This window comes from Muntiacus reevesi, chromosome 3, assembly GCF_963930625.1.
Source record: "Muntiacus reevesi chromosome 3, mMunRee1.1, whole genome shotgun sequence".
Lineage (NCBI taxonomy): Eukaryota > Metazoa > Chordata > Mammalia > Artiodactyla > Cervidae > Muntiacus > Muntiacus reevesi.
The window spans coordinates 72,323,154-72,467,332 of NC_089251.1; the positions used below are offsets into that span (position 1 = coordinate 72,323,154).

General features: G+C 38.4%; 1 protein-coding gene and 1 pseudogene across 2 annotated transcripts; both read right to left on the minus strand.

Moving 5' to 3' along the window:
* Window positions 1–213: 213 nt before the first annotated feature.
* On the minus strand, window positions 214–57,246 carry FOXN2 (forkhead box N2). Of its 2 annotated transcripts, none has more exons than XM_065929311.1 (6): window positions 57,068–57,246; window positions 24,936–25,486; window positions 15,902–16,026; window positions 13,206–13,270; window positions 6,263–6,331; window positions 214–4,802 (listed from the first exon to the last, which is right to left on the minus strand). In XM_065929311.1, the coding sequence occupies exons 2-6, from the start codon at window positions 25,470–25,472 to the stop codon at window positions 4,279–4,281; spliced, it is 1,320 nt and encodes a 439-aa protein (XP_065785383.1). In that variant the 5' UTR covers window positions 25,473–25,486; window positions 57,068–57,246; the 3' UTR covers window positions 214–4,278. The 2 variants fall into 2 exon arrangements, with proteins under 2 accessions (XP_065785383.1, XP_065785384.1); XM_065929312.1 differs by lacking the exon at window positions 57,068–57,246 and adding an exon at window positions 36,218–36,341.
* Window positions 26,150–27,789, minus strand: LOC136162930 (mitochondrial import inner membrane translocase subunit TIM44 pseudogene; annotated as a pseudogene).
* Window positions 57,247–144,179: the final 86,933 nt, after the last annotated feature.

The following is a 144,179-nucleotide window of genomic DNA, read 5'->3' on the forward strand; positions in this document are numbered from 1 at the left end:
ACAATAGAAAATATCTAAAACTAAGATCTGGTTCTTTGGAAAAACAATACTTTCAAAAAGTAGCCTTTCAAAACATTCTGAAATTAAAACTTTCATCCTTCATCTCTATGACTCCAGCTTCATAACACTGGAGGGGAAAGTGTATGTGTGTAGGAGTATGCAACCACCTACATCTATATTACCAATCCCCAAAAGACAGAGAAAGCACAAAAATGTTATAAAACAACATTTATTCTGTAATACTTTATCATAGTGAATTGCATCTCTTTGGTAAAAATAAACTTTATAAACAATTTAATAATCAGAGATTAGATACAAAAACTAAACATTTGTTAAGTTGTTTTCAATATGAGCAAAGACTGGCAACTAAGAAGTGGTTCACTTGGACTGGTCATCTACTTACTGGCAGTTATAACTCAAACTCAGGGTAATTTTTATGCTACATTAGAAAAATGGATAAGGACACAATTTAATAACTCAAATTTCTTAAACCAGAAACCATTCTTAATTTTCACTTAAAAATAAATAATAGTTACAATGAATTGGCAATTACACATTTTTATACACTATTTAATGGCAACATAATACTTTAAAATTAAGCACTTAATAAGAAATGTACAACAATTTTGACAATGGCACTGGCAGTCAGATGCAAAAAAAAATGTGCTTTAAGGAAAAATGGCAGGTATAACATTAAAATACTTTGTTTTTCAGAAAATAAATATTTTGACTACATCTTAATGTATTGAAGCAAACTGTTTAAATCAAAGCTTGTATAACATTTCAAACAAAAAAAAACTATAATATATATATATGTAAACCAGAAAGCCTCAAAGTTTCTTAATTAAATGCTATGGTCTTCACAAAAGGTTGTTAAGCTACTGTAGTATTTAAGACGATAGTCTTTACAGCTTTGTGAAGTATTCACAACCATTGCTTAAGTTGCTGAGAAAGGCCTCCTGGTCTACCAAGATACACACACACACGCACATGCACGCACACACGCACGCACGCACACGCACACACACACACACCCTCAACACTTTCTCTAGCTTTGAATTCATGCTAACATATATTTAACTGACCACCTAGTATGACCCTTTACACAATGCCTCAGAGAGTAGGAAAAGAAAAAAATATGTATATTCTAAACTTTACTATATACAAAGGAATCAAAGTTAAGAGAAGCCATGGTGGTTATAAAGAGGATAGGAAAGGCTCAAAGGTGAAAAAAAGGAGGTGATCCATCAATTCATTTTCCATGTAATGTTTTCTTTCTCTGAATTTGAAAAGTAAAATAAAACATGAACTAATTGAGTTATATATTGCACAAATAAATTTCAAAAACATATATTCATGAAACACTGATTCTATTTGGGATGTGAAAGATGAAGATTAATTGTTAAAACTTCTACTAGGAATCTATCATAAACTGAGATTGATTGTAACAATTTATATTGATGCGAGGCAAATTATATATTAGCTTAAGTCACAATTTTAAAAGACTGAACCTTTTCAGGATTTCCAAGTTGTTTTTTTATTACAGTAAGATTTGCTAGTAATATATTCTTAGAAATACAATTTCCAGCCCATAGGACTAGAAGTGACTTCCCTTAATTGGGTGGTTATTAGCATGTTTTTGTCTCAATACACCTGAGGAATGGGATTATGTCTATGGAAGTAATAAAGGGGGATGGTAATTAAAAAGGTTCTTCCCCTTAAAAATAACTGCCTTGGTAAATCAGAACATGGAAAGTGATACAATGAATTCTATGTAAGAATTCAATAAAGCATCCTATAACTTCTTCCTGTTAGCATTTAGTGTGAAAGTTTATTGACTTTGCTAGTAATGAACATAACTTTTAACTTTTAAATTTGTGGTAAGAGCACATTTAGAGGGAAGGAAAATCAAGTTTAAAAGTTATTGCTATTTATATTAAGACAAAAATAACTTTAAAGATCTTTATTTGAACCAGGAATGACATTCTCCCTTCCTTATTATCTTAGATCATTTTCCTTTACTTACAAAGACTAATGATCTAATGGACAAGAACCAGAGAGAAAACATTTGTAGTACAGAATTTCAGTTAACGAAATAAAGTGGAACCAGATCATTAAAACACTGCTAATAAGGTCTATCCAGAGGACCACAAAAAACAGCTTAAAAATATTTTGTTACTAAAACGACTTTTATAATCTGTGTACTATTTGTGTTTGTGTGTGTCTGTGTGCCAGTCTCTCAGCTGTATTCGACTCTGCAACCCCATGGGCGGTAGCCCTCCAGGCTCTTCTGTCCATAGAACTATCCAGACAAAAATAATGGAGTGGGTAGTCATTCCCTTCTCCAGAGGATCTTCCCCAGGAGTGAACCTGGGCCTCCTGCACTGAAGGCAGATTCTTACCACTGAGCCACCAGGGAAGCCCTGTGTACTATTTATACTGTGGTAAAAACAATTTAACAACTTTTGGTGTTATATTCACTGTGCAGAGTAAAAGATGTTAACTTCGGTTAGCAATTTTCTGCAGCAGATGTGATATATATGAAGAACAAAAAATTCAATACCTCATCCTGCACACTTATTATCAACAAATTGAAAGATTATTATTTTCAACAGCAGCAATTCTATTAATGTGACTAATCCGGGTTCAACTACAGTTAACACGGAAACAGGACAGACAAAATTGTTATCCCTGGCTTAATGTCTTGCCAACTGAAAAAGACATTTTTATTATGCTTCTCATTTGACAGTTTTGCTCAAACTACAAGTTAAAAGAAAAATATGTCTTTAAAAAAAAAATGCTTTATCGCCATAGAGACACCTGAAAGTAACAAACCAAAATCACAAGCTTATGTGTGTATGTATGTATATGTATATATGAAATTATCAGAAGATAAAAACAAAGTCATTGTCTATGAAACAGGATGTAGCATGAGATAAGACTGAACTTTTAGCAAGCTGCTTTTGCCATTGTAAAAAAATACATTATGAATAAGTTTAGCTTTATTAGTATCCTTTGTCCATTTTGAATGATACAGTCAAGCTATACAAATGATATGAAAAAATGTGTATCATATACGATTTGTTCAAATACTGAAAAAGGCCTTGGTCAATACACATTTGGAAGGGTAACAAAATCTTTTAGGATGGGTTTAATGGCACGTAATTATTATACTGCCTCCTTAAAAGGATGTAAGGCATTTCATCTCTACAGTTTTGTTAAATCCTTTAACTTAACTGGGTGCACATACAACTTTAATCCATACAAAGCTTGAATAGAATTCTTTTCCTAAATGATCTACCTTTATTTATGACGACATAAATAGCACATATTCAAATGTTCATATTAGATTACACTCCATTTGTGTAATTTTCAGAATGCAGTACATTTAACAAGCCAATGAAAGATCCTCTTTTTGCAAAAGTGCCTAAATGGGACTCTATGGCTATATCCCTTCATTGGATACTTTCTCCTCAACAAAGACAGCTAGTGGCAAAATCAAAATAACGGCTGCAAAGAGTTTTGGGAAAGAATAAATGGCTCCAATCAACACTATGGAATATCTGGAAAGTTAAAAAATTTGAAAAAATAATATCCTAACAGGAATTGAAGTTCTTAGATGAAATTACATCACAAAATTGCCTTTTCTAAATCTTAGAACTTTTTGCTATCTCTTTGCTGATGTATGCAAAAGGAACTTTCTGGACATTTAGGATCTTTTCCAACTTACATTCAACTTTGTTCATGTGTCAACGAAAAATAATTAAAAACAAAAATTAAGACAAAATAAAATATTCAAATCTTATCCTACTGGATTACATGTGTCAAGAGCAGAGTATGGGAGAAAGAAAGCAGCAAAATTTCTAGCTGGATCAGCAACTACAGTTAATGACAGATAGGAAAAGAAAATGAAAAAAAAGTTAAGAGTTGCCAGTTCTTATACTTGGACATAGTAACAGAACAAAAGACTTCCCTACAAATTTAAGACAGAGGCTTGGGACTTTTTTTTTTAAACATAAAATTTCCAATCTTGGAGACACTTATCACAAAAATTATGCTTTTAGGATTTCACATCATATTGATGATTGGGCATGATCCTAACAGCAATTATTTAATAAAAATTCAAAAAACAAAAATATTTTGAAATAAACAAGTAATTAGCACCCCTCCCCCACCCTAAAACAAAAGTAGTCCATTATGGCTTTGATATCCCTTGTAAAGAATTAAGTAGAAGAGTATTGCCACATTTAAAAACAATTTCACACTAGTAAGTAAATTCTATTTTTTCCGCTGCTTTTGATTCTGTGTCTTGGCAGTACTTATTAGGGAACCTAGACATGTACGAATACCAGCAAGGTGGAGCAGAGATCCAGCTGCCTCTTTGAGCTCCTCATCAATTTCTTGACATGCCTGTTTTCGCATCTTTTTGTCTGGCTGCCCCTTTTCAGTGGTATCTGCACAAGCCTGCGATGCATAGCCACTGTCTCCAAGTGGATCATCTTCATAATCAACGTCTGTGTCCTCTTCACTGCGAAATCCTTCACTGCCATCACTTCCTACGTGGCTACTCTTTGGGATAAATTCATACACCTCATCCACAGAGGACAGAGAAGACACACTAGACCTGGACGCACAGCGCTGTGCTGCCAAGCTACTTGCACTGTAGTTGTGGTCTTCTTTTGGATCAGTGCTGGTGGCTAAAGAATCACTCTCATGCAATCGCATAGCACTGGAATGATTAAATGCATTGCTATAACTCCTCTTTTTTTGCATTGTTGTTTTAAGAGGCAGAGGCTTCTCACCTGTGGAAAACAAAGCTTCCATCAGTAAATCAAATGCATTTGACTGCAGAAACAGGCCATTTAAAACTATCATATCACTCCTGAATAAGTGCTTCAGACTGGTAATGTTTCATGGGTCTTTAAATTTTATGCAGACCATCATCCTGTAGGAATCAATCTAAAATATTTTTAAACCACTTAATGCTATGTCTTGACCTTCCCATGGAAAATACATTTTGAGCTGCTTGCAGAAAATGCCTCAATATTAATGTGTCACTGGTTAGTTAACAATTTACTTGTTGATATTTAGGTTGTTGCCAGTTTTTCACTATCACAAGTAATACTGCAATGAAAATCCTCTACATGCCTTTTCTTACACATATGGAATTTTTCTAGGAGAGATGAAAAGAAACAGAATTACTAAGTAAAAAATATATACATTTAAAATTTTAGTTGGTATTTCCAAACTGCCTTCCAAAATAGTTGTATCAATTTATATCCTACATTACATGACAACACCCAGTTCCTATACTTCACCCCTAATATTATCAATCCTTTTAATTTTTCATAATCTCATGACAAAAAGATATTATCTCAATATTATTTCAATTTGCATCTCCTTGATTTCTAGTGATGCTGTATCTTTTCAAATGTGCGCTGTCCATCTGTATATTTCCTCCTCCGAGGCCTAGCTATTCATATATTTTGTTGAACTGTTTTCTCATTTCTTACTCACAGAATCTTTTTATGTTGTGCACATATGTATACTCAACATGATTCCTTTGTCTGCTACATACAGCGAAGAAATACGTCATCCCAGTATTATGCTTGTGTTACTTTTCTTACAGGTATCTGCTGTTGTCAGAACTCTAAATAAGAGTTTGATGTTTAATTAAATTTACACAGCTTTTATGGATTTTGCACTTTGTATGTCAAAGATAGCTTTTCTCATTTCAAGGTTATAAGCATACTTTCCATGTTTTCTTTTTCATAGCTTTCATTTTTACTTTTATTCATTTCTTAAAAATATTTATTTTTATTTATTTATTTGGCTGCACCAGGGCTTAGTTGCAGAACGTGGGATCTTCAACCTTTCATTGTGGCACATGAAATCTTTTGTTTCAGCATATGGGATCTAGTTCCCTAACCAGGGACTGAACCTGGGTCCCCTGCATTGGGAGCATGGAGTCTTGCCTACTGGATCACTAGGGACATCTCCATTTTCACTTTTAAATCTTTAATTTCTAAACATGCTCTTTATTTCTTCATTTCTTGGTCAATGTAACAAGAATTATCATAGCATTAACCTCAGTTTCACAACCGCTCACATAAATTAAAAGAAAATAAAACAGAAACTAAGTTATTCAGATGAAAACACAACCTACCTAGAAAGAAGTAATTTTGCCTGTAACACTGAAATATTTTGCATCCTAAATGACATTTGAAAGGTGCTCACAAAAAAGAAAAGTATGATTGCTTACATTCCAAAATTCCTTGTTCTATAGAAGTATTTAAAAGCATCATTGCAGTGGCAGCATCAATATCAGATTCTAAAAAAGGAAAAGAGTGATAATATTAATGTTCTTTATAAAAAAAGAGGCTATTATAGTATATGCATGTACCCAAAGGTAACCAACATTAAGGTTTTGGTGTATTTTCTACTTAAGCCTATAAGTACTACAATTATGGATATTCCATAAGAAAAATGGATTTTAATAGGCTGGTAAAATCAGCAGGTTTTATTCCAGAGGTCATTATGCTCTCATATCTACTTTTGCACTAGAAGTTCCTCTACATCTTGGCAATCTGTTAGCCTTTATAATCGTAATCAAATAAAAACAAAATGGTACAATCTAAAATGTGAAGGAAAAGTTAGAAAATGTTTACAAATTTTAGATTATAAAGGATAGGCTTAAAACAAGACTCAAAAACATTCCATTTCTGCCTCAAAATTGGAAAATTTTTATTATCCCCAAATCTTACATTTTATTTATAATATCTAATTATAAAATGATCTTAGATAATAAAGCCATGTGGATAGTGACTTGTTTCCTCCTCATCTTGACCACAAACTCTGTAAAGGCAGGAAATGTTATGACCTTAAAAAATAGGTTTAAGTAAATCAGAAGATTGTTGCTATGAGAGAGCACATATTCTTCTCCCTTGAATAAAGTATGATCTCATGAATCAGAGTTTCTATATGAATGTCTTTCCAATTAGACTGTCAGCTCCCTTAAGGAAAGAATCATGTCTTATTCTCTATATTCCATAATACCTGGAAAAAACAGTAGTTCCCTGATAAATGAGTGAAGAATATATTGTATCTCTGCCACATCTCCTTTCTTTAGATTAAGCTGATTATCACCAAATTACTAAGCCCATGGCATGTTCTAAGTATTATTAAGTCATCTCACTCTCATAAGTTTATGATGTGGTACTATTAGTATTTCCATCTTAAAGATGAGAAAATGGACAAAGAGGGATCTCTAGGAATGAGAGAGATGGGATTTAAACCTGTGCAGTCTACCTCCAGAATCCAGGCCTTCAATTTGTAATCTCATCATCCCTCAACACTTACCAAGGATCTATAATTAGAGTAGGAAATTTTGCAGGAAATTATAGAGTATAATGGAAATTCTCTATTCTGTACTCATTCGATAAATTCAGCGTCCTATCTCACACTCCAGGCTGAAAACAAAACAGGAAAATCCCTGACTCTCAGAACACAAAAAAACACAACTTCTGAGAGATAAACACTAGGGAGAAGAAAATTGGAGGGAAGGAAGACAGAGAATGTGGGGAAAGGTAGTTGCAACTTTAAATACAGAGGTTAGGGAAGGCCTCAAGGAGAGATAATATTTGAGCAAAAACCTCAGAAAGGTGAAAGAAAGGAAACCATGAAGATATTCAAAGGAAAAGCATTTCAGGCAGGGAAAAAAAAAAATCAAGTTAAAAAGAACAATCAATGATTCCCACATGCCACAGCCATAGACTCTAATAAAACGAAGACCTCTCCAATTCCCATCTTTTAGAATGAGACTTGACTATAATAGAGTTCAGTATTCTAACATGTCTTTAAAGAAAAAAAAGCTAGTACAGCTCTAGCCCATATTGTATCTCTGTGTGAATTGGAAAAAAAGCAACTGGCCTCCAGGTGAATGCCTCTCTAAACCAGGGCACACAGCTTGAGGACTGAGTGTGGTCCAGTCCTTCTGAAGTCAGCCCACTCACTGTCTCAGCCAGGTGTCCTTCGTGCGGGCGCAACCTGGGTGGCACTATACTAACAGACAGACTTCCGTTCCATGAAATAATTTTATTTTCTTTTAAGAAAAAAAAATCTGCTTTGTTTTTTTAAAAAAAGGGGGAATAGTGGTGAGGGAAAAAATCTAATACTGAAATGCGTTATAACAAGTAAACAATATCAGGAAATTTATTAATCTTGTAAATGAAGCACCTATAAAAGATTCTTAACTTTAAAAATTAGTATATCTTTATAGTTAGTGTAGGGGCTTCTCTGGTGGCTCAGAAGCTTAAGAATCTTGCCCACAATGCAGGAGATCAGGTTTCGATCCCTGGGTTGGAAAGATCCCTTGGAGAAGGGAAAGGCAACCCACTCCATATTCTTGCCTGGAGAATTCCACAGACAGAGGAGCCTGGAGGGGGATAGTCCATGGGGTCTCAAAGTGTCAGATACGATTAAGCAACTAACACTTTCACTTTCTGTAACAGTAGAAATGACAGGAAAACTGTTCTTTAAATACAAATTCTTGTAGGAATTTGTTACATCCAATTTAATTTGAATAGTCCAACATGAAATTACTTTTTTGCAAACGGATTTTATCTACATCTGACTTTGTTTGATTCAGAACATTCGCTAAGTATGCTTCCCACAACATCTTGTCAATTAACTCAAAAAAAGTTAAACTTCACTGTTAAAATAAGCACCAGAGAAATGATCCCATCTGGTAATCAAGAACACCTGATTATCCAATATGGTATTGGAAGTGTGGAGTCCAAACCACTGAACCACCAGGGAAGTCTCCTATCCAACACTGTATATTAACCATACTTCAATACCACCACCACCTAATTATCAATGATTTGTCCAAAGTACATTCTTGAACTTCTTGGAACAAAAGCAACAAAACTGTGTAGATTTTACAATTCTTATTTATAGTACCAAATCAGTTTTGGTATTAAAATTAAACTTAAGACTTACTTATTGTCACGGCTGAAAACACTTTATAATGTTTTTTCCATTAGTAAGTATAGGGTTGGTTTGTTCAGGTTTTTCCATAATATCTTACTGAAAAATCCGAAAAAACTTTTTGGTCAACTCAATACTTTTTGCAATTTTAAAGATGGCTCTGTGTTCTTAATAAGCATACTACTAGCTATATTATCTAACATATTGTTTATGAAGAATGAAAATTTCATTTTTTTATAAAGTCTTTTATATATATTTTCTCTGACACTATTTAGGTTAATCCAATAATTCACTTCCAGCTTAAAGTCATTTGTCATTGGAGCCACGAGAGCCATCTAAACAGTGAGTTAATAATAACAACAATGACTTGTTAAAAGTCATATTAAGCAGTATTATATAGTTCCCTTTTTATCCTTCATAGATCTGACTAGTGTTCAAAATATGCTACTGACTTAATAACTGGTTCAATAAATCTCTGTCAAAACTGTTAACTTATGCTTCTTAGTTTATACTTTCTTAGCCTTGATGCTAAGAAATTATTAAGAATAATTGAGAGAGAACTAAAGACATCAGTTTAACTATGCAAAAGTAAGAGTTATAATAAGACAAACAAGTTTCTATTACCTGATTCTCAGTCCATTTGCTTAAGGAATGATATGAGAACCACAGTGGCAGAATTTAAATGATTATAAGCCAAGTATTAACTATAGCAGGATTTACTGCCTTTATCAAAACCAGTACACACATTAACAGAGCATCCAAACAAGGAAGCTGTTTCTCAAGATTCTTAAAAGTAGGAGAGCGATTTCAATAAATTACTAGTACGTAAAGCTGTTTGGACTACCAGTTTACTTTCATTTTAATTAAGATACAAATTATGCTAATTTGTAAACTTAAATTTGAAGTTAGATTTGCATTTAGTTCCTACCTTCATCATTAACCATCTGAATTTTATATTTGCTTGTAATATGCTACATATACTTTAGTGCTTAAGTATAAATACTAAAATTTACTAATTAGAATATGGTTCCATTTTTGTCTTCCTTGTTCACTGATGCATCCTTAGTGCCTAGAACAGTGACTAGCACACAAGTGCACTCAATAAGTATTTTTCAACACATGAATTTACTACAAACCCACACCAAATCAAAATATTGACCAAAAAGGTTTTGTTCTGCTATCTCAGTACAGGATTTCTCTGCCTCCTGCTGCCTGTTATACACTACTGTAACATGCTAGTGGCCAGATGAGCAAAGCAGAGGAGACTTAAGCTACGACAGATCTAGGCAGCGTATTAAAAAGCAGAGACACTACTTTGTCGACAAAGGTCCATATAGTCAAAGCTATGGTTTTTCTAGTAGTCATGTACTGATGTGAGAGCTGGACCATAAAGAAGGCTGAGTGCTGAAGAACTGATGCTTTCAAACTGTGATGTTGGAGAAGACTCGTGAGAATCCCTTGGACAGCAAGGAGATCAAACCAGTCAATCCTAAAGGAAATCTGTCCTGAATTTTCATTGGAAGGACTGATGCTGAAGCTGAAGCTCCAACACTTTGGCCACCTGATGTGAAGAACTGACTCATTGGAAAAGACTCTGATGCTCGGAAATACTGAAGGCAGGAAGAGAAATGGATGCCAGAGGATGAGATGGTTGGATGGCATCACTGACTCAATGAACAAGAACTTAGGCAAACTCTGAGAGATGGTGAAGGACAGGGAAGTCTGGCATGCAGCAGTCCATGGGGTCGCAAAGGGTCGGATATGACTGAGCCACTGAATAACAACAACAAAGTTGGAGCCAACATTGAAATTTCAGTGATATTTACAAAACACAAAACTGACAATGTCACCTTATTCTTAAAGACTTTCAGTAGTTCCCCTAACTCCTCATATCTGGTAGGAGTGCAGGCTCTGAAATCAGAGTTCCTTCTATACCATTTACTAGTTGTGTAACCTTAAGAAAATTACTTAATCTCTCCAAAGTTCAATTTCCTTATTTGTAAAAGGGGGTAACAAAACCTCAAAGAGTTGTCGTAAGGATTAAATGAAATAATGCAAGCAAAACACCACAGTCAGGAACTCAATGTAAACTAATGTTACAGTTACAGGAAGAAGTTCCAACTCATTATGCTAAAGAAGCTCTCCTTGATATGGCTAATGCCTGCTTAAACTTTTTCATTTGCCTTGCCCATGCTAAATGATCACATCTATAGCTACAGGACCAAGGCTACTTACTCTTCTATGCTCTTAGGTTTCAGCCATGTTTACCAACCCACAGTTTCTAGCAACTGTCCCAGACCAAATCTCTAACCAAAGTTAAGTATCCCTCCAACTTTTGAGGCCCAGAGCTCAGGCATTACACTTTCTTCTCCAAGAGGCCTTTCCCAACCTACCTCTAAGCTTAATTTGCCACCCACTTCCTTTTCTCCCAGTATATTCTGTATAATTCGAATGAATTCAACAAGAATTAATTCTTTAATTAAACAGTATATTTTCTAAGACTAGGGCCTGGGTCTCTTTCTGCATATCCCAAGGCACCCAGAGTTCAGTGATTAGCACAATGGATGAATTCAACAAGTACTTGAATGTTTAATCAATTTACTGCTGTATTTTTCAAACTCTTCCCTAGAAATAATATCAAGAGTTAAGAAAAAGTAAATTTCGCCAGAATCTATGCAGATGTGGTAAATCAACCTGATTTAAATATAAAATTTCTTCAAGTTTTTGTGTGGTACAGTATTTCATTTTTCTCCTAAAACTTATGAGAGATGATGGATAATACATATAACTCATTAGATGAAGAAGTACCTATGCTCTCCTTGTGGAAGCTGATCCCCAAAGGAAGAAGGAGAATTCAGATGGAATAGAACAAGAACAAGAAGAAATTCTAAATAAACCCCAGAATTCACGAGAGAAAATGTTCTCAAAATGTGCATTTGAGCTAAAGCTTAAAAGACTAAGGGTCAGAATTTACTGAAGTAATAAAAGAAAAAGGAAGTTTCAGCAATACCTAAACATAAAGAGAGCACATTTACTCAAGTAGGTGACAGGAAAATGGGTACTTGATATATGTTCAGTCACAACATTATCTGAAGCAGACTCCTAATTCCATTAACTTCTTTGCAGAGTTCTCTTAAGCTTTTCATACTCTTTGCCTCCCTTATTTTACAGACCATCATATGTTTCCTAGGTTTGGCTTAGTGTAGTTTTAAAGAATCAAAATGTCTCTGATACACAGAAAGGCTTTTCATCTGATAATTTTTATTTTTATAGATCAGAGTTAACATCTGCAAGCTCCAAAGCAGCAATGTGAGGAAAACTTATGTTAGTATATCACTAACCTATAATATTAACTATGAGTAGAGGAAAAAACAACTAATTCAAAATTTTGATCTACTTTTTAAAAGTCAACCAAGTTCAAAAGTTAGCTTTTGAAAGCTTATTGCTTTCAAATTATAGTTCTTTACACTTATCTATAAAAGAATTATGTAAAACCATCCCTAACTCAAAGGCCATAACAAAATGAGTGGCAGGCCGGATTTCACCCATGGGCCATAGTCTGTCAACTATTCTAGTCCGACAGACTTGAAAAGATAATTCGGTACTTATCGCATTACTAAGAAATATTTCCCTATTTTCAAGGAAAAGTACACAATAAAAGGAAGTAAAAACAGGGATATAAAACAGTATACACAGTATAATCCAAGTACTTGGAGAAAAAGTGTGTTTGGGAGGTTGAGGGGGGTGGTATGTGCATGTATGGGCATGCACACAAACATATCTCTATTCTTGTATAAGGCATAAAAAGGACCAAAGCAGTTATATTAAAAATGTTAACAGCAGAGGGGCAAGATAGATAGGGTAGGGGCTTAAGAGGTATAAACTACTCTGTAAAAAATAACTAAGCTTCAAGAATACACTCTACAACACATGGAATACAGTCGATATTTTATAATTATAAATGGGGTATAACCTTAAAAACTGTGAATAACTATGTTGTATACCTGAAACATACAACATTGTACATCCAGTATAGCCCAATTAAAAAGTTAACAGTAAATAAAGGGTAAGTTTTAGTTTCTTTTTTATAAATGTTTTTTTATTTTCCAAACCTTCTATAATGAACATGCAATACTTCTACAATTAAAAAGCAATTAAATAAAAATTCTGATTTTAACCTGAGTTCTTGTGATTTAAAATACTGATCTTTCACATACCTTTGAGAGTTCGCACCTGGTTCTGCTTGAGTATAGAGCTCAAGTAGTGAGGTGATAAAGAACCACTAAAAAGAGATAAGATAAGCACACTTATTAAAAAAAAAATCTTTATTTCACATTTTATAAAACTTAGTTACAAATACAACTAGTTTGTACAATAAAAAACAGTTTTTACCTTGTTTTCTTTGCTAATACTATTCAGTTTAGCAAGAGTCTGCCAAAGCAGAAAGAGCATAAGATCCAAGTTTAAATCACAACTATTTGGGCGTTCTTAGGCAAAATAATTAACCCCTTAGTTTCTTCATCTGTAAAACAGGAATAATTAAAACTCCCACATAGGGTTGTTGTGATAATTAAATAAGAACATTAAATTTAAAATGCCCAGAACAACCGACAATACATAATAGCTACTGTTTGATTCTACACTGGATGCCTAAGTTTGATAAAATATTAATATAGGTGTTACTACAGAAATGAAAGTGTTTATCAAAACAAGGTTTAAAGAAGACTGTATGGTGATGACAAAAAAAAAATAAATTCCTAATTTAATTAAAAATATAAATTACAAATTAAAATTTCTATATTTATGAAAAAGAGACAAACAGTTTCTTTTTTTAAATTTCAAAAATTTTATCCAAGTTTAAATCACAACTATTTGGGCGTTCTTAGGCAAAATAATTAACCCCTTAGTTTCTTCATCTGTAAAACAGGAATAATTAAAACTCCCACATAGGGTTGTTGTGATAATTAAATAAGAACATTAAATTTAAAATGCCCAGAACAACAGACAATACATAATAGTTACTGTTTGATTCTACACTGGATGCCTAAGTTTGATAAAATATTAATATAGGTGTTACTACAGAAATGAAAGTGTTTATCAAAACAAAGTTTAAAGAAGACTGTATGGTGATGACAAAAAAAAAATAAGTTCCTAATTTAATTAAAAATATCAATTACAAATTAAAATTTCTATATTTATGAAAAAGAGACAAGCAGTTTCTTTTTTTAAATTTCAAAAATTTTTAAATATTTTTGGAACAAACTTTCCTCTTCTTTGGAATTTGTGATAGTATTAAAAAAAAAAATCTGGCTAACTAAATTAAAAGTCTATTTCTTAGTCACAGTTTCATATACACTATAGTTCATTCTCTTCCTCAGACTTAACCAATTATGGCATGAAAGGGCTACACAAAGGCATGTCAGATGGAACTGTCATTTTGTCAAACAATAATAAAGAGAAAATGTTTCTAAAAATATTTTAAAGTCAAAGATTACAACCTCTATGCTGCTGTCTATCTACCTATTTTTAAACCACAAAATCATCTTTACTTAACATTTAAACATATAAAAAATGAAAACATGAAAATGTATCATATCAAAAGCACAGGAGAGTGTATTTCTGATGGTATACCAAAAAAGTGTGCTAATTCTCCCATTTAATTTTTAATAAAAAAAAGCACTGCTAAATAAAACATAAAAGCAGTATCAGCAGAACTTACCATTAGTTTCCCAACTATTGATCTTTTAAACTAGGACATCTCATAAGCACCAACACTAAGGAAAGTATCAACTCCCAAACAATGAGAATATAAACTCTGATAACATCTTTTTGGAGTTTCATTTCATAAGGATAAACTAGTTCTTGTTACAATCATCCTTCTAATCTACTAATATGGTAAATAAGCTTAAAATCTCAATAAGTATGTATGTATATATATTGCTGAAATTTCAACTTTAGGCTAATTTTTTAAACTGTATCAGCTACAAATACTCCTCTAAAAGTTATATAATAATACTTTAATTCCTTAAACACTACATGAAATGTTGCTAACTGCTGCAAATGGGAGTTCACGCTTCTACTTTTGTGTATGTTTCAAATTTTTCATTTATTATTTTACTAAAAAGCTTTAAAAAACTTTTTATAGACTACCCTTTAAAAGTATTTTGACAAAACTGTCATTTTCAACTCAAATGAATATATATAATAGAATTTAAAAATAAAGATTCTGAAGACTTCTTTCAAAGGCAATAGTCAGATTTAAAGTCATCATTTTCAGATTCGACTTAAAATGGGAAAGCTATAAGATCAATTTAATGATTACTGAGTTAGAAAACAAAAGCCAAGGAAAAGCATATTTGCCAATAGAAACAAATCAAATAAAAATCCAAAGCATTATTTTACTTGACATTTAAAAATTTGAGACTTAAATATTAAACATGCTGTGAAGGAAAAAAAATCTTAAAATTGAAAAACGAATGTAAGTGTATATATAAAAATGCTGCAATGACAAACAACTACCTTATTTAAAAAATTTTAAACATACGACCACTTTCTTGTGTCTTTAGGTCAGTATTAGTATTGCAGACAATGTAAATGATCTCATCTTTACAAAAAGGTTTCAGGTTATACCTGAAATCATATTATCACTATCTTCAGAGTTTAGTTAGAACATATATATTATTAATTATTAATGCATTTTCCAGAATTTATGCTCTCAATTACCCAGCATCTCGGTTCCTAATAAGTTAAGACTATAAGTAAAAATGCCTTAGTCTAATGTCTTATCCGTAAATAATTCTCTATGTAATTAAAAAAAAAAAGATGAAAAAACCCCCCACAACTTTAAGTTATTCCATCTCATATAATGAAATCTTATATATTGCCACTGACATTTACATCTTAAATCTTGTACCTTTGTGGTGATGCAGGAGGGCTGTAAAATGTGGACTTTGAGGAGAAAGGTTGCTTCTTCAGTGCCTGCATAAGGTTGGGTTTATATTCTGGATCAACACACCATAAGGAACCTTTTCCATTAACCTAGAATAAATTACATAAGAATTAGTAACCTGGAATCAGACACAAAAAGTGTCTGAATGTTTTTCTAAATGTGTGGGGGAAAAAACCCCCATAGCACCTTTTGAAACAATGCAAACACTGAAGTAAACTTGCTAGTAATGAACTGTGTGATTAAAAGCCCTGGAGGCAGACAGCCTGGGTTCCCATCTCCAGCTCTGTCGTTTACTCGCAGAGTAAACTTAGGAAGGTTAACTAACTTCTATTTCTCTGGGTCGTCATTCCCATATTTGTAATTTTAGGAAGGTTAACTAACTTCTATTTCTCTGGGTCATTATTCCCATATTTGGAAGGTACGGATAACAACAGCACCTACCTCATAGGGTTGTTGCATGGATTTAATTACACGCAGAGTACTCTGCACAGTGCATGGTGCACAGTCCACAAGACCTATGCACTCTAGGACACATCATTCACATCACAGTTTGTGAGAATGATACAACACCAAGCTATGAAGAGAACAGAATGAAGGGCTATGCATGATGGCCCTTCAGTAAGGTGGTGTCATTCCCCCCAAAAGTGCTAAACAATATGATACTGGGTGATGCATCCAAAAATAATTATTTTTATGGCATTAACACTAGTGTTTATTTTCCCATTTAAACTGCTTAAATTCAAAGCAAACAATTTAATGAAGAGATGGCCAAAAGTCTGAGAGAGTAAAATAAAAAATTGAGGGATGGAAAAGACTCTTGTTAAAGATAAAAAAAGAGGAATAAATATCATCCCTACCCTCAAGATGGTTAAGTTACAACATTTGAGGCCCTTCTGAATAATAAGGTAAAGGGTACACAAGCCCAGATTTCATGGAAATAGCCATAAGAATCTAAAAATAATAGAAATGTATGGTTATTGGAAACTAGGGAAAATATAAACAGAAGCACCCACTAAATGGTAAATGAGAGATGCCTCAAAGAATGGCTTGCCTGCTCCACAGTTCCCCTGATATGAAGGAACAGCTTCCCAGGAAGGTAAGCGTACAACACACCTGAGGAATACACTAAAATGATCTAATGTGCAGGGCAAAGGCCAGACCAGGAGATAATTCCTTCAGAGAGGTTTGAAAAATGCTGCATATTTTACCTCCTTCCTTCTTAGAAGGTCACACTACATATTAGCAGATTGGTGGTGGTTTAGTCGCTAAGTCATGTCCGACTCTTGGACTGTAGCCTGACAGGCTCCTCTGTCCATGGGGATTCTCCAGGCAAGAAAACTGGAGTGGTTGCCATTTCCTTCTCCAGGGGATCTTCCCGACCCAGGAATCAAACCTGGGTCTCCTGCATTGCAGGCAGATTCTTTACCAACTGAGCTATGAGGGGTCCTAAATAGTCTTGCTTTAATTAAACCTGTTTTATATTAAAAATACTGATGTAACTGATGAATTCTTATAGAATATACTTTCCTAATGTTAACACTGAGAAATGGGTTTTTTTTGGTAGAAAAAAACTACAAACATTGATTAGGCCATGAAGAAAAATAAATCTCATTTAAAGGTCACTCTAGTGCAAAAAGAAAAAAAAAAAAACCCAATAGCAAAATTCTCTGACTACTTGGAAATTTATAAACACTCTTGAATTTAAAAAGCTATCCAAACTATAATTACAGATTATAAAAGGCATAAGAAAAACATAAAAACTAAGTGGATGTGGTCAAATGCACAGACATTAGTTGAGCTAGTTAAATGAAATAACTGAAGGATTTCAGGAACTATAACATCACCTGCTAACTCTTCCCTAAGGATATATCTATCCTATTTCTTTAGCTGAACATCCATCCCTATCTAGCAACCTGAACAGTCTGACTAGAAGAACAGCCTGACTAGAAGAACAGTTCTGCAAACATACCACATGGACCCACAGCTTACTTACAGAAGCCCACAGCCATGCAAGGAGGAGATTCAACTGCAAACTCATCCCACTTTCCAAGAGCTAAACACCACTTGCACAGAAGTTAAGAGTATAATCCTTGAAGAAGACTACCTACCTTTGGAAACCTGGCTCTGTCACTTAACAGCTGTGTAACCTTTAGAAAAATGTCTATGTTCTCTGTGTATTAGAATGCCCAAAATACATAAAAAACAGTACCTTCTGGACATAAGCCATTAACACCAAATACTACTATTGTTACGTTCTATGTTCATTTTCTTTGCAGTTTTAAAAACTGTTCCTCTTTCTTCCAGTCTAATATCATTGTTTTTATTCTCTAATAATTTGTTTTTCTGCTTCTATTCCACTAGATACTGACATTAAACTTTAATAAATATTTTTGAAGATATTTAATCTTTTGAAGATATAAATGTCAAGTTAAATATAAGGTATAACCTGAACCCTTCTCACCATGGTGTACAAAATTTCCTCACAAGATTAGTGAGATTCAAACTGCTACTAATTTTTGTTTTTACATTATACCTTTTCTATTTCAAAAACCCCTTTTGAAAATTTGAATTATACCTCACAACATTAACAATTATCTAGACAACAATAAAACTGACCTGTGTCTTATTCCCCTGCTCCTTTCTGCTTGTATAAAATCCCATATGATGTAAGCTATTATGATCACTGAAGATTTAATGTGATGAATTCCAGGGTGCTTCCATTTCCTGAACTGTTTTCAAGGTAACATTAGTCTATTACTGAGGTTTTTTTTTTTTTAAATCTCTGACTATCATGTCATAACTACTATAGCAGGACAGTTTAGTGAAGGAACAGTTTCACAGATTTTAAAAGCAAAGTCTTAAAACACTGCTTACTGACCGGCTACATGACATTGGACTAATCATTTAATCTCTGTCTGTCCTCTAATTCATATTTTATCTGTAAAAAAACAGACCACTTCACTGAGTTGTGACGAGATTCAAATAAGATAATTTTTATGTAAGTGACAGAGCTGCAAAGTAAATGAATACTAAGAGGTTATACTGAAAATGGCAGAAAGTCAGTTTATGTTCCTCAGTTTATGTTCCTATTTTTTCTTCTAAGAGATGAAGGAATTTTTAAAACATAAACAGTAAGAACAAAAATTAATTAATTTTGAATATGAGACAAAAGTTACAAGAATTAAACTGATAAGGGAAAAACACTTTTTTGTGAGGAAAAGTATGGTAATTGAGTGTAAGGCAGTTTTTAACATCCCAGCAACTTAAATATATTGGAAAAGAAAAACCATGGGTGTCATATCATACTGTAATACAGAAAGTAACATACCATCCTATCAGGTGAAACCTTTTCTGGCCTACGGCAGCAAGATATCACATGAACTATATTGAAATTTTAAGTTTTTTCCAAAGGAAGTCAAATTTCTACCCATGTATTTTTGAATTAAGTGATGGGTCATCCCATCTTAAATTACATGTATTTCCAATCACTTGGCCTAAGTGGTAAGTGTATTCTGAAGGTAGAGAAATACAACTTTAAAATGATAGCACCCACAGTATCCTTTGTCCCCAAACCACTTCAGTTTCATATAGAAAATAAACACACAAATTATTTTTCATATATAGACTAAGAAAATTATTTTAATGATTCTAACCATGTTCTATCTTGGTATTCCTGAGATTATACTCCCAGAAGCTATTTAGTTCAAATCCACTTTTAAAATTCTATTGTGAGAGAACTGCAAACTGTTTTGATCATAGAAGAATTGGTATTTCCTTGAAATAGCACATTGGAAGCACTAGTACTGAAAACTTGCAGTTCAGGGCAGTTAAGTATCTTGAGTAAGGTCTCCAAATAACTGTCTGTTTTGTGTTACCATGGCAGCACTTCCGTTCACTGAGCCCGTTCACAAACTATCAGTAACAAGATAAAATTGTGTATTTGCTAATCTATGTTTTAGAATCTAAAGCAAAAAACTTATTTTTAAATCTAAGTCTCAGTTAAAAACTATGCCTCTTTATTAAGTTGTGCTTAGATGACAGAACACAAATAATAAAGAGTTTAAGAAGTGTGGTTTTAAAGTGAATATGACTATTACAAGACATGTTTTTTTTTGTGCAGTGGAAACAGGAAATGTGCATTCTCTCATGTGCTATTTTGCATTTTGAAACTCTAAGGCTTTTGGACGTATTTGGTAAAGAACCACCGAAGGTTTTGAAGAAATAAGGAAAATACTGAGAATTGAACTTTAAGATTTATCTTAATGGAAGTTGTAAAGAACACTGGGAGAAGAAACAATGCTCACTATTCCTGAAATGTTTTTATCTACCTGCACGGTACACTTTAATATTTCCATCCCCCCCCCCCCGACTACCTTTTTCAGTGGTTTTTAAAATCACTGAATTTAAAAGGGCATTCATAATTCTTGCTCATAGTGTGAACTTTTAATGGTGGCTTGCATGACTTCATTTCTTGGGATTCAGCTACTGAAGCAAATCACCACCACGAAAATGTACCGCCTGAATTTGTACTAAATCAGGCAAAACTTCTGATTTCATGTTCCCCAGCTAAAATCTCACATTAAATATTTCAGTCTGGCTTTTATAACAAAGTTTGAAAAACAGATTTTAAGACTTCAATGTTAATGTTCAAAACATAAAAACAACACAAAAACTTTACCTTGCCTAGCTTTTCTGATTTTAAAATTCATAAATAACAAGCCAAGATTTTTAGGCCTATCTTTTGAGAGTGGTAACTATGGTATGGATGAGGGCAGGGAGCTAAGCAGCAGCCATAGCAGGTGATCAGATGTCTGTATCAACCTGTAGTTTGACCTGGACCTTTGTCATCTTGCTTTTCTTTTTTGAGATTATCATCTCCAGACAACAACTATTCATCAGAAAAAGTGCTTTTCAAGGTTGCCAAACTTAATGGAAGTAAGTATAACTTACTTGCGTTTTGCAGGTTGAAAGAGAAAAAAATCAGTATTTTAAGGTACTGATTCAAGCAGTATTTTATTAAAATATAAAAAATAAAAACAAACCACAAGCACTCCTAATCCCACTTGAATGTATCACTTCTTGTCCAAATTTTGCATTTAATGACATAATGTTGGCAGCTTGAAAATGGCCACAACAGAAATATTTATATCATGAAAATCGGCAACAGTGATACCTTCACTGTAACCCAATTGTTAAATATTTATCAATATACCACTGTTTATATATTTTTAATTCTAATCTTTTGGCTGCTATTTGATGCTAATCAAGTTTTTTTTTTTCTTTTGGCTGTGAGATGCAGCATGTGGGATCTTAGTTCCCTCACCCATATCAGACCTGCACTCCCTGCAGTGGAAGTGTGGAGTCTTAACCACTGGAGTGCCAGGGATATCCCCATTTTCAAGTTTTTTTTTGCAACATTTGACACTATTGCTCATTCACACTTAACTTACCCTTGTTCGCTTCCATTCTATTATATTTTCCCTAGACCCTTCTACTGAACACCAATGCTGATGACTAGTTTCTTTTATATCTTGCCATAAGCATAAATACAATAGGTCTAAAACTAGAAAAGAATTAACTGATACAGTTCAAAAAATAAAATCTAATGATGCATGGTGGAAAGAATACATCCAAAATTTTCAACACTTTCAGTCATCTGAAAGGACAGTTTGACTGACAGGAGAATCTGCTTCCAAAATGGCTTACTCATATGTATATTGAGTCTGATTTCCTCGCCATATGGGTCTCTCCATAGGGCTATTTAAATGTCCTTATGATACAGCAGCTGACTTCCCATACAGCTAATTGGCCAAGAAGCCAAGATGGAAGCCATGTCTTTTATGACCTGGATTCAAAAGGCACACTCTATTTCCACAATATCCTCTTGGTTACACAAACCAGCCAAATTCAGTATTGAAGGGGGACTCTACAAAGGCAGAGATACTGGAAGGCAGGGCTCATCTGGGGGCCATCTTGGAGGCTAGCTACAACCTTAACTAGCTAGCTACAACCTCAGCGATCCTTAACAATTGCTGAGGCTTCTTAATGGTCAAGCACACAGCTGGCCTTCATAAACATTCCATGTGTAGTGAAAAATGTGTTAAATAGCAAGTTATTACATAGCAATAGATAACTAATACAATCTCCTTTAATCATAAGATAATGATGTGCCCAAATGCCTTCCTACCCAGGGTGTCTCATGGATTAGAGGCATCAGGATCACCTCAGAGCCCGTTAGAAATTAGAAAGCCTCAGTCTCTATCCTAGATTTGCTGAAGAAGAATCTGTATTTTAACAAGATCCCCAGATGATCAGTAGATACTTTCAAGTCTGAACAGCACTGTCCTATGAAATCCTTTGGTTATCTAAAGATTTAATTGCTTGCTTTTTAAACTTTTATTCCAAATAAAAATCGGAGTTTTCTGCTACCAGTTGGGTTATAGAAAACTACAAAAGAACACTCCTAGATTAACAAGAAAAAAACCAAAATAATCTACAGAACCATAATTTTTTATGAGCCTGAGAACTGAGGCTGCAAGAAGAATTGAATTTTGAGGTGTGACAGGTCCTGTGAGGAGGGATGAAACATAAGAGCTGTTTCACTTTTGGTAGAGCATGGAAAAAGTGGCAGTCACAATAAATAAAGTACTCAAGGGGACTTAAGGAAGACACCCTTGGAGATGGAGATAGATGTGTCGAGCCGACTGTGGTCTGTGGCTGGAGCAAGGATATCAGGCAAAGCTCATTCATGCTCCAGGTCCTGAATGAGTAAAAGGTAAGATCAGGTGTCACTCTGGGAGAGGCACTAAACCTGCCTAAACCCTCGACAAAGCAAATAAGAAGCAAAAGCTGTCTGCCATTGAGAGACAAAGTGCCCCCGCCTCAGCCCAGTCACCAGCAAAAGACAGCTGCTATTGGAAGGCAAGTACAAAACCCAGTTATCCTCACACTTTACTGATACTAGGCAATGTAGTATACATCATGTGGAGGAGGACAGGAAATTAGCTCATGCCCAAATGCTCCAAAGATACAAAGCAGAGACCCGCTGCCACTGGGAAATGGTCACTCACTTGTACCCAGAACTTCCCACTGATATTAGGTAAAATTTACCTACCATGATGGGAGTGGACAAGAAACTGTTCTGAATGCTCGAACAGCATTAATTCCTTTTCAAAAGGAATTTATACAATGACAAAGTATCCTATATTTGTGCTCTCCAGTATACCAACCACTAGCCACATGGAGGTATCTGGTTATTGATAAGTGCAGCTCTGGACTTCCCTGGGTAGATGGGAGAGTCTGCTCATGGAAGAGACAGGGAAGTCCCACACTTGAGGCATAGGCATACAATAAGCCTGCCTGACACTAAAACTGGAGACGAACCAAGAAACCTATCCTGTTCACACCAAGAACCTTGCACCAAGTAACAAGGAAGAACAATGTATCGCTAAGCGGGGAGCAAGAGTACAGAGATAAATATTTAACTCCCCTCCCACTTCTAAGCTAAATGTGTCGCGAACTGAAAGATAAAGGTGGAGCAGAAAAGCTAAGAAAAATCACCTGACATTCCAGGCCTCACACTGAGTACAGAGTATCTGCAGTCTCTCCATAGGAATGTAAAGACTGTGGTATACCAAGGTAACTATGGCAACCACAAAACCCAAACCCAACTCAACTGTTAACTAGATTGATCAATACCTGTCCATACTAACAACCTGAGAGAAGTAGAGGCATATCTATTTCTTGATAGAAATATTCTTTACTTCAGTTTCTACCATTTTTTAACAAGCAATGTCTGACATTTAATGCAAAATTATGTGACACACAAAGGCAGGAAACAAAACAATTAACAAAACCAGACCCAGAGATGGCCCAAATACTGAAATTATCAGACTGACACTGTGACTATGGTTAATTTGTTTAACAGACCTAGTGGGAAATTTTTAGCAGAAAGATGGAGACTAGTTTTTTTAAAGGAAAATGAAAATAGTTTAAAAAAAATGAAGATGATTTTATTAGGTTGATCAGCAGAATGGATACAAGAAAGAATAAAACTGTACAAAGATCAATAGAAATTATCCAAATTGAAAGAAAGAAAAAAGAGTAGGAAGAGGGACAGAGCAATCAAGAGGTGAGACAACAGCAAATGGTCTAACATATTTTCACTTGGAGCCCAGAAGTAGGTGGTGAATCACAAGAAATATTTGAAGAGATAATGAGGAAATAAATTTCTCAGTTTAATGAATGACAACAAACCACAGATCCAAGAACATCAGGAAAACCAAGGCAGGATAAAAATAAAGAAAAACACACTTAGACACATCATAGTCAAACTGCTAAAAAGTAAGTGATAAAGATAAAAATCTTGAGCACAGTGAGAAAAAAAACTACAAACAGAAAAACAAAGAATGGCAACAGACTTCTCATCACAAACTATGCTACCCAGAAGATAAGCGAATAAGTCTTTAAAGTATTTAAATAGAAAACAATGCAATGATAGATTAAATCCAACCGTATCAATTACACTAATGTAAATGATTCACATTCCAATTATAAGGCAGACACTGTCATACTGAATAAATAAGAATATATAAATACAGCAACAAGAATATTATAGAAACTAAGAACAGAAAGTTGGGACGTTAAAAAAACTAATTATAACCGAACCACTTTTTTGTACACCTGAAACTAACACAACATTGTAATTAACTATACTTCAATTTTTAAAAGTTAAAGAAAATAAAAAGAAAACAATAAACTCCTAATTTATACCTAATTTGTAACTTTAGTAGACTGAACAGAATTCTGCTATATTTATATCAATACTGAAGAAATTTAAAAACATCTGAGATGAAAGCAAATGGTGAATAAAATTAAGTTCAAGCTGAAGTAAGCTGACTTGACTATTTTTTGTCTTCCTTTGACTTCCTCATATTTTAAGATCTCCATGTTATTTTCCCCCACCTCTCTAAATATAGCAATGTTCATAAACACTGACCTTGCCATGGCTTCTTTCCACTTTCTGAAAACATTTATTCAGGGACAGATTATGTCGAACAGAATTCTTCCAGCCAGTTGGTGCAGTTGCAAAATATGGGAAGCGGTTCAGAATCCAGCTATAAATTTCTTTGACTGGCAAACACTTATTTGGAGAGTGTTCAATAGCCATATAAATGAGAAGACTAAAGGAGTATGGGGGCTTTGAAGTTGCTGATTTTTTTTCTTGGTTCTGATAGCACGATGGTCCAAAGGATGGCACATCATCTCCTTCTATGTCATACAATGGACTAACAATTGGAAGACCTTCGCTTCCAAAGCTGAAGTTTGTTAGGAGATTAGTACTTTCGTGAAGCCAGTTCAAGTTTGTGAGTTCATCATCTGCTGACTCATTGTCCACTAGAGTGGCCTTTGGCCTGGCAGCATCAACAGCTTCAGGCAAGCTTCCCATTTTGTAAATCTGGCTTAATCCTGCAACCTTTTCAGCTCCTGGAGTTTCAGCTCTCTTTTCTGGAGTCATTCCAATTACTGGACCCATTTACTCTTACAGTTCTGCAACAAAAGAAACAATTATCAACCAATGTTATACTTAAGATTCATAAGCACATGGAAAAAGGAAACACAAATTTAAAAATCCCCAAATCAGAGAAATTTTACAATCAATATCCCATATAATATTTAAGTATAATATTTGCATAACAAATGCTAAAGGTTATAATACAAGGAACAGAACTTATTTCATGTTATTTGAAATGGCTATAAATAAAATGCCCCACTATAGCAAAATATGTACAGGTGATATTAATAAAGTTGAATGTATTCTGAATACTTATTACAGTCCCTAGCCCATAGTAACTGCCTAATAAGTAATGTTTGCTATTACTAAAAATGAATAGATTACTTCTTTTAAATTATAAAATTCTATAATCTATAATTTATAATTTCATTATAATTACAGTGAAGTTAACAGTCATACATATGGCTCAAAATAAATAATAATCAAGTTTAAAATAAGCTCAAACAGTAATTCCAAATAAACTCTTTCCTCAAACATAATTATAATACTATAAAGAAATAATTTCTAATATTTTTATAGTATATCATACTAAAAAGATAACCCTTTTTTTTTTTTTGTTCTCTTGCACTTTGGTGATTTATTATTTCCAAATCTCCGCTTATATACAGGATAACAAGGCCACTGTTTAAAAAAAAAGGAGCTAAAATGGCCTGGCTGATGTGGCCGGTGGGCCCAGGCCCCACTGCTCAGTCCTGGGAGTGCCTGGTCTGAGGTCCGCAGGCCAGCAGCCCGCCAGGGGACCGGGGCCGATGCAGCCCCCACCCTCCTCGCCCCATCCGGCCAGTGTTGCAGCTGGCCTGGCAGAGCAGGCGCGGAGCTGACAGTCCTGTCCCCAGAGGTCTGGCTGCTGCAGGTGGATGCCAGTTCCCTGTGTGTCCACAGTGAGGGTCAGCCCTGGAGGGCCCGGGCACGGCCACCATGCTCAGAGGACCTGCTCTGTGCTGGAGGCCGAGATGTCCAGGAGTCGCCAGGCTGCATAGGGGTTCAGCTCATCCTGGTCTCGGCAGAGCGCCCACACATACAGCATTCGCAGTACCTTGTCCGGGTCGCCCTCGACCACCTCCCCTTTGGGGTTCTTGATCACCATCACCATCTGGGCCTGGAAGGTGATGATCAGCACTGGCTCCTGCTCCATCATCTTGCCCATGGCCAGATCGATGTTGTCAATGTCCAGGACGCGGGAGTGGAACTGGAGGCCCAGAGCCTTGGCCTGCTGGATCGGGTGGGCCAGCTGGCTGTAGGTAGCTTCATAGCACCAGTCTTTGAGAATGTCGAGTTCCCCAGAAATCATGGCCTCCAGGACGTTGGGGATGATGTCATTCTCGCACTGCTGCAGGAAGCGGTCCTTGTCAAAGGCGGGGTCCACACGCAGGATCTCTGTGAGCACCTCTGACATCTCGGTCTTCGAGAACAGGCCCCCCGCAAGTCCGTGACCTTGTCTGTCAGCACACGGGACGCTCGGATGAAGGCGCTGTCGCTCTCGTCATACTTCATCTCAAAGAACCGACTGAACACCACATTGTTGTCCCTGAAGTCCTTCCACTGCTGGTACCACTTGGAATCCTTATGCAGCACGACCCCCAGCGCCTCTTCATTGGCCTCAAACACTTTCTCTTCCTTGACTTTCTCTCCGGCGAACTCCTTCCTTTTCCGGAGCCCTCAGGCCGCCGATAGGGCCCGGTCTGTCCTAGGACGCTCTCGTCGATCTCCTTCTTGACAGACTCCACCCCCTGGGAGGGGGCTTTGAAGGCAGCGGTCCGGCCCAGCTTCTCCCCGCCTCTGGACACCGACTCGGCAGACTGCTTGGCGGTCTTGGCTGCTGCTTCCGCACCTTCCTAGATTTTCCGGCCAAGGTCACTTTTACTGACTTCGCCAAGACTCTCCTTGACGGTGCCCGTGATCTCCCCCAGCTTCTTCCTGATCCCCTCGCTTGTCCGCAGGGTTTCCGATTCAATGGTTCTGTATTTCCTCCTGGCTTCCTGGAGCGCATCTGACTCTTCCAGCTTCTTGGCCTCGTCTCGGAACTTTTTTATACTTTCTTTCATTTCTTTGTTTTTGGCTAATTCCTGTTTGATGTTATCGAGCAAGCCGGAGAGAAAGCCTTTTCTGCTTCCAGAAGAATAGGATTTGGACAGGGTCAGCTCTCCACTAGGCCGGGGCAGCTGGTAGGTACCACGGGGCAGGGCACTAGATTGTGGCTGGACAGGAGATGGACTCCGCTGCCAACACATCTCCGCGGGCAGCGGCACCAGCCTGCCCGCAGCGCCGCCGCCGCCATGCTGGAGGATCCCGTGTCAAGATAACACTTCTTAATCACTAAATTCATTACTAGCAAAATCATATTTACTACAGACTTATCATTGTAAATTCCAGTATTTTTAACTCTTCCTTCTATATACTATCTCATCAAGTACTGATGGTGAAAGGTTGACATTCTTAGTAAAGTTTGAACTGTCACTGTATTTTCAAGGGGAGGAAAAAAAAGCTGTTTCTAAGCTATCCTTTTTTGTTTCTATTCTCTCAATGATTTTTGTTTTGCTTCTGAAATTCAAAAATCTTACTATGGAAGAAAAACTGACCAAAAAGGAAAGTGGCAGAACTAATGTGCCATTTAATTCATTTTCAATGGTTCAAGCTACCTCATTTCCGAATTCTGTGAAAAGCCCTGTGCATCTACTATTACTCTACTCAAGCTTCTTACAGGTATGTAAGTGAAGTAAGAGGAGCGGCCCTGGGGTTTGCTTTTATTTAAAACACAGCTGGCAGGGTTCTCCAAGAATTATGGAAGCCGGTCGATGTTGGATATAAAACAATCTGGATTCCTGTAGCTATTAGATGTGGTCTCAGAACACCCAATTATCAGTAGCATCCATCAGCTAATATTTGGGGTGTAAGCCATTGTACTAAATACTACATACCGTATCTCAAATGACTATCAATTAAAATGCATAAACTTTATTTACATTATTACTTAGTTCTACATATGATCTTTTACCCCCCACTGTGAATCCCGTATTAAGAGTCTTTTTACTTCTGCACTCCTTATACATCATAACAAAACACTGGGCATAAGGAGGCACTCAAATTATAATTTCAAACTGAAATGAAATTATAAGCAACAAATACCAAGTGCTGGGCTACCTGTTTTTAGAAGTTACTTTATTTTTGAAACAAACCGTTAACGCTAGGAAATATCCCCACTAGTTACAATCAGAAAACTGAAATCGCTGTTATGGAAGCCAAGTAAGTAAATTGCCTAATATTCTAAAGCTAATAAAAAGTGAAGCCGAAATTACAAACTAGGCTGAGTTCAAGATTCAAGCTTTTTTGTCCATTTGAATACACTCAATTTCTTAAGGAACCTTCATTTTTAGCAACACTACCTAAAACAGATACTGTTGACAGTCTCATCAGAAACTAATTCAAACGGTTGCAAATATGTTATCCTCTGAATCAGAAGTTTAGAATGAAATCCTATTACTTTAAGATGCAAGACAATACTATGGCAGCAAATGTGCCAAAGATTACATAAAGCATTGCTTGCTTGCTTACTTTGCCTCAGTTGTTGTGTTCAACTCTTTGCCAGCCAGGACTGTAGCCCGACAGGTTCCTCTGTCCATGGGATTCTCCAGGCAAGAATACTGGAGTGGGTTGCCATTTCCTTCTCCAGGGGATCTTCCCCACCCAGGGATTGAACCTGCACCTCTTATGTCTCCTGCATTGGCAGGTTGGTTCTCTACCACTAGTGCCACAAATAGCCAAGCAAAGTTAAAAACCAAGTTGAAAGACTGACATCCTCTTAGTAAGGTTTCAATTGTCATTGTATTTTCAAGGAAAGAAAAACAGCTGTTTTTAAATTATCCTTGACAAGTACTTTAGAACACCAAGTCCACCAAAATAAATAGGCAAATGATCTTTCCTTACAAGTAAGTACAGAAATAACAAACACATGTATTAGAAAATATTCAACTTCACTGATTATTAAAAAATGCAAAACAAAAAGGTGACATTAAGTATGATAATATACTTATCATAGTGTCTGATAAACACAAATAATTATTAACATTATACAAGTAACAATATCTTTTGTTGCCCAATATCAATTGTTTCATGCTAATGCTCAGTTGCTCACTTTTTGCGAACTCGTGGACTATAGTCCACCAGGCTCCTCTGTCCATGGGATTTTCAGGCAAGAATACTGGAGGGGGTTGCCACTTCCTTCTCCAAAGGATTTTTCCCAACCCAGGGATCAAATCTGCATTAATCTGCATTGGCAAGCAAATTCTTTACTGCTCAGCCACCTGGGAAGCCCTATCACCAGTTTAAAAAATCTATAATACACAATTTTGGGCAAGGACCTTGGGCCACTTTGAAAAACAAGATGGCAATATGCACCAAGAATCATTAAAAATGTCATATTCTTTGATTCAATGCTTCCACTTATGAGCCACTCCAGTGAAATAATCCTAAGTCAGAGAAAATATTCTCTCCTTATCTTTTACACACAAACACACGTACACACACACACACAGATGTTTATCCAGGAATTATGAAAAAGAGGAAAACTATAAAGTTTATATATTTTATTATAGAGAAATAGCTAAGTAAATGAAAGCACATCTCTTTAATATTTAGTAGTCATTAAAAATGAAGATTGTGAAGTAAAAATTGAAGATTGTGAAGTAAACAAAAAAGTTTACTAAAAACTAGCAAAAAAAAAAAAAAGAAATATACAAGAAGCTAACAGTGGTTTATATAGTAACTTATATAATACCTTGTAATTTTTTTCTTTGTTATATTCCCCAGTGTTTAAGATGTTTATTACTTTTATAGTTTAAAATTAAAACAATATACTCAAGGCAGAAAAGCTTGTGTTAGATTATTTTTAGTTGTATTTAGATTCCACACAAAACAAAATCACAAAACAGGCAGACTGATCAAAGGACTCTAGTCAAAAACAGAAGCTACCTCTCATATTCTTAGTACAGTTTAGTTTGTTACTAAGCTTTTCTGTAACACAAATTAGCTCACTGGTATGTAGGGCAAAGAGTTTAGTACAATGTGAAAGTCACATAGGTTTGTACATGACTTTTCTCAGCCTTTGTCTTTACACTACTAAGTAATAAAAGCTAAACTTGAAATAAGCTAACACAGTGAAAAGCAGTATGTACCAATTCTTATTCAACCCATTTTCCACCTCTTGGCACAGCTTGGCCACATGCATTTTCTAGAAAATACTTAATGACATCTCCTCTCCAGATCTTTATGCATTCTACTGCCTCCACAACCCTGTAGCTTCAACCTTTCCTTGCACAAGCTTCAATCAGGCTTTATCTTCGTCTTTTTTCTTTTTTAAACCTCAGGTTGCCTGTAATATTTCTTTACTTGTAATAGATTTAATGTATCTTTTAGAATATTCTAGCATGCTTATTTACTCCTGTTAGTGTTCTGGTTACAAAGCTTTGCAAGTTTTGGGTGTGACCCATCTCACCTGTGTACAATTTCAGTGTTTTCAGAAATACATAATATGTAACACTGTAACAGAAGGTCTATACATTTTACACCAAAATCAAGAAAAGTTTTAGTTTTAAGTTTTTATGAAACTACTTCTTAAAATGAACTGAAAATATTCAGTAGCAGATAATAATACGAATGGAAGTTTGATTCATAAAGCAAAATAAGCACAGAAATAAAAGGAAATCTGGACTAGTGATGTAATACTTCCTTTCAGTAATCTTTTAAGAACAATACTTCAATCAACCAAATATAATTGTTACACATAATAAATGTCACTCAAAATAGGCAGTTAAGCCTAGAAAATGTGGGATTTGAAAAATATATCCTAGGCTTCCCTGGTGGCTCAGGGGAAGAGTAGTTAACAGTCTGCATGCCAGTGCAGGAGACAGGGGTTTGATCCCTGACCTGGGAGGATCCCACAGGTCACGAAGCAACTTAAGCCCGCGTGCCAAAACTACGGAGCCTGTGCTCCAGAGTCTTGGAGCTGCCAACTACTGAGCCCATGTGCTGCAGCTACTGAAGTCTGCATGCCCCACAGCCCATGCTCAGCAACGAGAGAAGCCTCTGCAATGAGGAGCCTGCCTGCACATCACACTGGAGAGGAGTCCCTGCTGCTGAAACTAGAGAAACCCTGTGTGCGGCAGTGAAGACGCCACACAGCCCAAAAGAAAAAGAGGAAAGAAAAATGTATCATAGTTTATTAGGCGTGTAACTAACATAACTCAAATAATGAATACATTCACTATAAACCGATTTCTAAAACCAAGACACTGCTACCCAAAAAGGAAGTAAATGTACAAGACAATTTAGCAAAATACACATTTGTGACTCTAAATCTACACTTCAGGAAAGAAGAGAATTTTCTCTCACAAGGACAATTTTTAAAGTGAAGAGTTCAAATAATCCCAGTATTATTTGAGCCCCTGCCTAAATTTTCACTGTGTAACGGCCATGGTAGTATCTTGAGAAGAGCTCAGTATTAAAATGTACCATATTTTTTTCACAACTATGCAGCTCACGCATCTCTAAAGGTGTCTAACAGAGAACTGCATATCTGCATATCATGTTCAATGATACAGTGATACTCAACTTCAGGGCAAGAAAAATAAGATTTCATATCGTAATTCTTAGATCACATCGCAAAATGTTAGAGGAGAGCACTTTTGCTTAGGTTTGTATTATTGATAATACTGGTCTGAGAGGAAATGCTTGACAGAGAATAAATAAGGGAAACTGAGGCAGTGAATTTTCAGTTACAAGGTGCTGAATTAAAGGTATTAGAGATCACATTGAGAGCCTTTTTTTTGCCCAAAATAACTAAGAAACCTCCTAAACATACAGTGTTGTTTAAAACCACATAGATTTTATGACTTAATCTGTTCACATTTTAATTGGTTGTAACAAAGACAAAGCAAATGAAAATTTTTTCCTTTATGGTTAGAATCCTTGAATATTACTTAGCCCTCTAAGTTTTTCACACATCTTATAAAATTGAGCTGTGCTGAAGCTTGTTTTCCCTTCCACCAAATTCATTAACATTACTGCAGCAGTAATTCATTCGTTTTTTTACAGATGACTTACATTCTACTGTATGAATATACCATTATTTATTACACTCTTTAGACATTTATGTTTATGTTCGGGGCTATTACAAGTCGTATTGCTACGGACATCTTTGTTTATATCCCTTGGAAGACAACTGTAAACAAGTTTTCTGAAATTCTAAAAGCACAATACATGTGAAGCAGCAGTTATTGGGCCAGAGTATTCTTTTCTTCAACTTTAACTGCTAATGATAGATTACTACCAGGAATGTACAAGTATACTGTTTGCTCCATGAACCCATCAAAAAAATTTTTTTGCCAACCTGATGACTGTGAAATTGTATCTCGTTGTGGTATAATCTGCATCTCCCATATTATTAATGGAGTTGAATATCTCTTCATGTACAAAAGAAACCTAGAAGGCAAATGCATATATAATTTTGTGTGTGTGTGCCATTTAGACTCCCTTTTCTATTAAGTGTCTACTGAAGCCATTTGTCTGAGAAGGCAATGGCACCCCATTATTTGGATACTAATTTTTATATGTAATGCAAATATCTTTCCCTATTTAGATGGCTTGTCTTTTTATTAGTTGCCTATTAATGAAAAAGTTCTCAACTTTAATAGGGTGAATCAACCCTTCCTTTACGGTTACTATAGTTTGTTTCTCATTTAAGAGTTTCTTCTGTATACAAAATTCATTGAAGTTTTATCCCATACTGTCTTCTATATGTATTATAGCTTTTACCTTTCACATTTAAGTCAATCCCCCCCCCAAAATATATGGATGTATTTTTTCAAATTCAATTTCATCTTTTACGTGTGAAGACACAATTGTTCCAGCATCATTTACTAAAACTTCTGTCCCTTCTGTTGGGAGAACCAATCCGTCATTGACTCTTAGCACTCTCACCATGTATCCCAAGAATGAAAGACCTTTATGTGGCCCATTTCGCAGGATTGTGTTTGCCACATGCAAAACTGAGGAATGACTTAACACTTTCTAGGCAAAGGGCAGCAAGAGTTCCATTAACATTTCCTTTTTCATACTTCAGTTATTTCAAAGGATATATCTTAATTTCCATGGGATTGTTTTTCTTAGTGATTTCTAACTTTAATGATTTATAGCATACTAACCCTCTGAAATTTGTTGAAACTTGCTTGATGGTCCAGTAGGTGTTGATTTTCATGATGATTCAGCTGATGTTTCTACAGTACTGGATGCAATATACGTCCATTGGATCAAGCTTGTTAACTACACTGTTTAAGTTTTCTATATTCCTAATTTTTTTTTTTGGGGGGGGGGGTTCCTGCTCTCTTTACCAATTAATGAGGAAGATATACTTTACCCACTACAGTGGTGAAATTTGTCAAATTTTCCTGGTGGTTCTATTAATAAATGTTTTATTTGTGGTTTTATTAGTGGTATACAAATTTAAAACTTCTATATGGAAAACTGAAACATACTATTGTGTATCAACTCTTTTATCTCTAGTAATTCTACTTGCCTTAAAAGTCTATTTCAAATGATATCCCAGTTTTCATTCCATTAATATTTGCCTGGTATATCTCTTTCCATCATTTTACCACATTTTACATGTTTTTACATGTTTTACATTTTTACAATACGTCTTCCTTTTGTTTCTTTGTTGTTTAGTCGCTAAGTCATGTCCGACTCTGCGACCCCACGGACCGTAGCCCACCAGGCTCCCCTGTCCATGGGGATTCTCCAGGCAAGAATACTGGAGTGGGTTGCCATTTCCTTCTTCTTTGTTTCTTTGTTGTCTATACTAAATCCCATATAGGTAAGCATTTTAAAATATAAGGCACTGATATAATGGGATTTACTTGTATCATCTTATTTGTTATTGCACTGTTTCCTTCTCTCTTATCTTGCTTGCCTTCTTTGGGATTATTTTTTTCTGGTTCCACCTTTTCATCATCTACTAGTTTGGAAGTTATGTATTTCTATTACTTAAGTGTTACTTAAAAATTTTTACCACACATACTTATCAAAATCCAAAGTTAATTTTAATCTTCTCCTGAGTAATAAAAATACTTTTGAATACTAGCTCAAATCACCTCCTCCCAGTTTATAAAATAACTGGCATTTAGTAAATAACTAAAATAACTGCTGTTTTAGTTCTAGCTTTTTTTTAACCCCATAAGACACTATTATTATTGTTTATACAAGTTGTGAAAATTAAGTTACACTTTATTAACATACACTTACTACTGTCCTTTGATCATCATTCCTTCCTGAATCTCAGACTCTCAATGACCATCTTCCTTCTATTTAAAATGGTCTGCTAGGGAGGTGGGGGAGGGACGGCATAAGACTTTGGAGTTAGCAGACACAAATGATTATATACAGAATGGATAAACAAGGTCCTATGGTATCACACAGGCAACTATATTCAACATCCTGTGATAAACCATAATGGAAAAGAATATGAAAAAGAATATACATATATGTACCCGAATCACTTTGCTAAAAAGCAGAAATTAACACTGTGAATCAATCATACTTCAATCTAAAAAAAAAAAAGCAGTTTGTTAGTGAATTTTCAAATTTCTCTGAGCATGTCTTTCTTTTTGCTAGCTATAGAGTTCTGGGTTGAACCAGAGTAGTTCACTGGCAACCCACTCCAGTATTCTCGCCTAGAGAATCCATGAACAGAGGAGCCTGACAGGCTACAATCTATGGGGTCGCAAAGAGTTGGAAATAACTTAGGGCCCAACACTTTCACTTCGGTTTCAGAGTAGGTCAGTTTCTAGATGTATTTTTCACTGAGTTTATTATTTTCACGGTCTCTATTTTCATTATTGCTATTGAAAACTGATAATCCTTTCAAAGTGCTCCATGTTTTCTCTTAAATATTTCCCCTTTATTAACCTCTTTTATAATTTTCATTTTCTTGTCTCTCTGGATTTCTTCAGGTTTATCTTTCATTATATCATTTTTTTCTCCAATGGGGTCTATTTGCTTTTATCTAACCCTCGCATTCTAATTTCAGTTACTATATATTTCCGTTTCTAGGACTTTTGATTCTTTTACAGAATGTTTGCTCTTTTCCTCACTGAACATATTATATATACTTCTTTTATATTTTACATCTGATAATCCCAAGATATGATTGAATTGTAGGTCTGATTCGACAGATTCTCTTATATTGGGCCCTATTTCCTTAGATGGTGTGTAAACTTTTATTTTAAGCATCTCATTTTTCATTAAAACTTTACCAACAGGAATTCTTTCATGATTATGATCTGTGCTACCTCTGTCAGGCCCCTGGTAGTAGCAACAATCCAGGATCATTTAAAATTCTTAGCTTGAGGTCTAATGTGAATTCAGGCTGCAAACCAGTGTAAGGGCTGGTTTATGGTAACAAATTTTCAGTAAAGATTTATTTTTCCTGTTCACAGCAATATTCTAAAAAGATAACTTTGTTGGGGAAGAATTTCTAGATCACTCTTACACCTATGGTAAAGCGCTATTATCGGGGAAGATCTACATGTTTTTACTTTGGCTGGCTCTGGGTTTTGATTCATGATCCCTGAGCCCCAACAAGGCCATGAAAACAGAAGCTCACTTGATTTGGTGAATACCTTCAAGGCAGGAGCCAGCTTCGGTACTCAGCTTACCTCACTGCGTTTCCAGTTCATGTTCAGTTTAAATAGTCTTTATTTTTGTTCCTGAGCACTAATGCATTCGATCCAGCATTTTAGGTTGTTTTCAGCAGAAAGGCTGGTCCAGGTGCTTAGTTTGCCATGTCGCTGGAAACAGAGGTTTACATTAGTTTCTGATGGCAATATCTCTGAAGTATATTATCCTGTATTTCAGAGCACTGGTTCTTAAGTTTCTTCTACTTCCCTACATTTGAGAACTTTGACTTACTATCACTAAGAGTTGCTTGTAATGACAGTGATTGCCAGCTGGTAGTAGGTAGAAGACAGTTCCCTGGAGGTGAAAGGTAGTAATTAAAAGTCATGTGTACATTTTTTGTTCAAGAGGGTGCTTCTTCTCATTCCCTTTAAAAAATCATACTTTTTAAATATAGGAAAAATATTTTAACCCCTAACTATGATTCAGGCTGGGCCCCCACTGGCATGTCTTAACTCAGTCTACCTTTGTGTCCTTTCCTCTAATGACTCTCCTAGTTGAGGCAGATCTAGAAGCCTTAGGAGTCAAAGGGAAAATGTGGTTCCAAGTGGAAGGTGAGGTTTAAGCCCCACTTCGATGTTTGTATTGTTTCCATGGCAGCAGGTCACAGAACACCAAAGCGAACAGGGGCCAAGACATACACTCCAACCCTTTCATTTTACTGTGGAAGAAACAGCCTCAGAGCCAGTGATTTTGCCAAAACCATTTCCCGTGAGGCAGTGCATCCAGGGTAACACCTGACTCTTCCGAAGCCCACTCTCTCCATCCCAACCCCGCTCCACTTTCCTCTCACCTCTTAATCCAAGTGCCAGGCCATTTGGCACTTGGCACTTTGGCACATAGCAAAAACACTCAAAGTGTTCAGAAATGTTTGGTGGTTTGCAAGAAAAATCATTAGCCTTCCCAACTCCACTTATGTTTGTCTATCTCCTAGTTGCATGTATGAAGGGCTTCTCCAGTGTCTCAGCGGTAAAGAATCTGCCTGCAATGCAGGAGACACAGAAGAGGCGGGTTGGGAGACCCCCTGGAGGAGGGCATGACAACCCACTCCAGTATTCTTGCCTGGAGAATCCCATGGACACAGGAGCCTGGTGGGCTACAGTCCATAGAGTGGCAAAGAGTCAGATACAACTGAAGCGCCTTAACACATACATTATTCAGGCTACTGTAAACAAAGATTTGGCAAAGAATAATACTTACAGGGATTGTTCAAGTATATAGGACTATTTCCCACTTTCTCAGTATTTCTCAATTAGTATGTGCCATGGATAAACTCTGGGGGACACAAGTTTTAAAAATTTTCATTTTGTCCTTTCATTTCAAAAGCAATATAAAGGGAAAAAAATCAGACTTAAAAATAAACTTACTTCAGAAACTAAAGTCAGTGATTCTAAAAATGGAATCTATAATTATTTTCTTTAAAAGAGATCCATGTATTATTCCAGTTACAAACACTGCTTCACACTGAAAGGTCTCACATATGCTATGCTTGAGTTACTGGATTAATCTTAGTTCTATATCCTAGTTCTCAGTTGTACTGTAGTCACTGTACCTGATTATACAGGTATATGATCCCTTATCTAAAATCCTTGAGGAGAGATATATTTCAGAATTTATAGAGTATTTTAGATTTTAGAAAAGGACTACGATGTATATGTGATATATTATATGACGTGTCATTGAGGTCTGAGACAGGACCCCATAAGAAAGATGTTAATATTTCTGCAGAAAAATATACATTCACACTAAGAAGGGAGTAAATAAAGGCTATAAATAGTTTTCTATCAGTTCAGATTATCTTTCACCACTCAATGGGTTAAAAGATAATTTGGCTTTCAGAGCATTCTATTAAAAACATGGAAATACAATTATAGAACCATTATCTGCTATAGACTGGAAAGCCAGATAAGTTTCATTAGAATTTCATACAGATATGATAAGGGCAAAGAGTCCACCTTAAGGTACATGAATTTAATGTATAAACTTTGAAAGTTTTTTCCCATCTACCTAAGAGACTCTTTTTGTCTACTTATAGTTTAACAGTTGAGGATACAGATAAATTATCTCCTGTTAAGCAGGAAATATACTATAATATGAACTCTAAAATGCCAGAAATATCTAAACTCATATAGGAATTTTAAATATATTCCAAAGATAACATATTAGCTATATTGGATTATGAGTATAATGTCTTTACATAAAGTAATGTGATAAAAGAGAGAAAGGAAGTATAAAAGTTATACTATTCAGAATGATCTCTCCTGATCCTTCAAGAAGAAACCTTTTATTCCTACTACATTCATGGCTCTGTTGTCATAGTTGTTAAAATGAAAGGCTTCTTCCTGGAGAAAGGAATGAATGCATGGAATGCTGCTGCTGCTGCTAAGTCGTTTCAGTCATGTCGGACTCTTCGCAACCCCATGGACTGCAGCCTACCAGTATCCTCCGTCCATGGGATTTTCCAGGCAAGAGTACTGGAGTGGGGTGCCATTGCCTTCTCCAGTATGTAATACTAGAAGATATTGAATAGAAATGTGAGGAGGCAGTACATTTGAAGTTAAAATTGTGAAAGATAAGACAATTTCATATTATCAAGTCATAAGATAGAAATCATTATTATTAATATTAGAATCTGGTGGCAGTGAAGCAGAGGGTTTAAGAGGAAGCATGAGTTGTGAACAGATAACTCCTGGGTTCAAATTCCAGCTCTGCTACTCAACAGACTAGAAGACCTATCAACGTAGAATTCTAACAGTACCTACTTTCATAAGATTGTCAGTACAAACTAAATGAGAATATAAAGGACTTAGAACAGAGGTAGAGAGTAAGGACACAATGAATACTAGCTGGTAATTATTATTACTATTATTAATTTTTAAACTATTATTAGCTTTCTTTCTAAAGCAGTATATATATAAATGTTGTATCTCTCAAATTAAAAAAAATTGAGTATAAGATCCCTAACAATATTCTATGCTTTAAAGCTTAGAAATTTTAAAGAAGTTCTAGCATTAAGGATGGGCCTCCTTTTAAACTAATGACACCCTCTGGTATGGCACAAATTAGGACTTCTCAGAAGAGTGCTGCAATAACAGTTTCATCATTTTCTTTATGATGTGACTTTCACTTCCTTTTACTGTTTCCATGAACTTTATGTTATGTCAGTCTTTTACCAGTCATGCCACATGACAGAATCTTTCTTCAAATCTTTCTAGTTTAATAATCTAAAAGAATTTAAACCATATATAAACTTTCAGAACTTTTTGAAGTTGATTGCAATTAATAGCCCCTGAAGCATTTAAGTTCCTTTATTAACAGCTCTGCCTAATGTTAACATCCTAATATATAAGAAAAGAATTTATATTAAAAAAAAATCAACTACACTACCTATGAAATAAAGTATGCTAAGCTTTCAGTAGTAATGACATTCTCAATCATAAAAAGATATAGTGGCAATATAATACTATAATCAAAACAGGACAAGAATATAAATACATACATGCTGTTGTTTAGTTGGTAAGTCATGTCCGACTCTTGTGATCCCATGGACCATAGCCCGTCAGAATCCTCTGTCCATGGGATTTCCCAGGCAAGAATACTGAAGTGGGTTGCCATTTCCTTCTTCAGGTATCTTCCCGACCCAGGGATCAAACCTGTGTCTTCGGCATTGGCAGGTGGATTCTTTATCACTGAGCCACCAGGGAAGCTCCATCTACATAATAGTTTTATTTGTAATCTAACTAGTTCAGAATCTACTATCCTGAATCTACAGAATTCTCACCAAGTTAAAATATACAAAATAATTTCTTTCAAGATATTACTATATTGTAACTTTCTGGATAATATCTATAGTACCGTAAAAATATCTATAGAACCTTAAAAAAATATGGACTCATGTATACAAAATTAAACAATCCCAAAAATCAGGCCCTCAGTCCAGCAATTCCCATGAACATAAAAGCTTTTCAGTGTATACCTTAGTAAAATAAATCCATGGCAAATAAGGAATTAATTGCAATTAATTCAGTTCTATGAAAGTGTTTAATACTTTTTAAAAGTCCTTTTCAAATTATTCTAGAGTTTCATGTTACATTTTTCAATTTTAATTAAGTTTTTATCTTACCTATATCATAGTTCTTAGAACCCTGTATCTGTAAGTTATTGTTTGTGAGAAAATTTTTTAATTGTTGTAAATTTATATTTAATTCACTATATCATATAATAATTGTTTTTAGGAAATGAAGAGTAGCACTGAAAAAAGACATCGAAAAATAGCTAATTTTTGATGTGTGTTTACTTGTGTTAGTTGCTCAGCCATGTCTGACTCTTTGTGACCCCATGTACTATACCCTGCCAGGCTCCTCTGTCCATGGAATTCTCCAGACAAGATTATTGAAGTAGGTAGTCATTCCCTTCTCTAGGGGATCTTCCTGACCCAGGCATTGAACCTGGGTCTCCTGCATTGCAGGCAGATTCTTTACCATCTGAACCACCAAGAAGCAAATTTATTACAATTTATTTTTTTCTTAACACTCCTGAACATCATTGAATACTTCTTTCCTCATTATACAGAAAGGATAAATGAGGAAAATCATTTTGCTGTTTCTACAAAACTTTTACTACACTGGAGTGAAAAGGAACCATGCCATCTGTTATGTTCTTCTAGAATTGGAAAGAAGTTGAAACCAACTCTTGAGCAATCATACTGAGAGGCCCTGAAGAAGGCTCCAGTCAGTCCCACGCTTAAAGCAAGGGATGGATGATCTCAAGCTATATGGCAGCATCTGAACTACAAATAAAGTTGTTTCTCACCGTTTTCACCCTACTAGTCTAGCTTCCTATTTAAAATCAGTCTCACTATAAATACTTTAAACATCTAAATTCCTAAAACTTGTGACAAATGAGTATGATATTTGGTTATATTAATTTTGTACACTTACAAAATCTAATTATGTCTTTTTACATGCTCTTAAGACATTTGGAAACATTTCTATTGACTTGTCATTTTACCTCTCACCAAGAACTTTTTGTTATCAGTAAATTAAACTCTTAGAAGTGTCAAAAGAGCAACCAGAGAGTAGGCCCCTTTTCAGACTTGTGGTTTTTCCATCCAATCACCTTAAAGTAACCAATATAAAACATCATCTGACAGGCTATGGCAACCCTAGCAAGGGGAAACAAGTTGTCATTCACTTAGCTCAGATGACTAAACAATGCTTTTTACAGAAAATGTCTACCACAGAGTCCAGGCATAACACAGAAACCCAAGATGTTTGGATTTTATCAGAATTTTATCAGTTACTTCAGTTCTCTACTGTAATTTAAGCTTGGTCTCTGATTAAGATATACTATATAATAAAAGGAATTTCCATTCAATTTCCCCCTCCTTTCCTCATCTTCATCTCCTTAGGAATAAACCATTTTTATTAATTAATTATAAAATGTACCACTACTTAAGACCGGAAGCCATAGTACTACGTTTACTAGATTGACTCAGCAATACAATAAGCTTACAACAAGCTCACCATTAAATATTTTAGCAGTTTACAGATATTATTTTCAACATCTCAAATTCATCATTTTTAAATCACGAAGACAAGTTTCTTGCTAATTTACCACACTGGTAGTAATAATAGTGTAACACTTACTGAGCACATACTATTTGCAAGGCATTGTGTAACAAATAGAATGCTAGAAACTTTAGTATTCTACTAGCTCACATTATCTGATAACTTCGGTAACTCTCAGCTAAAAAAAAAAAAAATAAGCCATATTGCAGGAACTCACAACCTTTTCCTACAATACATTCTTTGTTTTAAGGTTCTCTGCTATAAATACTATCCATCCCATAAAATCCAATATTGAGAGTACAGGATAGATTCAAATCCCAAAAGTATGACTGCAAAAAGACCCATGCTTGATTATAATGCTACACGATGTCACATACCCAGGACAACTGAAGCATTTCGGTCTCTGAGGGATAAAACTGCCTCTTGGTCATAGATTTAGGTGACACAGCATGTGATCCATTGTCTCTAAACAAAAAATGTGTGCAGCTGCATTTTCCAGTCAAGAAAGGGAAAGGGAGGGGAGGACACAGAATACAAAAGGGTCAAAGATCTGTCTCATAGGGAAACTGTTTTTCAAATAGGGATTAAAAAAAAAAAAGAAAATTGATTGAGGGAAAAACCTTTGACCACCTCATGCTAAATGGCAGAAAACACTAAAATCAGGGAGGGGAGGGGGAACTGTTGTGGTAATCTTTCACCAAATCCACTTATCTCCTAAATCAACTTGCCCAGATACAGTGTGTAAACCATGGTTCAAATGCCACTTCTATCTGAAAAAATGTGCTATTTGTATAGAGTTTTCATACACACTGTTGCGGCATTTGTCTTTAAAAAATTAAATTTAAAAAAGGGTCTCAATTGTTCATTTCTTTCTTGGAGATGTTAAAATGAAGCAATAGCTTTATAAGTTAAAAAAAAAAGAAAGAAAGAAAGGCGTTTGCTTCTAACCAGTAAAGAAACCTGATATTCTCTGTATAAAGACCAAATTACCCTTTTTTTTTTTAATGTACCCTAGCACATAACCCGCCTTTCACACAGAGAAACACTGGTTTCAAAAAATAGTTCCACAATAGATCTAAGTTGAGTGAAAATTGTTTTCTGTTGAGAAAAATAGGATTTTCTAATAAATGCTTTTAAAGGCTTCCCTGGTGGCTCAGATGGTAAAGAATCTACCTGCAAGGAGGCCCAGGTTTGATCCCTCAGTTGGGAAGCTCCCACTCCAGAATTCTTGCCTGGAGAATTCCATGGACAGTTGAAGCCTAGTGGACTGTGAGTCCCAGTCCATGGGATTGAAAGAATCAGACAAGGTAATGACAAAATAATTTGTAACTTCTATTAGTATCTAAAACACGAGTTTAGCTTACATGTTATGAAACATGATAGAAAAAAAAGCACTACTAGCTTTTAGTGTAAATCTAGCTTACAAGACCTATCTTCTAAACCTTTGGGATGACGATCAATGTTATGTCTGAACAAAAGTGCATTAGAAGCTGAAAAAACAGTACAGAAAAGTAAACAAAACACAAATGGAAGGAAATACCTTTACCATGTAGAATGAGAAGTATTATCACCATATTGTAACCAGGAAGCCAATCAGCACTTCAGTTTTTCGATAGCACTGTAACTGTACTTGAAAAGCTATTTTGAAAGGAACAAAGTTTCAGAAACCTGAAAAATCAACAGACCAAATGTCCTAAAGTAAAAAGATAAATGTGGTTGGCAAGGGAATACAAACAGGTGGTATTCTTTGTCACCAAAATTTATTTCTGGGTAACATGGTTTTCACTGCTTTTGAATATAAGCCATAATTAGTCAGCCATGCAGTAAGTATACAGTGAATTAAATTGTCCAACTGAAAATAAGTGTCTTTTAAAAGCACATTCATGATCAAAATAAATTTAATAAAGGCAAACAGTGATATCTTACATTACTAATGCCCCCATAACAAATTTGGAAAGCAAAATTACAACTTAAGACTGTATATGGCTGATTTAATATACTGATTTTTTTATGTAATTCTAAAAACAATACAGGGGCTCCCCCCGCAGTTCAGTGGTAAAGAATTTGCCGACCAATGCAGAAGACACAGGTTCAATCCCTGATCCCGGAAGATCCCACCCACACAACTAAGCTCGTGTAACCACAACTACCTTGGCCTGTCCTCGAGTGCTGGGAGCCTCAGCTACTGAGCCCACTTGCAGGAACTACGGAAGCTCGGGCTCCCCAGGGCCTGCCTCCACAAGAGAAGCCGCTGCAGTAAAAAGCCTGCGCACCACAACTGCAGAGCAGCCCCTGTTCGCCACAACTAGAGTCCATGCAGCATCGGAGACCCAGCACAGTTACAAATAGAAAGGTAAACAGAAACAAAAAACCCTCACGAAAGTAATATTAACATAAAATTAAGTCCTCTTTAAAACAGGACTAAACTAACCTTTTTTGAACACTTACTGAAGTCAGATATATTTATGGTAAATTTTTTAAGATATATGTTATTAAATAGAATATCTGCTTTCTCCTGCAACATCTGGATTGTTTACCCTCCCTACCACTATTCAGTCAAAACCCTAATATTTATGGCCTCATAATGACAATTCCTCCATGTAATTCCCACCTGAACTTCTCTTAGGGATTTTCAGTCTCTCCTACAATGTTCCAAATGTGTTTATATGTCCTCTTTTTACAGTATTTATTTGTGTCAACAGTGCAAAAGAAACAATCGACATGAAATCCCTTTATAAACACTAAAGTTCTACATTATAAAGTAAATAAAATACTAATAAAACCCAGAAGAGACTAGCAAATAATGGGCTCAACACACCTAAGCAGAATACTTCAAGCAAGTACAACTTGGTTCTAACTGCTGCCAACTAGACAAGAAACGCAAAGGTAAAATTATACTTAAATTATACTGCAGGGATGATATTACGTTAGATACTATGTTCCACTACGCTCTGTGATCTTTTCACTTCCTAAATTTCACTTCTCTACTTAAGAAATTTTATCACAAAAGAAAACTTTAAGACATCAATTATCATAATTCCATGTGAACAATATGCTATTTTGAAGTTGCAAGCAAAGGAAGCCTACTGTTAATCCATTTGTATAAAGAACTACCAAAGGAAAAGTCTGACAAAATAGGGGAAATGAGCTATTAAAGGTACTGACACAGCATTAATAAACCCCCATTGTGACGATAAAACCCACCTCACTCAATCCCATCCTTGGGGAAAGTTCTTACTCTGTGTTTTCATAGCACTAGAATCTATGTCTAGAAGCACATGTCTCATACTGCAATTATTTACTTACATGCATCTGATTCTTGGTATTTAACCCAATTTTTGCTCCATAATTTAAGCATGGTCCTAGGTGTATCACTGTACGGTAACCTAAATGTAGGTTAGCTTTTAAATACTGGAAAAAGCTAAAGCATTAAAAGTCAAAGCACGAACACTTGTATATGTGCAACAGAAAGGCAAGCCCTTTCACAATTTCCCAAAGGATCTTTAATAGATTCTTAAAGGTGCTCTTAACTACAAAGAAATAATCAGGGCAAAACAACAGGTTCAGAATTTTGTGACATGTACCTACAATCAGTGGACAGTGATTGTAGTGGCAATAATTTCAGAAGAAATGAAAGATTTTTGTTAAGATTTGGAGGGAAAAATACATGCACACTCCCCAAATTAAATTAGGAAAAGGATTTTGAGAAGATGTCAACACTGGTGGTAACATATTTTGATTCCTTGATAATCTTCACATAAAAACAGAGTGAGCAACTAGAGAGCAAACCCCAAACCCATGGGTAATATTGATATCTACAAAACTATGTTTAACAGTCTCCCCACCAACCCCAAAATACCAAAGGCTTAAACAAATCACCCACAGTCCACAGACTTACTTTCTATCGGTGTCTAGGTGAGAGAAGATACAGGGAAGCCATGAGGGACTTGAGAACAAAACGACAAAATAGCCAATATTTGCTGGAAACTACTGACAGACTGCTTTTACTGAATGAAAGCTGAAACTATTTCAAAAGTAGGTAAATGCAAGGAGACTACAGTAAGGCTTTAGTTCCTATAAGCATGGAACAATCTAGTCTCTTTGAGCATTCAAAACTTGACATTTGGGGCTCTCTTCTAAGACAAACTCTAAGCTTAAGAGGAAGTACTAGGAATGGCATAAAAATTAAGCAGGATGGGGGGAAAAAAGAGATTAAAGAGAGTCCAGACAGAATACCAGAGTAGAACAGAGCCGGGAAATCTCAGAAAGCCATTTACCATTTTTAAAATCATGAACAACAACAACAACAAAAAACAGGACTGTGAAGTTAAAAGAGCTATCAGAACCAAGCCTCCCCCTAGAAGTTTAAGAAAACTAGTTTTATGTAAAGAAATGATGAAAAGCGTTGAGGAAGAGTATCACACAAAGTTACAATAAGAGAAACAGAGAAATAGTTAAATTCAGAAGCAAGGGGGAAACAGGGACCATGGGTAAAAGCTTCCATCACACAAGATGAATAGATGTGCTGCACAACATAGCTCCTATAGCTAACAATACTGTATTGTACACTTAAAATTTTAAGAGGGTAGATCTCATGTTAAATGTTCTTACTACAGTACAAATACAAAATGAGCTTAAAAAATTACATAAGACATGAAAAAAAAGGTATATCAGAATTAGAAAAGCTCAGAAATAAAAGAGCTCAAGAAAGAAGCTGAAATAAAAGAGGGGGGGAAAAATCTGTTTCAGAAATGAAGACCTAAGCTAAAGAAATACGAGAAAAAATAAACGTACAAAGCCTTAGGAGAAACAGAGGATGAAAAGGAAGAAAAGTTAATCAGAAAGAAATAAAGAGGAAGCAGGCTACCCATACTGTATAAGAATACATAGTTGGGAAACTTAAGGGATTTTCAGAAAAGCTAGAATACTGGTTACTTTTTGAAGAAAGGGAGTTATGTTTTGGAATAGGCATGTAAAATGGCATCTAAAGTGGCTGGCAAAATTCTATTTCTTAACATGAAAGATGGTTACATGAGGGTTGGCCTTAGAATAATTCACTAAGCCACACATTTCTTGGGTGGTTTTTAGCATCTACGGTTTAACAATAAAAAGCATTAAAAATTTTAGAAAATAAAAAACTATCAGTTCAGTTCAGTTGTTCAGTTGTGTCTCTTTGCGACCCCATGAACTGCAGCATGCCAGGCTTCCCTGTCCATCACCATCTCCCAGAGCTTGCTTAAAACCACGTCCATTGAGTCAGTGATGCCATTCAACCATCTCATTGTCTGTCATCCCCTTCTCCTGCCTTTGATCTTTCCCAGCATCAGGGTCTTTTCCAATGAGTCAGTTCTTCGCATCAGGTGGTCGAAGTACTGGAGTTTCAGCTTCAGCATCAGGCTTTCCAATGAATATTCAGAACTGATTTCATTTAGGATGGACTGGTTGGATCTCCTTGGTGTCCAAGGGACTCACAAGAGTCTTCTCCAACACCACAGTTCAAAAGCATCAATTCTTCGGTGCTCAGCTTTCTTTATGGTCCAACTCTCACATCCATACATGACTACTGGAAAAACCGTAACTTTGACTAGACAGACCTTTGTCAGCAAAGTGATGTCTCTGCTTTTTTAACATGCTGTCTAGGCTGGTCATAGCTTTTCGTCCAAGGAGCAAGCGTCTTTTAATTTCATTGCTGCAGTCGCCATCTGCAGTGATTTTAGAGCCCAAGAAAATAGTCTGTCACTATTTCCCTATCTATTTGCCATGAGGTGATGGGACCAAGTGCCATGATCTTTGTTTTTATGTTACTACTTCTAACTATCAGTACAGAACATAGTAACAAAAACATCTTGGAATAATCTTCAAAATGACTTAATAAAATTACAGGACAAACCAAGAGACAGGCTTCCCAGTGTTTCATCCTGATGTTTGGCAACCAGGACAACGAATTGGAAGTCCACCATCTTATTATACAGAACTGATGTGATGTTTTTCACATGTAACACATGCTCTGAAAGTATTTGACATTTACTCATTCTTAGGATAAATCGCAATACTTAAAACATGCAAAAGATTTTTTCCATTGAGAGATACTCTAAAACTGCCAAGAAAACTCACCTTTGAGAAAAACAAACATGGTAATTTAAAAAATAAACATAATTAAATTCAACAAGCATTCACTCAGCATATGCTATGTGTGCTAAGTCACTTCAGTCAGGTCAGAATCTTTGTGACCCTATGTACTGTAGCCCACCCGGCTCCTCTGACCATGGGATTCTCCAGGCAAGAACACTGGAGTGGGTTGCTATGACCTCTTCCAGGGGATCTTCCCCACCCAGGGATCGAACTAGCGTCTCCTGCATTGGCAGGCAGGTTCTTTACCTCTAGTGCCACCTGGAATGCCCATGTTACATATGAGGTGTTTACAATTCAGTTGAAAAAATAAGTAACACAGGTAAGAGAAAGCTATATACAGTAAGAGCTTTGAGAAAGGTACAAAGTACTATGGAAGAAAAGGAGAGAAGAAGAAAAGGACATCCCACCTGCTTAGTATTTTAACCAGCTGCCTCTCATATTCCTCCAATTCATCTTTCCCAATACTGGCAGAATGATCTTTCAAAGACCCCAAATCCTCTTTTTAAAACACTTCACAAAATAACAGTACACAGCAGACAATTCAAAAGCCTTACAAGAACTAGGCGGGCAACAAACAAGTAAAGATGGTCTTCTGTAAGAAAGATGGAGACTGCCGAAAGAGGGCAGTTACTTATAAGTTTCAGCCAATCAAAGCTATGAAACCAATGCTGCCACAATATTCATTTTTTCCAAGGGACAAAAGAACTCTAGATTTTTGTGTGAAATGTACCAACATTTAAATATTGGCAAATATGAAAAAAAAAATTTTTTTTTAATATTTCAAGCCCAACAAAACACAGCTGGAGATAAAGGTTGCAAACTTTGGCTTACAGAAATGATACTAACATTCCAATAAAGGGCCCCCACTGTCCTCAAAATTGAATAATGGTTGTCTTCAAATTCAAAGGAAACAATGAACAATTTTCTCATAATGTTTTCTTCAAACTTTAGCACCTGCTACCATTAGTCTGCTGGCAATAGCAAAAATGAAAGAAAAAATAGAAAAGGAACATTTGATAGTCACCTCAAAACTGCTTCACCTTTTTTTGGTTGTGATCAACAGTTGTGCTCATACCATTTTATACTATATACCTGGTTACATGGTCAAATTTTCTGTCCCTAAAATTGTTTCTAGATTATATGATAGAATCAAATACATTAATATATCTGTTCTTTAGCAAAAGAATGCCATGAGACTTCAGAAAAACCACGGGCCTAATAAAATCTAAAATCTTTAGCATGGTGGCTGACAATTCCATACAAAATCTGGCTTCTGTTTGCACCTATTTCACACCACCCAAGCTTCCTGAATATCCAGTGCTCTTTTACTCCTTTATGTCTTAAGATGTATTTCAGGCTCTCCACCCTATGTTTCAGAGGCTCAAAGTTCTCTCTCTAGGAGCCTCCCTTGAATTATTTAATGTTTCCAATCATGCTTCCTCAGCATCCTATTTAGAGTCCTATTACAGAACTTGGGCTTCCCTGGTAGCTCAGACATATAGAACTTACTTGCTACTTCTGATTATTCACCATTATTTGCTTCCCTTTCTAATTCAGGCACTAGACCAGTAGTTTTCGAACTTTTGATGCTATCCCACAAGAAGAAATACATTTTTATAAGAGAACCATGACATGCTCACATATATAACTGAAACAAAATGAAATAACACTTTTACCCTTACCACATACAAAACACTGACATTTACTATTTGATTGTATTTTTTTTAAGAAATATTAGTCACAATTTACTATATTGATTCTCTATCATCCATTTAAGAAATGCTGTACTAGAATATAAAACTTCATAGGCAGAACAAAAATACGTTCATTTTTATGCTCTGTCACACACCATAACATTTAGTAAGCAAATGTTTAAATGAGTACATAAAGCAGCATTCTGTACTAGAAAAGTAAAAGAGTAATAAGGCTTTGAAGTCAAGCAGACCCATCACCTACCAACTTATGCAGTCTCTGACAAATGACTTCACCCCCTCACATCCCAAGGAATAACACTACTTATTTAATTCACTATGACAACAAAGTAGTGGCCTTCATAGCACAGAATGTGCTAAGTCACTTCATTTCTGTTTGACTCTGTGGACCCTATGGGCTGTAGCCTGTCAGACTCCTCTGTCCATGGGATTCTCCAGGAGTGGGTTGCCATGCCCTCCTCCAGGGGCTTTTCTCAATCCAGGGATCGAACCTGTGTCTCCTGCATTGGAAGGCAGGTTCTTTCACCACTAAAACCACCTGGGCACAGAATAAGCATTGTATAAATATTAGTTTGCTTTCTCTAACCTGCATTCTTCCTTATTTTTTCCTGGGAAAGAAATATCTATCTCATCCTGGCAAACATCCATTTTTCAAACACTGCAGGTCACAGCACAAGGAAGATGAAATTTTAAAATCTGACAGACCTGGGTTCAAACACCCAGCTCGGTATTTACATAATTTCTGTTTCTTTACAAGATTAAAATATGTCCTGCCCAGTCATTATGGAATATTATATATTCATGTGTCTAATATAATATCATGTCAGAATATAGCAGGCACTTGATAAAAGGTAGGAATTGTTGCTGTGATTATTAGTAAGTGTTGCTCACTCAGCATAGATGAAGAATTTAACCTGAACTTTTAAGGAAGAATTGGACAGAAAAACAGGGCAGACAGATGGAACAGTAAAATCTCAATTTACAAGAAATCTCTTCCTTTTTTCCTGTATTTCCTCTTTTAAGACAAATAAACCACAAGAATGTAAGTTTATCAATTTCCTCAATTCTCTACTTCTAAGGTTATATAAAAAATTCAGAATAACTGTACTCTGTGTCAAAATTCTAATTTAAATAATAAATTATGCTCAGTCAGCTGAACATTATAAAATGTGAACAGTGTAAATGTATTAGCAATGCATTTTAGAGAGAATTTCAATAAGAGTTCAATGTAAAAATGCTTTCAGTTAGCCCAGTTAGATAGAAAAAATTAACTGAAATTCTTACTCAACATATCTTTCAAACCATTTCTGAGGGGGGGAAAAAACCTCTAAGTAGCAAAAGCAGCAAATATCTACGAAAATACAATCAAGAAGTCAAGAATTTTCTTATACAATGTGCAAACTTGTAGGATATGAAGATAATTAATGATAATTAAACTATTCTACTAACTTAATAGTACTACACCTACTTGGAGAGAATCAAAATAATTTTCCGTTATTCATGTTGGTAGCAAAAAGATGGCTATTTTAATAGTATACATATTTAACTTTTACAATAACAGCATATTTCTACATGGCTACTTAGCTTTATTTAGCCTTTTAGGCTTACAGTAATACTATGTTTGTTTATAACTGCCAATGAAATAAGACCTATATAGGTGAGGGGATAAATTCTATTTTACACTCACATTAGGCTGACTCCAAAAGAGTAGAATGATGTCTCTTGTTCACCACAAGAGATATAGTTTAATACAGTAGATGCTCGATATACTTAAATACAGCCCTTAAATACAGTAGATGCTCGATAAATATCTGTCCAAGTTTAATGTTTATTTATGGACAGGAAAATTAGGCTGAGGGAAATAAAAAATACACAAATCAAAATTAGGTCAAGGCCTTGAGCGTGAGCCTTGCTTGGCAACTTGACTCCAAAGAGCAGAGTATAAATGGGTGGGGAATGAAACCTGACAAAAACCTCAAACAGGCAATCAAAGCCTGTTAACATTGTCAATTTTTTGTTGTCAGTATGTACCCTTGATATGCTGTGATGAGAAAGGCACTTCACCTCTGTCGTCTTCCTCCCTAAAACCCGTTACCCATGTCTACTCATGAGGAAAACATCAGGTAATTTTCAATTGAGGGATGTTCTATAAGATTTCTGACTGGTACTCCTAAAAACTGTCACAATCATCAAAAATAAGAAAAATGTGAGAAACTAGAATTCTGAAACAGAAGAAGGACACTCGGGAAAAACAAATGAAATCTGAATTAAGTATGCAATTTAGTTCATAGTAAAGTAGCAACTTTGTTTCCTTAGTTGTAACAACTGTACCATAGTAGTGTAAGAAGTTAACAACAGGGTAAACTGGGTGAGGTATACTCTATTGTCCCGCTACTTTCTGTAATTGTAAAGCGATTCTAAAACCAAACGGTTATTTAAATTAAAAAAAAAAAAAGGGCAAGGCAAATAAGAAATATATGAATCAAAATCCTTTGGAAATGAATGGTGATAAACATTCTTTTGGATCCTTTATATTTGGTAGCACTCTCACAGACTGACCTATATGCAGGTTAGGAAGCAACAGCTAGAACTGGACATGGAACAACAGACTGGTTCCAAATAGGAAAAGGAGTATGTCAAGGCTGTATACTGTCACCCTGCTTATTTAACTTATATGCAGAATACATCATGAGAAACACTGGGCTGGAAGAAGCACAAGCTGGAATCAAGATTGCTGGGAGAAATATCAATAACCTCAGATATGCAGATGACACAACCCTTATGGCAGAAAGTGAAGAGGAACTAAAAGCCTCTTGATGAAAGTGAAGAGAGGAGAGTGAAAAAGTTGGCTTAAAGCTCAGTATTCAGAAAACTAAGATCATGGCATCTGGTCCCATCACTTCATGGCAAACAGATGTGGAAACAGTGTCAGACTTTATTTTTGGGGGCTCCAAAAATCACTGCAGATGGTGATTGCAGGCATGAAATTAAAAGATGCTTACTCCTTGAAAGGAAAGTTATAACCAACCGAGATAGCATATTAAAAAGCAGAGACATTAGTTTGCCAACAAAGTTCTGTCTAGTCAAGGCTATGGTTTTTCCAGTGGTCATGTATGGATGTGAGAGTTGGACTGTGAAGAAAGCCGAGCGCCAAAAAATTGATGCTTTTGAACTGTGGTGTCAGAGAAGACTCTGAGAGTCCCTTGGACTGCAAGGAGATCCAACCAGTCCATCCTAAAGGAGATCAGTCCTGGGTGTTCATTGGAATGACTGATGCTGAAGCTGAAACTCCAGTACTTGGGCCACCTCATGCGAAGAGTTGACTCAATGGAAAAGACCCTGATGCTGGGAGGGATTGGGGGCAGGAGGAGAAGGGGACGACAGAGGATGAGATGGTTGGATGGCATCACCGACTCGATGGACATGGGTTTGAGTAGGCTCCAGGAGTTGGTGACGGACAGGGAGGCCTGGCGTGCTGCGATTCAGGGGGTCTCAAAGAGTTGGACACAACCTACTGACTGAACTGAACTAAACTCATACAGTGGAAATTAAGGTTTTGAACAAGTCTACAGTATTAATTATGAAGTCACATATGACCAAAACAGATGCTCCTGCTTTTGTTTTCCAAAGCATCATTCTTAGGCCTCCACGCTTCAATTAGTAACTCTGCAACAAAAAATTGTAACATTAGCTGTCACCTCTATATTGAATGAATTATCTCACACCTCTAATCTCTAGTCATTAAAGATTATATTCACCTTGATATCTTCTACTCACCTTACACTCTAACTAAACTCACCATCTTCTTGATTATGCTCCCTTTCCAAACCTCATTCTCAAAGTTAATAACTAGCCTTGCACAATGCTGTCAAATGAACCTTCCTCAAATAAGGACTTTATCCCCTCGTTCCCAGGCTTAAATGCCATCTTCTTTTTTCTTTTTCTTTTTTGATTAAATCATGTTTAAATTCAGAAGTGATGTTTGCAAGGCCATCCATAATTGGTTATTCTTTCGTACCCTTCATGCATACTTTCAATCCATCTCTCAACCTTGTAAGTGCTGCCTTTCCTTTATTCAGAAAATAATCAAATACTCACTAAGCATCTATCTGGGGGCAGTGAGGCGCTGGGGAGGGAGACTCTTCTGGGTGGTCAAAGACTTTATAATTTTCTTGGGATGAAGAATAGGGAATCTGTTTTTGCAAGGCTATAGCCTTTGTTCTGATAACAGTGCCTGGCAAATGGTAGGTGCTTGAAAACTATTTATTAAAAAAAAAAAACACAAGGTAGTATAGAATGCTGCAACCCAAGAGAATAAGACTTCTGCTGGAGAGGTGGAAGGCAGGTCTAAAATGATTCCAAGGCTCTCAAGACAATTAACACTTTAACCAAGCCTCAAGTTTGAGCAGATTTTCAGTGGTTAAGAGGATGTGTGTAGGTGCATTTCCAACAGAAAAATGTTGTATCAGCCAAGGGAAAAAGAAGTAAATTGTTAAACCACGTTGAAGTAGTAAATAATGAACACTTCCTGTGGAAGATAAGATGGGAGAAGACTAGGTCCGAATTTCAAAGACTCTTGAGAAGAAATTTGATATTACTCTTGATATAAGGGGTTTTGGTCAATAGAGTGATATAATCTTTAGGAAGATTAATCTAGTGGGACTAACATGAAGGTAAGACTTCTGAAAGCAAAAACCTTAATTTCTTCAAGAAGCTACCCCTCTATCTTACTCAAACCTTCTAATTTCCTTTTCAACTCTTACAGTACCTGCCTGAATCATACAATTTAACTCCTAATTAGATCATCACACTGTAAACTTTTTTTTCCCCACATGTATTAATCATGTCTCTTCAACCCAAGAATAAGGATCAAATCCTAGAGCACTTTTTCTTCCCTAAGAAATCAATAAGGAATTGGGCCCTTTATTCTGGAGGACCTTTTTGCAAGTATGCAAAAAGCAGGTGCGAAAATGACAACAATCCAAAAGCAAGACACACATATACAAGCTGACACAAGAACAAGATTAATCCTTGTTTGGATGGCACTTTGTAAAGTTTCATTTGATAGCCACATCCCATAACTATTAATGTAGCTATCTCCCAGCATATGTTTTCAGTGTTTCCTCCATTATATAAGTACTTTTTCATCTCATTTAGTTTTCTTTCTCAACTATGCATTCGTTTCAGCGGTCACCACACATATTCACTTCTCAATTGCATTGTCTTTTCTGCACTGAAGCCTCTCCAATCTTTTTAGCTATTAACTTCCCTGAAAACCATTATTATGGCATATTAAAATTCTAATAAATGGTGCTGCTGTAACTTCACATAACTCTAAATGTTTCCTGTGGTTTAGCACTCTTCAAATAAAAGTGATGCAAATAAAAACATGTTACAGAAATAATACAAATTTATCAAAATATTTACAAAATTTAACATGATGAAATCAAAGATTGTATGTACTTAAATTGTTTGTATTGATACCTAAATTCTGAAAACTCCAAACTGTCCAAATATCTATCTTCAACCTTTTTTTAACTTATCTTACTTTAAAATAATTTAATAATATATTTATTTTGCTTTTTGTTATTTTTGATCTTCAGTCCTTGGTCTCTTACTTTTATATATTTTAATCCGTTGATGTTAACATCTATACTAGCTATTAATACTTTCCCTTAAAAAAAAAGTGCCCATGCACAAATCAAACAAAGTATTTATCTATAAACAAGTATTTCCACTAGTAACAGATCTTTTCAGGTTATAATGAAACTATCAAAAAGAAATCCTCCAGAATGAGATTACTTCTGATTACATTAGAAACTTATTAACCACTCTGAAATTCAAACGGATTTTTCCCCCAGAGTTGAGAAACTCAATAATGTACTCTTCTGTTCCCCATCACTCTATAATGGTACCTAATACTGCTTAGATTTCAAATACGAATCATCAAAACAGAAGGCACCTTACACAGACTGCAAGCAAACAGGGAGAAGTCGACTTGGTTGGAACAGAGATAGAGAAGAACAATTCAGCTTTGTCCACTTCCCCATCTCAGGAAACACCAAAATGTGGGTCCAAAGCAACTGCAGGGCTACAAAGCCCCCAGCTGCCAGTGACGCCTCTGCTCTAGCGGTGCTAGGGCACTCAATTACACCCAGTCGGCCACGTGGCTGTCACAGTCAGAAGACAGGATTAACAGCGTCAACTAACCTGGAAATAACAATCGACCTCTTCCCACAACCTGAGTTGGGGTGAAAGAAAGTTGTGTGTCATTTCCTTGCACGCTAACGCTTTTTTCTATAAACAGAAAACGAAGTACAGGGGCTGCTTTAAAGAGACTTTAAAGCAGAAATCAGGTCCCGGAAAATTCCCGAGAGTGTGCCCCCAGTGAATTAAGACACGCTAACTCTCGTGAGCCGCGATGGGAACAGAGGCATTCTGCAAAGGGGCAATAGGGTGGAGTTGAGTAAAATGGAGCACTACACACAGGGACGGCTTTCCCCTGACTCCCACCTTCTTCCCGGGTCCCAAACTCTGGGCTTTTACAACGGGGCGAACTCAGAAGAGCTGAGGGACCTCGCACAAGCCCTCACGACCTCTCGCCTTCCCAGTAAAAAGAACTGAAGGGCAGAGATAGAGGGCCCAAGAGAAGCGGCGAACAGGAAGTGTCCATATTGCAGAGCAGAAACACTAACTCCCACCCCGAGACAGCACCCTCGGCGGACCCCCGGGCGCCCGCTGGAGGAAGGGCCAGAGCGTGCCGAGGTCGATCACCCCCACATCCGGGACCCAGCCCTGCCCACCCCAACGCTCGGCCGCCCGGCTGCTCAGAGTTCACTGCCGGCCGCGCCCGGCGCCTCCCCGGGCTCTACTTGGCCCGGCCCAGTCAGTCCGTCCGGGACCGGACGAGAACTCCACGCCCGGCACGTCTCGCTGCACTTCAAGCTGGGGGAGGGGGTTCCGGCAATGACTCCCGACGGGCTTGGGGCGCTTCCCTCAACAGTAGATTCACCCCGAGTCGAGCCCTAAGAGTCCTCGAGGCCACCTCCAAGCCTTTCCGAAGCGCCAGCAACACTAGCCCCGGTTTCCGCCGTGGACACCCGCTCCCGGGCCGTCATTACACCCCTCAAGAAAAACTCCTAACTCCTCACCGGGCCGCACTATCCTCAGTTCGCCGCCCCCCGGGAGCCCACAAACCACCCAAGCCACGCGCAAGGGAAGACTCCCCTGGCGGTGCCAGTTCATCACGGGACAAAAATGTCCGGGCGCGTCACGGGACAGCCGCCTCCGCGCCCCACGCCCGGCGCCTGCCGCACGCGCTGTCTCCGAGCCCGGGAGCCGCGGCGCGGCTCGGGGCGGGGAGCACGGACGCCGGGCGGCGCCGGCTGGGGAAGGCGCCGCTCCGCTCGGGACTCACCGTCAGCTCGGCCGCCGCAGCGGAGGGGCGAGGGATGGGTAGGGGAAGACACAATATGGCAGAGCACCACAGCTGCTCTCGGCCGCTTCCAGTAGCCGCCTCCGGGAAGACGCGGCCACGAGCAGGCAGCGGCAGCTGCGGTGGCGGCCGCAGCAGTACCACATCCCCCTCCCGTTTGCTTCCTCCCCTCCCGCCGCCCTCCCCCGCTGCCATGGCAACGAGGCGCCAAGGAGATTAGCCCCGCCTCTCCCTCCAGTCCCCGCCTCCAGCGACTCCTCGGGAGGGGGCTCCGCCAGTCCCTCCCACTCCCCTCCCACCTCCTACCCGAGGCCCAAGCCTGGGAACCGGCAGGCTGCTGAGGCGGCCGGTGGCAGAGGAAGGGATGCGGTGTCCGGAAGGGCGGGGCTCGCACAGAAGGCAGGGCGGTGACGTTGTGAGCCAGTCAGGTTTCGGGTTGTGGAGGGGCTGGGGAAGGCGGGAAAATGGAAAGGCCTCGCCTGTCCGGGAAGGACCTATAGGAGTGAGGCGGGTCGCGGCGCGGCCGCTGAGTGGCCGAGATGGGGAGGGGGCGGGACGCAGCTGGGCGGGGCGAGGGTGGCCGCCAGGCTGGTAAGTCCGAGAAGCTAGTGCTGCGACTGCAGCGGCCGCCCTCGGTAACCCGAACTCTGTGTTTCCTCAGGAGCTTTCCGCCATTGGCCAGGCTTTAATTGAAAGAGCTTTAGAAACGGTAAAGCACTAATAGAAATTTACAGTAGTATCACCCTCGCTTGACTGAAAGTTTATGTGGAAACTGAGCTCAAAATGTCTGAGATTTTTTTTTTAGAAAAAGGGCTTGGAAATCAGACCCAAAATTTAATAAGGAGCTCCAGAACGCGCTCTAAGTGCTATGGGCTGGGCTAAATTCTTTACACGGTTACATTGTTGTAACCGTAATGCTAAAATAGTATTGCCAGGTAAAATTCAGCTGTGTCTAGTTAAAGCCGAATTTCAGCATAAGAATGTTCCATTTGAGAAATACTTCCTTGTTTGTTTTGTTTTTGTATGAAATCTGCCAATCTTCTCCTAACTCCTGTTAATTCCCACTTTACAGTTAAGGAAACTGAGGCATAGAAAAATAACCTGTCAAAATGGGAAACTGACACAAGGCTCCATTTTACCGTTACCACTTCGATCCTTATAATTAAAATTATGAATTCCTATACTACATCTTCAAAAACTAGAGTAGCAATACCTACCTCACAAATGTGTTGAATGGATTTTTTAAGAAAGGGTATATGAAATAGACGTGGACGGTAACTGAGGCACAGTAGGTGCTAACTGAAGTTCATTTCCTTCCTGAACAATGAACAGTATATGAGCCAGGTTCTAAGTATAAAGTGGGCAGAATATGAAACAAGCTGCCTGCTGACAATAAAACAAGCCAAGCTGTGGGGATGATAGAGATACAGAAGAATTATAGGAATCACCATATATTGTAACAAAAATGGAAATGTTCCCCTCATTCCACAGATGAAAACACTGTTTATATGATTTGTTCAGTCATCTACTAGTTCCACTTGCTTTTCATTACACTGTTCTGGAGGGCCTCATAGCTGCATTCAGAGTTAGAAGACCACAAAGCAAATATACAACATGCTTCAGTTGAAGTAAGAGTTGCTTTGGTTTCTCCCTTCAGTGCAATCACTGTTGCTCCCTCAAGTGGGCAATTTCAAGGAAGTTTTAGAGGAAAAGTGTAGCAGAAAGGAAAGAGAGGTAAGCAGGAAGTTTGAGAGAAGATGGCTTCTGGGAAATGACAATCTTCTCAGACCTCAGTCTTGTTTTAGCTCTGCTGGTCATTGTCATGGTGGCCACTGACATAGGTCTTCATCTCCCTACAGATTATTGTACTACTGTTTTACTTGAAACATGAAACTTTAGTTTCTCTTTTTCCTTCTAATCTATTTTAAACCCAGATGACCAAACAATCCTCAACTCCAGAAGAATTACAGAATGAGAACTGTAAGTTATATATACTTTAGAGATATTTCATCTAGGAGCTCAATCTATCATAGATGGGAAAACAAATCCAGAAAAATGATGTAACTTGTCAGTGGTCAAATAATCAATCTACTGCATCTACATTCAGTAAGTTTTCTCTGCTTGTCCTCTCTACTGATTGATTCACCCCAGAGAGGCTGGCACATTTAAATAATCTCTGTGGGTGAGGCTCATATCTCTTAGGAAATCTATCACACTTAGTTCAGAGTCCAGGGACACTTGTATACTTAGCGGCTATTTTAGAGGACTTTGAACACCTACCAAGGAAAATCTCTGATTAAAAATAACCATGATTCAGAGTGAGTAGCTTTTCCCCAAGAGCTTACAAGAGTAAAAAGGCTAAGAAACCAGAGCCTAACTCTTTAGGAAAAAGAGAATCCTGGTATTTAATATCTTCTGGGTGGTGCAGTGGTAACAGGAGACACAGTCTTGATCCTACAGTCGGGAAGATCCCCTGGAGAAGAAAATGGCAAGCCTTTCCAGTATTCTTGCCTGGAAAATTCCATGGACAGAGGAGCCTGGTGGGCTACAGTCCATGGGGTTGCAAAGAGTTGGACACAACCGAGCAACTAAGCACACAGCACACACAAAGCTTGTATTCTTCTTTCTCCAAAATATTTTACAGGAACATTGTCATTAATAAACTTTACTGAAGACAAATTTTAAAAGTATATTGTTTAAAATGTCCTCATGTTTAGGTTAAAAAGTGACAGTGATCTCAGGTGGCCTCAGCCTGCAGCAGCTTGAAGCAGGATTTCAGTTGCCAGCCAGAGTTTGAGGTCAGACAGTGTCAGGGAAAATGCTGAATCCTAGCCACTAGACCACGAGGGACCAGTTTACAATGACAAGCTGTGTAGAAATGAATTTCCACATAGAGATGGAAAGTAGTGAAGCAAGAAAAGTATTTATTAGGAGAAAAGAGAATACAGTATGTTTGGATAGACACGTGGGTGGGCTCAGAGAGAGTCGCACTCTTCTGGTAGTTTGACTCACTTCTATGGGGCGTACCTTCCAGGTTTCCTTTGACCAATTTTCTTGCTTTGCCTGGTTCTGAGTCTGTATTTGGTATATATCAAGATCCTCCCTGTGTGCATACATACATCTCTAAGTCAAGATGTATTCTAGTGAAGAGGCCCATGAGTAGTTGATGTTACTTGCTATGAGGTGACACCCTCTCCCATTTTGACTTCCAAGGAGTGTTTCTGCACATGTGTAGTTAGGGAGGTCCCTTCCTCCATCATCCTGCTATTATGGAATTTCTGTCCACAGAGGAGAAACTGTTCAGTCTGGGGCCCATCTATCTCCTGCCTCAATAGAAACTCAAACATACACATTTATATTTTAAATGCTTCCCTGATAGCTCAGTTGGTAAAGAATCTGCCTGTAGTACAGGACACCCTGGTCTGAGTCCTGGCTTGGGAAAATCCCCTGAAGAAGGGATAGGCTACCCACTCCAGTATTCTTGGACTTCCCTTGTGGGTCAGCTGCAATGCGGGAGACCTGGGTTTGACCCCTTGGTTGGGAAGATTTCCCAAAGAAGGGAAAGGCTACCCTCTCCAGTATTCTGGCCTGGAGAATTCCATTGTCTGTATAGTCGATGGGGTTGCAAAGAGTTGGACATGACTGAGCCACTTTCGCTTTCACTTTCTTTCATTATTATATCATGTATATTTAACAAAAGACTTTTTGATCACGAGTTGATGAGTCCAAAAATAACCAGTTTACCAACAAGGGCTCTAGACTTCAAGCCCCCTTGAGGTCAATTATCTTGTCTTCTTCATCCTTACAATGTAATTTCTTAGAATAGCTTTCAGAACAGAGATGATGTTTAGTAGTGTTTGTCAATAAAAGAAATAACTTTCCTCAAATGATATCAGAACTAGGATACAACATTGATAAATACTGGTCTGCCACTTTGACACAAAAGTCAAGAATTACAATTGTGAGTGAAAGTCTATTTTTTTTCCTTTAAGGATCTTTTTCAATGTACTTATAAAAGCAAGTACCAGAATTTCCATGGTGGTCCAGTGGAAAAGACTTAGATCTTCCAGTGCAAGGGTTTGATTACTGGTTGGGAAAATAAGATCCCACATGCCGTGCAGTGCATTCAAAAAAACAAAAGCAACTACCTATGTTTAATTATATCTACATTTGTATAAGCCCTGATATTGGCAGTAATTTGGACCAATCCTTTTACTAAGAACACTAGAAAAACTCAGCAAAGTATTTTAAAAAATAATTCAAAGGCATCAGAGAGCTCACAGGATAGGAATGACCAGGCTATGAATCTGAAGAATGATGGAGACCCAGGGACATCCATTTATCCATTCCAAAGAATGTAGCTAAGAGGATGAGCAGGGATGAGAGACAGTGATTAGAATTCAGGGTGTACTAAGGAGGGAGGAGGAGAGCTCTGTTGAAGCTCCTGTTGGACTAGGAATCCAAATGGCTACATCTTAGAAGTAAAGGGGTAGCATCTCATTTTCAAAGCATTTAAATCCTGAGGTTGGATTAGGATAATGCCTTTGCACTAATGTCCCCAAGCACTTGGTGGAGGCAAACTAAAATCCTACTTGGAGTAAAGTAATATGTTAGGCCTGAAGTCATCTCAACAAATAATGATGCAAATACAGTTTTTAGTACACAATTAAAAGTAAATCATACAAAGAAAGAAAAACAGCAGAAGCAATAGAAAAAAAAACACAAAAGGGGTTGAGACAGTGAAATGATCAAACACTTAAAAATAACAATGCTTACTATATATAAATAAATAAAACACAAGATTTAAAATTTAGGCAGATAACCAGAAACTGGAAAAAAGAATCAGGAAATTCCCTGACAGTTCAGTGGCCAGAACTACATGCTCTTATTGTGGAAACCCAGGTTCAATCCCTGATCGGTGAACTGAAATCGCACAAGCCTGGTTCAGGTCAGTCCAGTCGCTCAGTCACGTCCAGCTCTTTGTGACCCCGTGGACTGCAGCATGCCAGGCTTCCCTGTCCATCACCAACTCCTGGAGATTCCTCAAAATTATGTCCATTGAGTTGGTGATGCCATCCAACTATCTTATCCTCTGTCATCCCCTTCCCTCCCACCTTCAATTTTTCCCAGAATCAGGGTCTTTTCCAATGAGTCAGTTCTTCGCATCAGGTGGCCAAAGTATTGGAGTTTCAGCTTCAGCATCGATCCTTCCAACGAATATTCAGGACTGATTTCATTTAGGAAGGACTGGTTGGATCGCCTTGCAGTCCAAGGGACTCTCAAGAGCCTTCTCCAACACCACAGTTCAAAAGCATCAATTCTTCAGTGGTCAGCTTTCTTTGTAGTCCAACTCTCACATCCATACACGACTACTGGAAAAACCATAACTTTGACTAGATGGACCTTTGTCAGCAAAGTGATGTCTCTGCTTTTTTAACATGCTATCTAGGTTGGTCCTAACTTTTCTTCCAAGGAGCAAGTGTCTTTTAATTTCATGGCTGCAGTCGCCATCTGCAGTGATTTTGGAGCCCCCAAAAATAATGTCTGTCCTTGTTTCCATTGTTTCCCTATTTGCCATGAAGTGATGGGACCAGATGCCATGATCTTCGTTTTCTGAATGTTCAGCTTTAAGCCAACTTTTTCCACTCTCTTTCACTTTCATCAAAAGGTTCTTTAGTTCTTCTTCACTTTCTGCCATAAGGGTGGTGCCATCTGCATATCTGAGGTTATTGATATTTCTCCCAGAAATCTTGATTCCAGTTTTTGCTTCATCCAGCCCAACATTTCTCATGATGTACTCTGCATATAAGTTAAATAATCAAGATGACAATATGCAGCTTTGACGTACTCCTTTTCCTATTTGGAACCAGTCTGTTGTTCCATGTCCAGTTCTAGCTGTTGCTTCTTGACCTGCATACAGATTTCTCAGGAGGCAGGTCAGATGGTCTGGTATGCCCATCTCTTTCAGAATTATCCACAGTTTGTTGTGATCCACACAGTCAAATGCTTTGGCATAGTCAATAAAGCAGAAATAGATGTTTTCCTGGAACTCCCTTGCTTTTTTGATGATCCAACAGATGTTAGCAATGTGATCTCTGGTTCCTCTGCCTTTTCTAAATCCAGCTTGAACACTGGCAGTTCTTGGTTCATGTACTGTTGAAGCCTGGCTTGGAGAATTTTGAGCATGACTTTGCTAACGTGTGAGATGAGTGCAATTTGTGTGGTAGTTTGAGCATTCTTTGGCATTGCCTTTCTTTGAGGTTGGAATAAAAACTGACTTTTTCCAGTCCTGTGGCCACTGCTGAGTTTTCCAAATTTGCTGGCATATTGAGTGCAGCACTTTCACAGCATCATCTTTTAGAATTTGAAATAGCTCAACTGAAATTCCATCACCTCCACTAGTTTTGTTCGTAGTGACGCTTCCTAAGGCCCACTTGACTTCGCATTCCAGGATGTCTGGCTCTAGGTGAGTGATCATACCATGGTGTTTATCTGGGTCGTGAAGATCTTTTTTGTACAGTTCTGTGTATTCTTGCCACCTCTTCTTACTATCTTCTGCTTCTGTTAGGTCCATACCATTTCTGTCCTTTATTGTGCCCATCTTTGTGTGAAATGTTCCCCTGGTATCTCTAATTTTCTTGAAAAGATTTCTAGTCTTTCCCATTCTATTGTTTTTCTCTGTCTCTTTGCATTGATCACTAAGGAAGGCTTTCTTATCTCTGCTTCCTATTCTTTGGAACTCTGCATTCAAATGGGTATATCTTTCCTTTTTTCCTTTGTCTGGTAGTGTGGCATTAAAAAAAAAAAGCAGATGAAAATTTTAGAACCCCAAAATTTACTAACTCGTTAGCATATTAGCAGAGATATAGAATTAGTGAACTAGAAGATAAGTCAGAAAAAAAATTCATTATGAAGCACAAAGAAAAATAAGAAAGGAAAATATAGAATACAGAGGAAGAACATAGAAGATATCATAATGAAATTTAATATGCATGGAAATGGAATTCTAGAAGGAAAGAAAAGACAATACTGAGCAGAAATAGTATTTCAATGAATGAATCGTTAGCAGGATAAAAAATGTTTTTAATTGACACATAAACACATCATGAAAAACACCACTAAAATTCAAAGACAAAGAAAAATCTTAACTACAGCTAGAGAAAATAATAATTAACCTTTAAAGAAACAAATTAGACTTATAACTAACTCTTTAATAGAACTATCTTAAGCCAGAAAATGATAGAATGATAACTTCCAAGGATTAAAAGCAAATATTTTAAGAACGAAGGTGAAATTAAGAACTTTTCAAAATAGTGTGTTTGTCACCAGCAGATTGACAATGGCATTCTTCAGGCAGAAGGAAGTGACCCCAGTTGTTAAACAAGACATACATGAGGAAACAAAGATCAACCAAAATAGTAAATATGTGAGTAAATCTATCTGAATATTGATACTGACTATTTACATCGATAGTAGTAATGTCTTCTGTATTTAAAAGTACACAGAAGTGGTAAATGAACTTCCCAGGTGGTTCATGGCAAAGAATTCACCTGCCAATGCAGGAGATGTGGGTTCAATTCTTGGGTCAGGAAGATCCCATGGAGAGGGAAATGGCAACCCATTTCAGTATTCTTGCATGGGAAATCCAGTAGAGAAGCCTGGCAGGCTGTAGTCCATGGGCTCACAAAAGAGTAGAACATGGCTAAACGACATAATGGTATATATATCAGGAGAGGGGAAATGGAATCAAGTGTTCTAAAATCTGTGCATTGTCTAGGGGAATGGAAAAAGGTACAATTAATAATAGACTAAGAATACATTTTGTAATCACTAGAATAATCGCTAAGAAAATAAAGAGAATAATATATACTATGTGTATTAGTCAAGTTTCTCCAGAGAGAAAGAACTAACAGAATGTGGGTGGTGGGGAGCGGAGAGAGAGAAAAAGAGAGAGATTTATTTTAAGGAACTGGCTCAAGTGATTATGGAGGGGTTTGGAAGTCCAAAATCTGCTGGATATTCTGGCAGGCTGGAAGCCAAGGAAGAGTTGCAGTTTGAGTCCAAAAGCAGTGTGCTGGCAGAATTCCTTCTTGCTCAGAGATCAGTCTTTGTTTTATTAAGGCCTTCAGCTGAATGGATGAAGCTCACCCTTGTTATGGAGGGTAATCTGCTTTACTCAAAGTACATTAATTTAATTGCTGATCTTATCCAAGAAACACCTTCACAGAAGCATCTAGAATAATGTTTGACCAACTATTTGGACACTATAGTACAGCCAAAATGACACATAAAATTAATCATCACATCATACAATTTCCAACCTAAAAGGAGAGAGAGAATGGAGTAATAAAAGGTAATCAATCTAAGTGTGAGAAAGGAGAAACATGATAATATGTAATAGGTAAGACAAATAGAAAGTACTTAATAAGATGGTGGATTTAAACTCAAATATCTCACTGATTATATTAAGTGAAAAAAGCTCATAATTTAATGAGAAAGTTGTGTACTTTTTTTGGTTACCTATTGCTGTGTGACAAACTACCCCCAAATTTAGTAATTTTAAACTACCACCATTTTATTCTATTTCATGATTCTATGGGTCAGGAACATGAATAGGACACAAAGGGAATGGCTCATCTCATCTGTGGGTGATTTCTGCTGGGGCTAAAACAGCCCAGATAGCTTCACTCTCATGTCTGGTACCTCAGTTAGGATGGACCAGCTTAACTTAGATCGTATGTATAGGACACCGGTTCTCACTGTTGTTTGGATTCTTTTATTTTTGTACAAATAGTTTCATGACTTCCTTTCCATGTGCGTCTCCAAATAGTCTCTCCTGGGAGAGAGGCAGATTTCTTATATGCAAACTCAGAGCTTCCAGAAGGATTAGGCTTGGAACTAGCACACTGGCACTTCTACCACATTCTACTGGATAAAGTAAATTACAGGTCTATACCAGAGCCAAGGGGAGAGAAATAGTTATGGACATAAATATTAGGAGGTGTGATGAATCTGAGGCCACTGGTCCTTGTAACCAGCTAGCACAGACTGTCAGACTCAACAAAAATTCAAAATCCAACTACATGCTGTTTAGAAGGGATATATCTAGACTCTAAAGATGCAAAAGATCAAAAGAAAAGGGATGGAAAAAAACTAAACTATGAAATACTACCAAAAGAAAGCTAGACTAGATTAAGTAGACTCAAACAAAAAGTAGTACTAGAGATAATGGGAGAGTCTTCATAATGATAAAGATTTAATTGGCCAGGAAGATTTTTTTAAATACTAAGTTTGTGTTGTTCTAGTAATGTAACCTCATGGCACATAAAGCAAAAATAACATGGAGGGATAAAAATTTACAATTTTGGTGGAAAAGGGTAACATATTCAGTTACTGATAAAATAGGCAGACAAAAATTTCAGTAAGAGTATAGATTTGAACAACACTTTTAGCAAAGCTGAGTGTAAGAACATATTGAGTCCATTTCTATAATCCTTTGCGTATGAACAAATTCATCACTTACATTATTTCTGTTTGGGCTCCTGAAGCTGGAATGGACATCCAAAGATCCTAAGACTTCATGCTGGTTGGAACATATCTATATTTTACATATCTGTTTACCAGTGTATGCCTTTACTTCATTCATTAAGTCAGCATATAAGGTTGACTTATAAAGTTCCTGCTTGTCATATACATATCAAGTTCCTATTATATGCCAGGCACTATACTTAGCACAGAGATGAAAGCTATAGTTAAAATTACAGACAAGCAAATCAGAGAATATAATTTGGTACTGTAAGTGCAGTGATAGAGCGGCACATAAGGAGTAGTGGGAACCAAGTCCTAACTCAGCCACAGATGACGCCTGAGCAAAATGACAAAAGAAAAGAATATGGAGTAGAAGTGACAGTGTGGGAGTAGGCAGTGGCGAAGCCTGGTTGTGTGAGAGATGACTCTGCAAGCCAGAGAGCTGCCAGTTATTTGGAATGTCTCGAGTATAAAAGATTGATTGAGATAGGGGTTATCTAGTTGCAAGAAGCAGAAATTCATGCCAGCTGGCTAAAGGAAAGGAGGGACGAGTGTAAAAATAGGCAGGGATTATATGAGACACAACTGTGGGAAGCACAGCCAACTTTGCAAGAACTCTCCTTCCCCACTGCTCTCTCTCATCTGGGTGTTTCTTCACTTTGCGTCTCTCCACAGATTGGCTTCTCTGCTTGTTTTCTGCTTGCACGTGTCCTATGACTGTCTCAAATAGTGATCCCAGTTCTCCAACACTGGCCCCTTCCCAGTTTGCCCAACTTTACTGCTTAACAACCCAGTTATTACTTAACTCAGCCACAGGGTTCCAACTCCAAATTCCCAGGGACTGTAATCTGACTGGTACTAGTTCAACAAGCATAGTAGATCAGGAGTCAGCAAGCTACAGTCTGAGGCAGGGTTGGGATGGGAAGAATCTGTCCTGTCTTGGGCTTTTAAAAATATGTGTATTTAATTAATACATTTATTCAGGTTGTGCAGGGTCTTATCACTGTGCCTGGGCTTTCCCTAATTATGATGAGCAGGGGCTACTCTCGAGTTGTGGGGCTAGGGCTTCACACTGCAGTGGCTTCTCTTGCTGTATAGCACAGGCTCTAAGGCATGCAAGCTTCACTAGTTGTGTTGCATGGGCTCAGGAATTGTGGCTCTGAGGCTCTAGAACTTAACCTCTAGACCACCAGGGAAGCCCGTGTCTTCTGCTTTTAGAGTACAGCCAAACACATTCATTTACATGTTGTCTGTGACTGCTTTGGCATTTACAAGGACAGTGTTGGGTAGTTGCAACAGAGGACCTATGGACCACAAATCCCAAAGCGTATACTGTCTAAACCTTTCAAGAAAACTTTTCTGACCTCTGCATCAGACAGTTGGATGTGGAGATACAGGGCTGTATAGGGGCTTGAGTGGCACAGGGTAGGTGGGGGCAGTCAGCTCTGGTAACAAAGTTCTCCTGAGAGGGGATAACCACCTCCCACCCCCACCCCACATGTAGAAAAACAATAATGTAGAGAAAAGGCAGTCTAGGAAAAATTTGGGGAAAGGACTATTTAAATGTTATAGCACAAGAAAGAAAATAATCAGTCTAGGTATGTGCTAAATTTTTTACACAAAGGATGGGAGAGTGCAAGACAGTTACTCCTTAATCTGGAGAAGTTCAATAAGATGCTAAATTTAGAAGAGCATGTCACAGTAACTACCTACAAATAACTGACTTGTGGCAAATTTCCCAGACCCTCCATAGTTAGCTCTTCCTGAGATGAATTGGCTGAGGCAAAGTGTGTACATATAAAGATTTTTAAATGCATGTCCACAAGGTTATATATTTACCTTTCAAAAGAGGGAAAAAGAGAGAGAAGAGGCACTGAGAGAATTAGACTGATAAATGTAAAGACAGTGGCAGATGGACTGAAACTTTCAGGGGAGGGGGAAGATGAAATCTAGAAAACCAGAATTTACCAATTTGGGAAACTTAAGATTATTGTGGGGAAAATCTTTCCTAAGCAGTCTTTGGGTTGAATAGAAAAACTGTTTAATATTAGAGGTTAAGCCATCTGAGAGCTAATTCTAGTCCTTGCAACTCAAAGTGCGATCTGAGCTCACTCAGTGTCATTGGCATCACCAGGGAATTTATTAGAAATGGAGACTCTTAGATCCCACCCCAGACCCACTGATTAAGATTCTGCATTTTTTAAATATTGCCCAGATGATTCATCCACATGTTGAAGTATGAGAAGCATTGAATTAGAACAGTAGTTTTTAGATCATTCAAAGTAGAGCAGTTGTAGGGTTTTTTTTTTTTTTTTTTTGAGTGAAATCTTACATGGAGCCCAACTCTATCAATTGATCAAAGTATACCTTCTCTTGTTGAAGATGGGTGAATACTGACATGCAGAGAAGGACTGAAAAAGCCCAGGCATTTCCATCCGATGTTCCCCCAGTACACAGTTTGAAAACCCACTGATGTAACATAATGAATGGAGGTAATATCAGAATCTTCAGGGCCAACCTCTGTCAAACTCCTAGGCCCTCTTCCACTTCCACCTCACTGAGAACGTCTACTACAATGAATCCCTGTTAGTGATGGAATATGTCCTGCCTTGAGAGAGTTGGAATTTTTAAAGACTTTAAAATCACTGACCTAGATTCCTTCTCTCAGATTAAAGATGGGGAGACTCAGGCTCAGAATATGACTAGTGAAACTTCATTAAAATATGGCCACATTTAAAACTACACTGATTGCTAATAAGAGGCTACTATGGGCTGATATCTGTGTCCTCTCAAATTAATCTATTTGATCCCTAAAGCCTAAAGTAATGGTTTTAGGAGGTGAGAACTTTGGAAGGTGATAAGGTCATGAGAGAAGAAGCCTAAGGAATGGAATTAGTACCCTTATAAAAGACCTCTCTGGGCTTCCCTGGTGCTTCAGATGGTAAAGAATCTACCTGCAATGCAAGAGACCCAGATTTGGTCCCTGGGTTGGAAGATCTCCTGGAGAAGAGAATGGCTACCCACTCCAGTATCCTTGCCTGGAGAATCCCATGAACAGAGGAGCCTGGTGGGCCACAGTCCATGGGGTTGCAGAGTCAGACACGACTGAGCAACCAACACTAAAAAACCTCTCAGAGTTCCCTTGCCCCTTCTGCCATGTCAGATTACAGCAAGACGATGGTAATCTATGAACCAGGAATATTCTAACCAGACACTGAACTGTGGGAATTTCCAGACTCCTGAACTGTAAAAAATAAATGTTGTTTGTAAGTCAGCCAGTCTATTATATTCTGTTGGAGCATCCGAAATGAAAACAGAGATAGTTCTGAAGCTTCAGTCATTCTCAGAAATAATAAAGTGCTAAAATGCCATTTTCTTTTTTATGTAGCAGTGAAGTAGAGAGACAGTGTGTGCAGTTTTAAAAGCCCTAGATTTAGACAGGCTCAGGCTTGAATCTGGATCTGCTACTTCCTAGCCCAGGCAAAATAGTTCAATGTTTTCTAAACCTATTCATGTCTGATATTATTTTTAAATAAACAACTGAAAAGTCAACCTACTTCAGTTTTAGAAATTGCCTAAAATGATTGCATGTGTGAAGGCAGATAAAACCATTTTCCACTGCTAGAAGAGTAAAGCAAATTTATCTGCAGTAAATAGTTTCTTCAAAATTAAATGCTGCAGTTGTGGAAATAGTTCTTGATAAATGAAGCATATGTTTAAAGAAGGCAGAGGGTATTAAAGAGATTCCAAATTATAGTATATGCAACATTTAGATCCATAGCAGTGTTGCATTTAGAGTCAGGCATTTTTAGTAACTATGGTCCATTGCCTCACTCTGTCTTGTAGATTGTGAAACCCCCAAACTTTGGAGTCATCCCTGGTACCTCTATTTCTTTCATAACTTCAAATTTCATTTTGAAATTTGAACTTTGAATTTCATAAATTCAAAATTCTAGACTCTGACCCCTTCTCCCCGTCTACTGCCGCCACCTTGGTCAAAACCACGGTCACCCCTCACCGAATGACTTAGCCTCCCAACCCTCTACACCTACTCTTGTCCCCATGCAGTATTTTCCTACCACAGCAGTCAGATTAACCCTCTTAAAAACTGGCAGTTCATATTACTCCTCAGCTCGAAACTACTCAATGGCTTCCCCATTTCACTTAGAGGAATGCTGAAGTCCTAATAGTCCACCAAGTCTTTCATAATCTCACCCCATCGCTAGCACTTCCATTGCCCTCCCTGCTTTTTCTTGACAATGCCGGGCACACCCTGCCCTGTGACCTTTACTCTTTGCCTGAGATGTTCTTCTCCCAGATATCTATTTAGGTAAATCTGTCACCTCCTTTAAGTCTTTGCTTGAATTTTACTTTCTCACTGAGACTTGCCTTGACCTAATTTTATACAAAAATTACCCCAACCATATCCCAGGAATTCCAATCTCCTTTCCTTTGTTGTATTGTACTTTATTTTATAACATACTAGATAGCTGATTTCTTATATCTTGCTTAAATCTTCACCCCCTCCACCACACATACACACATACACATGAATGTAAGCTCCAGAGAGGCAATAGCCTCTGTTTTGTTCATTGATGTGTTCTAGGCATCTAAAACACTGTTTGACATATATACACACTCAACAAATATTTGTCAAATTAATTAGTTTTGTAGTTACCAGTTTTGTGTGTGTTTGTTGCACTGCCTTATTTTGAAAAGACTAAATTAAACTGACAATAATTTAACAAATCTAATAATTGCACGAGTTGGAGGTTTTCCATTTTCTTTTCATTTCTCTTTGTTTCCATTTCTTCTTCATGCTATGATTAAAAAACAAACAAACAAACCCAAATGTTTCAAATACAAATCTGTTTTAAGCTGATGTGCTTATTTCTTCACCAAAGAACCCATGTTCCTCAGGTTGTTCAATATATATCTATGCCATTTCTATTTTCTCTCTAGTCTTCAGTCACACCCTATCTATGAACAAAACAGAATTTATGTGTCTAAAGATCCATTATTTTCAGGACTGCCTGGTCTAATGTATTGGCAGAGAGACAGTCATCCTCAGACCAGTAATCTGGGTTGAGACTATAGCTATAAAGAATGGATAATAGGATAATAACTGATAATAGGAGCAGTGGTATGTAGAGGAAGAGCTGGAGGCTGGCCCCTCTGTGGGAAAATGTTGACTCTCTGTTAGCCCTTCTCCTATGGGAGAAGAGAAAGAAGACAAATTGGAGTGGGGACATTAATAAAATTGTGTGCTCTACGCCATGGTTTATAAAACCCTCTCTTGGCTCCTTTACAAAATCTTCAGAATAATCTACATTGTTCTTAAGTATTTGAAGGGTGAGTTTTCTTTGGAAGGGACTTGAATATATTCTGATTCCTACTTTAAGGTTGACATGGGGCCAAAATGGAGGCTTTCAGGGCAGGGTTACATAAGGAAAGTTTTAGGGAGTATGATTAGCAGAACTAATAAAGACCTGTTCAAGTAACTGAGATATGTGTTGGGAAAGGCACCATAAAAATGACAAAAATTCATGTAATTAGAGCCCTCCTTTTGAGTTAAGAAACTGTCTCTTCAAAATATCTGTTTTAAAATGTCTAAATGTTGACTAGGAAGGGAGATATTGGTAGGGTCTATCCCATTTTACACTTACACACTTGAGGTTAGTTAGCTTCTTCTATAAAAGGGAACAAAGCCTTGAAAGAAAAAGTAAAAGTATTTGTAGTTATGATGGAAGAGGCATTTCAGAAATGTTTGGTTGCTTGGAGGCAAAGCATACTGCCAACAGGTTTAAACCAACATTGGTACCACAGTGTACATCCTGGCAGTGAGGAGAGGGCATGGTTAAGTGCTGCTCCTTTGTGTGACGGGCTGGGTCATATTCTACTCAATTTCATCACATTTTTGCCTAATGTAATTCTTGACCTACCCTTTTATGATCTGGATATCCTCATCTCCCATTGTTTTTTATTTCCAATGAAAATTTTGATCTCATTTAAGTAAGTTCTCAATAGCTTGGAGCCCTATTTTTTAAATTGTTGATTAGACTTATATAATATAAGGCCAATTATTAAGCCATGACTAGGAAGATAAAGAAATAAAAAACACAGGTGCCTAGAGTGTCACCTGGGTCATGGGGGAATGTAGAAGGTTGCATTCTACCAGCACCCTCCAGCAGGAACATGGGTACCCGTTGGGTAGGGGGTGTAGGTCAGTCCAGCACACACCTGCAGCATCTTGGGGCAGGCATGACAGTGGCCCATCTCTGCCCTGAGCTGGCAGCATCACAGTGCATTTGATGGATGTCTTAGCAGGGGCAAGCTCTGACTCCCCCCATCTGGGCACCAAAAGCCTCCTGGAGTGGAGGTTGCAATCCTTTGTGGATTACCCATCTGCCATGGGTTTGGGTGGCAGGCCATGTGAAGGGAGGTTGACTTCTACCCCTGTCCAGGGCTCAGCTCCTAACTCCTACACCTGTGAGAGGTGAACTTAGCAGCTGGTGGATGGTGAGTACACACATTTGTAGAATGGTGCCCCAGGGTGCCTTTGAGTGGTGCCTTGAAAGTGTCCCTGTGCAAGGAAGCAGGACATTAAGTGGCAAATAAAAAAACACCATGATGAGGTGAGAGAGAAGAAAAAGAGAAAAATGTTCTATATTTTGGTATCTTTAATATTACAGTGCGTTGGCACTTTTTCTACTTTTTGAACAAGGCCCTGTATTTTCATTTTTCACTGGACCCTGCAAATAATGTGGCTGGTCCTATCTGTATGCATTTTGCATTTTTCTTTTATAAGTAACAGGTTATAACATCAGACATGGTGATGTGTCTTCCATTAGTGAAACTAAGCCAATTTTTATAATCTTCAATTACCTTTGATGGGTTTAGTAAAGAGGAAGCAATTTTTCCCATACCCATAAGAATTACTCTGTCATTAAATTCACTTTATTGTATGATTTAAAATTAATAAGCAGGGAAGAAAATTTAGTAGTTGTCAGCAGAATTTCATTTTAAATTGTAGTAATTTCTTTTCTAGATGTTCTTGATATCCAGCAATCAGGATATAAAATACTGCTTCTGTATAGATATTATATTACATAGGAGAACTTATTTTCAGTTCTGAGGCAGACAAGTCTTCTAAGAATAAAATAATCCTCAAAAATAATTGAATCTTTGATATGTGCATTTTCTGTCTCTTCTTTTGTTAGGGAAGTAGTATGGTTTAGTCTAAAGAACCCAGGATTCTGAGATAGAAGAAGAAAATGGGCAAGTTATTTAACTTTTCTGTTTCTCAATTTTATCTTTGTTAAATAAAGAACTTTAAGTAACTGGAAAGTTTCTAAGGTTTCTTCCAACCCTGGAATCCAGTGAAGTTTGAATAGCATGTTTTAACCGCACACACACAGCACAGATACACTATTTGAATGAATGCTACTACTACGAAACTATCTTTAGTAACTAACTATGGGTCTTGAAACATATTTGCATGAATTAATAGAAACATCCTGAATTTACTCAAGTAAAAATTTGTTTTTTCTTTTTGAGAAACTGTGTCATATAGAACAAGAAGGCACAAAATAACATATATGAGTGCATATTCAAAATAACTATAAAGTACCCACCACCCAGACTAAGAAATAGAAAACTGCCATATCTTAGAAGCTCCTTATTCACACCTCTCTGAACATTTCTCTTTACCACCCTTGCAGAGGTAACTGTTATACTGCTTTTAAAAATATATTTATTTGTTTGGCTGCGCCAGGTCTTAATTGCAGCACATGGGATCTTTAGTTGCGGCATGTGAACTCTCAGTTGCGGCATGTGAGATCTATCTCCCTGACCAGGGCTGGAACCCAGGGCCCCTGCATTGATAGTGCGCAGTCTTAGCCACTGGACCACCAGGGAAGTTCCTATACTGCTCTTTTGAGATGATCATCCTCTTGTTATTCTTTACAGATTTTACCCTCTGTACAGGTGGTGTTAAATAACATGCTATTTTTAAAGGAGTTGTATTGTAAAAATAACACTTTGCATGAGATAGAAAATCTTACTGACTGAAATGGCTTTTTTCTCCTTAGTCAGATGTCTACCTCTGATCCAGTCAATTGTGGCAGAGGTAGAAAAAGGGCAGCCACAACAGTTCCAGTCAGCATTTATTCAAAGGTTACAAACACTGTTCAGGAAATAGCTAGATACAATGTGTAATTCAGCCAATGATGTCATTTTAAACAAGTCTGAACTAACACTGGCTTTATTTTCTCATTAATAAATACTGCATTTTACATGCTGTTAAGAAAAGCTTCAGATCTCTAAAAGAAAAAAATGCTAACCTTAATTCAGTTGATTGGGCATAGAAAATAATTTTCCCCTTTCATTATTTTATTTAATTATTACTGGATGTTTCTTGGGTGTCTGTGTTGTCAATTAATGGAGAAATTCACTGAATCTCACCCATTGCTACTCTGCCATTGGCCTTATGTTCTCTAGCCAGGCCCATATCTTCTTCCTTTTCTAAGCCAATTAAGAATATCAAATGCCACTTGTTTAATAATGAATATGATGGAATGAAATGCATTTTTTTCTTTTTACCACATAATTTTAGACATAAATTGTGTGTTAGAGATGCAGATCATTGATTCTACCCATCCTCTATTCTAAAAGATTCTGATTCTTGCCTCCATCACAACAGAGCCCTTGCTGGCCTTTTTGTGCTATGTGATCCCACCTCTGCCCCGGACTTCGGCAAGTAAGCAATGGGCAGACACTTGGTTGGCCCAAGGAGATGCACACTATCTTGTAGCTAATCCAATCAAATTCTCCTTTTTGAACATTTGAGAGTGAAGGCACAGAAACCTAGAGAGTGGTTAGCTGCATCATTTTTCACAGGGGAGCTAGAAAGAGCGACCACCCTCTTTCCACCCCTCGATTTCTCCTTGAATTCTGTAAGATCAATATTTCTTAAATAACAGATCAAGAGAATAATAAACATTTGAACTAACTTGAGTAGGCTATTTGAAATAAACTTGCTCTAAAACAAATGGAGAAAAAAATTTTTTTAATATTTTTCCTTACAAAAAAACAACGAAGTTATTCCCTAAAAACAGTAGTTCTCAAACTTCACCACTCCTTGAGAAACAATGCCTGAGGAATAATCATCTAAGATGACCATAACTAACATAACTTTTTTAAAAACCAAAAATTGAGATTCCTCAGAAGAGTATAATAATTATGAGATCATATCTTGAATGAAGCCAGATAACCTAGATCCAAACTCTGGCTCTGCCACTTACAAAGTGAGTGAACTTGGACAAGAATCTTAACTTTTCTGTGCCTCTTCATCTGTAAAGTAGATAGTCTAACAGATAATATCTTTAGGCAGCCTAGCACTATATGATTCCAGGGATCCCATTCTTATAGACTACAGTGTCAATGGCATCCCCTAGAATTGTGCAAAAGTGTTATCATATTATGAGTGCTTACCTCCTAGAGTTGTGATGATTAAAATCATTGTAAGGATTAAATGAAGTGGAATGCATGTGAAGGGTTTAGAACAGTGCCAGCACATGGTGAGAGTTCATTAGGTGCTGACTATTAGAGAATGGTCCTTGTCTTGGCTAGGCAAAGGAAATACTGAACACATTGTAGAGGTAACTGTATCCTTAACTAAGAAATAAAGGAGTACAGGTACCACTGTGCAGGTATAGTAGACTTTTGGAGAGCAGGGAAGTGACAAAAGAAAATATGCTCGTAATTCTTCCAGGCCACAAAACTACCCTTTACCCTATATCTAGGGTATGCTAAAATCAAAGTAAAGAAATAGTCACTGCGATCCCTAAATTATATTTTAATTCCTGAAACATTAAATACTCTATCAAGAGACAGTACTCCGTACAGATTGACCCTAATGTTTTTTTTTTTAATCAAGTCAATTTATTCTTCAACATACTGTGTTCTGATTTAAAATATTACTGAAAGATGTAGGTGGTAAATTGCACAATTTTATTTGACAGGATAAGAAACTATTTTAAGCAAGGAAATGGTTAAAAACCAAAGTTGTATTTGAAACTGTGAACTTGGTGCCATAAGAAAAGTCATTTGAGACTTGTGTATGTGAACGTTCACAGCAGTATTATTCATAAGAGCCAAAACCTAGGAACAGTCCACATGTCCATCAACTGGTGGATGGATAAACAAAGTGTAGTTTCTTTGTTATCATTGCTATGACACCGAATCACCCCAACATGTAGTGGCTAAAAACAACAAATGTTTATTTTCTTACCATTCCTGTGAGAGATCAAAGGGTCAGGAATATGTACTTGCTTAGTTGGGTAACTGCTTTATTCTCTCCTAAGGCTATGGTCAAGGTGCTGGCCAGGGCTACAGCCTCTCTGAAGCCTGGACCGAAGAGTGGGGGGTACCTGCTTCCATTATCACTCGCATGGTGTTAACAGGCCTTAGGTTCTCATTGGCTATTGGCCAGAAACATCAGTTCCTTGCCATGCGGATCTGCCTACAGGGCTGTTCACAAAATGGCAGCCGGAGAATGAGAGCCTCCAAGATGAAAACCATAGTCTTTTTATTTTTAATTTTAACCTAATTAGTGAAAGTGAAAGTTGCTCAGTCATGTCTGACTCTTTGTGACCCCACGGACTATACAGTCTATTGAATTCTCCAGGCCAGAATACTGGAGTGGGTAGCCTTTCCCTTCTCCAGGGGATCTTCCCAACCCAGGTATCAAACCCAGGTCTCCCTCATTGTAGGCAGATTCTTTACCAGCTGAGCCATAAAGGAACCCCAAGAATACTGGAGTGGATTAGCCTATCCCTTCTCTAGCGGATCTTCCCGACCCAGGAATTGAATCGGGGTCTCCTTCATTGCAGGTGGATTCTTCATCAACTACACTATCAAAATTTTAACCTAATCTCAGGATGACAGCCCACGACATTCTGTTCATTAACAGTAAGTCACTAGATCTAGCCTACACTCAGTAGGCGGGAATGACACAGGGACATGACTGCCAGGAGGCAGGAATCATTGAACACCATCTTAGAAGCTGCAGCCAATGTGGTACATCCATCAGTGGTCCTATTCATCTATAAAAAAGAACAAACTTCAGGGCTTTGCTACAAATGTATGAACCTCAAAAACATTAGGTTAAGTAGAAGAAGTCAGGCATGAAAGACCACATTCTGTATGTTTCTATTATTACACATTCTGAAAAGGCAAAATTATAGAAACCGAAAGTAGATTAGGGGTTACTTAAGGTTAAGGGGGTGGGTGGACAAAAGGGAATTTTTTAGGGGTGATGAACATATTTATAAAAATGGATTGTAGTGATGGCTACAGAACTCTATATAATTACTAAAAATCAGTAAATAAATACAAAAAAAGACAGCATGGGATACAAAACAACTAGGCTGTACTTTTCAAAAAATGTCATTATTCTGCCTTTCATGAAAGACAGAGGTATTATGTCAGATTAAAAGAAACCAAAAGGTCATGACAACCAACTGTAATGCATGATCCTGGATTGGCTACTGAATATGGTGGGGAGGGCATGGAAGAGATGTCATAAGGACTTCATCAGGAAATCTGGAGAAATTGCATATAGACTGTAGATTAGATAATATTATTGTATCAATATTAAACTTTCCAAATAAGTATCCTGTGGTTATGTAGGAGAATGCCCTTGTTCTTAAGAAATATTTGCTTTCTAGGGGTAGAGTCACATTTTTTCTGCAACTATGGGTGATGAGGTCCCACCTCCAGGTTGTTGCCAGGGATAGAAGTCTTAAAATTTCCTAGGTGGTTGTAATGTACAGCTGAGGTCAAGAACCAGTGTTCCATGTGTGGCCACTATGGTTTTTCCAGTAGTCATGTATGGATATAAGAATTGGACTATAAGGAAAGCTGAGCACCAAAGAATTGATGCTTTTGAACTGTGGTGTTGGAGAAGACTCTTGAGAGTCCCTTGGACAGCAAGGAGATCCAACCAGTCCATCCTATAGGAAATCAGTCCTGAATATTCATTGGAAGGACTGATGTTGAAGCTGAAACTCCAATACCCTGGCCACCTGATGCAAAGAGCTGACTCATTTGAAAAGACCCTGATTCTGGGAAAGATTGAAGGCGGGAGAAGAAGGGGATGACAGAGGATGAGATGATTGGATGGCATCACCAACTCAATGGACATGAGTTTGAGTAAACCCCGGGAGTTGGTGATGGACAGGGAGGCATGGCGTGCTGCAGTCCATGGGTTCGCAAAGAGTTGGACACGACTGAGCGACTGAACTGAACTGAAACTCTTAACTTGTTTAGGGGGAAAAAAATACATGTATAAGCAAAATGTGGAGGAGTGATAGAGCAAATATAATTAATTGTTAACAACTGGTGAATCTGAAGGACATACAAAAATTCTTCATACTGTTCTTGCAACTCTTTTGTAAGTTTAAAATTATTTCAAACTAAAAAGTTTAAAAACCCCACAAATCTTTGAATGAAATTCTCATTCTGTCTCTCAGCTTCTAGCGAGGATAGAATATAGCTACTAACACAAACAGAAAAACCAACTGTAGAAAAAAGAAAACAAATTATTTTCGATCTACTACTTACCAGGTACTATTTTTGTTTTATTTAATTCTTTTCACACATGGAACACTGATTCTTGACCTCAACTGTACATTACAACCACCTAGGAACTTTTAAAACTTCTATGCCCTGGCAACAACCTGGAGGTGGGACCTCATCATCCATATTTTTAAAGTTCTCCAGGTGATTTCCATTGTACAGCCAAGATTGAGATCATGGCCTTGGACCTAAAACTTTGTCATCTCCTTCTTAGAACTGTCAAAGTTGAGGCCCATTGAGATTCTGTAATTTGCTCAGCTTGCAGAAATTGCAGAGGGTAGATGGAAATGGGTACACAGAAAAGCAGGCATCCATGTGACCTCATTTTTAGGCTCTTATCACCACACTTTTTGACCCTCTTGGGTCTTCACCCTACTTTCCTGAGCTTGGTCTGCAGACAAGGAGCTGAATTGGATGCTGCAAAATATAATCAAACTTGCTTTTAATTTTAAGGACCTTACAGAATGAAAGCAAATGTATAAAAGATGAGTCTTTATAGAAAAATTCTATAAAAGCACATAACTTCTTTGTGAGAGGCTGAAATCTGGTGATGGGAGTAGGTTCAATCGAGAAAGTCTTCTTTGATAAGTAGTCAGGAAAGAGAAATGCACATATCTGGACACTCTTTCTCATGATAACATAACTCCTTTCAAAGAAGACAAAACAAATCTTTTAATTTTAATTGTTAAATAAGAACATTCTAAAAGACTCCACTCCAATTTAGAATAGTAAAATATGCTTCCTTTAAGCCATGCTTCTCAATAACCAATCACTAGAAAGAATTATGTCTCATTTTAATTCAGTCCCATCTATTAATTTTTCATATTGTTGAACAGATAATATTCATGTGCATGCGTGTTAAGTCATTTCAGTCATGTCCGACTCTTTGGACACTGCCAGGCTCCTCTGTCCATGGGATTCTCCAGGTAAGAATACTGGAGTGGGTTGCCATTTCCTTCTCCAGAGTATATTCCCAACCCAGGGATTAAACCCGCATCTCTGATGTCTCCTTTGTTGAAAGGTGTGTTCTTTACCACTAACGCCACCTGGGATACCTGGGATATGCATGTAATAAACTTTAATTGTTGCTGCTCCTAGGTTTCCCAGACACTTAGAAAATAAGGATTTTTCAATTGCTGTTTAGGCTGAGAAAGAGGAAATTTGACCCACAGTTTATCATTTAGCTTATTAGCATACTGATATGACTACAATTTGTATTTGACTAAGGGGTTGTTTTTTCACTCTTGTAATCTTTTTTGGCAGAATACTATGGTTTGGTAGATTTTTTAAATAAATTTTCTATTTACACTAGGGAAATAAGATGGTGTTAATACAAGAAGTAAATTAATTGCTCTGAAACAATTCCACGTTGGTTTAGCCTCTTAGGTAGTATTTGCACAGCCCTAGCAGCTAATGATCAATTTGCATTGCCATTTAAACAAATTCAACCCTAAGACATTTCTCACACTTCCTAATGAATGATTCTTTTCTTAGTCTCAAGTTATCTAGTCCTGTGGTGATTTAGGATAGCTCTTTTATTTGATAAGTAAAAGATTTTTCAGGTTGCTAATTCAGAATGAACTAGCTTTTCTTTAGCTGCTTACCCTTCAAAGAATTTAATTTGATGTAGATTCACATAAGAAAGAAATTAACTGAGCTGTGTTGAGTCAATCTTACTGGTATTGAGATTTTTATTATTTTTAAAAAGTAATTAAATATTCTAAGTAATAACATTATTCTAAAATAGTCTAAAAATATTTTAAAGGGCCTGTAGTAAAAAGCACATTTAGTGTTGAGAGGCAGACCATCTCTGGTGTATTGATGTCGTTGTTTTCTGCATGTGCCAAATACCGAATGTTTGTGTCCCCTGAAAATTCATACACAGAAACCTACTCCCCTAATATGATAATATTCTGGAGGTGGGGACTCAGGGACGTAATTAGGTCACGAGAGTGTTCAGTTCAGTCGCTCAGTCGTGTCCGACTCTTTGCGACCCCATGAACTGCAGCTTGCCAGGCCTCCTGTCCATCACTAACTCACAGAGTTAACCCAAACTCATGCCCATTGAGTCGGTGATGCCATCCAACCATCTCATTCTCTGTCGCCCACTTCTCCTCCTGCCCTCAATCTTTCCCAGCATCAGAGTCTTTTCAAATGAGTCAGCTCTTCTCAAAAGGTGGCCAAAGTATTGGAGTTTCAGCTTCAACATCAATCCTTCCAATGAACATCCAGACTGATCTCCTTTAGGACGAACTGGTTGGATCTCCTTGCAGTCCAAGGGACTCTCAAGAGTCTTCTCCAACACCACAGTTCAAAAGCATCAATTCTATGGCACTCAGCTTGCTTTATAGTCCAACTCTCATATCCATATATGACTACTGGAAAAACCATAGCTTTCACTACACGGACCTTTTTTGGCAAAGTAATGTCTCTGCTTTTTAATATGCTGTCTAGGTTGGTCATAACTTTCCTTTCAAGGAGTAATCGTCTTTTAATTTCATGGCTGCAATCACCATCTGCAGTGATTTTGGAGCCCCCCAAAATAAAGTCTGTCACTGTTTCCATTGTTTCCCCGTCTATTTGCCATGAAGTGATGGGTCAGATGCCATGATCTTAGTTTTCTGAATGTTGAGCTTTAAGCCAACTTTTTCACTCTCCTCTTTCACTTTCATCAAGAGGCTCTTTAGTTCTTCTTCACTTTCTGCCATAAGGGTGGTGTCATCTGCATATCTGAGGTTATTGATATTTCTCTTGGCAATCTTGATTCCAGCTTGCACTTCTTCCAGCCCAGCGTTTCTCATGATGTACTCTGCATATAAGTTAAATAAGCAGGGTGACAATATACAGCCTTGACGTACTCCTTTTCCTATTTGGAACCAGTCTGTTGTTCCATGTCCAGTTCTAACTGCTGCTTCCTGACCTGCATACAGGTTTCTCAAGAGGCAGGTCAGGTGGTCTGGTATTACCATCTCTTGAAGAATTTTCCACTGTTTATTGTGATCCACACAGTTAAAGGCTTTGGCATAGTCAATAAAGCAGAAATAGATGTTTTTCTGAACTCTCTTGCTTTTTCAATGATCCAGCGGATGTTGGCAGTTTGATCTCTGGTTCCTCTGCCTTTTCTAAAACCTGCTTGAACATCTGGAAGTTCAAGTTCATGTATTGCTGAAGCCTGAGGGTGAAGCCCTCATTAATGGGATTAGTGCTTTTATAAAAGATACCTCCTTAGGGCTGCCTACCTTCTTTGGCCATGTGAAGATACAATGATAGAATGGTGGTCTACGAAACAGCAAATGGGCTATCACCAGACACTGAATCTGTGAGCACCTAGATTTTGGAGTTTCCAGCCTCAGAATCATGAAAAATAAATTTCTGTTGTTTAAGCTCCATAGTTAGTGATATTGTTATAGCAGCCTGAGTGGATTAAGACAGTATGTGTATCAGACATCTAGTGTAAGGAGATATAGATATAGGTATAGATATATATGGAGAAGGCAATGGCACCCGACTCCAGTACTCTTGCCTGGAAAATCCCATGGACAGAGGAGCCTGGTAGGCTGCAGTCCATGGAGTCGCTAAGAGTCAGACACGACTGAGCGACTTCATTTTCACTTTTCACTTTCATGCATTGGAGAAGGAAATGGCAACCCACTCCAGTGTTCTTGCCTGGAGAATCCCAGGGATGGGGTCGCACAGAGTCGGACACGACTGAAGTGACTCAGCAGCAGCAGCAGCAGTAGCACAGATATATATGGGCTTCCCTGGTAGCTCAGCTGGTAAAGAATCAGCCTGCAATGCAGGAGACCCCAGTTCAATTCCTGGGTTGGGAAGATCCCCTGGAGAAGAATGGCAACCCACTCCAGTATTCTTGCCTGGAGAATCCCCATGGATAGAGGAGGCTGGCCGGCTATAGTCCATGGGGTTGCAAAGAGTTGGACATGAATGAGTGACTAAGAACAGCACATAGATATATACAGATATATTTATTGGACACATATATATTTATTGGATATTTATATATATGGGGAAAAACATTTCATTCCTTTTAGGAGACAATCAAATACTCAGTAGGTCCCTTGGCCCAGCTGGTAAGATTGTCTTGCCTATTGAAAAAGTGTGCCTTTCAATGCCCCACTATATATAAGGTTGGCCAAAAACTTTGTTTGGGTTTTTCCATAAGATTGTGCAGAAAACTCAAACAAATTTTTTGGCTGACCCAATATTTACCTTGGTAACAAGTTTATAACAGATTTCTCTGTCCTGGGACAAAATGCCTAATCAACTTCTTTATGGTGGACAAGGGACTTAAAATAGCTGCCAATTAGGAGTCTAAATTAATTAGTAGTGGTAGAATTCTGAAATGAAGACAACTGGGAAGAAGGAGAATAAAAGAAGAATAGCACTAAGAGTTACCAAAGCACATACTATATGAAGGACACTATGGTAAATACATTTAAGCTATACTGACCTACTTCATTCTCTCAGCAACTGTGAGAGAGGTACTAACTTCCTCACCTGAAAAATTGTGAAGGTTTAATAACTTGCTGAACACAATAAAGTGATAGAGTGGAGATTCAAACACACTTTGAAGTTCTATCCATTTCAAACCTGCTTTCTTTTTACAACACCATGCTGCTGTCAAAATGAAAGAATTTTCAGCAAATTCTGACAAGAAAATAAATCTGAAAATTTGATGCACTGTGGGGGGAAACACAAGTTTTGGGGGTAGATTTGGCCCAGGGGCATGTGGCACAAGGGCATATTGCTCAGGACATGGGAAAAGAGACTAGAAGATAGCTAGAAATAGATAGCAGAAAGAGAGTGAATACTTCTCAAGGACCTAGGACTTAGAATAGAATGTGCTTGGGTAACTGACCAGGCTAAAGACTCTCAGTATAGATTTCTTCTAAGTTGATCAAAGATGAACTGTGAACGTGACAGTGTATGTATAATATATATAAAAAAGCATGTATAATATATGTATAATATATGTGAAAATTATATGTAAAAAAGCATGTATAATATATGTAAAAAAAAGTATACATATATATTACAAAGCATGTAGAATATATATGCTGTGTGAAGAAGTGAAAGTCACTCAGTTGTGTCCTAATCTTTGCAACCCATGAAATTCTCTAGGCCAGAATACTGGAGTGGGTAGCCTATCCCTTCTCCAACAGATCTTCCCGACCCAGGAATCGAACTGAGGTCTCCTGCATTATAGGTGGATTCTTTACCAACTGAGCAATCAGGGAAGCCTTTTATATATGCTTTATATTCTGACCTATATGTAACTATAGTTTTCAAAGAATACTTTATCACTTATAGTGGCTTCAAGAAGGTTAGCCTGTACTTGTTGCTGTTGCTGAAAATTTACTAAGAGGAGGATTGTAAGAAAAATGAGGGCATTTCTCTAAGATATATACAGGGGAATGAAATTACTAGAGCAACTAGTGTGCAGATCTGGATCTTTTTTTTTTTTTTTTAATCTCCATTTTAACTAGATATTACCAAAGTTGGGGGAGGATTGCTCTTCCTTGGAAGTCACTCCAAGAATATGATCTGACCTCTGTAGGGGAGGAAAAAAATGTTATTTTAAAAAAATTATTTATTTATTTGACTGTTCTGGTTCTTCACTTCTGCGTGGGCTACTCTCTAGCTGTGGTGCATGTGCTTCTCACTGTGGTGGCTTCTCTTGTTGCAGAGCACAGGCCCTAGAGTAAACTGGCTTCATTAGTTGCAGTGCATGGACTTAGTAGTTGTGGTTTCCAGGTTCTAGACCACAGGCTCAACAAGATATTACAGCGAACTCACACATCAGTTTATAGGAAAATGAGTAGATCAATTGCAGCATATTCATCCACTGGAATATCTATGAAACAACAGTTAAAATCAGTGAAGTGTAGCTATAAACATAAACATGAATAAAATGCAAGAACAATGATAAGGGATAAAAGCAAATTGCAGAGTTTATTCAGAATGATATTCTTATAGTTTTAAAAACATGCAGAACAGTGTCATATATAACATATATAAAGTAAAAATATACTACGATACTGTGTGTCAATGTGATAAAAAAAAAAAGATAAAAATAACACTCATAGTAATGACAGTGACTTTGACCCTGACAGGGACAGAGTTGAATACAAGTGGGACAGGGCCTTCAACAGTTTGTGTAATAACTTATTTTTTAAATGGTGTAATGGATCCATAAGTGCTTATTTTGTCGATCTCTAACATTTTGTATGGGCTTCCCTAGTTTTACCTCAGAGGTAAAGAATCTGCCTGCCAATGCAGGAGACGCGTGTTTGATTCCTGGGTCGGGAAGATTCCCCTGGAGAAGGAAATGGCAACCCACTCCATTATTCTTGCCTGAGAAATCCCATGCACAGAGGAACCTGGTCGGCTACAGTCCGTGGAGTTGCAAAGAGTCGTATGCAATTTAGTGACTAAACAACAGCAACATCATTTTGTATGCCTGTTATGTTTCAACTTAAAAGTACTAGAAGAGGTAAAAAGAAGATCAAAAAGACACACAGTGAAAACAAAAAAAGATACACAGTAAAATGCTTAATAGTATTTGTTGAGGATTGTAAAGCAGATTAAATTTTCTTCTTTATTCTCTATATTTTCCAAAATAAATATATCATTTTTCAAGTTTTATAAATGAAAACAAATTTTAAAAGCAGAGAACATTACAGAGCCATGCTATTTTGCAAGAGCCTAGAATAGTAACTGGTGTATATTAAAGTATCAATAAATATTTACAGAGTGAATGAATGAATGAAGTAGGTGGATGAATAATTGAGACCTTTCCAATACAGGCCAGTGGAGGAAGAGGAAGTAGGAATCATGGAAGCAGGCTATTGCCTGAAGCAGATAATCCTATAAGGTACAATGTACAATGGTCATAATTCTTGTTTCTAAGTGAAACCAACTCAGATATAATGAGGCTGGGCAGAGACAAAAATATAAACCCAATCACTTTTCCCCAGTCTTAACCAACTATTCCTACCTTCCTTCTCTTTTCCACCTACCTGTGTTGCTGAGACTCATTCCTTGCACCTAAGCCTGCCTATCACCATTTGCAGGAGAAGAGGAAATGTCTAAATATAAATAGTATCCATGGTTGAAACAACTAGCCTAGGTAACCTGGGTTGTATCCAGATGTGGAATGAATAAAAACTAGTCAAAATTTGCACTAGCATTGTCTTAGTTTGGGCTGCTGTAACAATGTATCAAAGATTGGGTAGCTTAAAAACAACAGAAATTTATTTCTCACAGTTTTGGAGGCTGTAACTCCAAAATCAGCCTGCCAGCATGTCAGGTTCTGGTGAGAGCCCTCTTCCAGGTTGCAGACTGTTGACTTATCGTATCTTCATACAGCAGAAGGGCCAAGGGAGCTCTTTGGGGTCTCATTTACAAGGCACCGCTCTCATCCATGAAAGCTCCACCCTCATGACCTAATTATCTCCCAAAGGCCCCACTGCCTAATCTTATCACACGAGGGGTTAGTATTTCAACATGAACTTGGGTGGTGGTGATGGTATAAATATTCAGTCCATAATAAGCATTAAACTCCCAAAATATCATCTCAAATATTTCATTTAACTGGGGCTGAGGCACCACAGGCAGATTATATGCATCTAGTAATACATTCCCTTGCTTTAAATGAGTGCATATTTATATTTGTACCAAGAATTATAGACCACTTGGTAAGAGTCTACTTATTAAACTGATGAACAAGGTAGTTCTTTGGGCCTAGGTGATTTGAGAAAGATAGAGCATGAACCTGCACAGAAAAATAGCAGTAATCTTCTAAATGCGGCCAAGTCAATTGTATTTGTTGTGCACTAACAGAAAGACTCCTGGGTTTTAGTAGATAGCCCGCTATGCAATCATCCTGACTGAATAGCCTCAGATACTTTGTTTTGAAGAGAGTGCAGAAATCCTGCAGGTTTAATTGCCAATAAATCAGCATGACCTCCACTCCCTGGCATTCCTTTTCTACAATGATCTTTTCAACCAGAAAATGAAGAGATGGATTTTACAGTGTGTGTGTACTGCGTTTGGTAAGATAACAGAATTACACTTGCCGTTTTCTCCATTTCAGGCTATTCTAGATAATGAAGGACTCTATTAATGACATGTTCTGTTTGCTTTTAGGTTATTTTCATCTTGTATTATAGTCATTCCTTTTTGTTATTATGGAGAGCTGTCTTTCTTTTTAAAAAAGATCTGTCTATCATCAGTGAGTTCAATATTTTACTGTTACTAGAGATTTTATTTCCAAGTTAATTCACAAGAATTTGCATTAAAATATTCTGGCTCACTCAAAAAGCTATTCATGAACTGATTGAATTGGGTGTTACTCTTAGCTGATTTTCAGATTTGGTTTAAAAAATAGCTATTTTAATTAATATTTCCAATTCAGGACTATAACTAATATAAACATTTTATCACTCATTCATACCCAGATGTAACATAAACCTGCTGTTTGTACTGTTGAATTGTTTGTATTTAATATGTTGATATTTATTTTCATTTGAATGAATAGTATTTTGTGGTATATATTTAGATTTTTATATGAATACTATAAGAAAGCATCAAAATTTAAAACTACTATTAAATTGTAGTTCTACTTTCTGCTTAATTTCAGAGTGCTACTGCTACCTATTCTAAATTTAGGATGATGCTTTTCTTACCTGACCACAGAGTGCTGGACAGATGATTCCTTGAGGCTCTGTGTAGCTCTAAGATCTTTGATGTGACCCGATGGTTCAGAAAGCCATCTTCTTATGGACTGTGTGCTGGACAATATTGTTGTGCTTTAAGTATACATTTAAAAATCTTTTAGGATGATGGCAACATTGACATAGTTTTTTAATCTTTTCAAATCCCTATATAACACTAGAACCATTAGGTAGCATTTGCCATAAAATTAGGTGCTAAGGTATCCCCATAAAACTCAGACTTCCCTGGTGGTACTGTGGATAAAAGTCTGCTTGTCAGTAGACGAGGGGACGAGGGTTCAGTTCCTGGTCCAGGAAGATTCCACATGCCACAGAGTGGCTAAGTCCATGCACCACAACTACTGAAGCCTGTGTACCTAGAGCCTGTGCTAGGTATGCAACAAGGGAAGCCACCACAATGAGAAGCCTGTGCTCCACAATGAAGAGTAGTCCTTACTCACCACAACTAGAGAAATCCCGTGCCCAGCAACTAAGACCCAGTGCAATCAAAAAAATAAATAAAATTCAAAAAAAGAAAACAAGTCACCAAAATTCACAAGACTTTCCATTTGTGTGGGAGAAAGCAGAGGAAAGCAGCAGGACCTCAGATGAACCTGAAAACTGTGAATAGATATTCACGGGAAAGGCAAAAATTTATTTTGAGAATAGCAGCTGAAATTGGGAGGTATTTCCCTTAGGAGATGAATATGAGAGGCCTACAGGGAGGGTGGAAGGGACTAGAACAGATTTGTCCAGTAAACTCATGAAGCTACCAGCTAAGGCTCCCTTCTATAATAGAACCTGACCAAGACTTCTGAGAGTGGAATCAAAATTGATCAGGATAAAGACAATATAGACAAAGGACAGAGAAGATCCACAGCCAGTAAGCAAGAAGCTAATTTTTTAACACTTCATGGAAACAAAAGAGGGAGCTCTGTGAAGTTAGCAAAGTTACCCTGAACCATGCCTCTTTCTTAAAATTCAGAAATCTCTTTTTACATAAAAATGGACAATAAATCAGTTACAATACTAAAACAACAACAACAACAAAAATGGTGCTTCTCTGATCCCTCGGTTGGGAAGATCTCCTGGAGAAGGCAACGGCAACCCTCTCCAGCATTCTTGCCTGGAAAATCCTATGGACAGAGGAGCCTGATGTGCTACAGTCCATGGGGTCGTGAAGAGTTGGACACAACTGAGTGACTAACACACATGTACTGAAAAAGGAGAGTGGAGGGGTAAGAAGCAGAATGACGTCATTTCAAATGATGAAAGCACATCAGAAACATGTGTTCACATAATGCATCAAGACCATAACCTTTTTTCAGACATGACACTGCTATATTTATTTTTTTCAATTTATTTATTTTTGGCTGCTCTGACTCTTTGTTGCTGCCTGCCAGCTTTCTCTAGATGCAGGGAGTGGGGGCCACTATCCAGTTGTGGTGCACGGGCTTCTCATTCTGGTGACTTCCGTTGTTGTGGAGCACAGATTCCAGGCACATGGGCTTCAGTAGTTGCAGCATGCAGCTCCATAGTTGCAACTTACTGGCTTTAGGATACTCAGGCTTCAGTAGTTGCGGCACAGGGACTCATTAGTTGTGGCTCATGGGCCCTAGAGCATGCAGGCTTCAGTCCTTATTTATTTATTTGGCTGCCTCTGGTCTTATTTGTGGCACATGGTTATCTTCATTGCATCATGTGGGGTCTTTTTGTTGTGGCTCAGGGACTCTGGTTGTGGCTTGCAGGCTCGGTGGTTGTAGCACATGTGCTTAGTTGCCCCAATGCGTGTAAAATATCAGTTCCCTGATTAGTTTTCCTGATTCGTTGGAAAAGACCCTGATGCTGGGAAACATTGAAGACAGGAGGAGAAGGGGACAACAGAGGATGAGACAACTGCATGGCATTACTGACTTCATGGACATGAGTTTGAGCAAGCTCCGGGAGTTGGTGCTGGACAGGCAAGCCTGGCGTGCTGCAGTCCATGGGGTCACAAAGAGTCAGACACAACTGAGCGACTGAACTGACCAATCAGGAATCAAACTCATGTGCTCTGCACTGCAAGGTAAATTCTTAACTACTGGACCACCAGAAAATTGCCAAGATCATAATCTTTAATTTCATAATAATCTAAATATCATTAAGAAAAATAATCTACAAGATACTGACATTAAAAAATCACATTTTATCTTAAATTTATAATAAAAATAAAAGGAAAATCATTTTAGAAATGAAGTCTTAACTAAAAAGAATACATGAGAATATATAAATAATATCTTAAGAGAAATAAAAGATAAAAAGAGCAAGAATCTTTTAAATGAAAAAGAAGTTAAAAGATTTAGAAACAATTTAAGACAGAGTGACAAATTAAAGGCAAAGAAGATCCACACATAAATAGTAGGAAGTTCTCAAAAAAGAGATCAAAGTGAAAGAACAAATCAAATATTAAAGAAACATAATTCAAGAAAACTTTGCTGAAATAAAAAAGAAAAAATAACTTAAATTATATGTTGAAAGATTACACTGTGTACCTGAGAATATTCACCAGGACCACCCCAAGACACAGTTTTGTAAAATTTTTGGACTTTAAAGGAAAAAGGAAAAAAAAACTTTTAGGCATCTAGACAAAAGGAATGTGTGATTTATATGACAAACACGATGAGATTATCATCAAACTTGTCAACACTTTATGCCAGACAAAAGTGGAGTAATGTATCTAAGGCACTCAAAACAAGTGTGAATCAGGATAAGCAACAAAGCTGATCACCAAGTATAAAAAGCACAGACAAGATTTTATCAACATGCAAGCCCTCTGGGAATATCAACTCTCATCTCCTCTTTGAGGAGTCTATTAGACAACAAACTTTAGACAATCAAAATGACTAAAGAGATACTTCTATTAGGCCTGCTCATGAGCATTAAATAAGTAATTAAATAAATAATTTCATGTAGGACTAAGATTATATAAGGACTAAAAGGGAGAGTAGGGTATGTAATGGCTCTCTGACAGTGTAGATACAGTACAATTATTAAAACTGGGAGAAGAATGGGAGAGGAATATGGGGAAAATTTTTGTCTGTTCTCAGGAATTTTATTTGTATTTTTCTGAGCCTGTGATGTACATAATGCAGGGTAACGTGAACAGCAATTGTGGAATATTGAAATTCTGTTTCACCCTTTGCCCTTGAGTACCAGGATTTCCAGTGTGGAAGACTAAATATAAGAGGGGTTACATAAAAAGCCTATTGTCCTGAATTTGAATTTAAAATATCAGTATTAACTTAGAAATATGTTTAAAATGTATGTTTTTCCATAGCTCTGTATTGTCTTATAGTAGAAAAGGTTTTCTTTTTTTTAATTTTCTTTTTAAGTTTTCATGTCTTCGTCTACTGAAGAGGTCATGAAACAGTGACAAATCCTGTTGTTTGTTTAGTTGCTAAGTCATGTCTGACTCTTTTGTGACCCCACAGACTGTAGCCTGCCAGGTTCCTCTGTCCATGGGATTTCCCAGGCAAGGATACTTGTTGTCTTGCCATTTCCTTCTCTAGACAAACCCTGTAGTCATGAGTGTTTCTAGCAATCACACTGTGGTCTTGAAAATATCACTTCTCCCTAAAAGAAGCCCAAGATTCTTAGGGAAATGGTTGCATTTAGGTCTTGGGTAGTATATTAGTTTCTAGGACTGCTGCAACAAAATACCACACCTGAATGACTTCAACGACAGAAATTTATTGTCTCACAGTTCTGGAGGCTAGAAATCCAAAATCAAGGCATTGGCAGGACTGGTTCCTTCTGAGGATCTCGAGGGAAGGATCTATTCTAGGCCTCTCTTCTCAGCTTGTGGATGGCCATCTTTCCCTTATTTTTCACACTGTCTTCTCTTTGCATGTACCTCTATGTCCAGATTTCCCCCATTTTTCATAAGGACACTAGTCAGTAGATTAGGGTCCACTCAAATGAACTCACTTTAACTTAATCACCCCTGTAAATCCTCTACATCCAAATAGAGTCACATTCTGAGGTACTGGGTGTGGGGTATGTGTGGTTAGGACTTCAACATATAAATTTGGGGTGTGGGGCGGTGGTGGTTTACAATTCAACCTATTGCATGTGTGCATGCTAAGTTGCTTCATTCGGGTCCAACTCTCTACAACCCTATAGACTGTAGCCTGCCAGGCTCCTCTGCCCATGGGATTCTCCAGGCAAAAATACTGGAGTGGGTTGTCATGTCCTCCTTCAGGGGATCTTCTTGACCCAGGAATAGAACCTGCATCTCTTATATCTCCTGAATTGGCAGGTGGGTTCTTTACCACTAGCACCACCTGGGAAGCCCAACTCAACCTAGAGTAGACAGTAAATATACTGGATAAATGTCAAACACCTTGTTATACCAGATAGCGAGGAAGTTGTTAAGATTTACTAAGGTCATACCCAAAGGCCTAAGAGCCAAACTAAAGAAAAAATAGGACACTTACAATTTAAAGACAATCTCAAGTTTACAATAGGGTTATAATTTTTCATATCTATTAAAGTTGTCTCCTTTAGAGGTTGATTGGAAACTAATTCCCTGTCTTGAAAACTGAAAAAAGCAACTATTTATCCTTCTTTTCCTATATGAACAGTGCCACTGTGTTACTTAAAAGGTAAATGAGGAGAACCATCTTTTTATAAAACGTTTTAAATAATTTAAAAAGAAATAACAGATTCAGAGTATCACCATTTTTCAACCCTCAACAAATAAATGGGCATAGTCACTGAGTATCAACACATTGCTGATGTCACACAAGGAAAGCTAACAAGACATGTGCCTCCCAGCTCAGTTCAGTTCAGTCACTCAGACACGTCTGATTCTTTGAGACCCCATGGACTGCAGCACGCCAGGCCTCCCTGTCCATCACCAGCTCCCAGAGTTCACCCAAACTCATGTCCATTGAGTCGGTGTTGCCATCCAACCATCTCATCCTCTGTCATCCCCTTCTTCTCTTGCCTTCAATCTTCCCCAGCATCAGGGTCTTTTCCAACGAGTCAGCTCTTCGCATCAGGTGGCCAAAATATTGGAGTTTCAGCTTCAAAATCAGTCCTTCCAATGAACACTCAGGACTGATCTCCTTTAGGATGGACTGGTTGGATCTCCTTGCAGTCCAAGGAACTCTCAAGAGTCTTCTCCAACACCACAGTTCAAAAGCATCAATTCTTTGGTGCCCAGCTTTCCTTACAGTCCAACTCTCACATCCATACATGACTACTGGAAAAACCATAACTTTAACTAGACAGACCCCAGCGAGATGGTAGGAGGGGCGAATTCACGTTTAGAATCAAACCCCATTCCCACCAGAGATGCTCAGAGGGCTCAAACAAACCTTGTGCCCACCAGGACGCAGGGACCCCACAGAGACTGAGACAGAACTGTGTTTGAGCCTCTCCTGTGGAGGTACGAGTCAGCAGGGGGCTGCCACGGGGTCAGGGGCTCTGGGTGCAGCAGACCTGGGTATGGCATAAGCCCTCTTGGAGGAGGTCACCATTAACCCCACCATAGAGCAGCCAGAACTTACACAGGACTGGGAAATAGACTCTTGGAGGGCACAATAGAACATTGTGCACCAGGACCCAGGAGAAAGGAGCAGTGACCCCACGAGTCTGACCCAGACTTGCCTGGGAGTGTCCAGGAGTCTCCAGTGGAGGCGTGGGTCAGTGGTGGCCTGCTGCAGGGTTGGGGGCACTGAGTGAAGCAGTAAATGTGTGGGATCTTTTGAAGGAGGTCACCATTACCTTCATTACCTCCACCAGAGTTTGGCCCCAGGTAAACAGCATGGAGGGAACACAACTCCACCCATCAACAGAAAATTGGATGAAAGATTTACTGAGCATGGCCCCGCCCACCAGAACAAGACCCAGTTTTCCCCTCAGTCAGTCCTTCCCATCAGGAAGCTTCTGTAAGCCTCTTATCCTTCTCCATCAGAGGGCAGACACACTGAAAAGCACAATCACAGAAAACTAACCAATCTAATCATATGGACCACAGCCTTGTCTAACGCAATGAAACTATGAGCCATGCTGTGTAGGGCCACCCAAGATGGACAGGTCAAGGTGGAGAGTTCTGACAATATGTAGTCCACTGGAGAAGGGAATGGCAAACCACTTCAATATTCTTGCCTTGAGAAACCCATGAACAGCATATGCCTTCCCATGAAAGAAAATGTCATCACATATTGTCTTAATCTGCTGGGGTTACTGTAACAAAATATCACAGACTGAGTGGCTTATAAACAGCAGAAATTTAGTGCTCACAGGTCTAGAGGCTGTCAGTGTGGTGGGTGAGGGCCGTTTTCTGGGTCACAGACCTAGTGTTGTGCTTCCAGGTGGTGGAAGGGACTAGGGAGCTCTGTGTGATCTCTTTTAGAAGTTCTAATTCAATAAATAAATAAATAAAAGTTATAATTCCACTTATGAAGGTTTTCTCCCTTGTGACCTAAGCACCTTCCTAAACCGTCACCTGTTAATACCATCATTTTAAGGAGTTAGAATTTCAACATATGAATTTGGGGAGTGGGACACAAATCTTTAGACCATAGCACCTAGCCTTCCCATAGAAAATTTGACTCTAATCATGTCTCTGGATCCAGCAGCCAATATGAAAGAAATGAAGATGACAAACACTTGTTGAACCATGGGTGTACAGTCAGTAATGTTTAGAGTGTAAGAGAGTATACAGCTTAAGTGATCTGGATTCCTTAACAGATAGGTGTAAAGGAAAGGATTGGAGGAGGAACCTATAGATTAAAAGAGACTTAAAAGAAGAAAATTTCTCAGCAGATCAGACTAAATAATGGTCCAGGAAAGTACACTTGGATGTCTTTTAAGACTTGAGTGATGATATGGTAAAGAAAGAAAACATTGCTTTAATACTCAGAATATTGGCTACTTTTGTAGGGAGGGGAGGTTCTTATTAGAAAGGGTATATGGAGGGGCTTTGGTCGGGGTTGGAATTGGCAGAGTTTTATCAATATTTCTTGGCTTGAATGGTGGTTACACAAGCATTTACCTCATAATAAGTCAGTAAGCTATATATTTGTTTTATGTGTCTTTCTGTACCTGTTTTGTTTTTTCAATAAAAAGTTTGTCCTCTTTTTGTTTTTAGTTTTTTGTAATAGTAATGCAAAACATGAAGAGCATTAGGAGAGACTTGTGCTGTATGCTGCTTTCATTTCAGAACACTTGTCAGTGTCTTCCAAAAATCCTAGAGTGACCACGTTTCCCTGTTAAATTCAGCAAAACCTATTCTTGGCATAATAAACAAACATACATTTCTGTCTACAATCTGATTTAAGAACAAGATAAGAAGAAAGCAGTGAGAGGCCAGCAAAGTTAAAAAGAAAAATGTTTTGCCATCCAAGCATTATTTCTGCAAAACACAGTATTAAGCAAAACTGGGAAAGCTTAGGTAGGCATAGGCATGGCAGCATTAGTAAGAGGTTATCACAAAACCTCTCTGAGAAGCTATGGAGTCCCTCACTGTTCAAGTTTACAGCTTCACTCCATTCAGTTTAGGCAAACAAAAGGGCTTTTATCCCTTTGATCCACTGAGTTTTTGACTTGAAGCTACAGAGGAGATAAGTTTGCAGCCCAAGTCAGTCTTTAAGTTGTCAGCAAAGATCTCTCTGAACTAACTTTCTTGAAGTACTAATTAAAGCAAAGAATGGGAGTCAGCCGTACAGTCAAGGACACATTCCTTGTGACAAATGAGAAGCGGGCCATGAAATCTGTATCAGACAGGGTCCAAATGTGCGCTGAGCAGAGGTTTTTCTATGGAATCCCAATTTCACATACGGGGTTGGAGCTCCAAATATATGGACACTAGACCTATTTTACAAAATCATTCTTTGTCTTCCTTCCTCTGTTCTTAATGAAAATTGTGCTGCACTTGCAAGTAGATCTGACAGATGAATTTAACACATCCTTAAAAATTTAAATTATTGGAACCAGCGCAAGAAGTTTCGAGAATATACCTCAGAACACCTAAGATGTCAATGGAGTAGGAGGATTGATAAACAAGCAGTTATTTAAAACTTATCAATTATTTAAAGCCCAGCTCAGCATTATCCTGCAATGCTGGAGACCTGGGTTCGATCCCTGGGTTGGGAAGATCCCCTGGAGAAGGGAAAGGCTACCCACTCCAGTGTTCTGGCCTGGAGAGTTCCATGGGGTCACAAAGAATCGGACACAATTGAGTCACCTTCACTTTCACTTTCAGCATCATCTCTTTTCCAAACCACTTAAGAGCATCATAGGCTGAACCGCTCATAAGCTAGCTTTCAAGATTATTTTGCCAAAACAATAGTGGTTTTATTGCCACTGTTGCATATTGTCCTCCAACTACTTTATGATTAACTTTGTGTCTCTACCTGGTTATAAAGCATCCATAAAAGCAGCAAGTACATCTTATATTTTTCTGTATTCTCCACTGCATAGAGAAAACAGTTATTACTCATTGATCTCATTCACTGATCCTTTAATTCATCCATTTATTCAATTAGCAATATTTTTTAAGGACCAACTATGTGCTGACCTTTCTGCAAGGTTTATAGCTTTGAAGTGAAACTTCCATTTTAATAGTTGGCATAAGGAAAACCTCAGGTATTCCCCCCAACTCGGCACCCAAACTTCAGACTCCAAAATGACTAACTTTCCAGTAGTAGCAGGGACTAAATTCCCTATGTCCAAAAAGAATTCCTAGCCCATTCTGCTGCTCAGTGGTAGGCAAAGTAAAAGAAAGAAAAAAACAAAACAGGTTAGGCGGGTGTGAATTCTTTCTGACTGCTCTCCCCTTCACTGAGGCGCATTCTTCAAAAGCCAAGTAGAAATTTTCAAAATTCTGGAGTAGGAGGAGATTCACAGAGTTGTTCTTTGACTGCTGGACTTCTCCCCCTTACTTTCCCTCAGACATACACTATTTTATAAAATATATACACATGTGTGTTTACATACATGTGTAGGCATATATACATATGTATACATGTATCTCTATGTGTGTGTATAATGAAGTTTGTCTCTCATCTCCCCTTCATAGTGTTTCAGGGTGACTTTTAATTTTAAAGCACTAATCACCCTAGTGCCCTTTGCCCTCTAGAGTGATTTCTCAAAGGCAGGGCAGTGCCATAGCTGTAAACCTTTGCCTTGCCTTTGTTGCTCTTTTTTTTGATGCTGGAGCTTTCTCACCTTTTTGTCTAAGCAATTCCCAGGCTTCTGCAATTCTGGGAATCTGGCTACTACTTAACCATTGTCATTTATTTCATCAGTAGTGTTGAGGCGGCAACTTGTGACAACAGTAACATTGATTCTCAAAGTAGGTGTTTTCCTGACTTTAACTGTTTTGATAAAATAATCTTGGACTGAAAAGAGAACTAAATACATTTGCCCCAGGCCAACTGTCCAATGCATAAAATGTAAAAAAAAATGTAAAATATAAAAAATTTTAAAAAATATAAAAATAGTGCCTAAAATAGGAAAATGATAAAACTCTTCCCTTAAAAATAATTATAGTGCAGGTTGGTATAATGCTGCAGACTATGATAAAAATTAATTGATATAGATATAAGTACTTTTCTGAAGGAAGAGAAAAGTGAAAAACAGGATCTAACTTCAATAAAGATAAAATCACCCCTACATCCCACTGATACATATCCCAGGCCAACAAATAGTGAGCACAGTAATATTTGTTGAATGAAAGATTTCACTTCTTCTATCTACCACTCCCAGATCCCTGATACTTAAAGAGTGGATTAACTATGAGGATAAGCAAACTTGTTATGAATGTAAATAATGATAAGATTATAACAAATCATGCTTTTAAACCAGTACATTGTTGTTCAGGCACTAACTCGTGTCCAGCTCTTTGTGACCCCCATGGACTGCAGCACATCAAGCTTCCCTTTCACTATCTCCTGGAGTTTGCTCAAACTTACGTTCACTGAGTCAGTGATGCCATCCAACTATCTTGTCCTCTGTCGTCCCCTTCTCTTCTTGCCTCCAATCTTTTCTAGCCTCAGGGTTTCTTCAATGAGTTGGCTCTTCACATCAGGTGGCCAAAGTTTTGGAGCTTCAGCTTCAGCATCAGTCCTTCCAATGAGTATTCTGGGTTGATTTTTTTTAGGATTGACCGGTTTGATCTCTTTGCTCTCCAAGGGACTCTCAGGAGTCATCTCCAGCACCACAGTTTAAAAGCATCAATTTTTCAGTGTTCAGCCTTGTTTATGGTCCAACTCTCACATCTGTACATGACTATTGGAAAAATTATAGCTTTGGCTATACAGATCTTTGTCAGCAAATTGACACCTCTGCTTTTTAATATGCTGTCTAGGTTTGTCATAGCTTTTCTTCCAAGGAGCAAGCCTCTTTTAATTTCATGTTTACAGTTACTGTCTGCAGTGATTTTGGAACCCAAGAAAATAAAGTCTGCCACTGTTTCCACTTGCCATGAAGTGATGGGACTGTAAGCCATGATCTTAGTTTTCTGAACTTTGAGTTTTAAACCAACCATTTCATTCTCCTCTTTCACCTTCATCAAGAGGTTCTTTAGTTCCTCTTGCTTTCTGCCATTAGGATGGTATCATCTACATATCTGAGGTTATTTATATTTCTCCTGGCAATCTTGATCCCAGCTGTGATTCATCCAGCCCAGCATTTCGCATGATGTACTCTGCATAGAAGTTAAATAAGCATGGTGACAATATACAGCCTTAATGTATTCCTTTCCCAATTTGTAACCAGTTTGATGTTCCATGTCTGGTTCTAACTGCTGCTTCTTGACTTGCATACAGGTTTCTCAGGAGACAGGTAAGGTAGCTAGTCTGGTATTCCCATCTCTTTAAGAATTTTCCACAGTTTGTTGTGATCCACACAAAGACTTTAGCGGTAAAGTGTCTGTCTACAATGTGGGAGACCTGGGTTCAATCCTTGGGTCGGGAAGATCTCCTGGAGAAGGAAATGGCAAACCCGTTCCAGTGTTCTAGCCTGGAAAATCCCATGGACAGAGGCGCCTGGTAGGCTACAGTCCATGGGGTTGCAAAGAGTCGGACACGACTGAGCGACTTCACTTTCACTTTAATGAAACAGAAGGAGTTGTTTTTCTGAAATTCCCTTGCTTTCTCTATGATCCAACAGATGTTGGCAATTTGATCCCTGGTTCCTCTGCTGGATTTTCTAAATCCAGCTGTTACATCTGAAAGTTCTAAGTTCATATACTGTTGAAGCCTTGCTTGAAGAATTTTGAGCATTACTTTGCTAGCATGCGAAATAAGCACAATTGTACGATAGTTTGAACATTCTTTGGCATGGCCCTTCTTTCGGATCGAATGAAAGCTGACCTTTTCCAGTCCTGTGGCCACTGCTGAGTTTTCCAAATTTGCTGGCACACTGAGTGCAGCCCTTTAACAGCATCATCTTTTTTTTTTTTTTTAAGCATCATCTTTTAAGATTTGAAATAGCTCAGCTGGAATTCCATCACCTCCACTATCTTTGTAGTATTGCTTCCTAAGGCCCACTTGATTTTAACTCCAGGATGTCTGGATCTAGGTGAGTGACCACACCTTTGTGGTTATTCAAGTCATTAAGAGCTTTTTTTGTGCAGTTCTTCTGTGTATTCTTGCCCCACCTTAATCTAAACCTGTATCTCTATCGTCAAAACTTCGTGCTATAAGCTAGGGTTCTTGTAAATAATTGTTCACTCTTTGTGCATTGTTTGAGTAATCCATTTATAAACAGATGGGAAGATAAAAGTCTACAGAAAGCCAACCAGGAGTATTTTTCTTTTGAAAATGCAGAGACATTCTAAATACTTCAAATGTTTGCTTTAGGTGATCCATTCTTAATATCATTCTTAACTTTCAAAGAATTGCTGTCAGAAGTGTTGCTGTTCCAAGGTGAGGCTAAGTGTCTTTGAAGAAGTATGAATTAATGGGTTTTCGTGTGGGTGATTGTTTTTATTTGTCCAAGTAGAAAGTGCATGTGGGCAGCAGATGGTTGTCATTTGGCACAGAATGGCTCCAGATGACTGTACTGTTCCCAAGTTGAGCTCTGAGGAGGCTCACACCAAGCTGCTGTGGACAATCAGTGAAACTTGTGGGTAACTGAGGAGAGTGTTTCCTGCATGGTCTCTGACCTGAACTTTGTGCTGCTAGTATCTCTTTGTGTAGAGAGATTTGTTTACCTCTCAGGAGACTTTTGAAATGATTCAAAGTCCCGAATGACTAAAGGATTCTAATCAAACAAGAACAGTTTATGTCTCTTTTTCATACCAAAAGTGACAGAGAAGATATCGAAATTCTTTAGGTTTCCTCTTTATTTGTACAAATGGAATGACAGTAATGCTGTGACCCTGTAGAGCCTTAGGCTGAATTAAACATGTTGTCTTATCAAAGCAGTTTCTCTAACAGTAGATCATTAGGGGTGAGGGAGCATATTTCTACCCTGGAACATTAGAGCTTACAATCCTTGAAGTAAGTATAGAACAATTAATACTTTGTTAATATGTTACTACTGACCTATGAACTCAAGCTATAGTTTTTTCATATAACATTTTGAAAGAGTCAACTTGCCTCTCTCCACAGCCTACAAAGCTAGAATACTTTTTCTGATATGTCTGACAAATGAGTGGAGCCTAAGTTTTGGGACAAGAAGAATTTGTAGCCTGGTGAGATACAGAGTCAGACACGACTGAAGTGACTTAGCAGCAGCAGCAGAGATGCAATTATCAGGGAGATCAGTAAAAGACTGTGTAAATCAAAAGTGTTTAACTTGAGAAATAAATATGTGTACTCTTAAATAATAAGGTGTCTCTAGATTTGCCCCTACTTTTTGAGCTATGTTGAGTCATATTCTTTCATGCTAAATAAATGTGTTTAGCAAATATTTTTCAAGCTCTTACCATGTGCTCAGCACTGAGGTAGGTACTTGGAATATCACAGTCATTGAAACAGATAAAAACTATGAAGTTTATCCTCTAGGGTATTTAAGGATAGTGATTCAGTGTATGAGCCGCATTCACAGAATCAGGTCCAAGAATGCTGCAACTGACTCATTTTATTTTAGTCTGTCTCTGACCACTCTTGGCTCTCAATTGTTTTTCAGTTTTTTTTCTGCCTAATCATTTTAGTTTGGCACACTGATTGACAAACTTCCACTTTGTGCTTCATATTCTTTAATTTATTCTTAGTCTTTCAAAATCTGTCTTTTTCTTCTGATGTGTCCCCCATGAGAACAAATGCCCAGTGATAAGCCTCCTAGTATGCGCCTCTCAGAGCCTACCACCTTTCCGTCAGCTCACACCAGAGATAGCCTGGGCCAGACAAAAGACCTGGGTTTTGCTCTGAGTTGCAGAGTGTGTGGTTGTGCACAGTAAGGAATATTTCTGAGCAGAGCTTCTACTTAATCCAGTGGATACTAAAAATAAAAAAGGTAGTACCGGGCAAAGTTAAGAAGCAGAGAAAATGATTCCACCACTCTGTGGGTTTTTTTCCTTTTTCTACTTAGTAAACTTTTTCTATCTTTTAACATCTGCTTTAGTCACTTTAGGAGCCAGCCAAAAACCATGTCTCTCATGTGGATCTCTCCCTCCTGCTCTCACAGAAGGAATCCCGGCTGCAGCAATTTAAGGGCTTGTCCCCAAGAGCTACTAGAAGTGGGAAAATGTGCCTCAGGATTTCCTTCCCTGAACCCCTAACTCTACGTCTTCATTCATTATAGTACGCCCTAAGCCTCCCAGACACCAACTATCCTATGTTTCTTTTTTCTTTCTTTCCTTTTTTGTTTTTGGCTGCACTGTGTGTCTTTTCAGATCTTAGTTTCCCCACCAGGGATTGAACTCAAGCAAGCCCTCAGCAGTGAAATCATGGAGTCCTAACCACTGGACCTCCAGGGAAGTCCCTTGTAATTTCTGCATAATAGTGATGACTAGCATTGGTTGAGTGCTTACCATGTGCTAGGCTCACACTAGGTACTTTACAATGTGTTATCTTCCCGAATCCTCCCAACCTGATCAGATAGGCACTGCTATTACCACAGGGTAAACTCTGCAGACATTTCTTTCCACCGCTAGGCAGGAATAAAGTGCAGAGTTTTGACTCTGGGGTATTGCTGTACAAACACAAAAATATCTCAAACTTAGCGACTTGAAACAACACACCTTTACTATCTTATACTTTCTGAGGATTAGGAATCTGGGAGAAGCTTAGATGGGATGGTTCTAACTAGAGTCTATCATGAGGTTGCAGATTAGATGTTGATCAGGGCAGCAGTCCCTTGAATGCTTGACTAGGACTGGAGAATCCACTTCCAAGATGGCTGACACACACGGCTCTTGGCAAGAAGCCTCAGTTTGCTGTCTCCTCACATGTCTGCCTCAAGCCACGGCAGCTGGCATCCTCCATAAAGACTGATCCGTGAGGCAGCAAGACAGAAGCCACAATGTTTTTTCATAACCTAGCCTCGAAAGTGACATTCCATCACTTCTGCAGTCAGTTCATCACATAGACCAACTCTGAGGTGATGTAGGAAATAATTACACAAGGGCATGAATACCTAGAGGCACGGATCACTGGGGGCGGGGTGGGGGTGCATTTTGGGGTTGACTACCACTATCTTTTGAGCTTCCCAGGTGGCGCTAGTGGTAAAGAACCCCCTGCCAATGCAGGAAACCTAATGAGACACGAGTTTGATCCCTGATTTGGGAAGATCCCCTGGAAGAGGGCATGGCAACCCATTCTTGCCTAGAGAATCCCATAGACAGAAGAACCTGGTGGGCTGCAGTTCATAGGGTCGAAAAGAGTTAGAACCAATTGAGATGACGTAGCACGCATGCAAGCACCACACCTTTTAAAGCTACAAACCACAAACCAGCTTTCTTCTGTATTAAGAAAACAAAGACTTGAAGTGTCTCTGGTTGGTGAGCAATATCTGGCCTTAATAATTGGGTGTTGTATAAGTGCTGGGCGGGCTGGCAGTGCTTTCTGCCCACTTAAGCGAAGTGACTACTCAGGGTTAGAGCTGTCAGTTATCTTTGCTGTGTACATGAGATACCAACTAGGGATTGTTGTATCTGTTGTTATTTTAGCAGAAGTCAAGGCTGTACCACTCTCAGCTGGCCACATCAAGGGTTTGTGATCTCCATTTTAAAGGTGTTGGGAATTGAGACATTTGCTCAAGGTAATACTACTAGTCAAGGGGGAAAGGGTTCTGATGCAGGTTGTCAGACTGTAGAGGCCGCCTTCATAACCAGAATTCCATAGGGCCCTATCCTCAAAGGGTAGGATATGCTCTCATAGTTCCTTCCAGCCACCAGCCTAAACCCAAGGAACAGGAAGAAGGGAAGCTAGGACAGGAAATGGGGTACAACCAGAGTGCTACTCAAGTTTCCCTTGAGGATGCATAGACAGGGCATTCTAGAAGATTCAAAGGAACCTGTGTGGTTAGATCGAAAGAATACCCACGTCTGGAGATGGAATTAGAGGGTTGATAAAAAAGGATCTCCTGCTTCTAATGGGCTGATATGGGTCTTTATTTTTGAATAATGTGTAAAAGTGACATAAGAAATCTGGTATTAGCAAAAAGTATCACAAGGATGCTTTTCATTCAGTTCAGTTCAGTCACTCAGTCGTGTCCAACTCTTTGTGAACCCATGAATCGCAACATGCCAGGCCTCCCTGTCCATCACAAACTCCCAGAGTTTACTCAAACTCATGTCCATCAAGTCAGTGATGCCATTCAGCCATCTCATCCTCTGTCGTTCCCTTCTCCTGCCCCCAATCCCTCCAAGCATCAGGGTCTTTTCCAATGAGTCAACTCTTTGCATGAGGTGGCCAAAGTATTGGAGTTTCAGCTTCAGCATCAGTCCTTTCAATGAACACCCAGGACTGATCTCCTTCAGGGTGGACTGCCTGGATCTCCTTGCAGTCCAAGGGACTCTCAAGAGTCTTCTCCAACACCACAGTTCAAAAGCATCAATTTTTGGTGCTTTCTTTACAGTCCAACTCTCACATCCATACATGACCACTGGAAAAACCATAGCCTTGACCAGACAGACCCTTGTTGGCAAAGTAATGTGTCTGCTTTTTAATATGCTATCTAGGTTGGTCATAACTTTCCTTCCAAGGAGTAAGTGACTTTTAATTTCATGGCTGCAGTCACCATCTGCAGTGATTTTGGAGCCCCAAAAAATAAAGTCTGACACTGTTTCCACTGTTTCCCCATCTATTTCCCATGAAGTGATGGGCCAGATGCCATGATCTTTGTTTTCAGAATGTTGAGCTTTAAACCAACTTTTTCACGCTCCTCTTTCATTAGTGCTCAGTAATTGACAGAATAAAAGGAAAAGATACAGACAGTTGCCTTGGCAAGGTAAAAGGAACACAAATTAGTCATTACCATGAAATGTTTGCCATTTGTGTCTTGCTAATATTATCACACCGAGGAATACATGCAAGGAAATCATGGTTTCTGAAGTACAGCTAGGAGATGCTAAGAAAGTCTTCCACTGGGTATTTCTCTTGGGACTGGCTCTGCCCTACCTTCTCCTTTCAAACTCTAAATAGAAAGTAGCTATTCCGTTTGAAAAAATGATATTTTCTCTGAAGATGCCATGAATGCTCATCCAGAAGACTGCAATCATGTGAGAATTCTCTTAGAGATGACACCAAATTAAGAAGCTCATATGTGGCTTCTTCTGCAAAGCCTTCCTTGATTTTGCCATGGAGGTCCACTCCTTCTTCCTCTTGTCCAAATGGGAGTTTGGATTAAGGATGAGGAAATAAAGGACATTTGAAAACAGAGCACTAGTGGGGGATAGGCACTGGGAGGAGGAGGATTACTAGGGACTCTATAACTCTCTTCTCAGTTAGATTCTCTATAACCCAGCCCCTTGAACCTCTTTTCTCCTCCTCACTGATCTGAGAAATTCAGTTTGCTTTCTTTTCTTTTCCACGTTGTTAGCATCTACTCTCTTTCTTAGGTCTCATTTTTTTCCAAGAGTGGTTGGATATGGAGTGGGATGGATCCCTATCTTGTTATGCCCCAAAATAAGTACATAGCAAAGGTTTCTTGGGGGTCACTGTGGGGAAACAGAAGGGGAAAAAATTAATAACATGAGGAAGTTATGAAGTCTCAAAAACCTCCAACTTTATCCTTATCTGAAGTGTTGGTGGCTCCCCTTCTGGTCCTGAGGGTGGAGCTCTCATCTGAGCTCCTCCTTTCTGGACAGCTTCCCTCTCCCTTATCTTATCCCACAGACCCACCCCTCCTTCCAATAGGGCCTGTCTTTCAAGATGTGCAAGTACAGTTGGGTGTGGACACAGAGACTTTCAAATACTTCCAGAACCAAGGAATCATTTACTGTCAGAGTCATTGCACCATGGTTTTCATTTCTCTCAAATGACTTCTTCAGGCCATCTCAGGAGTTCTTCACTAGAGCTAAGAGCATGAAAACTGCAATTGAGAAGGAACATGTGAGAAGCAAACCTGTAGGTTTGGGGAGGTGACAAAGACACTCTATAGCAACTTTGCTGAGGACTCTTGACAGCTGTCTGAGTGCTCCTAGGACATCATCTCTTAGGGAAGCATTTAACAGAATGCGTGGAGTGTTTTCTTGTAAATGCAAATCTAGAAACTGCAGATGTTAAAGAGTATGAATCAGAAGAATTCAGTCTGGTGTAAGCAGGAAGCCAGTGCTCTGTGGGACAGACCAGTGATGACTCCCCACAACCCGATAGTATCACATATGTTGTCATACGAGGACAAAATTGAGCTACCTTGATTTGCTAAATGAGAATCAAAAATATTAGTCATTTCTTATAGAAGAAGAGAGAGTGCATTCAAAGTTAACTCTTTAAAATATCTCCGATTGTTGGGTGCTTTTAAAATGTTTCCAACAAAATCTTTAACAAAATGTGGAAACTGGAACATTGGTGTTACTTCAAAGGACTCAGAAATAGTTAAGTAACTTAGATTAGCTTAATCTTTAATGAAATGAGATATACTTTATGTGAGCCACCTATTGAAGTTTGCTCATATAGCTTATATTCTCACCTATGTTTGAATAACACAGTCATTCTGCTGAGTGACTCTTGACTGCATCATGATAACTCAGACTGGTTTCTTAATTTCTTGCTCCTCAGTGTGGGGGCAGTTATATTCTGTCTGCATCCAGCCTTAGAAAAGGAAACAGAGGTAAGTTCAGGGACCAAAAGGATTTATGATAATGAACAAACTATATTGAAAGCATTTTCTATGTATATATAAAACTATGTATCTTTAAAGCTATTTAATATGGGGCATATTTTTTATGAGATAAAACTTCTATATGATATATATATTTAAATAAAAAATTATTTTAAAAAAACCTACATTGGAGAAGGCAGCTGATGACATGATTGTTTGGAGAAGTTAGAAAAAATTAAAAACTACAAAAAGAAAACCCACTGAAGGAATTTGAGAAACCCCAGATGGACTTGGACATGGAGGCAATAGACAGCAATATGACAGAATGGACCTGACTTGTGTACCTGTAATTTTCAAATGGAAGTTTGAAGTCCTCAGATAAGCTAAATTTGGTGAAAGAGAAAAACTCTAGAATTCATAATTCTCTCTCCATGAGTTTTGAAGAACTATTTATGAGTATGGAATAGCCTAAGGGCAAAATGGGAGCAGTGGGCGTGTTGCCCTGTCCAAGACAGCTAGACTTTCCATTCCTATCCATATGAAAGTGGTTATAGGTCCCCGGATACGCCATCCTGTGACCCCTCCCCCCACTTTCCTGTTCCTTTTTTTTTTTTTAGTACACTTTTTTTAAAGAGCAGTTTTAGGTTCATTGAATCCTTTTTGTGTCCATCCTTTATTTTTAAATATAGTTTATAATTTTATTTATTTATGTATTTATTTATTAGCTGTGCTTGGTCTTCATTGCTGTACAGGCTTTTTCTCTAGTTGCAGCAAGTGGGGTCTACTTTCTAGTTGCAATACACGGGCTTCTCATTGTGGTGACTTCTCTTGTTGCTAAGCAAGGTCTATAGGGTGCATGGGCTTCAGTAGTTGCAGCTCCCAGACTCCAGAGCATAGGCTCCATAGTTGAGGTGTATGGGCTTAATTGCTCTAAGGCACGTGGGATCTTCCTGGACCAGAGATCGAAATCATGTCACTTGCAACTCCTGCGTTGGCAGGCAGATTCTTTACTACTGAGCCACCAGGGAAGCCCCCTGTCCTGTCTTAACTCTGTTGGGTTCCCATGGCACCTTATACTTTCCTTTCATGGCAATTAACACAATTGGTATTTAGATATTTATTTGTTTGATAATTTGATTGCCTGACTTCATCATATTGCAAACTTCAAGAACAAGGACAAGCTTCAATAACTATTTTGTTCAGAAATGTGTCCCCAATGCTTGCTTAGTACAAGATTTCTGGTAGTAATCAATAAATATTTTTGAACAGATGAATAAATGATTCTTTTTTGTCTGCTTCGAATGTCTTCCCTCTTCCTGTTTGGCTGGTGTTCTCATATTTATGTTTTTTCATAACCTAGCTTGTATCACCACTCCAAAATACTGCTCCTGAAGAGGAAATTATAGCCTCATTTCTCTCTACATCTTCTAAGCATGTGGGTTGCTGTACTCACAACACTGTCCTGCAATTATTTGTTTACGTGAATTTCTTCTCCAACACCACAGTTCAAAAGCATCAATTCTTTGGCACTCAGCTTTCTTTATGGTCCAACTCTCACATCCATACATGACTACTGGAAAAACCATAGTTTTGACTATATGGACCTTTGTTGGCAAAGTAATGTCTCTGCTTTTTAATATGCTGTCTAGGTTAGTCATAGCTTTTCTTCCAAGGACCAAGTGTCTTTTAATTTCATGGCTGCAATCACCATCTGCAATGATTTTGGAGCTCAAAATAAATAAAGTCTGTCACTGTTTCCATTGTTTCCTCATCTATTTGTCATGAAGTGATGGGATTGAATACCATGATCTTAGTTTTCTGAATGTTGAGTTTTAAGCCAACTTTTTCACTCTCCTATTTCACTTTCATCAAGAGGCTGTTTAGTTCTTCTTTGCTTTCTGCCATAAGGATGGTGTCATCTGCATATCTGAGGTTATTGATATTTCTCCCAGCAATCTTGATTCCAGCTTGTGCTCCATCCAGCTTGGCATTTCTCATGGTGTACCCTGCATGTAAGTTAAATAGGCAGGGTGATAATATAGAGCATTGATGTGCTCCTTTCCCGATTTGGAACCAGTCTGTTGTTCCATGTCCAGTTCTAACTGTTGCTTCCTGACCTGCATACAGATTTCTCAGGAGGCAGGTCAGGTGGTCTGGTGTTCCCATCTCTTTCAGGATTTTTCACGGTTTGTTTTGATCCACACAAAGGTTTTGGCATAGTCAATAAAGCAAAAGTAGATGTTTTTCTGGAACTCTCTTGCTTTTTCAGTGATCCAGTGGATGTTGGCAATATGATCTCTGGTTCCTCCGTCTTTTCTAAATCCAGCTTGAACATCTGGAAATTCACGGTTCACATACTGTTGAAACCTGGCTTGGAGAATTTTGAGCATTACTTTGCTAGCATGTGAGATGCATGCTATTGTGCAGTAGTTTGAACATTCTTTGGCATTGCCTTTCTTTGGAATTGAAATAAAAACCAACATTTTCCAGTCCTGTGGCCACTGCTGAGTTTTCCAAATTTGCTGGCATATTGAGTGCAGCCCTTTCACAGCATCGTCTTTTAGGATTTGAAACAGCTCAACTGGAATTCCATCACCTCCACTAGCTTTGTTCATAGTGATGTTTCCTAAGGCCCACTTGACTTCACATTCCAGGATGTCTGGCTCTAGGTGAGTGATCACACCATTGTGGTTATCTGGGTCATGATGCTTTTGAACTGTGGTGTTGGAGAAGATTCTTGAGAGTCACTTGGACTGCAAAGAGATCTAACCAGTCTATCCTAAAAGAAATCAGTCCTGAGTATTCTTTGTAAGGACTGATGCTGAAGCTGAAACTTCAATACTTTGACCATCTGATGTGAAAAACTGACTCATTAGAAAAGACCCTGATGCTGGGAAAGATTGAAGGCCAGAGGAGAAGGGGCCGACAGAGGATGAGATGGTTGGATGGCATCACTGACTTGATGGACATGAGTTTGACTAAGCTCCGGGAGTTGGTGATGGACAGGGAGGCCTGGCGTGCTGCAGTCCATGGGATCACAAAGAGTCAAACACGACTGAGTGACTGAACTGACTGAACTGATGAGTTTCTTGACAGTGAGCTCCCTGAGATCAGAGACTGGATCTTCTTCATCTTTTTATTTCCAGTATCCAGAAGCATATCGTAGGCGCCCATAGACGTTTGGGAAAGAAGTGAGGTGATAAATCAACCTTGCGTCTTCTAGCCGCCTTGACAAAGGAGAAGTCCATTTAGGAGCAATGCTGAGCTGCAGGTCAACAGTTCAGTGAATGTACAGGACACCAGTGAAGCCCTCAGGGGACACTGGTATTGCTTCTCCTACCTTTAGACCTTTACCTTTTCTCTTCTCATTTCTTCCAAATAGAGCTTCCCAGGCCACTATGGGGCAAGTCCATGATATAAGCAGGAACAAAGAATTTCTCTTGGTATTTTCTTCCAATAGCTGAGCTAATAGGTAGCAGTTCTTTCCTCTCTGTTGGTGCTAATGCCAGATCATTGCCCACCACTTGTTTCTCTTTCTCTCTCACAAAGTTCTTCACACTTACACACACTTCTGTTGTCTCTCTGCCACGCTGAGCAAAGTTCTGCCCAATTCACAGCTGTATTCTCAGGACCTAGGCCACTGTCTGGCAGAGTAGGTCCCCAGTAAATGCTGAGTAAGTGAAAAGAGTTATAAAAAGACATTTCTACTAAATAAAAGAGTTTAAAAATGCAAGTTGTGTCAAGTCAGGTTTTTAAGGCCTTTACATTACAACATAGGTATGCCATTCACTGAAAGCTTTCATCCATCCCTGGCAGCAGCCTCATCACCATAAGGCTGGTCCCACTTATGTGCCTTAACTCTATTACATTTTAAGCATCCATTATGCTATATGTTACTCTCTACTGTGTATCTTTTTGTTTTCTTGTCTGTATCCCCCACAGAATATGCAGATCCCTGTATCTCTACATCCCAGATTCAAGAGAGAGTGGTTAAATAAGTAAGATTCCTTTTCCTGAAATTGTTAAAACCGAATCCATTTCTTAAACATGCTGTAGGCAGGATTTATCAGGAGCAAAAATTTATAGCATATTGATAAGATTTCCCTCAATGAATATTTGTTGAAGACTGTTAAAGTATTCAGCCGTTGCAATTAGTGTTCTCAAAAGTCTCTAAGAGCCCATTTCCTGTTCTGAGTAAACTCTATTATCTTCTGAGATCTAACTAAGCCTTATTTCACAGGAAAATGAGGCAGACTCTCTCTGATGGCTCATTGAATAGTGGTGGTGAGTTTCATTGAGAGGATTGTTTTCCTGTTCTCTGAGCCCACCTTCCAATTTTTCCCTCTAGTGCTCTGTCAGGATTCTATACCATTCAATAATCCCTCACTTCCTCGTGGCCTCATTCCCTGCTCTTTCACGCTTTTTACCTGGTCACACCCTAGAATTACCCTCTGCATATCCATAGTACTCCTCTCTCCGTTCATTGTATTCACCTAACAAATCCCCAACTCTGATACTATCAATTTCCCACCTTCTCTTGTGGGATGTGTCCTTCCCACCATGCACACAGAAACCCAATTGTAAAATATGCTAACTAGTTTCACTTTAAATTCTTCACCAGGCATGCATGCATTTGCTAAGTCACTTCAGTTGGGTCCGACTCTTTGCGACCCTATGGGCTATAGTTGCCAGGCTCCTCTGTCCAAGGGATTCTCCAGGCAAGAATATACAAGCAACTCCTGAAGCTCAATTCCAGAAAAATAAATGACCCAATCAAAAAATGGGCCAAAGAACTAAACAGACATTTTTCCAAAGAAGACATACAGATGGCTAACAAACACATGAAAAGATGCTCAACATCACTCATTATTAGAGAAATGCAAATCAAAACCACAATGAGGTACCATTACATGCCAGTCAGGATGGCTGCTGTCCAAAAGTCTACAAGCAATAAATGCTGGAGAGGGTGTGGAGAAAAGGGAACCCTCTTACACTGTTGGTGGGAATGCAAACTAGTACAGCCACTATGGAAAACAGTGTGGAGATTTCTTAAAAAACTGGAAATAGAACTGCCATATGACCCAGCAATACCACTTCTGGGCATACACACCGAGGAAACCAGATCTGAAAGAGACACGTGCACCCCAATGTTCATCGCAGCACTGTTTATAATAGCCAGGACATGGAAGCAGCCTAGATGCCCATCAGCAGATGAATGGATAAGGAAGCTGTGGTACATATACACCATGGAATATTACTCAGCTGTTAAAAAGAATGCATTTGAATCAGTTCTAATGAGATGGACGAAACTGGAGCCCATTATACAGAGTGAAGTAAGCCAGAAAGATAGAGAACATTACAGCATACTAACACATATATATGGAATTTAGAAAGATGTTAATGATAACCCTATATGCAAAACAGAAAAAGAGACACAGAAGTACAGAACAGACTTTTGGACTCTGTGGGAGAAGGTGAGGGTGGGATGTTTCAAAAGAACAGCATGTATATTATCTACGGTGAAACAGATCACTAGCCCAGGTGAGATGCATGAGACGAGTGCTCAGGCCTGGTGCACTGGGAGGACCCAGAGGAGTCGGGTGGAGAGGGAGGTGGGAGGGGGGATCGGGATGGGGAATACGTGTAACTCTATGGCTGATTCGTGTCAGTGTATGACAAAACCCACTGAAATGCTGTGAAGTAATTGGCCTCCAACTAATAAAATAAAATTAAAAAAAAAAGTAAATAAAGTGGGTTTTCGTGCCCTCTTCTAGGGAATCTTCTGATCTAGGGATCAAACTCAAGTCTCTTTAAGTCTCCTGCATTGGCAAGCGGGTTCTTAACCACTAGTGGAACCTAGGAAGCCCAAAATTCTTCACCGTCAACCTTAATTAGGCCCTCAGTACCCCCACTGTCTACATCTATATAGTCACCTACATCTATACCTGCAGACTCTGCAATGAATTGTCTACATTCTGAAGGCCAAGTTCCTCACTTGGGCACCAGATCCCACTCTTGTCCTCTCAAAGACACCCCCTTCCTTTCTTGTGTCATTAAAATTTCCTTGTCGATTGGATCATTTTCTCTACCATCCATAGTTATTTCTCTCATCTTAAAAAGCAAACTAAAACAAAAATACTCTCTAATAGCTTTCAGTTTTTTCACTCCCCTTTGTGTCTCTCTCCAATTCCTCTCCTCCCATCTTTTTTTTTTTTTTTTTTGCATTTGCCTATATGTGTGTGTTTAGTCACTCAGTCATGTCTGACTCTTTGGGACCTCATGGACTATAGCCCACCAGCCTCCTCTTGTCCATGGGGATTTTCCAGGCAAGAATATTGGATTGGGTTGCCATGCCCTCCTCCAGGGGATCTTTCCAACCCAGGGATCAAACCCAGATTGCTGTGGATCCTTTACTGTCTGAACCACCAAGGAAGTCCAAGAATACCGGAGTGGGTAGCCTATCCCTTCTCCAAAGGATCTTCCTGACCCAGGAATCAAACTGGGGTCTCCTGCATTGCAGGCTGATTGTTTACCAGCTGAGCTACTAGGGAACCCTCATTTGCCTATATACCCTCATTTTATAAAAAGAAATATAAAAAAGTGAAAAAAGATCAGTTAACTACGTCAATTCCTATCTGAGTTTTTTAAAAAAGGTGATTAACTTAAGATGATGGTGAAGTGAAGTCACTCAGTCGTGTCTGACTCTTTGCGACCCCATGGACTGTAGCCTTCCAGGCTCCTCCATCCATGGGATTTTCCAGGCAAGAACACTGGAGTGGGTAGCCTTTCCCTTCTCCAGGGGATCTTCCCAACCCAGGGATTGAACCCAGGTCTCCCGCACTGCAGGCAGATTCTTTACCAGCTGAGCCACAAGGGAAGCAAAGTACCTACTAAAGGTTTAGCATATATATAGTTACCCCTTGGTTCCAGTATCCTCCACAAACTCCACTTCATGGGGTCTCAAAGAATCAGACACGACTGAGCGACTTTCACTTTCACTTACTTACTAGGTACTTCAAATATTTTATTTCCTTTCATTTTTACAACAACTCCGTTTGGAAAATACTAACATACCCCTTTTTTATAGATAAGGAAATCAAGGCTTAGAAAATTTAGGTAGTTAAAAGCTACTTTCTCTCAGCTGCACTCCAACCAAGCGCTCACTCCCACCACTACAACAAAGCAACTCTTGAAAAGATCACTACTGACCTTTGTGCTGCTAAATCCAATGGTCCAATCTCAACTCTCATCCATCTTGACCTGTCATCAACATGACACAATTGCTCACCCCCTCCTCCTCAAAACAAGTCTTTTCATTTGACTTTGAAGAGTCTCTTAGTTCTCCTTTTATTTCTGTGCCTATTCCTCCTCAATCTTCTTTGCTGGTTCTCCCTCATTTCTCTAACCTTTGACTATTGGAATAGCCCCAAATACCCCATGACTCAATTATTAGACATCTTCTACATGTAGACTCACTCTCTTGGGAATGTCATCCATTGTCATGGCTTTGAACCAGTACAAGCCAAGAGCTTTCAACTTACGTCTATAACTGTATTTCTACCCTGAACTCTGGATCTTGATATATAAGTTAGTTGATAGTTCCATATATATCTAACAAAAATCTTGAACTTGATGTGTCCAATATCAAATGTCAGACTCCTTGCCTACCCCCAACTCAAACCTGCTCTTTTAACAGTTTTCCCACCTTAGTAAATGCCAGCTCTATGCTTCTAGCTGTTCAGACCAACAACTTGGGAGCCACTCATGACTATTTTGTTTTCTCTCACACTTGATATCCAATCTATCAGCTAATCATATTGGTTTCATCTTTAAAATATTTCTAGAATATGATGACTTCATCTGCTGCCATCTAGTCCAAGTCAATCAATTTCTCTTGGATTATTGCCAAAGTCTTCTAATTGGTGACACTATTTGCACCCTGAGCTTCCCTTGTGGCTCAGCTGGTAAAGAATGCACCTGCAATGTGAGAGACCTGGTTTTGATCCCTGGATTGGGAAGATTCCCCTGGAGAAGGGAAAGGCTACCCACTCCAGTATTCTGGCCTGGAGATTTCCATGGACTCTATGGTCTACACGACTGAGCAAGGTCGACCTTCACTTTCACTTTCACTCTTCCCGTCTTCCCAACAGAGCAGTCACAATGATCCCTGTAAGACCTAAGTCAGGTCACGTCACTCCTCTATGCAGAGCCCTCTAGTGGCCTTCGTCTCACATACCAACGTCCTTATCATGGCCTTAACCCCCGTAGGTAATGGGAACACTGTCTTCCTCCCAACCCCCACCCTTTCCTCTCCCAGTGCTCTTCCCTCCCTCCTCCTTCTTCAACTACACTGTCCTCCTAACACATGTGGCATGTTCTCACCTCAAGAACTTAGCACTTGCTTTTACTTTGGCCTCTCCATGCCTTCGCATAGGGCTCCTTCTGCCCTTACTTTTAGTCCTCTGCTCAAATGCCAATATTACTAGTGAGGCCTTCTCCAGCCACCATATAAAAATTAGTAACATTCTTTCCCTCATCCCAATCCTCCCTTTCTTTTCCCCTTACCCTATTGTTTTCCAGAACCTTTACTATTCTCTAATATATTATGTATCTGTGTATGTGCTTAGTTGCTCAGTCATGTCCAACTCTTTGCAACCCATGGACTGTAGCCCACCAGGCTCCTCTGTCCATGGGCATTCTCCAGGCAAGAATACTGGAGTGGGTTGCCATGCCCTTCCCCAGGGGATCTTTCCAACCTGGGGATCAAACCCAGGTCTCCTGCATTGCAGGCGGTTTCTTTACCAACTGAGTCACTTGTCTATATATTCATTGACTATCTCCTCTAAGCTTCATGACAGAGGGACCTTATCTTACTTACCTCCATATTTCCAGCACACTGAACTGTGTTTGGCACCTGGTATTTAATAGACACCAATTGAATAAGTAGTATATGAATTGCAACTTTGTTACTATAAAATATGCTATCACTAATATTGTTATGATAACTCAAAATTTTCCTTGTTTAGCAGGCTAACTTCTGTTTACCCTTCAAGATTCTTCTTAGGAATTCCAAATTCCAGCCAGGTTGCCTCACATCTCCATGTCTGTGTTAGGCGTCTCTTCTCTGAGCTGCTATGACAGTCTGAGAGAGTCTCTGTTAGAGCCTTGGTCACATAATCATGTCTGTTTATCTGGGCACATCTCCACTGCTGGACTGTGATCAGGGCGTGGTATCTTCTCTTTGGGCTTCCCAGGGCCTCAAACAATGTTTGGCACATGCTACGTAGCCTACAGATGTTTGAAGGAAGGAAGTAGGGAGACATCAAGGAAGAGAGGAAAGAAAGGAGGAATAAAGAAGAGAAGAAATGAAGATAAGCTTTGATTTTTCATTTCTGATTTTAAAAAATCCTTTATAAATTCAATTAACACAGTGCAGGAATATTACAGACTTCCTTTTTAAAAAAATTTTTAATAAGTATGGTTGTAAAAAAAACCCCAAATTTTTAAAAGTGTGGTAAAATACATAGGACAAAAAGCCATCTTAGTTCAGTGGCATTAAGTACATTCACATTTTTATGCAACCGTCTTTAGAACTCTCTTCCTATTGTAAAACTGGATCTTGGTACCCATTAAACACTAACTCCCTATTCTCCCTTTTGTTGTTATTGTTTAATTGCTAACTCATAACCTACTCTTTTGTGACCCAGTTGACTGTAGCCCACCAGTTTTCTCTGTCCCTGGGATTTCCTGGGCAAAAATACTGGAGGGGGTTGCCATTTTCTTCTCCAGGGGATCTTCTGAACTCAGGGATAGAACCTGTGTATCCTGCATCGGCAGGCAGATTCTTTACCACTGATTCACAGGGGTAGCCTAATTTCACCTATACCCTAACCCTTTTGGCTATCACCATTCTACTTTTTGTCTCTAAGAGTCTGAGTATTCTGGGTACCTTATATGAATGGAATCACACTGTATTTGTCCTTTTATGACTGCTGCACTTCACTTATTACAATGTCCTCAAGGTTTATCCATGTTATAGCAAGTGTCAGAATTTAATTCCTTTCTAAGGCTGAATAATATCCCGTTTTATGTGTATACCACATTTGTTTATCCATTCATCTTGTTGATAGACACTTGGATTGTTTCTACCTTTTAGCTATTGTGAATAATGTTGCTATGACCATGGGTTCAAGTTCTTGTTTTCACTTCTTTCGGGCATATACGGCTGGGTCATGTGGTAATTATAGTTTTAAATTTGGGGGGAACTGCATACTGTTTTCAAAGTGGCTATATCAGTTTATATTCCCACAGTTTAGCACAAGGGTTATAATTTCCCCACATCCTCGCCAACACACTTGTTATTTTCTTTCTCTCTTTCTTTCTTCCCCCCTTCTTCCTTTCTTCTCTCTCTCTCTTTTTTTTTTTTTTTTGATAGTAGTCATCCTACTGGAAGTCAGGTGCTGCAGACTTCCTTTTAAAATCTATGTACATCTGCAAATACATTTAAGCCCCCAGTTATGGGTCTTTAGCCTGAAAGGCAGCCAGTGGTGCTGAGGTGAGCTTCTGGAGTTTATTCACCAGCTGCACAGACACATATTCCTCTTTCTCCATCTGCTCACTCCTGGCAGAGCCCTACCAACCACTGTTGAGCACCTTCAGTGATATAAATTCTCACAATTCCTGGGGCCCAGCTGCTCAGCAGCATTAAATACACACTGTGAACCTTCCTCCACTCTCTCCTCTTGAGGCTGTAGTGCATTCTCTCTTCACTGTGGATTGTCTCTCCAAACTCCTTGTAGGTCCCAGCTCTTCCGGAAGAGTCTGTGGTTCACAAAAGGCAACTGAGGGGAGCAATACAAGGTTTACTCACAGGAAAGAGATAGCACAAAAATAATAAGCAATTTGAGAGAGTTGTAAAATAAGAGAATGAGGACAGATTCTGAAGACTTCTTGTAGTGCCGGCAAGAGCTGAGTGAGGGAACACCTGTCAGATTCCCCTTCCCCCAGCCACACACCCCATCAACCCATCACCCCCAGAGTCCAGCTCTGTTCCTAGGGAGACTCTGCAGATCATTTCCCCCATTTGGCAGATAATCCTAAAAATGTTTCCAAAAACTTAATAGAAGGGAAACTATGCTTTAAACGTTTTAATTCCACAATTAACTGTTACTCTGGGCAAGTCAGTAAACCTCACCTTGTCTATTTTTCCCAGCTATGAAATGAAACTCTTGGACAAGAAGTCTCTAAGGGCCCTGGCAGCTTGAACATTTTTAATTATAAAACTTTGGATGATTTATAAAACATTTCCATTAGTTTAAGAATATATATATATACACACACACACATATATATATTTTTTTTTACCTTGGATATATTCATCTCATAAATACTTTGCATAGTCTATGTTTAAATAAGTTAGTATTTGCTAAATATAACTTAGGCAGACTAGGTCACTTGGGGCTAAGCTGGCTGAATTTCAAGGAAACAATAATCTGCCAGGTGGATAATTCACATATGGTCAAGAACTGGAAGGCTCCCACCAGTTTTTAACAGATCTGAGAGTCACAGCAATTCTGTCTCATTCTGCCCTCAGTGGCAACCTCATTAACAATTGAGTAAATCTCTGAAAACTCGGAATCGGGTGTTGTTTGCTGTGTGTTGTCCACCAGGTAATCGTAAACTTGTGTGTCTGCTTTTGCTGAGAGCTGTGACTTCTCAAACACTTGCTCTCTTACCCACCACCTTCAACTGCTTCTTTTCTAAAAGCACACGCAAAAGTGTCACTGGATTAAACGTCATTATGAAAGGCTGCCTCAGAAACAAACATATTAAGTCTGTGCTCAGTGGTACTCAAAGGCTATAACTGCTCATGTGGCACTCCCTTTTACTTACTCACTCTCAAATTCACATTTTGAACAATGTAAAAAGAGACAAAATCCAGAATTGTCATCTCCCACAGGATTACCATGATTGAGAGGTAACAAGCCCGTTATTGTTATGGGCCAGGAGATGTTTTAATGGGTTTCTCAGCCTGTTGAGAATCATTTCACGTTACTGAATTGAGGAGAATAAAGCCGGGAATCTCCCAGTTATTTCTGTCATACTTTGCAATGGATGCCCACGGGCTTTTCTTAGACCACTGTGCCCTGCCAGTCATGTTTACTTTCATCAGTTAAAAATTATATTAGTTTATTGAAAATAATCCCTAATACCTTTTCATTCACTCATCCTATGTTTTGGATACACTTTAAAAACAAAGTTAAACATGCTGTCCCTGAGACCAGCCTGATGCTCTGTGATGACCTAGAGGGGTGGGATGGGGGTGAGGGTTGAGAAGGGGGGATATATATATCCCATATATATACATACATATATACGTATATATAGTTATGACTGATTGATGCTGTTTCACAGCAGAAAGCAATGCAACATTGTTAAACAATTATCTTCCAGTTAAAAAATAAAACAACAACAACAAAAGAAAACAAACAAAAAACCATTCTGTCCCTGATTTGGTGTTTAACTTCTGACATGCCAGTAGTTGTTAGCACATGCAGAAGAGAAGCTCATAGATGATCCTCAATTTTTAAGCCCTTTAACACTAACCTTGATGGCAGACAGTGTATAGGAGAGACCAAATAAAGAAAATTACTTTTATGATTCTAAAGTAAGATTTGCAGTTTCCCTATGTTAAAAGTTCATGTTATCAATAGTATCAGTAAAGTTTAGTAGTAGAAAACAAACCACTGCCACAGGAGCATTTAATACAATAGATGCTAATAGAATTATTGGGGAGGCTGATAAGAGTGGAATAAGCAAGGTCCTTTGCAATGACCCCTAGAACATCACCACTTAATTCTTCAGCCAGAAGAGTATCACAGTCAGTAGTTGGAGATTCAGGAGCTCCCTCTGGACGTGTTGAGTCTAAGAATATACCACTGAGACTATGATCCCTGGGGTCAGGAAACTGCCTCTGCAACTGCCTTTGGGCATCTGTGAAGCTAATCTCCGGACACTAGGATGCTGTTGCAATGACCATGACTGTCAGCAACAACAACTAAGAACAGGAGAAGTTGGCGCCTGCCCCTTCTGTTTTCCAAATCTTGCTTAATGCACTGAATTGATGCAATCAGTTTCATACCTAGAACCAGTGGCAAGAAGCATGAGAAGTGTGAAATTTTTTTGTTAGCACAAATAATCATTAATTATTATTGTTGTAAGGATCACAAGGACTTCCCTGGTGGCTCAGTTGGTAAAGAATCTGCATTTATTGCAGGAGAACTGAGTTTGATCCCTGGTTTGGTAAGACTCCCTGGAGGAGGAAATGGCAACCCACTCCAGTATTCTTGCCTGGGAAATCCCAGGCACAGAAGAGCCTGGTGGGTTACAGTCCGTAGGGTCACAAAGAATTGGACACAACTTAGTGACTAACACACACTAAGCATCACAAAGGCAAAGGACAGAATATAAAGATAACCTACAATGATGTCGGTTATGTGATGTAGGTCAAGTGTGATGTACACACTTGAGTTGTGGGAGTCAGACAGTTTTCTGTTGTATTTTTATAACAAATTATACACTTTCTTCTATGCCTTGCCTTTTTGCTTAATAGAATATCTTGGATATTAATCTATATCAATACATAATGAGCTTTTACATTCTTTTTTTTTAATGATTGCCAAGCATTCAACAACATAGATGTATGTAATTTATCTTACTGTTTCCCTCTCAATGGACAGGTAGGCAATATCCAGTCCTTTACTATCACAAATAATGCTGCAATAAATGGTCTTGTATTTATATTCCTTGACATGTGTACAAGCATATACATAGAATAAATTCCTAAGAGTAGAAATGCTCAGTCAGTGGGCATGTGTTTGTAAGTTTTAAAAGAAAATATATTTTGTTTTATCCATTAGCTCATTTTATGAATAGCCAGTACATGCACAAAGGGTAGAAAGAAAAATTAAAAAGGAACAAAAGTTGGAGAGTGGAAAGTAGATTTCATTTACAATCCATCCAGAGATAGCCTGTGTATATACAAGTACCTGGGCTTCCCTGGTGGCTCAGATGGGAAAGAATCTGCTTGCAAAGTGGGAGACCTAGGTTCAATCCCTGGTTTGGGAAGATCCCCTGGAGAAGGGAATGGCAACCCACTCCAGTATTCTTGCCTGGGGAATCCCATGGACGGAGGAGCCTGGAAGTGTCACAAAGTCCATGGGGTCACAGAGTCGGACACAACTGAGCTACTAAGCACATACAAGTACATAGATATACATAGACACCCACACAGAACATACGAACATATAGATTAGCATGTAGGGTTTCTCTTCTTTGGGCAGATGTTTATTATTTTCTGCATTATAGTCTATGGGGGCCAGGAGAGCTTTGCCGAGACACGGAGAGACCCCAGGCTTCAGTGTACCACTGTGTTAGAAAGATCTTTGTTACGGTTTCATCATCTTTATTGGCCGTACACAAGCTTCACTATGCCTATACCTTCACTCTGGAGACAAAGACAGCTATGCATCTGGGCCCTCTACAGTTCTGAGCATCAGATTTTCTAAGATCTGTGCTTTGTGTAGCACAGGCATGTGGGGTCCATCATCTCCATCATTTGACAGTTTCCCTTTGCCTCGCTGTGTTGAATCTCCTGTTTCATGTGGTCTGTATATTCTTTTTTGCTTTACTCTCTTCATTTAGTGGGGTATATTTTCTAGCAGTTTTCTGAAAAAGGTCATGTGGAGGGTAAATTTTTTGAGGTTCTGAATGTGTGAAAATGTTTTTATTCTACTTTTCTGCTTGATTGATAAAGTAACTGGACATAGAATTCAAGATTAGGAATATTTTTTTCTTCAGTTTTGAAGGCTTTACTCCATTGACTTCTAGTTTTACATGCTGCTGTTGAAAAATCAGAAGCTCTTCTGATTCTAGCTATGTGGCCTGTTTTTTCAAGTAGAAATTTCTCTCTTCCCAGTGAAATTTCATAATGACATGCCTCTGGGTGAGTCTCATTTCCATTCATTCTCTTGGTCATCCAGTAGGCCCTTTCAGTCTGAATACCCTAGGTATTCGCTTGATTTCTTCATTGCTACTTTCTTCCCCTCTGTTATCTAGATGTTGGATCTCCAGACTGGGCTCCTCTTTTTCTCATCATTTCTCTCTGATTTTCCTTCTTTTGGTCTTTTTGTTCTATTTTTTTTCCTGAGAAAAATTTTCCAACTATATCTTCCAAAATTTCTACTGTTTTTTTTTTTTTCAATCTTATCATGCTTTCAGTTTCTACAAGCTCTTTTTTGTTGTTCTTCTTTGAATTTTTTTCATAGTATTCAATGTGCACTCTTCTCATCTGCTTAAGAATATTAATATAGATTACTTTTATTTTTCCTAAAAGAACTCTTTCCTCTAAGTTCCTTTTTTCCTATTTGCTTGTTTTGGTCTTTATCTTCCATGTTGGAGCTTTTCCTCAGATGTCTGGTAATTCTTAGTTGTCTGTTCATGATTTAGAGTTAGGTACTGATTTTCCGGGGAACAGAAAATGTTCCATATGGTGTTAGGGGTGTGAGTTACACAGATGTGAGAATTTACCAAAACTGCTCAAGCACATTTAAAATCTGCGCATTTCAATACTATATATAAATTATACCTCTCCCACAAAATACCTATTTAAAACAAGCAAAACTAAGTGAGGAATAAAAATACTGGAAGCTCTGAGTAAATAATTAAGACTTAACAATTAGAGATTTATCTTTGGGACATCTGGGTGGACCATTTGTTGGTATAGGATCTAGCGCGCAGAGGAACCTAGCATTCCCCCGTCCTGACACCTTCTTTTACCTCTATAGGTAATAAGCCCCCAGGATCTGCTAGGATAAAGGAGGGCAGTTACCAGCACTGTGGAACGGGGCAGGGTTCGAAGGATCTAACTGTTACTCAAACACTTTTACCCAGTCCTCCTTATTTCAGCCTAATGCCCCTTCACCCCAGCTCCAACATTATCCAGTACCTTGAGTTCTTGAACATTGTGAGAATCCTACAGCATAAATTGTTTGTTTCTTTGCTTCCTCATTTCCACTATTCAGCTTCCAAAATATTACTGTTCTTGCCTTTTGTTTTCCCAGCTCCAGAGGGTTTATGTCTTAAAAAAAAAAAAAGTTTTTAATTGTACTTTTTGTGTTGTTTCAAGATGAAGCAATGTTACATGTGTATATTTAATCAGCTAGTTTAACTCTGGAGTCAGGAAATCAAAAATATGCTTTTTAATTCTCTAGCTTCTGCAGTAGAGGAAGGCTCCTTCTAAAGAGTTTGGAATAGATACTGAAAGCCACTCACCAAAGCCATCACAGTTCACCCTTTGACCATTCAGCATTTATATATACCCTTCTTCCTGTACTTTAATCTCTAAACAACAGTAACAATCTGGACATGTTTTCACCTAACAAAATGTTATGATCCTTTGTACAAACAAAAAAATGCTTTGTATCTCTCTGAAGGGGAAATTTTGAAATCCCCTTCCTTGGACCTCTCTCCGGGAATGTTTATTTGTCTTGTTTAGGAATAATCTCTCCTAGATATCCTGTCATCTAAGAATTAAATTATAAAATTAACCACTACCAGTGCACCTATACAATTTAGTAAGGAAGAAGGGGTACTGGTTATTATCTATAATTTGTTAGGAAGAACATAAGGGAGTTGTTATAGTCCTTGTTTCTGAAACTGCTCATAAAGCCACAGTTGGTATTTATAACTTCCTTCCCTTGTAACCAGCAATTCAGCTATTTGGGGTTCAGTTTGTCTGTTAATTCCACTGGTGGCAGGGCTAGATATTTTGGACTGCCAACAAGAAAATTTTAGATGGGTCTTCCCTTATTGTTTCTTACTTTCAAAATGCTGGTCTCCAGCCTTCTGCCATTGCAGGAATAGTTTGATATTATTGATTCCTATGAAGAGAGAAAAGCAAAAAAAGATCATGTGTTGTACTTTCTGTGTAGACAAGCGTCTCGGTTTGACAGCTGATCACTTTTAGAAAGTCAAGGAAAAATGAATTCATTTACCAATGGAAGGAAGGTGAACATTCATTAGATTGAAGGCTAGTAAGTATCAAGGTTGCCACTATTCATAATCCAAATTGTGAAGCCTGACCTTGTGTTCAGAAAAATCACCAGCCTCAAGGAAGAGATGGTCAGCAGGGGAGAATGAAGGTAGTCATAAAGGGCAGCTTTGGAAGGGTAATAAAATTTGCTTTGGTGCCTCCTTCCTCACTTATCAGCCTCAACTCTTCTTCTCTCCTGCCCTGTATTGCATTTGTCCCAATTTCTGCTAAAATATTAACTATTTATGTCATTTGATAAAAGATTGGTATGATCCCTTCAAAAGATATTTGCATTTCAATAGAGTACTCATCAAAATCAAAAAGTTTTAGAAATTAAAGAGCATAACTTTACTGATAGAATAATAGATGATGGTATTAATTTGCTCTACTGCCATCTGATTTTGAGCGGAAGGTTCTACTAGCCTATAAAACCATTTCACTGAATTGATCCTTGATATAGCTTATAGTTAATGCTGCGGACAGGGTTATATCCATATCTTCTGGTATCTGGCTCACATTCCAACGCTATTGTCATTGAGCTAGAAAGTGACACATTAATTTATAGTTTTATCACTTTCAAGCTCAGAGTATGTAGGTAGTGATTAGCTTGGATGTTTAGAACTTATTATAGAGTTCTAGTCTGTCAACACAGTTTACAGATCAAACTATCCAACCATTTTCCAAATTCATACCTGGTCACTAGGAGCATTAGCTTGGGAACCAATCGTAGTGTTTTCAGATTCCATTTACTTGGCAACTTAAAAACACTTCTTGGTGCTGTTTGCACACTGGGAAACTCTTCAGCAAGATTGAGTTGAGAAATCAGTGTATTTTAGGTATGAAGTAGCCTGCGTTAAATTGGGGATTTTCCAGAGGAGAAACAAGCAAATATTAAGTAATGTGTCAGACTTCAGTGCCCAGAGAAGGGAGTGGTAAAGTGTAAAAGGACTACTTTTGGATTGCTTTAGGAGAAAGGTAGCCTTTGCTACTTCTCAGGAGAACTAAAGTATGTACATACCAACCTTTATCTCCAGGAGGTCAAAAGAGGCCTCCAGTCCTGAGATTAGTACCCACTAATTTAAAGTATGTAATCTTTTGACTCTGTCTTTGTGATATCTATGAGAATAAGATTTATTAAACAACTGACAAAAAGAGAGGTTTTTCAGAAGGAAGTAGTGAAATCATTTCAGAGAATGAACTCTTTCTATTCAGGAGCAATTGACATACTACTTAAAATGAATGCTGTTTACCTGTCAATTATAGAAAGGACCTAGAAGGCCCTTACCTTGAAAAGCTTTATGTGTTTTAAATGTAGTTACTCTAGGCACTCACAATTAACTTTATTACACCTCTATGACTGAGTCTATAATTCGTACCTACCCCTCTTCCCCAATAAGCAGTTCAAAAAGTGGAATTCTACTAAAAGTTATGAAATGAAACCATGTGCTGCTGGGCTGGACTGAAGAAAACACTGATCTTTGCTCAAGAAGAAAGGGACTGGTGGTGGTAGCAGTAAAAAGCCTTCAGTAGGAAGGAAGCAAATGACTTAGGTAAAGTACTTGGATGGTCTGTCAAATAACAAACCAGCGGAAATGGTGGGGTGGGTCAGGAAAAAGGCTAACTGAAAATGCCTTCAAAGCGACGTCAACAACCCATAGAAGTGAGTGTACTTGTGTGTTTGGGTTGCTGTGAGGTGGATATCTGATGAATGTGAGAAATGAACATTTTAAGAATTTAAAACACCAAGGAAACCCATGCTTTTGAAAGAGGTTCACTGTTTGGTAATCTTTAAACCTTGCAGGGAAGGTTGGCCTCAGAGAAAATGAATATAGTAGAAGTTCACTCCGAAACTTGCCATTAAAATGGAGATGCGTAAGTATTAGCCTATCTGCATAGTGGGATGGAAGCCTTGTTTTACTGTAATGTGATTTCACCAGTAAACACTCCCTGTTATATTGGTCTAAACACAGTCTCAGTTTGGTAGCTATTAGCGCAACTTAAATGTTATTAGCACCTTTAAATAAACATTTTATTAAAAGAGGTGAAATCAAAGAAAAATGAAACAAAAGCCATTGTGATTACTGTTTGTATCTATGTGGATGCTTTGCTCATAGTTCATGTGCATGTAGGTTCAACACAATCCCTGTGCCAAGGAGATGGGGCAGAGGAGAGACTGAGGGAAACCAGGGCATTTGCTGGTTAAAAAGTTTACTCAAGAAATAAGTTTAATAAACAAATCAGGGGAAGGGGAGGCAGAAGAAAATCCCTTCTTTTTTGCTCACGGTTCAGGTCCAAGAGTCTTTATTCATTTCTGTTATAGAAATGCCTGTCGATAATATTGGGAATTATGTTCACTGCATTTTAAAAATATTTAAAATGTGTGATTTTTCCATTTGAGACACTTTATTTTTGGCCCTGAAATTTTTTTCATACCAGCTGGTGTGTTTGGTTCACAAATATCTCTTTACCTGCTAGACTGGACATTCCTTAGGGGTAAATTTGCATCCTCTCAACCCTTAAGATACTTTGCTTTTTCCCTTCCCTGTAAATCAACCACGGATATCTTTGGATAGTGCTCTATCTTTGGATAGCCTCCAGTTTTGGAGGCATTGTTTGGTACTAGGAATTGCTGGAAGTTAGACAATTTCCCAAAGAGCAAAAATAAGCCAACATCTGAAATTGTCACTCAGATATTATTCTCATCATACTAGAATGCTTAAACACTTTGCAAGGAAATATAAGAAAAATGCAAGGTAACCCAGTCCCTAGGGGAGTGTGCCAAGGTGCAGATGCAAAGGAGGCTCTCTGTTTGCCACCACAAAACCACTGCATATGACATTCACTAACAGATGTCTCAGACCTGGAAACCAGCACCCCCCATGGGCTGTGTGTCTGGAAAACACTCTAGTAACACCATTGCCTCTAGAACATCCAGGAAATAAATGTATTTCAAAAACAGTCCATGAAAAATACAACTATGCATTCTGTTTCAACTTGGAAATAGAGACAACGAATGCCAATGGGGAGAATTGCACTCAGTGTTCTGAAATCATGTAAATTAGATCAAGTGCAAATCTGAAGGATCTGAATGGCTTTCAGGGTCCCCAGCTGATGATCCTAGAGGAAGTAAGGGCTATCTGGAAACCCAGAGACAATTCTATCAGGTAAATAGAAGGTGTAATTAACAGCAGTAAATTACAGCAGTAAACATAATTCAGAGCGCCTGATTCGAAGGAGCCATGCTGAATGGTACTTCATGTCTCTTTTGGCAAGCCAGGTGAACTTGGTTGTGTGGCTGTTTCATTAGTAATGATAGCAATTTTATTTTCTCCCTCTGTAGCTAGACTGACTGTTTTGGAGGAGAATTGATGAAGTCAGCTCAGACCATAAAGAATCCGCCTGCAATGTGGGAGACCTGGGTTCAACCCCTGGGTTGGGAAGATCCCCTGGAGGAAGACATGGCAACCCACTCCAGTATTTTTGCCTGGAGAATCCCCATGGACAGAGGAGCCTGGCGGGCTACAGTCCATGTGATCACAAAGAGTTGGACACATCTGAGTGACTAAGCACACATAATGAAGTCAGCAAGCTCCTCTAATATTCCCCTTTTACTTCCCTCTGCTGTGAAACTCCTTGCTCCCCAATACCAGCACTTTAGCATCTCAACAAGAGCCTCACTGTTGCTACAAGTTTGGGCTCTTCAGCCTTGCTCCTTCTCTAATCCACTAGGAGTTGTCTGGGAGAACTATTCTCATGTTACTCCTTCCAATAGGAAACTACAGAAACCCTTGCCTATTGCAGTGGTTTTCAAAGTGTGGTCCCGGAACCAGTACCAGCAACATCTCCTGAGAACTTCTTAGAAATAGATCCCTGGTCCTCACCTCAGTCATACAGAATCACAAACTCTGATGGTGGACCCTACAGTCTATGGCTTAACAAGCCCTAGGTGATTCTGATTCCTGCAAAGGGTTGAGAAGCTCTGGCCAGTTGGATCCAGAGGGAGTTCTTTTTCTTTCCTTGAAGGCTCAGCCATCTACTCTGGCTATTGATTCAGTTTTGTTAGTATTTAGTAAACATGGATTCTGCACTGGGGATTTGCATTTGCTCTCCAGCTCGCTATAACCCTAATTTATCATACTTCATATTGCCTGGTAAGTGTTTTTTTTTTTTTTTTTTTTTTTTTTTTTTATTGACAATACTAAGGAATAAGATGTTCCATATGTATGAAAGAGAATCCCATATGACCAAGACATATTCTTTTATATGCCAAAATGTTAAAAGCTGATAAATATTTTTTGCATTCCTATACTAATTATACTTAGCTAGGTACCAAATTACTCCCCAAATTAGAGGCTTAAAACAACAAGTTCTTATCTTACAGTTTCTGCAGATCAGGGGTCTGGGTGTAGTTTAGCCGAGCACCTCAGTCTCAAGGTCGAGTACAAGGCCCCCGTCCCAGACAAGAAGTCAACAGGGCTGTTGACTCATCTGGTAACACGCTTACTCATGGGTTGTTGGCAAAATCCAGTTCCTTGTGGGTTGTTGGCCTGAGGACCTCAGTTCCTCATTGCATGATCAGAGGCCTCCCTAAGTTTCTTGCCCTGTGAACCTCTCTACAGGCAGCTCACAACATGGCAGCTGGCTTCCTTGGCGCCAGCAAACTAGAGAGCTAGAGTGGGCGAGCAGGACGGAAGTCACACTTTGTCTGTACCCTAATCTCGAATGTGACATCCCGTTATCTTCTTTATACCCACACTTCTCACTTTCTGATCCAGAGCTTCTCTGAACACCAGGGTGAGGGATGCCAGAAGGAACCACTGGGCCTTCACCTACAACGATTTAGTTGATGTACACCTTTGGGTTCATTATAGCTGAGTTTTTATTTGGATAGTAAACTTTGGAAAACATTTTCACCTTTTTCTTTTTCTTGGTTTTTAGTTTTAGTTGCACTGTATCTTCATTGGTGCGTGCAGGCTGTATCTTCATTTGTGCGTGCAGGCTGTCTCTAGCTGCCGTGAGCAGGGGTGGGGATGGCTACTCACTAGTTGTGGGGCACCAGCTCCTCATTGAAGTGGCTTCTCTTGCTGTTAAACAAAGTCTCTAGAGTGTGGGCTCAGTAGTTGTGACACACAGGGTCATGTGGGATCTTCCCGAACCAGGGATTGAACCCATGCCCCTGCATTGGCAGGCAGATTCGTAACCATTAAACCACCAGAGAAGTCCCATTTTAACCTGATTTTATACACGTATTTTTTCATTAATTAATTAATTAAAATTTTTTGGTTGCATTGGGTCTTTTTTGCTGCGCATGGACTTTCCCTAGTTGCGGTGCACAGACTTCTCTTTGTGGCGGCTTTTTTTGTTTTGGAGCACAGGCTCTAGGTGCATGGACTCCAGTAGTCATGACTTGCGGGTTTTAGTTGCTCTGGGGCATGTGGAATCTTCCCGGACAAGAGATCGAAACTGTGACCTCTGCATTGGCAGGCAGATTCCTATCCACTGTACTTAGATTGCTAGAATTCAGAATGAACCCTCCCATAATCCCAGGGACCTCTGCATCTTCTTAGATTTTGTTTTCTTTATTTTTTTTTCAAACGTGACCCCCTTAGTTATTTAATAGTTCATCACTTGTATTTGCTTATAAGTCTTCCTAAATGTTATGTAGAAGGAAGAAAACAGAAAATCATTTAAGATAAATGGAGTGCTTGCCTATTTATTCAAATCAAGTCCTCAGTTTAGTATTACAGATGGGCATACTTTAGTAAATAACAAAAAGTAAAACTTACTTTTACTTATAGACCCATGAGACGTAGAGCTTCGAGAAAGCACCTGAAAATCATTTGTATGCCAAACAATATTTGCTACACAAGAAGATTCCTGTTGAAGTTTCCTTTTTGTAATGATTTTTTTCTTTTTGTTATATGTTTGTTTCACAGATGTTCAGAATCATATTAGTGAAGTTTGGTACATCCCTCTGGTAGATACTGTCAGTTCTCTAGCCAGTATTCATCTGAACACTCCTCATTAATAACATAGTTCTGATTTTGTTTAGGGTAGCCATGTGCCTAACTGGAAATTTAAGCATAGTCCAATTCCTGCTAATGAATTGTAAGTGGGAATTGCTAGGTGAGGCTTCTGGGAAAACTCCTTAAAAGTAGGCAGATCTAAGCTGGTAGTTAAGTTTTACCCTTTGATCTTTACTTTCTTCCTGCTATATGGGTTCAGTGTTGCAGAATGAATTTTTATCTGCCATAATGCAACCATGAAGCAACACGGGTGAAGAAAGAAGGCTAAGAGCAACTACCCTATACGCATTGTGGTGCCATGTTAGCTTCTGAGCAACTGGATTTGGACGTCCTGATTCCTAAAGGGAAAAAAAAGGACCCTTTTTCTTTAAGCCACTATTATTTGACATTTCTCACTGTTCAGTTCAGTTCAGTCGCTCAGTCGTGTCCAGCTCTTTGCGACACCATGAATCGCAGCATGCCAGGCCTCCCTGTCCATCACAAACTCCCGGAGTTTACTCAGACTCATGCCCATCGAGCCGGTGATGCCATCCAGCCATCTCATCCTCTGTCGTCCCCTTCTCCTCCTGCCTCCAATCCCTCCCAGCATCAGGGTCTTTTCCAATGAGTCAACTCTTTGCATGAGGTGGCCAAAGTATTGGTGCTTCAGCTTCAGCATCAGTCCCTCCAATGAACACCCAGGACTTATCTCCTTTAGGATGGACTGGTTGGATCTCCTTGCAGTCCAAGGGACTCTCAAGAGTCTTCTCCAACACCATAGTTCAAAAGCATCAATTTTTCGACACTCAGCTTTCTTCACAGTCCAACTCTCACATCCGTACATGACTACTGGAAAAACCATAGCCTTGACTAGATGGACCTTTGTTGGCAAAGTAATGTCTCTGCTTTTTAATATGCTGTCTAGGTTGGTCATAACTTTTCTTCCAAGGAGTAAGCATCTTTTAATTTCACGGCTGCAGTCACCATCTGCAGTGATTTTGGAGCCCCCAAAAATAAAGTCTGACACTGTTTCCACTGTCTCCCCATCTATTTCCCATGAGGTGATGGGACCAGATGCCATGATCTTAGTTTTCTGAATGTTAAGCTTTAAGCCAACTTTTTCACTCTCCTCTTTCACTTTCATCAAGAGGCTTTTTAGTTCCTCTTCACTTTCTGCCATAAGGGTTGTGTCATCTGCATATATGAGTTTATTGATATTTCTCCCGGTAATCTTGATTCCCACTTGTGCTTCTTCCAGCCCAGCATTTCTCATGATGTACTCTGCATATAAGTTAAATAAGCAGGGTGACAATATACAGCCTTGACGTACTACTTTTCCTATTTGGAACCAGTCTGTTGTTCCATGTTCAGTTCTAACTTTTGCTTCCTGACCTGCATATAGATTTCTCAAGAGGTAGTTCAGGTGGCCTGGTATTCCCATCTCTTTCAGAGTTTTCCACAGTTTATTGTGATCCACACAGTCGAAGGCTTTGGCATAGTCAATAAAGCAGAAGTAGATGTTTTCCTGGAACTCTCTTGCTTTTTTGATGATCCAGCAGATATTGGCAACGTGATCTCTGGTTCCTCTGCCTTTTCTAAAGCCAGCTTGAACATCTAGAAGTTCTCGGTTCATGTATTGCTGAAGCCTGGCTTGGAGAATTTTGAGCATTACTTTACTAGCGTGTGAGATGAGTGCAATTGTGTGGTAGTTTGAGCATTCTTTGGGGTTGCCTTTCTTTGGGATTGGAATGAAAACTGACCTTTTCCAGTCCTGTGGCCACTGCTGAGTTTTCTAAATTTGCTGGCATATTGAGTGCAGCACTTTCACAGCATCATCTTTCAGGATTCTAAATAGCTCAACTGGAATTCCATCACATCCACTAGCTTTGTTTGTAGTGATGCTTTCTAAGGCCCACTTGACTTCAGATTCCAGGATGTCTGGCCCTAGATGAGTGATCACACCATTGTAATTATCTGGGTCGTGAAGATCTTTTTTGTACAGTTCTTCTGTGTATTCTTGCCACCTCTTCTTAATATCTTCTGCTTCTGTTAGGTCCATGCCATTTCTGATCTTTATTGAGCCCATTTTTGCGTGAAATATTCCCTTGATAACTGATTTTCTTGAAGAGATCTCTCGTCTTTCCCATTCTGTTGTTTTCCTCTTTTTCTTTGCATTGATCACTGAGGAAGGCTTTCTTATCTCTCCTGGCTATTCTTTGGAACTCTGCATTCAAATGGGAATATCTTTCCTTTTCTCCTTTGCTTTTCATTTCTCTTAATTTCACAGCTATTTGTAAGGCCTCCTCAGACAACCATTTTGCCTTTTTGCATTTCTTTTCCATGGGGATGGTCTTGATCCCTGTCTCCTGTACAATGTCACGAACCTCCGTCCATAGTTCATCAGGCTCTCTGTATATCAGATCTAGTCCCTTAAATCTGTTTCTCACTTCCACTGTATAGTCATAAGGAATTTGATTTAGGTCATACCTGAATGGTCTAGTGGTTATCACTACTTTCTTCAGTTTAAGTCTGAATTTGGCAATAAGGAGTTCATGATCTGAGCCACAGTCAGCTCCTGGTCTTGTTTTTGCTGACTGTATAGAGCTTCTCCATCTTTGGCTGCAAAGAATATAATCAATCTGATTTTGGTGTTGACCATCTGGTGATGTCCATGTGTAGAGTCTTCTCTTGTGTTGTTGGAAGAGTGTGTTTGCTATGACCAGTGTGTTCTCTTGGCAAAACTCTATCAGCCTTTGCCCTGCTTCATTTCATACTCCAAGGTCAAATTTGCCTGTTACTCCAGGTGTTTCTTGACATCCTATTTTTGCATTCCAGTCCCCTATAATGAAAAGGACATCTTTTTGGGGTGTTAGTTCTAAAAGGTCTTGTAGGTCTTCATAGAACCGTTCAACTAAAGCTTCTTCAGCATTACTGGTTGAGGCATAGGCTTGGATTACCGTGATATTGAATGATTTGCCTTGGAAACAAACAGAGATCATTCTTTCATTTTTGAGATTGCATCCAAGTACTGCATTTCGGACTCTTTTGTTGACTGTGATGGCTACTCCATTTCTTCTCAGGCATTCCTGCCCACAGTAGTAGATATAATGGTCATCTGAGTTAAATTCACCCATTCCAGTCCATTTTAGTTTGCTGATTCCTAGAATGCCAACATTCACTCTTGACATCTCCTGTTTGACCACTTTCAATTTGCCTTGATTCATGGACCTAACATTCCAGGTTCCTATACAATATTGCTCTTTATAGCATCAGACCTTGCTTTTATCACCAGTCCCATCCACAATTGCGTATTGTTTTTGCTTTGACTCCATCCCTTCATTCTTTCTGGAGTTATTTCTCCACTGATCTCCAGTAGCATATTGGGCACCTACTGACCTGGGGAGTTCCTCTTTCAGTGTCCTATCATTTTGCCTTCTCATACTGTTCATGGGGTTCTCAAGGCAAGAATCCTGAAGTGGTTTGCCATTCCCTTCTCCAGTGGGCCACATTCTGTCAGACCTCTCCACCATGACCCGACTGTCTTGGGTGGCCCCACACGGCATGGCTTAGTTTCATTGAGTTAGACACGACTGTGGTCCTGTGATCAAATTGGCTAGTTTTCTTTGATTATGGTTGCAGTGTGTCTGCCCTCTGATGCCCTCTCGCAACACCTACCATCTTACTTGGGTTTCTCTTACCTTGGATGTGGGGTATCTCTTCACAGCTGCTCCAGCAAAGCACAGCCACTGCTCCTTACCTTGGACGAGGGGTATCTTCTCACGGCCGCCCCTCCTGACCTTGAAGTGGAGTAGCTCCTCTTGGCCCTCCTGCGTCCGCGCAGCAGCCGCTCCTTTGAGGTGGGGTAGCTGTTACATGCAGCCAAACTTATTTCCTAATGTAACACCCTAAATCCTTTTATGCGAGGTTTTCTAAAGATTCTCTTTCAGCAGCATAACTTTTTCTACAGATATATCTTCTATTCAACTAATAGAAGTATAATTTATTACAAAAATGACCTGGTATTTTACAACTTTCAAGCTGAAGCAACCTTAGTGATCACCTAGCTATTGAATATTTTATCATTATCTGAAAAATTTATACGATGTGTAAGCTTCTTTGCTTGTTAATTATGTCTCTCTTAATGAACAAAGTACCAAAAGGAAAGGGACATTGTTATATTCCTCACTATATTGTCATAAGCTAAAGCAATGTCTGCCTTGTAGCAGGCAAATGATAAATGCTTAATCAATGAACGTACATAGTTATCTAAATTCATCTAATGAAGAAACAATCTTAGATTATCGTTTCTCCAGCACACATTTATTCAACCACTTTGACCTGTAAAAACGGTCATTTTATATGAATTCGACCTAAAAGTGGCAGAATGGAGATAAGAATTGTAGTCTTCTGATTATTGACCTGGGCTTCCCTGGTGGCTCAGATGGTAAGGCATCTGCCTGCAATGCGGAGCCTGCAATGGGGGAGACTTGGGTTCAGATACCTTGGTCGGGAAGATCCCCTGGAGGAGGGCATGGCAATCCACTGGGGTTGCAAAGAGTCAGACACGACTGAGTGATGAAGCACAGCACAGACTATTGACCCAGTGCTCTTTTCATTGCAATATACTGTCTACTGGTTATGATTCAGATTGCAAAATTATTCTTTATCAAAATAATTTTTCATATATTACAACTTGTACTCCTATTTAATATTTAAAAGAGGGTCCAATTAAGAAAAATGAATATAAATGTATATTCAACATTCCAGGAAAGAGGAAGAGTGGAAATTAAAGTTACTTGGGGAAGCGTCAGGTACTCAGTATGTGTCATGGAACTTCATCCTCACTTTGGTTCCATTTCACAGGTGATAAAGCCAAACATTATTTCAGTTAGTAGACTAGCCTGGGGTTTCCCAGCTACTAAGTGGTGAAATGAGTTTGAGGCTGTGTATGTCTCATTCTAAAGCTTGTGCTCTTCCTAGGGTACCAAATACTATTTTACTGATTATAATCTACAAATCACTTGATAAATGTAAATTATTAAATTACCTACATCTTCTAGTTGATTTCACCAACCTCAGAAGCATAGTCATATTTTTATCTAGTAAAGAACATTCCTACTACCTTTAAAATGGATCCATATTTTTAACTGCAGATCATTGCTTCTGGTTAGACAATTTTCAAAGTTAAACTGTGGAACATTACAAGGCAAGACACTTGACATTTTTCTCCAGTTCTTGTTCATGAATCAAATCTATAATTTCTTGACCACAGAAGATTTGTACGGTATGTACACTTGGTTTAACTAGTGGCTTAGAAAAAAAGAGAAGTGTCAATTCAGAGAAGTAGCTGCTTCTAAATGGAATGATGCCAGACAGGCTCAAAATAAGCTTGGTCCAAGATTGCTTATTCTCCTGTGAACTCCTTGGCACTTCTTAAAACTTCCTCACTTTGCAATGATTATATTCAATCACTTCTCTATTAGGCTGGGTGGTCAAATCTAATCTTTTAGTGGTCTAAAATCTATTTGTAGAAACCAGCCTCTTTTTAAATGGAATCTTATGTGAAACATTAATATGTAAATCAGATGAGATTAAAAAAATAGGTGAGGTCTGAAATGGGAGCCCAGAGGTCCATTAGCTGCACTCCAGCTTGGGCCTAGAAAGGAGGATTGCCAAGGCCTTCTGCTGATACCTGTGTAAGATTTCTAACATCCCTTGCAAGTTGATAAATCTCTGAACCAATGGCTCTGTTGAGTATGTGTTGGTTATCTTATTGCTATGAAAATCTGTTGTATTCAACAAGGGGGAAATAACAGTAAGTGTCTTTCCCTGGGAACAGCTGGTCTGGAAATTAGAACACTTTAGTTCTAATCCCAGCTCTGCCACTATTAAGGTTTGTTTCATTTGAATGCTGTTGCCCATCTATAAAATGAGGATAAAACATTCTCTTCCTACTTTATTTTAAAATATATTTTCTTGTGAAGTTAAAAATTCCTTTTGATAAAAATACGGCACAATTGTAAAGTATTGCCTTCAGGAAGACTTATGACAAGAGATATGGGTATAGATTTTTTTTTTTTTATGCCAAAGTCACTGCTATACAGTTACTACCTCTGTTTATAATTATAATAAAATTAAAAGCTTAAAATATAAGTACTATTAGTGCTTGGTATAGGGCTAAGTTTTCATTTTCATTTGTGGATGGTTATGATTTTTCCAGAAGAAAGTGAAAGAATTACTTTGTTAAAAAAAAAAGCTTGGTTTCTGTAGAGTTGATAGTTTATCAAAATAAGACATAATCCTTATTAAAATACAAGAACAAAAAAGAAATTCCCCTATTTAAACCTACAACAAATGACATTTCAAGACATTCAATATACATCTAAGATACAGATAGAAAGATAGTAGGTAGGTGAATAGGTAAATATAAGTAGAATAAAAATGAGACTGATTGGTAGACAAAAATGGGAATCATACACTGCATGTTATTTTAAAACAAAAAATAACTTTATACTTTTATTTAATGGAGTTAAAGGAAATTGAAGTGAAACTGCAGAATTGCTGAACTTCAGACAAATGTTTATTTGCCATGAAAGTTATTAGTTCCTGAATATTTTTAAGTTATGAAAAAACTGAGTTTTCAATCATTATGTAAAAGATTTTTTAAAAATTTTCTTCTAGACTATATCTATGAATTCTATGTGATGCAAGATGAGAAAATCAGCACATTTATTCTTCCAGCCTACTCTTGATTTTTGTGCTAGGATCACTTACATTCTGTTCTGTAATCATAATTCTCTGTTATTTAATCTCAGTTTTTTATTTGAGTGAATTAAGTTTTTCTTAATCCTTTTACAGTGGCTTCCATATTCCCTATTCCTGTATTATTTTGATTTGATTTTTATTGGCTGAGTTTCATCATCTAATTTTCTTTCCAAGCTTCATAAGTTCTATTCATTTTCTTTATATCTGAGGGGCATCTGCCTGGTGTAATCATTTTGAGTTAAGTTCAACAGATTATGTCAATGTACGGCAAAAACCACCACAATATTGTAATTAGCCTCCAAATAAAATAAATTAATTAATTAAAAAAAACTTTGTCCTCCCAATATACATACACATCAGAGAAGTTTAACAAGTTGGAATTTATTGCTTTCTCACATAACAGAAACCCAACATTGGTGCCATAAACTTGTCAGGGACCCATAGTTTTTCCAAATTACTGTTCTATCATTTCTTAAAGGATTGTCCTTTTCATCATGATACAAAAAGGCTGTTTGAGTGCCAGCCATCTTCAGATTTCAGGCAGCAGAATGAAGGAAGGAGTCAAGAAGGATAGGTCCCCACCTTTAAGGAGGTTTCTCTGAAGTAGCACACAACATTCCTACTTATATTTCACTAGATAAAACTTAATTGCATGGCTATGGGATATATAGTATTTTACCTGATGGCTATTATCACACTCAAAATCTGGGTTCTTAGTGTTAGGAAGGAAGAAAATGAATATGGAGAAATAGTGAATGACCTTTGCCTGCCATACCTGAATATAGTGTTTGGGATTATGGTTTCATGCTTCTAAAACTGTAAACATGGACCATTCATTATCTTCAACCATTTGAGTATCACTGAGGAGCTGCCTGAAGTCAATCTAATTCTTTCCTCCTTGTAAGTAACCTGCCTTTTCTGCTTGTATTCTCATATGATTAGTTCTTTATCCCTGAAGATGAGTGGTTTCTGCAGAGTATCTTGTATTCATCTTTCTGCATAATTTTCCCCAAATTTATGGTGAATCTTTTTGATCTGCAGGTTAGTCTTTATCTTTGGAAACATTTCTTCCATTATTTCTTTAAATATTATCTCTATCACATCTCTTTTTTAAGAAGTTTAATCTCCTTTTTACACCTTCTCTATAAAATTTTATATTTTTGCTCTTTTAATTTGTCTTTCACTCTAGGCTGTCTCTCAGGTCTTAACATGCTTTTATCACACTTTCCCCCTATTTTTGTCTGTTTATAATGTGGGATTCATTTCTGAGATGTTTTTCTCTTTTATTTATTTCTCTACCAACCTATTTTTATCTTTTTCTTTTATTTTTTTAAACCCCTGTAATATTCTTTGAGACCTATCTTTAGAGCAATAATTTACATTTAATACATTTTGTTCTTCTGATTGCTTATGTTTTTGTTTATTTGATTAGTTTATTTTAAATATTGTAGTAGACACCTGAACATCTAACATGAAAATGCTGCTCCATATCCAAAGTAAGCATTGTCCTGAATCCTATATTCATGGTTTCTTTGATTTATTTTTATATTATGATATTGTGTCAATATGTGTTCCTTCAAAGGATTATATATATATGATAATTAAATATATTATACATATAATATAATATGCTTTATGTTGGTTGCTTGTAGCTTTATAAATAGGATATCATGTTGTATGGAAGGGACTTTTTAACTTATATTACTGCTATCCATCCATATTATGGTGTGTCACTGCAGTTCATCTGTTTTGGTTATTGTGTAACATTACAGGGCATGACTATACCTCAATTCATTTTTCTACTTTAATATCATGGGCATTTGAATTATTTTCAGGTTATTGTTACGTAAGCAATGTTTCAATGAACATTCTTCCACATATATCTTGTATAGGTCCAAGGGTTTCTTTGGGGTTTACACTTTTAGGAGTGAAATTGTTGAGTTATAGGGTATGTCTAAAACAGAATTCTTTATGTAACCTGCGAAACCAGCCTCCTCTCTTCCCCTCTATTTCTGTTAGTGACATCCCAGTCACCAGCTCCTTTGACAAGTCATCACTTGTTCCTTATATCCAATTGTTTACCAGGCTGGAAGGTTTTTGCCTTCCCATGATACACCCATTTCTCCTGTTCAAGTTTTGTTAATTCTCCCCTGGACTCCCTATTCCTAAGCATCACTGTTAATAAATTCCAATCACATTAATTTCCCTCTTTATGATATTAATAATAATAATCCTGCATTCAAAGCTCTCACATTAAAACTCCAGACTGCCTTTTCTGCCTTAATATCTCCCTATTTTGTTGGTGGAGAATAGTAGAGTGAGCAGGGACCTTAGAGGTCATCTGGTCAGACTCACTTACTTACAGATAAGAAAATAGAGGCTCAGAAAGGGGAGAAAGGGTTTTGTTTTCATTTTATTTGTTGATTTGCTTATTTATTGCTGCATTGGGGTTTGTTGCTGTGCACTGGGACTGTTCTCTAGTTGAGGTGCACAGGCTTCTCACTGTGATGCTTCTCTGGTTTCAGAGCACAGGCTCTATGGCATTTGGGCTTCGCTAGCTGTAGCACGTGGGCTTAGTAATTGTGGAGTATTGACGTAGTTGCACCTCTGGCGTGTGGAATCTTCCCGGACCAGGGATTGAACCCATGTCCCCTGCTTTGGTAGGCAGATTTTAAACCACTGGACCGCCAGGGAAGTCCAAGAAAGGGTTTTTATCAAGGTCATTATGTGATCTGTTTGAACAATTCTGTGGTTATTACAAGCACTTCGGGAGGAGGGCAGAGATGCCTATAATCTTTCATCTTGAGTTAAGGACAGTAGAGTGAAATAGTTGTAGGCAAGGGAGAATGAGCATGATTCCATCACACTGAGAACTCATTGAGACCATTGGGAAGGTAGAAAACAACCATACAGAGTAGACTCTTCTATTACTAGCTGAGTGTAAATATTATTGCACTGTATTAAGATACAATTGTTGTTTGGACCTGGAAGAGTGAAACTACCTGAGAGGCATGGCTTCCTCAGAAGCAACCAGAAAGAAGAGATGGAGGAACCCTAGATGGGGGTTTGAATAGTAGGGTTGAAACTGAAATCTCTCGCTTTCCCCTTGCCTCTCCCAATCCACCCCCTTTTATCTCACCTAATCTTTCAGTTTTGCTTGTCAAATAATAATATTTACTGAGTGCTTTGCATTTTCTAAATGCTTTTTCTAGATTATTTCATTCAATCCCCACATCAACTTTATGATTAATTTACTTTAGTATTATTATCCTCATTTTACAGAAGAGTACATTGAGCAAAGAAAGAATATAGTCAACAAGTGAGAAGTAGGTTATAAAATCTCATTCTTCAGCTTTAGACAATTTGAGGAATAGGAAACAAGAACTCAAGTATTTAAGCTTAAACTTTGCTGTCTCTCTCTGGGGATAAAGTGTAGACTCTGTAGATGCCTTGTGAGCTGAAACAGGTCTTGAGCACCTCAGAACTGAGTTCATGTTAAAATGGTTGAAAATTTATAATGTATAAGTCTTTTACATTTTCTTCTTGTGTTTGTTTTCCTTTTGGCCTCCCTTTCCTTTTGGTTAACAAAGCAGGTCCATCTTGTGCTAGGTGACCCAAGAGAAGATCTTTTTGGTTTGTTCATCTTGGTTCAGAGTGCTTAAGAGGCAGCAGTGTGCTCATAAAGGTAGAAACCTCTTTGACAAAAAAAAAAAGAGTGAAAATCATGGAGGTGGCCCTCCTACTCTTTGAAGATCTCCCCTGTTTTTTTCTGGAAAGTTTCCCTTCCAGGAAATACCTTCCCTGGAATTTTAGACAGATTCTAACCAGAAAGAATATGTTGGCCTTTTGAAACTGGAATGGTTCATGATAAAAAGCAAGTAGGGAGTGTTATGGGAGAAGACGAAAGCAAAGAGTTGTCACTTTTTAACTGTCAATCAGTTAAAATTGGTAAATCTTTTTAGTGAGTCCATTGTGTGCTAATCTAATCTAGATACAATCCTTGCCCTTGAAGTCAAGCATAAAAGATGAAAAGGTAAATATGTACATGAGTGGATTTGAAAAACAAATTAAAAATACAAGGCCTGTTGTAAAACAACATGACAAGTGAAGGGAACAGGTAGTAAACAGGTTCTTTAGATGTGACAAGAAGGGAGAACTCACTGGGCTAGGTGGTCTTCCACCGTGAAAGAGGAAGGACACTTCAGCTAGATATTTTAAAAACTGGAAATGTAGGATAAGTGGAAAGGAACAAAAAATGTCAGGAATGGAGATGAGGTAACAGGAATGTGTAAGATATTTAATAGCAGCACTGAGCGAATCTTTCTGGCTTGAATTAAAAATTTCTTTAAGGGACCAATAGAAGATAAAGCCTAATGGAAAGCTTTGAATGCCAGGGTAAGAAGCTCAACTTCACCCTGTAAAATATGCCTGTGTGTGCTCAGTTGTGTCCAGCTCTTTGTGACCCTAGGGACTATAGCCTGCCAGGCTCCTCTGTCCATGGGATTCTCCAGCAAGAATACTAGAGGGGTTGCTGTTTCCTCCTCCAGGAGATCTTCCCAACCCAGGGATTGGATCTGCATCTCCTACATTGGCAGGCGGATTCTTCTACCACTGAGCCACCTGGGAAGCGTAGAACCTGAGATATTCTCAAAGATATTTAAGACAAGCAGTGAGACAATGAAAATTACGTTTTTGGATGGCTGGTGAGTAGGGAGACAGGTTAAGATATTGTGGTAGAAAACCCTCAACATTTCAACAGTAAATGAGTCTTCTAGAGACTTAATGTGTCAAAATGTTTAGGAAATGAAGAATTCTCTTTCCTTTATACTAACTGCTGACTTATGTCCAGGGAAACGAGCAGGCAGAATTTTATTTAAAGCAGAAAAGAATTACTTTGCTAACATTTACTTGCATTCCTGACATTTTGGGGACAACTGTGGCAGAGGCCACTTCCTGACCTGTTCTCAGTTCACAGGTTGAATGTGGGAAGATGGAAGACCTTCAAAATTGAAGACAGATAAAGTGCTCAAAGCCCAGTGTTCTGATCTGAAAGAGACACGTGCACCCCAATGTTCATCGCAGCACTATTTATAATAGCCAGGACATGGATGGCAACCTAGATGCCCATCAGCAGACAAATGGATAAGGAAGCTGTGGTACATATACACCATGGAATATTACTCAGCCATTAAAAAGAATTCATTTGAATCCGTTCTAATGAGATGGATGAAACTGGAGCCCATTATACAGAGTGAAGTAAGCCAGAAAGATAAAGAACATTACAGCATACTAACACATATATATGGAATTTAGAAAGATGGTAACGATAACCATATATGCAAGACAGAAAAAGAGACACAGGTGTATAGAACAGACTTTCGGACTCTGTGGGAGAAGGCGAGGGTGGGATGTTTCGAGAGAACAGCATCGAAACATGTATATTATCTAGGGTGAAACAGATCACCAGCCCAGGTGGGATACATGAGACAAGTGCTCGGGCCTGGTGCACTGGGAAGACCCAGAGGGATCAGGTAGAGAGGGAGGTGGGAGGGGGGATAGGGATGGGGAATACATGTAAATCCATGACTGATTCATGTCAATGTATGACAAAACCCACTACAATATTGTAAAGTAATTAGCCTCCAACTAATAAAAATAAATGAAGAAAAAAAAAAAAAAAAGCCCAGTGTTCTGTTTCTTCCTCTTTTAAAGTGTTTCTGCTTCATTAAAAAAAAAAAAAAATCTAAGTTGTTTTTTTGTTTTGGTTAAAAATCTCTCTTTGTACTAAAAGGATCAGGATATTTCATGTAAAGAGAACTGATTCCCTCTACTTAGCTAGAATTTTCTGCAAGTGCAACATTTCCTTTGGAAATTAAGCACTCCATAGACAGAGTCTTTTGCTGATAAGGACACAGGCTATCACACTCAGGGATCGAAGTGTTGCCAAGATTGCTGACAGTGATGGCTCTTACTGGGAATGCTTTGTTACCAAACAGACATGAAGGGCCAAATATCTGCTCTGGGCCATCAGACTCAGGTGGAGGATGGAGAACAATTTACTGAAACCAGGGATGTCGAATTGAAAGCAAGGAGGCCCCTCTGAGCAGGATGTGGGGTCAGGGTGAAGATCCCTGGAGCAAGAAGCACAAAGAGGACTCAGGAGCAGGACTCAGGACTACAGTGCTCTCCTCGCTACACCAAGCTGCATATTTACCTGTATGTGGTTTAGAACCTTCTGCCACTCTCTTACTCCTACCTTGATTGTTTACCAAAGTGAGAAGTTTTGAGCATACTCCCATACCACCCCTGCCTTGGCGAAGAGTGGTCTGAGGCAGACTTTGCTTCAGAATCATATTTATATATCACAGGACTCTCTGACTACTTGACCTGACATATGTTTAAGTGGTCCTCACCTCTGCTAGTCCTTATCCATTAACCTACCTGCCCTTCTATTTTTTTGACATCTGATGACTAAGGGCCTCTGCAAGTCAGAGACTAGCCAAATCTTTGTTCCTTTGGTGTCCATCACCTAGAATCTGTGTCAATGTGATTATTCATTTTTCAGGTGGTTGCATGTAGTTGTGGTCACAGACCAAGTCATTCAAGGCAGAGCTCCTCCTATCTAACTTGTGATGTGAATTTCAACCAGTAACTAGGTTATAGGAACCCCATGGGGCTTGATTTCCTTTGGGATAACAGTGCTGACCTAGAGAGCTGGAATTTAGGAATCAGATCAGACCACTGGAGGAAGGGATACTGGAGAACGATACAGGGGGAGGTCCTAGAAGCAAGTTCAGTCCTAAAACTGTATCCAGAGAGATTGAATGTACAAACACATACTCTATGATTGGTGGGAACGGAGCTGTTTAGAAATTTAGGCAGGTGGGCAAGCAGCTCAGGGAAGTCTGGAACTGGATAACAGAGGCCCAGCCACATGATCAGTTTGAGGGTAAGTGTTGGGGATGGCAGTAGCACTTAGAAAGAGAAGGTAGAGCTTTGGTTCAGGAAGAAGACGGGGTCTGAAATTGTTCCCTACCTTTTCCCCAACCTTTTTCTTTGTAAAGGCTTCTTAAGTTCTGAGGAGATATTTATAGTTCTTCTTCCTCCTGGCCTGTTCCTCTGTTATTTCTGCCTTCTGCTATCAATCCAAATCTAGGGCCCTGGTTTGCCTCTCTGCTTACTGCTTTGAACTGACCATTGAGTTTTCTCTTTTCCCACAATATCCATATAAATAGTAAGGAAGAAGCTGTTGTCAGCTCTGTGCATGTTTAGGTTGATCCTAGTTTTGGCTATGGTGACCCTAGTCAGTGAGCCAGGACCACTGGAAGAAAAGGTTTGACATGATGGATTTAAGTAGTTTACGGAAACAGGAGTGAGGTCATACGGATAGGAAGCCAGTTATTAGAACTGAGCTCAGAGAAAATGGACTGGATTTGAGAAATGACAAAATTCTACCTGTTGGAACTGTGCCAGCAGTTTTTCTTAATTATTCTTAAATTATTCTTAAATTTTTCCTCTCTAAGGTCAGGGTTTATCAACCTTCAGTAAGCTTTAGAATCAATGCTTGCACAGATTCTGCCTCTGTAAGTCTAGGATAGAGATTACAGTCTAAGGAAATCCACAGTTTTTCTCTTTTGTCTTTCCAGAAATATTTCATGCATATTAAATAAAAAGTAAGTATAAATTTTATTCTTTTCATTCATGTGGTAGCATGCCATACACACTTTTCTGAACCTTGTTTGTTTATTTTTTTCACTTAATGTTTCTTTGAGAGGTTCTTATTCTGATGTATAAAGTTTCCTCATTCTTTTTGATAACTACATAGTATTTCACTGTGGGAGTATACCATAGTTCATTTAGCAATCTGCTGCCAATGGGCATGCAGATTGTTTCTAATCTCTTGCAACTGTAAACAATGTAGCAATAAGTGTCATATACATATATCATTTCACACACAATTTTTTCTCTATAAATTCTTATAAGTGGAATTACTGGGCCAAATAAGTGATTTTGTGATTTTTCATAGATACTGCCCTTCACAGATATTATATCAGTTTACACTCTTACCACCATGAGCACCATTGTTTTCACAACCTCTAGCCAACGAAGTGTATTAGCAAACTTTTTGA

Excerpts from the sequence above, each read along its gene's own strand:
- FOXN2 (XM_065929311.1), bottom strand. The coding sequence starts at position 25,472 with ATGGGTCCAGTAATTGGAATGACTCCAGAAAAGAGAGCTGAAACTCCA. Across the intron at positions 16,027-24,935 it reads TGGAAAGAAGCCATGGCAAG|GTTAATGGAAAAGGTTCCTT; the intron begins GTCAGTGTTTAT and ends AATTTATTCTAG. Across the intron at positions 13,271-15,901 it reads CCTCCTGCATCACCACAAAG|TGGTTCTTTATCACCTCACT; the intron begins GTACAAGATTTA and ends ATCTCTTTTTAG.